Raw genomic sequence first — 144,179 nt, forward strand, 5'->3', positions numbered from 1 at the left:
GAGGTCAGTTATGTGTTCCCCACAAGGTACATGCCTGAAGGAATGATGCTTCTATCAAGCAGATGAAGAAGTTGTTTATTGTGTCCTCACTGCCAGCACAGTCTCTTTATGTCACTCTGATGAGGGCAAAGACAGTCTAACTCTTTGGGCATTTTCTGGGGCTTGGTGGAGACTGAAATGCAAGGGCCACGTAAGGTTATGGAGGAAAACCAGAAGGTATTACAATATTGTCGCCTGCCAGATGGTCTTTGGAGCAAGCTAGCAATGGGCTCCAAGTTAGAAGAACTCCAAAGTTTTTCCTGTGAGTCCGAGCTAGGCTTTAACTCAGTTTCCTTGGGACCTGTGGCCTATCTCTCCTACACACCTGCACACACATGTGTGCACACAGACACACACTGTCTGAACAGAAGATTCAACAGAACAGAGCTCCAAACCCTGGCTATAAAAAAGAGGGGAAGAAAATTAGAGTGCATCACATAAGAGCCATTTTTATATATTAAAAAGGAGGAAATCACCTGTCAAAGTTCTGTCAATGGTTTATATCTTATTTCATAAGAAATGTGAATTAATAGAAGAGGTTGGTTAAAACAAAGACAGGTCAGTTCTACTAAGTTATCTGTTTAAGAGGTTTCAGATGTACCTTTCTGTGCTTTGTTATCTCTCCAGGACGCTGCAGGAGGGTTGTCTTGGCAGAGTCTCTCATCAGCCGAGTTTCATCCGTAGGTCACAGTGACCCTACTGTGGAGGCTGTGCTGCATAAATGGAGCTTTCCAGATAAGCACTAACATTTATTGCATACTTCGTCAGCATATCTCTGGCTGTACACTTGTTCTCAAGGCACTTTGTTTTGATATTGGTTTTATTAAAATAGATTTCAGAAAGGGAAATGTAAAATAGTTTGAAGATTACACACATAAACATGTTGTTCAGTGCTAAGAAAAACCACAGCAGACACCAGCAGGCTTTTTTTACATTACAAGCTTGAATAAAATGTATCTTGGATTTTTTTTTCTTATACTGCTTTCTTCAAAGAAAAAACACTGCTTTAAAATATTGCTAGAAACAGACCAATGTCCAACACAGGGAAAGATACAGGTCCTGCAATGCCACTCACATTTTGGAAAATGCTTAAAATCCAAAGAATAGTGAAAGCCAAGGAGATCTGAGGACTACAAAAAGGAGGTTTTTGTCTTGGCAACCACATAGTCCGCCTCCCAGCTTTGGAGCTGCTGCTGCTCCAAACCCTGAGCTGTCACCAGACCTCCTGTGCAGCACATGTGAGCAGGATGACATGTGCCTTGAGCATTTCTGTGCTGTCCTCCTGCTAGGGACCGGACAAGATGTCCAGTTAGGCAGACTCTACTTGCTCTTCAAGTATCATCCCTTGTCTTCTTTGGAGGAAGATCCATGGGCTAGATGTCTTCATCCTTGGGCCCTGGTCTGACTCTGGCTACAAGACACAACCCTGCAAGGTCTCTTTTCAGGGGTGTTTATTTGTATTTAACTGTGTTCTGATTCTGCAAATGTCTGGGCACCAGTTTTGCATGAAGTAGAGGAGCTGTACCAAACTCATGTGCCTGATGTAGCTGTGGGAGGATTTAATAGACTGGCTTCTAGACTATGCCTGTGCTTTCCTGAACTGCGGGGTCTCATCCTATTGCCTTTGCAAATGGTCAGGGCCCGGGCAAAAAAATGTGACGCACTACAAGAACTTGCCCTATTTATCAACAAAAATGGCCTAGTATTTGCCAAAGAACACCCCTGATTTTAGGCCCCAGAATAGAGTCAGGAGACTTTTTTTTAGACTAGAATATTTGTCATTTTGGAGCATCATCATTCAGACACTTCCATTGGGATGGGTTTTAATGGCTGCACACCAGTACACTATACATGACATAAAGCATTTGTGAAGAAACTATTCCTCTGAGTAGTCAGAAGAGCTTCCCAGAGGTGAACTGTCTTTCCTGTTTTGCTCTTTCATTCTTCCTTCTCCTGGATCTTGGAGGGAGTGTTACGTGTATTGAGTAATGAAATTTCCCCTCCAAAACATAGTATCTTTGATCTCCCCTGTTTTATGCACTGGGGAGCTGATACTTCCTTTCCTGGCTAGGACTGAATGAATAATCATCTCCTGTAGTTATTCACATCAGGTTCAGATGCTGAAATGTGAAGCTGATGACAAGGGAAATTATGGATAGAAGTATCAAGAATTGCTACTGAAATTTTAGGAGTTGTAGGCAGGAAATATTCAAAGCACATCACATTTAACCATGAAGACTCCAAAGATTTATAATCTCCTGGGGCAAACCTGTGAGTTCTTTGTGAAGTAGGAACAAAGCCCAGACTCCTGTCCTGGTGTTTTCTTTATGCCCATATACCCCCACATAGACACACAATCAGCATGAGAAAACCTACCCAATCCTAAATCTTTAGTGTGATTTGGAATGATTAACCCTCAAAAAGTTTGATATTCAAATAATACAAAAAGTCTGTATGTTCATTGAGATGTTATTCAAAAACCCTGTAAAACCAGGAGATCTTGATGAAGAGTTTTTGTTATTTCAACATATGCGGCGTATGGTTTCTTTCAGGTCTTTCAATCTGGACCATCATCTGATAATGTGCACATGAAGGATTTTTTTTTTAGAAGGGAAGGGGAAAAAGAGCTTTTAGGATTTCACAAAAACTTTTGTTCAGGTTTTCAAACACCATATCTGTATCCATCATCCTTTACGTAGCCCAGACAGTATAATACACTGTCAGGTATCATGTTAGAGCAGCCCATTGGCGCATCTTGCCATACCCAAAAGGCCCAGCTGCACAAAAGTTATTTCACCCCAACTTTGTGAGACCAAGTTGAGAAAACATCCCCTTATTATGAAGGGTTTCTCCTGCTCTCGTTCTTGCTCTTTCTCACCTTGAAAACAAACCCCAAACCAAACTAAACGCCTTCGTCCAAACTCAGATGAAATCTGTTCCTCTGAACCTGCCAATCTAGACCAACACAAATCCTACCCAGAGTGACACTTTTGTGCAGAGTAAGGCAGGTCCATGCAGTGTGGAACGGCAAGCATCAGCATAGCTAGAGATGCCTCCTGCCTGTCTGCTGTAGTCAGCAGAAATGGAAACAACACAAGATATTCTCATTCCTAGTAAGTCTGTGCTGAAGGAGGGCTTTAAATTGGCCTTCTGTCTCCTGTAACCCCAGGAGATACGATTAATGAAAAGAGCTAATTATCTGTCATTGTTATAACATGCTTCAGAGACAAAAAAATTAATTCTACGTAGATTTTTTTCTTTTAACCATATATAACCACTATTTAATTCTCAATGAGCAGCTAACATCTTCTTAGAACGAAGAGAATCTCTGCCTGTATGGTTGGAGATACCAGTTTTTCATCTCATTTATTTCTTGAGACAATTCTACAAGAACACTTTGGCACATATTGAAGTTTTTTTCTTTGTTCTTCAAGAACTGATGACGATGATGTGTCATCTCTGTTGGCTGTTCATTGAACAAAAGTAGCAAAGTGGAAATAAATTTTTTTCTTGTAAAAAATAAGTTCACATGCTATGCTGAACTCATTATTCAAATTCACAGTTGAAACTGATTATCACACTGCCTCAGACACAAATTCGTGCAAGCATTTCAGTTCAAATGATTCAGAGGAACCAATGAATAAATAGTCCCATCACTGTTTTTTGATGCAGGAGGGCAATGGCCATTTCTTGTGTGGAAATTATGAGCAGATGAGGAGGTCTCTGTTCTGTAAATCTGGGCTTGTATTTCACAACAACCAAACTTACTCAACAGAATGAAGAAATCCCTGCGGAAAGTCTTTGTGAAAATGGCATAGAGGAAAGGGTTAGCACAGGAATTGATGGGATAAAACAAAACCAGAAGGATCTTGGATTTGGACACTGTGATGAGGGGAACCTTGAGTGAGGCTGATATTGCAAAAAAAGATATTGGTGCCATGCAGAGGAAGTCTGTGAAGATCAGTATGGCCATGCGCTTGGCAATCTTGGTGTCACTGTTTGAAGAGATGACGTTAGGGTTTCTCACAGTAAAGTAGATGCAGATGTAGCAGGCACATATAATCATAAATGCAAGTACATTCAACACTAAAAGAAATATAACATAAGCCTGAGAAAATGGTGTTTCAATATCCATGGGCAAACAGATGCTCACCTTCATGTAGCTGCTGACTCCAAATATGGGAAGAAGTGCCACCGTGAAAGCAAACATCCAGCCAAAAATCATTATAATCACAGCGTGACGTAATCGAACCTTGCGGTCCAGTTGCATGGCATAGGTGATAGTGTGCCACCTTTCCAGAGTTATCACAGTCAGTGTGTAGACTGAGAGTTCACTTGCAAACACTGTAAAAAATCCTGCAGCATTGCATCCTGCCCCAGTTTGCCAGTCTATGGCGTAGTTGTAGTACTGGCTTTTGGTCTGGATATCTACAGATGCAATAAACAACAAATAGATACCTATGCAGAGGTCTGCAAATGCAAGATTGCACATCAGAAAGCGAGGTACGGTGAGTTTGTACTGACTGCTTATCAAAATAACAAGGACAACAATGTTCCCTGTGATAGCCAAAATGTTGATAAACCATATCAGGACTCTCAGAATGTTGTATCCCATGATATCTTCACATGGATTGAAAGCATCAGGTTTAGGTGAGCAAGCTACATTAACTACTTCATTGCATAAACCATAGTCAAATTCATTCTCTGCTGGGTCAAATCCTATGCCGTAGTTAGAAATATAGTCTTCAGCTGCAGATCGTCTATGTATCTTATCTCCAGGCTGCTCATCAAGGTCTTGCTCGGCCTGAGATATGCTACATATTGGGTGTAATTCGGTGCTGAAATTGTAAAAAGAATAGAGTTGGAAACTAAGAGATGCAGCACAAGGCATACAACAAACATGTAATCATCCAGTTTCCATTGACAGCTCAGTTTTTCTGGTTAGCTGACTATATAGACTACCCTGGAGCTTGAAATTAATAGTTTGTCTGATCCCTATTTATAAAATATTACATGAAATTGTAAATTATTTGGAAACATCATAACATGTAACGGAAAGGAAAGGTTAATGTTTGCCTTACTAACTATCCACCTGGATAACGCATTCTGTGAGAAGCCTCCCTTATTTCAACTGAATTTATCGCATAACCTGTCATCGATAAGTTGATTCTTGCATGGGGGAAATACACGATGATGAATTCTGATGTAAGACTGAACTTTTAAGAATGAGTCAATTCAGCTGTGCCGATAACGAGTCTGTATAATCACAATAATGCTACTATTTGGTATTACTCTCAAATTCCTTTTTTTTTAAAGTTTTTGACAGTCAGTGTGCCATATTCAATCTTGTAACTCTGTCAGGGCACAGAAAAGCTCTAGTTTGTGCCATACATTTTAAGTATCACATATCATATTGGTAACTGGCCAATAACCCAGATAAATAGCATAAATAAATTCATACAGGCTTCCAGATAATCTCTAGAAGCTAGATGCCAACACAGATACAAACATAAGACATGGTAGAAGATTTTGCTTAAAACATGTTTTTCAAAGAAAATGGATTAGAAACCAAGTGAAGTCAAGCCGAGCCATGCTGAACCAAACCATACCATACCGTATCAAACCAAACTTTACCACACCACACCACACCAAGCCAAGCCAACATTTCTATGGAAACAATAGTTGCTTTTGTTTCTGTCAAAAAGTCTTTTTTAAACATTTTGAGAATTTTCAGTAGCAAAGGTAAATGAAGGAAAAGAGTTTCAAGAAAAAATGTCTTTAAAGGCAAAACTAGTATGTTTTGATAGTTTTGTGTTTATTTCCTAGAGTATTAACTCTATACCCTTCTCCATGCCTAGACCGACAGAAGAAACAAATATTTTGGCTGAGATGATAGAAAGATGATCAGCTCCATCAAGCTAAGAAATATCAAGATGTATGAACAGGAAATAGAGGTTCAGACTTTAACAACTGCTTCTCCTAGGCCACCTTTGAAGTTTGCTGTCCCAGAAACTTGCATCCATGGATCCATGCATAAAATGGATCCAGATCTAATCTGAGAGGGAATAAAACAGCTGACAACGTGTTGCTCTGTTCAGCTCTGCCTACTTTCATCTACAGCCCAGATAGCAATTTGGGTGTATAATTGCTAGGACAGGACCCCAGCTTATCTTCCACCCTGACCTGCAGTACAGTCGAGAGAACAGCTTTCTAGGCAAGTGGGGTTGAGATTTTTAAACAATTGGTAGCAGCTTAAAAGGAAGAATTCTTTTTTGTAACCTAATTTTACCCTTTGACTTTGTGCACTCACTACATTTTCCAAAAATTGAGTTTAAAAGGTCTGCAGGAAAGGAAAACTAATGAAGGCCCAGCACCAGAAGGTGAGGGACATTTCCTATGAGGTTCTGAACATCCTCTACTATTATCAATATTTTTTATCTTGCTTGTCAACTGAGGAAGAAAACTGATTTTCTGTGAGGTCAAATATGCACTATGAAGGTCACAATAGCAATAACAAGGCATTACATTTTGCTCCCCTGTGTTCTGCTCGCATAAGGATGAGTGAGGGGTCCAGCGTATTGATCCATATATCAACAGTTCTCTAGCTGAACGGGAATATATGCTTCCAAGGAGCAATAACAGGAGAGAAAGTCCCTCAGTTCTGAGTGCAACAGGCACTTGGGGGCACTGAAAGCTACTGCAATTGGTGGTTCTTCGTAAATGAACTGAAGGAAATGTTTTTATCCAATAATTTCTCAGCCATGAGTTAAAAATAAACCTTTTCCCAAGTTATGGATGTACTGCCTGGAGCTAAATCTATCCCCTGATAAGACTGCTATGTAAGGCCAATTAAACATTTCTGATTGTTACAATTTATTAATTCTTGAATTATTTTACAGCCAGTGGTCCCAAATAAAACCAGTGTCCCACGGAGTTAGCTGCTGTGTTTGCTCCAAGGATGGATGGCAAGGGGTCTCCCAACTACGGTTACCTGTACGGTGACCAGATAAGATGGGCAGTTGCAGACTCCCAAGGGAAGAAGAGCCATCCTGTTGTACTGGCTGCTTACTGTTTTTTTTTTCCCTGGAATGTTTTCCCCTTGGGCTGTGCAGTTCATTCAGAGCAACAAGTTAAAACATTTTTTGGGAAGGGATGGGTCCTTGCTTCCTTTTGAAATGGTAGGTATGGTAACACAGTTCATCTATTCAGACTCTTTGTAACCTTCTGTTACTGTTTAACATTGCTTTTCTCAAGTAAACCCTCTGAAAAATAAACTAGAGAAAGGACAAGTTAAAGAATAACATTAAAATTGGCAGAGTGCTCTGACAAAAATAAACAAAAATGACTACGTTTGTACAAGTGGTTATTTTATGCGTTTTGTCTGGAACTGGTGACAGCAGGATCTTGGGTGCTGAGAAACATGCTCAGCAGAATAAATAGTCCCGACCTAGGTTCTGTATTAAGCCCTATCTCAAACCAACCATCCTCACTGAAAAGTGACATCCGGTGAGTTGTGAGCAACTGATATTATGTTCTCATGAGACGAGGCCCAAACACGACTCCTGATTCTGCCACATTTTTTAAAAAAGTAGGATTTCAAGTGACAGCTCCTCCAAAGAATAATGATGAAGTGTAAGGACAGAGTCATATCAATGTCATTCTTTTAGGCAGAAGGTGATCTTTATGTCAAAGACAGCCAAAAGCTTGCTGAAGTTCATAATGGTCTATGTCAAGTTGAGGGTTTGAACATTCAGCCTCTGCCCTATCCTTTTTCATGGATATTATTTTCCAGTCACAGAAAAATGTGAGGGGAGTTCAACAGACTGAACTGGGCTTGTTCAAGGAAGCAGTTTACCTTCTGTTAGACGAGCATCACAATATTTCACAGAGCAATATTTATCTTATAATCCTTAGTGGAATGGGGAAAAAAGCGCATCAAAATTGTCTATGTTTTAATTTGTGTCTCAGCCTGGTGAAGTTGTTCTTTATGCAACATCCTCCAAGATTTAGAAAGCACTGTCTCTGTAACAGGTTTAAGCTTTCCATTATCACAACAGAGCCTGTTTGCCTGTGCAGATGGATTTGGGAGAGGTGATTGAGCATGTTCCACTATGGCAACTTATTTTATCTAAGGTTCTTGAGTGCTGAAAAAGTCTCAAAGAGGGGAAATCTAACATAAATGGGGCAGCTAGAAAGGGGCCACACATCCCTGTCTTAATTCCTTCCCAGATTTCCCACATGAACACCAACTGCTGCTGTCATCCTTCTGGGGGTGACGAGGCATCCTTTTTATCCTCCCTGGACTACCTGGAAGTATCCTGAGACCTAAAGAGCCATGGGAGAACGACCGTCTCCTGTGAAGGTGCATGGCACGTCAGGTTACATCACAGTTCTCACCACCACAAGTAATGCCCACTGCACTGAACCAAGCACAGCTCTCACCAAAGAAATAATACATTGTGTGATCAAGTGCTGCAAACTATTAATAACTCTTAAACAACCTGAGCAGTCTTCAATGCACGGTGCAGCTTGTGCCAGCTGTCAAGAAAACTGCTTTGAAATGAAAGCGGGTGTAGCTATTGTACGTGTGACTAATCTCTGCTGAAGTGTATGGTAATACCTTTGGTGTTCAAACTGAACTAAAATGCATCCATTTTCTCTCTTTAAGCTGGAGAGAGGATATCAGTCTCCCACCAATTTCAGTACAAGACACATGACTGTGTCAAAGAAATTACGGTTTTTAATTATGTTTTAAAGCAGTTAACAAGAAGGGTTGATCTAAATAATTAGTTCTAATAAATTTGCATTTATGCTTAATATTTTGTAAAAGTTACATCTGGTAACTATTAAAGGCATATATAAATACATTCAACTTTGTTCTGTTGATCAGAGTGATACAGTTCGCATAAACATTCAAGTAATCATGTATCATATATCGTAAAGAAGAGAATTTCTGACTTGCATACCATTTCTCACTGTTGCATCACACCTGATACTATAGGGGACTGTGAAGTTGGGACCAGACTTGCTCCAGAAGCAGGCCCACTGCTGTGTGGTGCTCCAGCCCAGCTCGCTGGCCATCTTCACTTGGGTTACATGAGATATGCACAGTTCATTGGCATTTCTTTCCAAAATTACACTTGCCCAGTCTGCGGGAAGGGCTGCCTATGTTCTCGGCTTCTTACCTGTCAGAGCAGAGGCTTCCAAAAGTGGGGCTATACTAAGGGGGAAGTGAGTCCTGTGGGTTTCAATTCCCTGGGGTGAGCATGACATGGAAGTTATCTAAAGCCCAAGTGAGGGGACTAGGTACTGCGAGCTTACCACAAGGTCAGGGCCATTTCCTTCAACAGTAACTCTCTGTTTTTAAAAAGTCCAGTTGCCTAATTTAAGGGGTGGATTCTGGGATTTGGGTCCTGATTTGGCCCAAGCAGCCTGGTAGCTGAGTACCTTCAAAAATATGAGTCATGGTGATATCAAAGTCCCTTTACAGATTCAGGACTAAGCATACCTCCATTGGACTCACTGGCAAATACCACTTTGCCACCTGTGCTGGAAGGACTGCACCCATGTCATTTCTACTTAGGAAGCTATCAAGCACTGTGCCTGCATAAGCCTGTATAAGTATGTGAAAATGTCTCCTGTTGATAAACTATCCTATCAAAAAGTTTAGCATTTTGTTTCAAAAATGGACAATGGGGAATGGATTCTGTCAGATACATCCCTTATCACTGCAGTCTCTACCATCAGACTTGCACTCTTTACACAGACAGTTTTGCAAACACATGTAGGTGATATTTATTAGCTATCAGCACAAGCAAGATCAGTTATCTTTCACTGTCTGGTGACAATACAATGCTAAAAGTAAAATAAATGACCACGTATTAAAATAGAAGCTACTAACAGTTTATGCTTTCTCTGCATGGTTTTACTTTTCTTTGAAGTTTTAGGAACTTCTGAAGACAATGTCTTGAATTTTAACAATGATCCACAATTTGTTTTCTGTCATGGCAAATTCCAAGTCTTTGAGGACATCCAGTAAAGGAAGAACTTTGAACAATAACAGGGGTTTCTGAAGGTACCAGTTCCTCATGTTTCCCAGTGGCAAAAATTCAGGAGGCTCGTTAGCTAGTTAATATGTACATTTAAAGTCTGTCTGAGCAGCCAAAAATACTCAATGAGATTCACTGATACCTGAACTCTCACTGCAACTTACTAATGGAAAATGAAAACAAGCATAGACAATGACTTTGTCCCTGCTAAAGACACCACACCCTCCCACCCCCCCTGTGTTGATTTGGGTAAGAGGGGTCTGCTCTAGGTTAACCATTTCAGAAATCATGTCTAAAAACCTGTATGTAGACTTGACAGATAGCATATCTCTGGTGCTTCGTTGGACAGTGTTCTAACATCAGTGTGGCTTTCTGAGAGGAGTTTAAGATCACTCTGTGGTTCTGTTACCCTCCTGAATTGATGGCCAAGTATTGACCAGCTTCTCTGCAAACACAGCTTTCCCTCCAGCTGCCACCTGAAAAGTTATCAAACTTTTCCTGTTGAATGTCTTCAGTGTGGCTCCAGGTTGATCCGGGACAGGAGGTCTCAGTGAAAGATGGACCTATGACAGGTGGGGGCTAGAGCTGCTGCTGGGGAAAATGCTGATGCTAACACAGCTATCAAAATGTATGACTTCCCTGTAATGGAGTGGCAGTGCACTGTGTAGCATGCATAAAGTTGTATGTATTGTGTATTTATTTATTTCTATACATTTACTTACCTGCACTGAAGAGACCTTTTCTATCCAGATTTTGAGGAAGTTTATTTAATTCACTATCAGCTGCTGAGAAGCACCAAAAAGAAAAACAAAGGAAATCACTTACTTTTGTCTTTTCCAGTTTGTAAATGCACAGCAATGGCTAGGATAGGTGAAATTTGCCTCAATCAAAGATCTAAATTTGCTTAAATCAGGAAGTTTTTTTAAATTGTATGTAGATCTTGCTCTTAGCTTCTTAATGAGTTCTAATCCATGACTTGGCAGGAAACTGATTCTCGTCCTTGAAATATCCCTTTAAGAAAACATATGAAAATCTCGGTAAAAAGAAAATTTACTTCTATTTGACCGTGGGTATGTGTTTTAGACTGTCCTACTCATTTTCAGAGTAGCGACTGAAAAGATATCAGCTGAAAATCTACACTGAAAAGAAGATCCAGGGATAAATTAGATGTTTCTCCAGGAAACATGAACTAATATCCATTGTAAACAACAATCAAGTGATGTTAGTCTGGTCTGAGAAAGAAGACAAAAATCCCATAACCCTCTGTGTAAGAATTAGCAGGCACATAAACCATTAGTGCTATATGATACTGGGTTTAGCAAATACCCAGTAAATGCAGCAATCATCCCAGAATACTGCTACAGGATAAAAAAGGCTGATGAAATCACAACAGAAGTTTACTACATGAACATCACATCGTGGAAAGGCAGCTGTGGAAAAGGCAATAAACACAAAGAGAGAAGCTCACATGGGGGTACAGATGTGAGAGGTTGGGGATATCAATTTTTGTACTCATTGGGAAGAAAAAGAGATTAAAGAGAGACAGGGGTGACATGGTTCAAACTGTGAGGAATAAAAATAACAAAACATTTCCAGAGGTTTAAAAAACAAAGAGAGCACAGACTGAATCAAAGAAAGGGGCAAGATGGCAGGAGGTTAGGAGAGATGTATTTATGTGGAAGGCAATTACTGTGTGGGACAGGCTATCAAAAGCAGCAATGGAAGCAGCAGATACGAATGGATTAAAGGGAGCATTAGCAGAGCTTTTAAAAGGAAACACATTGTGCAAACACTAAATCTTGACTTGTGCCATGCAGGTGGGGAAAAGAGAGAAGGACCAAGGGTGCTCCATCTCCAGGCTAAGACATACTTGGGAACCCATCCCCATGGCTCCAGGGTGTAACAGCTGGGGCAAAACGTCCCCACATTTCCTTCACTGTGTCGCTTAGCTCATGACAGCAGGAGAGCATACTCCTTTCTCTTAAGAGCAACAGTAAAAATGAACTGCACAAGACCACCCTGTCCTCCCTTAGCCCCTGCGCTCTTAGGGCCTGAGACTGATCCAGGATGCGGTGTTTGCTGAGGCCACTCTGCTCTTTATTCTCCGACAATCAATCTCCCTAATCAAGGAATGGGACTGACAATATTTGTAGTTTTCTCTGTGCCCCCTCCAAGGTACAGTTTCCAATTCATCTGTAACAGTAGGATGTCAGGACAACAGGTTATTTGATCTCTATTACCCAACATGCACAAATTGTTTTTATTATCGTATTAATGCAGTAGAGTGATGCCATGTGAGGGGGAGACCAGGTTTTAGCAGCCTGTAATAAAGTTTAGACAGTTCCTATGTACCTTATGCACATTTGCACCTCTGTTCTCCATTCTAAGAAAAAATTAATACCAGGAAATGGCTGTGTCTGAACTCATGGTCTTTAGTTTAGGTTGCCCAAGTCTAAGAAAGTTAGTAACATTGGTGGAGGATAAAGATGCTCTTTGTGTCCATGCTGTGCCCACAGCTGAGGCTTTGCATCCAGGCTCTGAAGGAATGCACCACCTTCAACAACTGGACCATGAACTGTGGCAGCAGAAGAGCAAACACAGACCCCACTCCGCTACCCTGACCTGTGGCCATGATTTCTACTGGGAGGGCAAGACAGACCAGTGGAGCCAGATATGCTTTGAACTTCTTCAGATCAGGCTGAGAGAAGCCACGCTGTGATCCTGAGGTAGTTCTGGACCTGACCTGTTTCTCACAGGAACTAAAAGCAGCAGCTGATGGGAAATTTTAGGCTATCGATTTCTGACTTAGACACTTGAAGAGGTAATTAGGTTGCAACGAGCAACCTTGATTGTTTCATGGACTGACTATTGCCCTTAGTATACTGCCTAATGAAAACTGTCACCTAGAGTATATGCTCGTGACTCAACAACTAATCAACAGTTTTCTGCCTAAACCCACAGACAGTATCACTCATGGCATCATTAAGAGCCTGTGAAACTTCACAAAGGATCATAATTCAGAACAAGAGCATGGAAAGTGTTTTCTTTGGCTTGTTAGCTAAAAATCTTTATTGAGTCCAAACTGTTATAACACTGGGTGGAAATAACAAGTAAATATGAATAGGAATATGACCTGGACTTAAAAATAGATAAAATATTACTGGATCTCTGGGCATCTCTAAATAATTTCATAAATATTAAGTATTTTTCCATGAAAATATTTTCTTCTTTTTAAAATTTTTTCTTTAATGCTCATTATTGCACATAAACAGAAGTGAGTTAGGGAAAGTGCTTTGCATATTCCTGCAGGGTTTGTTGCTATGTCTGTTAGAGATAGTTATCGATACAGCACTGACAAGCCCCTGAACAGCAAACACAGACATTGTGCAGGTGCTTTAGTAACTTACTCCACTGAGTCAACAAGCACAGACCTCGGTGCAGTAGTTCTTTGGGACATTGCTCTCTAGTTAGAGTCTTGATAAATTAAATAAGCAGGATGAACAAGATGATAAAGTGGCAGTCGGAAAACCAGAAAGTATTGGTGACTGGAGTACATGTTCTTGTATTATTATTGCTTGACTGCCAGTCATCAGCCTTGACAGCAGTCAGTCCAGGAACAGCAAAATGAATCTGACTTCTTTTCCAATCACTTCTCTTTCCCTCTGGGAGTCTCTGTTGGATTAGCAAAAATACTGACCAACTGATGAGGTTTGAAAGGCACATACAGATATAGCAAGAAATGGCTGACAAAGGAGAAATTAGAGAGGGGTAGACTGATTGGTGAGAACAACTTTCTCTGGGCTTATATCTAAACTGATCTCTGGCTGTGCTTCAGGGAATCAGCTGGAGAGCTGGGGGTCTACTGGAGCGCTCCTGTGGACCCCATATGTGGGTTTACCATTGAAGACAAATTGCAAGGATAGGATGGATCACAGCCATACCTTACCCTGCATTCGAGTCAGTACACAGTCAGAGAACTCCTAAGGACTTCAGTAAAAGCCAGTGTAAGCCGCTACAGCTCTGGGAGAACCAGAAGATAATTAAATGAGACAATAGGGCTGAAAATTGAAGCTATGAAATTCCAAGTTGGAAATACAGTGTATTTCTGTATAGAAGGAATATATATAGGTGTGGGAGTAATTAGCCATTTCATTTATTTGCCTACACTTACACTGAAATCCTTTAACTTAAAACTTGATGTCTTTCCAAAAGAGATATTCTAATTCAGCCAACAGCTGTAAGCCTGAGAGAGGAATTGATTCTTGAAACTGCAGCCTGTACAAGGGCTAAGATTGGTGCTTTCTGACATTACTATTTGTGCTTGTGTTTCTTTCACATTATTTTAATATGCTGGATTCTAAAATAGAAGTCGGTATTAATTGTCTGCAGAACACTGGTTCAGGAAGACAAAGAGTTAAAACATCATGATCATTCTAATAAAACATTGCAGTCCGCAGCACAGATTTGATTGCAACAACACTCTTTGTCCCAGCAAAGATATGATTATGGGTCAATCGTTTCCACAAGTGAAAGCACATTCCTGGTGTACACTACAGTGATGGATGAATAAGAAGGTTTTTCTTTCATGATCTCAATCAGGATAAAAGGTAATTTCCCATCCATAGAATAGTGGATGTATTGGTAATGGAACAGAAAACTTCTTACACAAATAACTCTGTGTTAGAAATTGAACTATCAAATGAATCTGAACTACAGCCAAAACAATTTGTTAAACCTCCAGAATATGATTGTATCAGCTACAGATTGCAAAGAAAATGCATTTACTTTTTGCTACAGGAAACAATGTTTTTCCAGAGAAACATCTCTGATATTACTGCTGAAAAGATGCTCCACTGGCAGGCTTTTCCAAAGAAGGAAGACACTCTGAGGGAGTGCTGGAAGTGGAGCAGAAGGCAGTAACCATACCATAGCTCTTTATATCATAGGTGCACTGCCCATCACAAAGTAGAAAAAAGGCCTTCAAAAGAGCTCTGATCCGAGCTCAAGGTTAACCAGACATTTTTCTCCCTCTTTTTTAGATCTCTAACCACTCTAACCTCTATGTAAAATCTTTCAACAGCTCCAATGACCCCTTTTCACCCTTTCTGGGTGACTCCTAGCCCTCTCTGGACATCCAGGGTAGATAAGAATAGAGAAAGGTTCTGATGAATTGGTGAGAAAAAAAAGACTCCCACGTCTTTGTTGCAGCTCTTATGTGTTGTGGCTTGTGCTCAGAAACACAAGCAGTTGTGCACACTCACAGGCATTTTCAGACCTTATGGCAAACTGTGGCTTGGGGTAATGGTGACTGAGATCCATGAGCATCCTGCTGCTGAGATCTCACTTTCCAGTTTATCACCCACCAAAGATGTCCTGCTGTAACTGAGTGAGATATATCTTGTACCTATCTCTAAAGGGATTGGGACATCCCAATCCCTATCCCTGTAGGGTAGGGATTTTATCTTCAGAATTAAGCTTCAGAGATGCAGGGGCAGATCTTCAGTGGGAAGCAATTCAGATTTAAGCACCAAGGACCCACTCGCTTGTTCTTGACTTTGCTCAAACTAAAAAATAACAGCATTTTTCTCTGGAAAAAAACAAAGTAGAACTACTTTCTTACAGAGCATAATCAACTGTGGAGAGGGATCTGGATCTAAATCCATGGATCCAAATATTCCCAAAAACTTGAGGACAAAGTGAAAACATGGATCTAGACTGAAATTTCAGTTATGGCTTCCAGGTTTTTTAATATTCAGAACTACACCTCCAGTTTTGATATCCAAGATTTTGTAAGATGTTGAAATCCAGGCTGTCATTTGTATGTTCTCTGTTTTTTTTCAGGGAGTTAATAATGAGAAAAATAATGTCTGAATATTACTTACAAAACAACGGGCCCATTGGCTCCTTGGAAGACCTCATTTGGTAATTTTTCTAGGTTGTGATTATCACTTAGATTTCTGAAAAACACAACAATATTTAAGCTAAAACAATCTGAGATTAAAAAAATAGCTTGCAGCAGCTACTAGCTCCTAATGTTTGCTTTTCAGAACAGTAAACAACAGAAATAGTTACAGCTCGTCCAGGTAGGTTCCATTAAATGCATGATTCTCAATTTCCCGAATCCCATTTTTATTCAGCCATCTGCAATAGAGAAAAAAAAAAGGGTTGTGTTCTTACGCTTCATAAATAAAACGTATGTAATTCAAATCAGTGAAAGGGATCTCAAACAAATAAAATTGTTAAATAGATATTCACATGGTGAAATTTCTATGAATACTAGCTGGTAAGATCCCAATAGTTGCAGGAAGGCTTTGGAGACATGAATAGGACAGATAAATGCTACTGTCGGAGATGATAGCTAGAGTAATTTTCTGAAGCAAGGGCAGGGCTGATTCAGATGTTGGCACTGCTCATGGCTCCCCTGGGAAGGCTGCAGCAGAGTCAGGGAGGCTGTTCCAGGTTAATCCCTGGAGTTGTGAGACCAGGATTGTTTCTGCTGGTGCTATTGATGCCACTTAGTTTTACTTTTTTCAAGATGCTTTTGAAACTCTGGGCCACAGCTTAACCTTTGTCAGTAATAGAAAAAAAAGATCACTGTTTGTGGTGGTCTCATGTGCTCAGCTGGGCAGGTGGAGGAGGGAGGCTGATCATCACCAGGCTGGCAGGAGGGCAGGAGAGGGATGGTGGTGGTGCTAAACTGGCCAGGAAACAGCTGATTCCTCATACATCTGCTGCCTCGACAAATTACTCTCCTTGTCTACTCTCCTGGCGCTGTCCCACCTTCCCGGGCTCCTTTCCCCAAGTGGAGACACAGGTAGTGAACCTGGGAATCAAAGCTCCTGGGGCTTCTGCCAAGTTTTTACTGTAGTGCATTAACTAATTAACATTTAACGTCCTTCTCTCTCTTCCCTTCATGCTCTTAAAAATTTACATTTGGGTCAGTTATATTTATCATCTTTACGGTGCAATCTTTCATCTTGCCTTAAATGTCTCTCTGCAATTCACGCCCTCTCTAACAGGCAATGACAGGTTTGATTGATGGCAAAAATGGCCTGATTTAATTAAACTGTCAGCAAACCTGGACATTTTGTTTCTAATTCACACTGAAAGCTGAGCGTGTGAGTGACCCACTTATCTAAGGTCTGAGGTGGTGAGTTAAGGTCAGCATGAAAATTAGTCATGGGTCTGGCTGAAAGGATTACCCTTTTGACCATGACGGGCAGATGTACATAGCTCTGTGTCCATAATGTCTGTCAGGTTAGATCAGGAGAACCGTCACCGTCCCCTTCACTTGCAAGCACTATTAGACATGAGTGAGCAGGCACAGAGAAGAAACATGTCCCTGCTTATAGCATTTAAAACATTTATTATATTACATTGATCTTACCCATTCGTAGCTGCCAGGCTGATATATATGCTTTTAATCACAGCATTAACACTTAACTGCATTCTCTCACTGAACATGATGCTAGCTCAATGAGATACTAAGGTCGTAATATCAGAGTCACTGTTGCCGTACAGTGTGGACTATACACTCTTGTCACTTGCCTAATTGCATTTAATTAGTAAAAAGAGAAAAAAAAAAAAATTACCTAAATCCCAAGACCTCATTATTCTACATATAAACAACTTTCTGTTGAGTCGAATTCTCCCTTCACTTCAACCAGGATCCTTACTGACTCTACTAACTCTTACGTTAGCCACAAGTGACAATGGAGGCAGAGACCTAGAGCCTGAACATACGGGCTTTTACTCACCATTTCATGGCTATATCAATATTTTAAAAACACACTTTAAAATTCACGCAGTGCAGGAGGCCACTGTCCCTGAGGTACTATTTACACCCTATTTCAGGGCAGGAAAGCTGTATCTTAGACTCTAAGTGACATGCAGACCTGGAAGCAAGGGGAATTTCTTCCACAAATCTAGCACTTTTTAAACAAATGTATCCACAGTTCCAGTCTGTGCTGATCCCATGCGTAAGATCACATGCAATTCAAATTACTGGTTTGACTAAAATTGTGTCTCCCTAGAGTGTGGGAGTTCAATGGGTCCTGGTTTTTTTTAATGTCATCTTGACATGCCTGGTTTCACAAATGATGTTGCGAGAAAAATAACTTTCTATTGCATTGTATAGTGACTTCAGTTTTGTATAGAAAATCAGCAAATCTGGGCCTAAAATGAGGTAAGTTCATCACAGCTCAAGGAAAGCCTAATCAGGGACTCAAAGAGCACAGACAGAGCTTCTGTCCCAAGAGAGAAGAGTCAGGACATTGTCTGACCAGGAAGGTGGTGGCCAGGTCTGCTTGCACAGGTCTTGCTGCTCCTGCACACACTGGTGGGCATGGGGAGCCCATGGCAATAGGCCTGTTGCAGGAGGCAGGGCAAAGGATCTGGAAGAGGACATGATCCCCCCAGGCCAATTTTGCTAGCTAACCAGCAGCCTTAAGTTCTCAGAGAGGACTGTTCTTCAATACGCAGGCAGTAATATTATAAGCAATGAGACGTCCTGGGGAGACAGGGGAAGCCAATTTCATGCAGCTCTAGTGGAACAGAGAGGTCAAATCACAGTAAAAATCTGGGATATTTACCTCACCCCTTAGTGGTATTATGGCAACAAATACAGTACTTGTTGTGCAGTGCTCTGAAAATACAAAGTCCCACCTGTGTAGCAAATATTAGCATCACAGAAGAAAAGATAAACCAGTGCATTTAGGGTACCATTACTCAAATATATATCTTTAAAACTTCAGGGAACTTGACACACACAGAGGTTGTGCATAACTGATGGGGGAAAAGGAGACATAACGGCTAAGTGACTTGTTACTGGCCTCTCTTCAAATATTGATGGTCTGACCTTGCTCCCACCAAAATCAGTGTGAGCCCAATCAGTCAGTCAGAACTTGCTTGTCTATTTCCGTATGCGAGGTAGATTGCCCTCACCCGTTTTTCCAGTCTGGCCACTGGCTAGGTGAAATGAAGGCAGCTTGTTAGCAAGCAAACAGTACATTTTGCTATACCAACAGAAAGGATCAAAGAAGTCAGATTGCATTAAAATACATGACTGTTCAAGTCAAATGTAGATTCATCTAACCATGCAGCTTGAAACTGCATTTTGAACTGCCCTGTATCAATGCATTAACGTTGTGTACAAATATACCACATTTCCACAACATCTACATATATTTTGCCCAAGTAATAAATGTCTTTGAATGATGTGTCTGAATGTAAATATTTATGAGTCATGCCATCCTTTTGAACACAATTTGTATCACACGGAACGGTTGTTGTAGGTGGAATATGTTTAACCTTGGCATCAGTAATTACTAAATTTACTTTATGTTGTGCTTCTAAAGTAAAGAACAGGAGTAGAATACAACAAAAAACCACAGAAGCATTCATTTTTCATGGCAGAAACAGAATACAGGAATTTGGAAGCGTATGAAATAGTGTCCATCCCCTGATTTCCTTGGCCCTATTCTGGAAAAGAAATGAACTAACAAGGAGAATAATGAATGTACTGTGTCTTACTCACAGAATCACGCTTTCAGAACTCAGGCCCGTGAATGAGTTTCTTTCAATTGTACGTATGTTGATATTGTCTTGAATATCTCTGGAAAAAAAAAATGCAACAGAAACTACACCTTTTTACCTCTGTGAGCCTTTCAATACAGTATGCTATTTCCAACACAATGTTTTTCCTTATATTCAATCTGAGGAATTATTATAGGCAGAAGGTAACAACTTAATTTTTTAAGGTATTTTTTCTGCAGAGCACAAACCTTCCTGGTAAAAGAGGCTGGAGCAAAACATTTCCAACATCCCTATATTTTCCTCACAAATAGTCTGAAGTCATTAAAATGCATAAAAGCTCGGGTCTCATAACCCTGAGGTGGATGAAATAGTTCCTCCAGCAAACATACTATCCAGAAAATGCAAGCTGAGGGGCTGCGAGGCCACCCCTTCTCGCAGCCTCCAACCAGAAGAAGGAAAAACCATTAGCCTTTTTGGCCTGATTCAGCAGGGTACCTACCAGCCCAAGAATTATTCCCCTGCAGATGTCAACAGGGTTGCTTATAAGCTTTGTGTGCGCTTAAGAACTTAAGATGCGGGACTCCTGTCAATGCAGTTTGTTGAACTGACAAGTAGGCATTTCGGTCTTTCACCAGTTTTGACTGATACGAAAAAAGGATATACGTTCTGTTGCTTGCTCAAAATAGACCTCAAAAAAGTTAAATAGTATTACTCATAATTTAGACTGCGGATATGGTTGTTTTCATGCTGTTTCTGCTGGAAAGCATGGAACGAAATTAATTATCTGCAAAGCTTGAAATTAAGTGGGGTTCCAAAATTATCCCATGCTGACGGTTGAATCTGGCCACAATTCTGCATTAAATGACACACAGAGGCCTCATTCTGCAAACGGAGGTCAGCAGAGATAGGAACAGGGAGGGAGTGCAACACCCATTCAAGTGAAGTGTATCCCTCTGCTAAGGATCTGCATGAGCCCTTTATAAACATCAATAACCCCTCAAGACCTATCTTTGGGACTTAATAATGGCACGACTGAAGCCAATGGGAATTTTCTTACTGATGTCATGGGGGCAGGGTTTGAACCAAAGTCCAGTTTGGGACTCAAGATTGATCAAGTCCTACTTATTCTTACAGGAAAGTGAGGAGCTTCACCTGAAAAAAAATAACTCTTGCTCAGCAGGACAGAATAATTCGAGTCTAGTTAAGACTGATGATAAACATAAAGGTATACAGGAAGAAGTCTCTTTAGCTCTGTATCAGTTGCATTTGCTTGATGGTTTCAGGAAGCCCTGAAGTGTAGTTCTCCAAATTATGTATGTCAAGTGCATTACAAAAATTTATTTCTTATTTTATATATGTGTATATTTAGGCATCCCCTTCCATGTTTTCTATGCATTTTTATTTATATTTTAACAAATATACTAAGACAATTGCAGGATTAATATTTCTGCAGCTTGAAATCTTCTAATCAAAGATTTGCACGTGTAGAACTTTGCCTGTGCATTAACAATATATCTTGTCCAAAGGAATAGAAGAAATAGTTGCTTATTTCCTGGGTTTTCTGCTTTCAATTATACGAAGAACTGATTGAAAAATTTATGTCAAGATCTTTGCCAGTGAAAAAAAAATCAAGCTTTTTCTGATATGCATTTTTTTACAGAAATAAAGGTGCTTTTACAGAAGAAACACCTGCTTTCACACAAAATTTTACACAAATATTTTTTCCCAGTTACCACTGGAATTTTCCATAGAAAAAAAATATTTAATCCTCTGGACAGTTTTAATGCCAGTGAAAAAATGAGCATCCTGTGGGTTTTTTCTTTTTTTTTTTTTTTCTCTGTAATGTGTCCACCTCTTCACAGAAACCAGCTCTGAGATCAGCAACTCTTCCCATGCAGGCCAGACAACTGTCACCAGGTGGCAACAAATTTCCACTGCCACCAGCCTGGTTTGTATTTCAGCTGATGAAAGTGGAGTAAAAGGCTGCTATCCGTCCTCTGGGCCATCCAGACACACACTCATAGCATAGTTAAAGGAAGAGTCGTCTGTAAAGTGCAAGTTACAATGCTTTGTAGAAGGGAGACCTAGAGAGAACTGAGACCTTTTGGGCTACATTATCATCAATGCCTACAAAATTACAACCCAAAATGCTACCATGAAGCTAATAAGTGAACACAAGAGGAATCATGTCTTGAAAGGCTTTGTCGGAGCAGGATAACATTCAAAGGGAACTTTTAAAAAGTGAAAAGCAGACGTTAAAACTTACAGTAAAACTTTCTGGAAGGAGTGCACCTTATGGACAGCAGGTAAAAACCGAAGGCCAGTGTTTGATATTAACCTAAGGAGGAGAGAGCAGATGAAGATTATTGACTCTGCTCCAGGATGCAGCAATAATTAACAAAGAAGAAAAAACATTGGACTTAAAATGGCAGCAACAAAAGGCACAGTTTAGCCACACATGGGGGGTTTGCTCATAGGAAACTTGACATTGTAATGTAAAATGTTTTTTCTCCAAAGCACAATCTGAATTCTGCCCCACTGAAGCCAGGGGAGAAACCCTGCCTTGGATAATTACATGGTCCCTCCTGATGATCTCAGGAAACGGTCGATATTAATTTCCCCACCATATTCTAAGAAATTAGCTGCACTGTCACAGGGTAATTATTTTCATAGTAGCTCTTTTAAGACAGAAGTATCAACTCACCACAATTTTAACCTTCTGCTCAATAGAGGATACATTGATTTCACTGGAAATAACATTATTTCATAAAAGTAAGAGAGAATTAAGATGCTTTATTCCCCAGTCCATCCAATAGCGAGGAACCGAACACATGGAAATGTTTCAGCAGTTTGTGTGACTGGACATGGGCCTGAGTCTCCATATTGAACTATCTCCAGTCTCCTACCACATCGAGCATCACTGTGTTGCAATTTCTGTCCATGAAACACCATTCCAGAAATGCTGACTCCGAAGGACAAGCGTGTGCCCACAGCCAGCAAGGAAACATGGTCACAGGTGTCCACAGAGCTGTGCCATGTCTAATTTAAGCAAATTTTGTTATCCAGAGCAGTAGCAAGGGCAGGACAAACGTGATATTGCCATCCAGCAGGAGATGGCTGGTGGCTGCTGATGGCTGGAAGGAGGGCTGGGCGCAGGGAGGAGGAGCTGGGCGAGGCTGGGCTCTGACTGGCTGGGAGTTTTTCCCAGCCACCAAAATGTCTCATTCTGACTCTACTAAACAAAGAGAAAATTTGGGTTCTTGAAAGTTTAGTTATATCTTTGTATTTTTAATATGTGAGATGGCAGAGAAGGTAACCTTTCACTGAGAATATTGGTTCCTTAAGGAACATATTAGTAGTATATGAAAGGTATTTTTTTATCTTAAACAGAACAATATTCTTTTTTTTTTTTTTTTTCAGATTCATTCCTGAATAGTTGAATGGTGATGAAAAGCAATGGTTGAAACTGGAAAAAAGTAACAGCATTCATTTTCTGTTTGTTATGAACCTAGATTATTTCAGGAGAGTTGCAACCTTTCAGGTTTCATAATATGAACTGAAACTGAACACCTCCATGTGACAAACAAATCCTACATTTGGGCACTCAGGGTGACACATAGGTCCATAAAATAGTCATTCACTTGCATAAGTACTGCTCTGAGGTCCCTGAGGTGGTATCCAGCTATCCTCAGATGTTGAAAAGCCAACTTGTTGTCTGGCTCACCTTATAACAAAAAGAAATGCATTATATGCAGGAAAAAATTAAAGAAGTATAGTGAATATTCAAGGAGACAATTTGGGAAAGTTGCTGAAATGTCATGACTGTTTCGTTTCAGGAGTCAGAGTGGTCTGACATGGCATTAGCTTAAAAATAACAGCTGTCACATGTGACCAAGAGAGCTCTACAAAAATGCCTTTGAAAAACTTACGTACAGTTAAATAGAAAGCATGATTTATGAAGCGGTTGGATTTCATAAGTCCCTTATCATTTAAAGTACTCTACACTTATACTCTGTAAAAGGAGTTAGCCAAAAAAATTAGAAGTAATAGAAGAAGAACCTGTAACTACCCCCTTACAGTATTTTAAAATACACTCTCTAAATTACTGGAGATGTACAGGGTTTTAGTTGAAAGCTGCCTTTAATTTTAAATGAGTCATATGCAACAACTCATGCAATTCTTTCTACAAGCCACTTGTTAAATATGAATTATGGCATGTGCTTCCTTTAGTAGGTAAATGAAGAAGCAAACTGCTGCAAAAGTAGTGTGTAGCTATTGCAGGACAGAGGAGAAGACATGAGAAACTTTCCTTTCTACAGTACTTTCCCGAGGAAATCTCCATCCTCATGTTGCAGTAATGAAAGATGATGGTACTCTAACATATGCTATTCAAACAGCTCCCAATGGCAACTTACTTCCAACATATCAAAACGCAACAGTGGTTAGCAGAGCTTTCATCAGGCATGTGTAAAAAAACGCGTTCAAAGCCTTGGGTGATGCCATAGTCTTGATCTTTCCCATAATCCCAAAGCGTTCAGGCCTCAATTTGTACTGGTGTCAACTGAACAGCATGAGATGAAGAGGAAAGCATCTTTGACAAATCATTATATATTGAAGTAAATCTACAGGTGGCACAAAGCACTGGTTGCACAGAGGCACAGAACGGTGATTAGGAGTAGGAGAGGATGTTCTTTTAATTAATTGCAGAAAAAGAACTAAAAAAATATTTAGCTAGACTGCAGCCTAGATCTTCCCTTTCTTTTTATTCAACCACCAAATCTCCAGAGGCCTTTAAGTGGATAATCTTGTTAGAATGTAGATAATCCCATTTACTGAATATCTTTCCTGCAGGACAGTTTTGTCAATATATTTACCATATAACATATACATTCTTAGTAGCCTCACTTTAAACAAGTGTCCTCTTTAATCTGTGTTATAACTGAGTCCCCCCTTGCCATGCATAAACAGCTTGGTAAGAACCTGTTTTTCAGACGACTGATGGCTGCTTTCCAAAGCATTAATTGTCTTTCTGAAAAGGCTTACTGGAGTCAGCACTTAAGAAAACATAGCACCCTGATCAGCAGAGAAAAAAAAAAATCTTTCAGAAACTAATTCCTGGAAGATTCTGGCTGCTTATCTCCAGATATAGTAACATGCCTGCTTTTTTTTTATACCAAATTGGTAGGAGCAAGTCTGACAAAACTGGGAACAGAGTTTACCTCATCAACTTATTGTGGGTATTTGCTAACTTGCAAACCCAAGGCAGGCATAGATAAATACAACATCACCCAGGAAGCGTTATTTTTGTATTCCTTAATCACACTGGTTACTTTATACTGCAAGTGAGCCTGACTCCAGCAAGAGATTCCTCTGGCTCATGTGTCCCAGCCTCACAGACTAACATAAACCTATAATCCACAACACCCACTTCTGGGGCAAGGTCTTTACCTGTGAGGCTGCCATGAAAAAGGAAGGAATGGAACATCACTTCTTTTTATTGAAGAGCCAGCTCCACGCAGAGGGTCAGTGATTGTGGCCTTTGCTGCATGTGCAGCAGATACAGTTGGGTTTAGGAAGCACACCAGCTACATGTGTGTCAGGTCCTCCACGAAGTAAGACCAGACAGGTACAAGCAGCTGCAAGACTTGGGCTCTGCTCTGCACAATGCAAACTATTTTGCAGATAAAACGCATACTTTTGTGACCTAAATTTCTCCTCCCCTCCAACAATCCAGCTGTATGCCCTCAAAATTGATCTGAAAGGAGTGTTACAGTTAAATCTTTCTATTTTAAGCTGAGATTGCTTAATACAGGACGTTGACACATCCACTGTAAAAAAAGAACCAAAGGACACAGATTACACATGAGAACTAATTTTGGAAATAAAATAGGTTTGAAAAGCCATTACTACATTATTAAACAGACAATGCCACAGCTCTCCCTAATGAGAGCCAGATAAATAATCTTGTACCCATGAAAAGGTCAATATGTTACCGTTCTGAAGCAGTCTGTCTCTTTGGCATATATCCAAGAAGACCAATTAACAATTCCCTTCACTGCTTCTAAAAGACTGGTGAGAAAGTTAAGGTTGCCTTTTTCTAGAACTTTTAGAGTATTTCAGCATTGCACTTTTTTAGCATTGCATTTTTTTAGCATTTTTCTCTCCTTAGTGTTTTTGCCATACTAGTAATCATGATGCAGGAGACAAAGGCAGCTGGGTGAGCAGGAAATTTATTTGTACCCAAGTGGACAGAGGTAAAAGCATATGTTAGTGGCTGTAATGAGCCCAGGAAGATGATGAGAGGAACAAGGCTAGCCAGAGTTTCTTGCCTGCCCAAAAATAAGATCTAGTGGTGATACAACTATTTTTGAAGCAGCACAGAGGAAGCCTTGCAAGCAACATGTTGCAAAGGTCACTAAACTGATGGGCTATGGTGCTTAGGCTCAGTTTCAGACATTAACACTGCTTAATTTTCCTCTTTTTTTTTTAAAAAAAAATGAAAACTGCCAGTTAATATATACTTTTCTGTGAGATTTTCTGAATTGTGTTTTAACGGTTCTCTCACAGCCACAACACTGTTGTCAGGAATCAGACCACACATCTTGCACCCTGCCAGACTGCCACTGTGGCTGGAAATTTCAGAAGAACCACAAGATGCCCAGTAATGGGCAGGTACCTGAGTCTCCCTGCTGTGGCATGCTGGTTGCAGCCAGATCTTACTATACCTCCTTACACGGAGATACAGGGGTGACTGTGCCAGCTGTTCTGTCTGGTGGGTCAGACCAGGAAGGGTTACAGAGGTCTACGTCAGGGTCTGCAGTAGAAGACTGTCCAAGGACCTCTCTGAGTACAGGCCTCCATCTCCCCCTCTGCTGCCTCGATGTGGACTATTTGGGAAGCTGGCATGGACCCCAGCTGGGAAGAAGGTACACCACATGGGCAACAGGAGCATGTCCCAGTGAGACCAGCATCAGGTTTGCTTTTCCACTCACACACAACCCCGTATATGATCAGACAGAATCTCCTAATCTGTTTTGTGACAAGATATTCATGAAATCACTTGCTATTCCTTCCTAACTTCCAGCAGTTAATGGGAGTTTCCCTAATTGTTAGTTCCTCTTCATGGCCTTAAAATTTTTATCATTTCTCAAATAGCTGTTGATAGCGGACGCTTAATCATTTTCTCAGTTATTTTAAACTCTAGTCCCATATGAGCTCCCCATAGCATCTTGCCTAATATTTTCATTAATTGACCCTTCCTCAGATGTCACTAGAAGGTGAATACTAGGACTAGGTTACCTTTACCAACTGCCATTTTGCAGCCTTCCATCAAGGTTTCTGCTTTCTCATTAAATTAACAGTCCTATTCTTTCAAACAGTAAAACTCTGCCTTTTCAAGGGGACGTGTCTAAAAGGGCAAGCACCAGTGAGTGAAACAAGGCGATGGAGAAAATGGGTCTTTCCTACAGGAATGTGCCAAGAAAGAGCACGAAGGTACGACTGTGCGTAGAGAGAGTGACCTGAATATGATGTAACTCAGCATCACACCCAGCTCACTGCTATGTGGAAGGCTCTTACAGGTACTTTGAGCCCTGCTCCTGATTCCTATGGTGTGAATTGGTGTAGCTCCACTGAAGCCAAAGGTGGTGTGCTAATTTATACCCCCAGTGCAGCTACCTCAAACCTTGTCATTAGCACGGAACACACATTCATCTCTTCAGACTCTCAGAGCCATGAAGCCTGCACCTTTAGTACATTTATAGTCATACAAGGTGTGGGGGGGTTTACCTCCTAAAATGAAGGAACAGAGAGGATGCAGCATAAATCCATTAGTGGAGTAAACACTGAAGATGGATTTTATCCATTTAAATTAGAGAAAAGCTTTGGCACAAGAACGAATGTAAATGAAGTGGCTGGAAATAAAATTAGAGAAAATTTTCTAGTCACCAAATCACTGAGTTTCTGGAAAAGCCTCCCCTGGAAAAAAGAGAGAAAGCAGGGAACATTGGAGGCATCAAAAACGTCAATAAAGGACTTTAATTAAAGGGATACATGGAGTGGAGCCAGTAAGAAATAGGATAGAGTAGTCTGGGGAGTCTCTTCCAGTCCTGTGTGCCCACAAGGGAGAATACATAAAAAAGTACCCAGTATATATTTTCCTCTAATTTCAGCCAGTGAGTAGAACTAGCTAAAGAGGAGTGAGGAATGGTTAGTTAGACAAGCAATCCTCTATATTTTTAATCTGTTGCTTCTATAGGTCATAAGAGAGCTGCTGCAGCTGAATTTTTGTCTGAATGTTTGAGCCAACATGTATGGGAACATAGAATGATAAATGTTCAAAAGAGGGAGCATCCACTAAAATAAAGAGAAAAACTTCCACTAAGTCAGATGTTTAAAGTGGGGATTTACCTTTTCCTCATGACCTACAGGTTGTGTGTCTCACATTTCAAAAATCACTGAAATTAGTGTGTTCATTACTGTGTTCACATTTCTTCTTGTTCTTCAGTTCTGCATGAGATAAATGTGCTCCCATTGTTTCTAACCATCTGTACACCTGACAACTGTACTACTCATAGCAGCTTGTTCTGGGATTTCACATGGGATAAACAAATGCTGTGTTTTCGTTCATAGGTAGCCAGAATTACTCAAAGACAGCAGTCACCACTGAATGACTCAGGCTTGAAACCAAAGGCGTATGATTTCTCCTCATGACAATGCAAATTTAAAGCTTTATTTCCCTGCTCTCTCCCCAGAGAAAATCTGTGTTTCAGTTAAGAACATAAAAAAGTGCCTGGTGAATTTGATAAAGCAGATATTGGTAAAAATGCTGAGGAGAACAACAATCCTACCACAACTCTAAGCACATATTCCAGTTCAATGAGGGTTTAAACTATAATGGTTTGTGTAGCTCTAAATACACCTTATCTCTTGAAGTCCAAACCTTAAATCTCAAATCTTAAAGTTCAAATTCCAACCAATGCCTCTTGGCATTTTTGAGCTCAGAACCTGTCAGATGCTAGTGATTTTCAGAGACCTTAAACACTCATTAGCTTACTGGGAGCTATGCTTATTAGACCACTGACCTGATTTCATCCCATCTTCAAGAACATCTAACCAGACAATTAAGCACTTACTCTTATGTGCTCAAATGTAGAAATCATGATCAGGCTTCTTGTGTAAGTCAGGAAAACAAGGTTAGGTATATGTGCTCAGGTGGATGGACATACAAAAGTTAAGCTAATATCCTGCTGGGCATATATGCCATTGTTCAGCAAAAAACACTGTGTAAGCTTATTTAAGCTATGGCCATTAAAAACAATTACTGTTCATTGGACTTAGCTGGGGTTTTATGCAGAGGAGAGATAATCAGCCATGTTAAGATCACACGCTAAAAACTGTGAAAATATTTTTGGGTAACAGTCTATTTTAAGGATAGATTCAATTATCACTGAATTGTGATGGCAAGCCTATGGGAGTGGATGTGGCAACCATAGTTGTGCAAGCAGCATTTTTGATGAGACTGGTTGATGAAATAAAGTTATGACATATACCAATATGTTTGCATTCTAAAGCTTTAATCATATCACATCACACATTAACGAAAACCATTGCTACAGGACCGCCATTGCTAAAGAAAAAAGGATTTGAGTGCTTAATACCATGTGTACGAAGTATAACAGAGAGCAGAGTCATAGCAAAGACAGATGACAGAGATTTTGTCCCAGAGCTCTTGGGTGGATTTTCACCCTAAAGTTGTTTTTATAGACAGAAAAAAGGCTCAGGTCCTTTTCTCATCATGCAGTTTCAACCTGATGCTTAGACAGGCTCAAGGATCTTATGTGTGTGAATATTATTGTCACCTTTTCTGAGGACTGTGTGCAGGCCTGGGTATGAAAATGTGGATTGACAATGTGCAGCTAGCAGGGGGAGAGAGGACATTACTCTGTTTTACTACCAAAAATGCTCAGCACAGGTTGGACAGAAACACATCTGTATCATTCAAAATTACTATGGTACTTCCAAAGTGCAAAAGATCTTACAAATATCTGAGGCTTGGAAGGTGTTGGAAGGCATCCTGATCAATGTACACGAGGTTGTTGGCCTTCTCAATTCGTCTGCAAAGAGAAAATAAAACATTAGAGGAAATATACAACTATATTGATTTTAAAATATCTGTGGTTGCCCCATGATGTAGTGGTACTATACACTGAGATTTTCTTTTTGACAGCAGAAGGTCTGCACATTTTCAAAGAGCAGCCTATCACAGACCGGCAGACCCCCCCACCTTTCAATATCAACAGTGGTTTGAGAATAAGTTTCAGGCTGACCAGAGAAAGAAAGGAACAGTTAGATAAGAAGATGGAAAAGACAAAGAGAGGTTTCAAATGTTCCTTTATCGCTTTGAATTCTTCAGAGCTTATCCGAACCAAACTGCAAAACCTCTAATACTTGCTTATAATGAATCTTTATAATTGTGTCCTTTGAATTTAGATTGCTCATTACTTACATTTCATGTAGTTTGGGGAGGTTGGAAAACACATTTGCTTCTATGACCTCCAAGGCATCATTCTGTGAGATCTCTCTGAAAAATAATTTAAAAGTCAAGATATTTCAAGCCATGGTGAAGCAGAGATTGAAGAAGTGAAAAATTCAGAATGAACTTCTTCCTAGATTACTGATGAATTTTAAAAATAAGGTGGATATTAGATAAGAAAACAGACCCCAAAACCACCAATGACCTGCCACCAAGCCAAACAACACCACACAGGAACAGACATCTTCTGAGGCTGGAGTTTGTATCTGTAATGGCAGTCCTGCACCTCCTGCTGTCACCATTCCCTGTGTATTAGAAGGCAGGGCCCATCCATCATTGGCTGTTGGATCTCTGACATCACTAATTACTAATAGAGATTTAATGAGAGCTTTTAATGTGGTGAAGAAAAAAGGGGGTGAAAGGTGACCGAAATAGAGAAGACAACTAAAAAGTTCCCAGGAAATATGACACAACTTCAGCAGTAGGACATGATGCTGTCTTGACCTGATGTAAATTACAGAGATTAAAATTAAGCCAGCAGACACATCCTTATTAGGAGCTGGAGACCACAGACATGAAGATGTCTTCCATGCCTTGGAGAGAACCCTATATGATCTCTTCTGTATACAATTAATATCCACTTCCAGCCACAGAACTGCAGAATAAAAATGGACAGTTTTCTGTTATCAACACACCAGAATGCATCTCCTGCTGGTCCAGAATACATATTTTTTTTTTCTCCCTTAATCTGTGGAATGGTAAAGAGATGGCTCAAGGTAATTCAGAACTCAGGAATTCTCCTGGTGAATCAACAGGTAATTACTGCAGTGCAACCTGTCCTGATTACATCCCTTATGATGGCAGTCACCAGGGAAGTTGAGGCAAAGACAGCTATGCCAAAAGATTCCACACTGCCATTTTTGGGAACTGTGCAAAAATGCTATTTCCCAGGCCGAGGTCAGCTGTAGGAAGTAAAATTTGTAATACGGATATAACTCGGTGACAGTGTGACAGTCTATTGGATTTAAATGGCAAGGTAACTGTGCACGTCTTTGGAATGAAACTTTGGATAAATAGTCACATTGAAAACTGGATGGCATTTGTTCCTACATATCTGGTTCTTTTGAAATTATATTGGTTGCAAATAGATTTGAACAGGCCTGAGGTAAAACAATAGATCATAACAACAGCTGCACAGTCACAAAAATCACAAAAATTATTACAAGTAATATAAAAAGTATTCCACTTCCTTCTGACTAACAACTGAACTGTACCTGACAAACTGTACCTGCCCATTTAAGACAAACAAAAGCCTTGTAAAAGAAGATAAGTTGCTCATCTGACCTTTTCTGCTTTAAAAAATGCTTCAGTGGTTTGATATTTTTTATTTTATTAAGAAACTCGCCCTGCTGTTTCCTCAAGGTTTTTACAGAAGAAACCCAGTTCTCATCTGCTCTGGAGCTCTATACTGACTGAAGAATATGAAAATAAAAGTACCTGAGGACTGACAATAGGTGCTTGGTAGGGTGTGATGAGAACTGCATTTGTTTAGCAGTGCTGAACCACCAGCTCACATGTGAACATGTTCCTCTTTATTATTTAGGTTTCAGCAGCAACAAAATGCTTCCATTGAGACTAGGATTCCTTCCCATCATGCAAGCTGCACAGTCATTCCAAGAGATATTTCAAAGACTTTTATATCTTCCTGTTTTCTTTAAAAATTATGCATTAAAAGATATATGGTAGAAACAACCACCTCATGTACTGCATTTGCATGACAGTACAATTAACTTGCTTAACTACAGCCTAGAAGATTTAACAACATGGGAGGTGTCTCAGACTTTTAAGATTTAGTTTGGTTTCGCTCATGCTCTTTTTGGGGAGTCAGCAGTATATTTGCCATTCTCCACAATCTAAAAATCAGTTGCCTAGAAAAAAAATCACAGAAAAAGCAGAACATTTAATATCAACAAATCCATTTAGTCAGAAAAGATTTCATGCCACTAAACAGCTCAGGGAAAAATGTCATAGACTTGTTGGCCTTATACAGGCAAAAAAAGTTTATTAAGAAACCAAAATACAGTAGTGACCTCACCTGCCAGATAGGGCTGCTGAGGGTAATAATTTTTTATGATCCAATCTGCTATCTAACTTTGGAACAACTTGGACGATATGCTTTTTTTTAATGGAATGCTTAAAATTGAATGTTTCTGCATCAGGAGAGTGTTTTGGCTTCCTAGGAGTGGGATGGGTTATGGGCTTTGTTTTGGTTCAAGAAATGGAAGATATAGATCTGATTAAAGTAGGGCACGAGAAGGCCGCGACACTTTGGGAGGCTTGAAGAATGCATGGTTAAGGAAGGAATGGAAGAGAGGTAGGAAGATAGAAACTAATCTGTTTTTACAGGATTAAGGTTTTAAAAGAATTAAATAACACTGGTATGAGGCGGGTGTTTCAGAGATTTGGGGAATGACTTGGCTTTCATTCTAATATTCCCATTCACAGGTACAAAGGTGACAGTAACCTTTTTTAAATAGGTAATGAAAATATGTCAATTTAAAATGATTTTTGCTGTCTTCCAGCTCAAGCAAACAACTATTGCAGCCATTGTGGTTATGAGACTCTCAAGACAAGTGAAGGAAACAAAAGGGAAACGTTAATGGCAGCAGGCAGTATCCCTTCTGGTGTTGGCCTTCATCCTCTGTGTTCAGGGGATTGCAGGGGGTGAGGGAAAAGGACAAGACCCTCTGTCCCCCAAAATGAATTTTGCATCCTCTGCTACGCTCTCTCCAGGAAATCCTGTTGATGATGATACTCATCATTGTTCTTTGCAGATGAATACCAGTTTACAGCACTAAAGCGCTGTTTTCTGACAGAAGGCCATTGCTATTCTTGTCCTTTGGGGTGTCCATATACCTGTTACAGGCTGTCATTCAGGTAAGAAGGGTAAATTAAAAAAACCATTCAGTTTAGAAGAACAGCCACACACTGTGGACAACTCTAGTTTGGGTTTTGGTTGCTAATTTGTGTCAACAATTTATTTGCATCTGGCAAAAAATGCAGACCCTGCTCGTGGAAAACCAAAAGAACACTATCTTAGATACAGGTATCTCTGGCATTAAAAGCACAAGCCATTGCTGCTCACATCAAACAACCAACTCAGCAGACTCAGATTCTCTATAAAGGAGAGCAAATAATACCTGCAGCAGCAACTACAAACTAGTTTGCTGGCTAGTATTTGTGCAAGAGATTTGTCTTACAGTATAAATACACACAAACAGATGATTGCTCATAATGCATATCTTATTATATACCATCACGAGAGAAGATGGGACTGTTATTACATTGTTTGTTTGTAATGAATGATACTATTCACTCTACTGTTAGCTATCACAGCAAATCCAGATGGCAATTTGAGCATCATTTCTGAAGCATGCAAGCCTTTGAATAGATGGTATGCAAAACAATTGGGGCAATTTCTTAAAAAAACCCCAAACCTTCAAAACCCCAAACCACTCAGTGGTTGTAAAGTGCTCAGGCATTTGCTAAGCTTAGTTTCCACTGCATGCACAGCTCTATTGAAATCAGCAGTGATCTTCAAAAGCGTAAAGTGTTTATTCAAACACAGCCTAAAAGAGGAGAAACTATTTGGTAAAAATGTTTTACAAAGGCATAAAGGATAATTGTTTTTACTTTTCTTTAAAGAGAATGTAAGATTTTAAGGTGTGACAGCATCACATGACTAAGGAATTTCCTCTAATTTGCCACTAACTTAGCAAACTAATTGTTATTACCTATTAACAAGCAACTGACTACAGCGTAGCATTTCCATGTGTGATAGCCAGAGCCAGTGACAGCAGGGAGAGTGACAGAAAATGAAGAGGAGGAGGAAGGTGCTGCCTAGTGGCAGTACAGTCTTAGCTCAGTTTAGGTTGCCTGCAAAGCTGCCCTTTGGCAGGGCTGGTGATACATCTTCATGACATCTGTGATGGAGCCCAGCATGAAGCATAGGAAGCATTCCTCTTCAAACCAGCTGCACTCAAAGTGCGACGCATAAAAATCAAGATACGTTGAAACAGCCTTTTAAACAATTCTATTAGCAAGCAATTTATAGTTCATGGTGGTTTCTTTGTAGTCCTCTAAAGAAAAAGTCTCTTAGACTAATCAAAGTCTTACAACAAAAGCAAGACTGTATTGAACTCACAAACTAATGGTCTTGTAGCCAAGTGGTCTCACATTTCAAAATAATGAAAGAATAAAAGACTGGACATTTATGTGTCTTTTATGATAAGAACTCCTTTCAGGATCAGAGTGGGGCACACAGGCAGGGACAGGGTCATTTTTCCCCTGCTAAGAAACGTGCCCATTTAAAACGTGTGAATGTATGTGTGCATATATACAGATGTAGATGTGTAGCACAGGTGAGTAAGTAGAAACTTGTGTCAAAAGAAAAGCAAAGCATATGCATGGCAGAAGACCAGCTTAAAGGAAGATCACAGCATCAGTCCCTTACATGGTGCGCAGGGACCTACACTCTCGAGCACAAAGACCTTGTAATACCACCAGCAGGAATGACATAATGCGCCCAACTGTTGAGCTTAGCTGTATGATGACCCTAGTAAATGTGGGATTTATGGATTTCTGCTTTTCATCTCCCTGTGGCAGACTAGCAGAGGGGGCTGCCCTGTGTGTTGAGGTTTCTCAGGCACTTGTCTGGTGTGTGTACCTAGCCCAGAGGACATGGTACATGGTGTGAAGGGGGTATTTCCCCCCTCTCCAACCACCCTGCTCTCCCCTAGTGCTGGGTGCGACCCACTCCCTGAAAACTCCTGCAGCTTTCCTTAAATTTTCTTCCAGGGCAGGTACATACACTTGATCTGTTCACCTTATATTTACTGTGATACATCATAATTTGGCCTTTTGCCCTTTTATCCTCAGACTTTGAGCATTTTTTTTTTGTGGCATAAATATCCTGTGGATTCCTGTGAACAATTTTTTCACTCTATAGGCACTTGCAATTACCAGTGATACTGGAGGTATCAGTTACTGATTCGCAGAGCAGGTAGCCTCACTGGGCTCTCTGAACTGCAACAAATCAATAGTTTTGCATTGATTTAAGGGAAAAGGGAACAAAAAAAAAAGGCCAGCACTTTTTATCTTCCCCCCCTTTCTTTAAATGTAAATACCCTTTAGAGCAATTTGCCATGTTAGTTTTACTCGTTGGTTTGACTGATAACACAATTTATGTCAAGCTTAAGAAGGAACTAACAGCAGTGTGGTGTCACACAGGCAATCCTGCCCAGCATTCTCTGGGTGAGCACCTGTGGGAACAGCCTGCAATATGTCTGAACTGAAAAATTAAACACCTGGCTACCTCTGTCTCCACGTCGTAGATGAAGGAGCTCTTATTTCTTTCAGTGTGATCAGAAACAAGCCAGTCTGAAATCTCCTTTTGAAAACTTCCCTCTAAAGTGACAGCAAAATGCTACTACATTGATTTAAACAGGTTACAAAAGAAAAGCTATTTTTCTTAAAAGTATTAGAGACTTTTGACCTTTTAAAAATAGATAGTTGACACTTTCCCCTGCCACTTTCCTTGTGAACATGAAAAACTTGTCTCCCTACCATGATTTATTGAACACCAGAGAGTTGCAGGCTAATATATCTTAGCAGTTATTGACATTTCAAAAATGAATTCAAGCACTGACTCTTCTCATCATCTCTTTACTTTGCTGAAGATATACACACATGTTGTACTGACCTGACGAAATAAGTGGGATACCCATTTAACCAACTGAGTATTAACAGTGATTTCACATTTAGAGCAAAAAGGTGTATATGCAAGTCTTCGAAAGTTACCAGGAAGCACCAATACTGTGTCTTCCTGCCTTCTCCAAAGGGCATGACACCATATTATCAAATAAATCAATGAAGGCATGGGAAAAATAAAATGCAAATTTCCACACAGCAGACGGAAGCAAAGGGGATTTTATTTCTATCGGTGCTTTAGCACCATGCCAGCAATCCAGAGGAAAGTCTGTTGAGAGTTTGGTTGCATCAAATTAATTGCCCATGTAACAGTTTTACACTAGTCTCTCTAATCTGAAAAAGCACACGATTAGTCTGCAGAATTGGAGCTGATAATGACTTGATTATAAGAATTGATTTTATAATCAGTACAGTTTGGGGGGATAGATATCTCTTCATACTGTAGCACTAAGGGCATGTGTTATACTAGTTTTAGTTTATTGCCAGCAAAGCTGGAAATACATGAAGCTTTGTGGCATCAAACAAGCAAGGACTGGGTCTTTGGAGGAAATAGCAGCTTTCTGCAGAAATGCTGGCTCCATGCAGGCAGCCAAGCGAGATGGGGTTTATAACTCAGTGTCCTCCAGCCACTGAGGCAGACGTACCTGCTGCCCCCTGCATTTGGGTATCACTAAATTTTACCTTTGACTGTGAAAGCTTGTAGGCAAGGTAGAAAAATGTCTCCAAAATAAAAACACCCACCCTGGCAATGGCAATTTTTTCTCAGACGTAATGGGCTCCAGAGGATCTTGAGACCACGTTGGCAGACAAAAATGGCTGTTCAGCTGAGGAAGGGACCTCCTTGTTCAGAGATGCTGACACAAGCTTCATGCCTACATCGTAACTCCTTCCCCAGAAATGGGCTAGCAGCATTTATTGCCACTTATCTTTTATTACTTTTCTCTTGGCTTTGATAGCCAGCTAATGATGAATAGTTTTACTAAGATGACCTGGGCAGATGAGGAGATTACATTTGAGATAATCACTCGGGAGAGCGGCTGAACAAGGAAATGGGGAAGATAATTTCTGGGTAAAACCAATAGGCAGACTGTCTTTGATTGGGAGAACATGTGGCTTCCAGGATCCTAAGTCTAGTGACAGCCTTTCCAAACAGACCATCTTGAAGCAGATGTTCCCAGACACTTCAACAGACAGTTTTGAAATGCTTTGAGGAAGCGCACATACACAAGAAGCCTCTGGAGGACAGTTCATTACTAACTCCAATCCATTACAGAAATGGAACGATCTAGAATAGCAAGTGTCTCAGATATGCACAATTAAACTTTTTAGCTAAGAGGGAAAATTGTAAAAAAGTCTTTCTTACTCCTCAGTTCTGGCATTAAAAATCTTCCCAGGTTTATGAGAGATCTCTGAGTATTCACCAGAGCAAATGATGCAGTATGTTATACCCACTACAGTGAAAATAAATCTCCATGCCTTGACCCATCATGAAAAAAATATTAGCATTGTCCAATGTTAAGCACAATTATGAATATAGACATTATCTTACAGTTGCTAACACCATCTATGACATCTTTCAAATGTCCTTCTGAAGGGATTTATGTTTCTCTTATTCAATGTTACAGTCTCCCTGTGAAATACCTTTTTCCAGCACAGAGATTTCCTTCTGTCTTCTTTTCTATTTGCATTCATTCTTCCCTTCCATAAAAAACACTTAATATTTCTGTGGTTTGTGTCTAACTGAGGCCTTGACCCTACAAACTCTTATCCCTGAGTTTTGACTCCAGTTTCAGTCAAGACCCTTGTGCATAAATATTTGCATGATTTGAGCACTCAGATATAACTTACTTGGGAAAATGTCATTTTATGCTTCCAAAGTTAAATCCAAACTTCTGCCTTTTAACAGGCTGCCAGAGAAAACACAGGGACCAGCAAGAAACTACTAAGTCAAAAGCTTTACAAAACAAGTGTGCAACATGGGTTATTTATTTGATTGTGGTACTGTGCTATCATAAGCAGAAAAAATTACCATTAAGCCCAAATCTGCAGGTTCTATATTGGAGGACACAAAGATGACATGCTATGCAAACATGGGAAGTACATACAATCCCTAACCCTTTTGCCAAGTGGCTGATGGCAGCAAAGAGGAACCTGATTCAATACATCTAGAGTCTTATTTGACAAATAACTGAACAGCTCTCCACTATGAACCCTTGGAAAATCACATGCTTCTACCTGAGCTTCCCTGACACAAATAACCCTCTTCATCAGCAAACAGTGCAAGACTGCATACAGATAAGAAAGTCTTAATAGGGGGAACCTATCATAAAACTTGGGCCAAAATTCAATATATTATTATGTTTCTATGTTCGTATGTGTATACACACAATATTCCAAAAAAAGCAATAAAAATAACAGACCTATGGCCACACAATGGTGCTTACTCACTAAAGGCAGCCAGCAGCAGCCTTTTGGCACAACTAATCTAATTTACAAGGACATTGCTCATGTACATCATGAAGGGTCTCTGCCACAACTATGCTGCGAAGCTCAGGTTTATATAAACACCAGACAAACAAAGATTTTCTGCTATTGTCTGCTGTTGTAGTGCTTTAGCAAGAAAGTCCTCAAACTGGACTCAGCCCTTTGATGGGGAGCCCTCAGTACCGAATTCCCCAGAGGAGTCTCCGTAGGAATGAGGCAAAATCCTTGAGAACCCAGAGGCAATTTCTGGCCTCTTGGGAATGACCTGTTTCTCCTATATAAGAGCACTTTGATCTCCCTGAGAGCCCTTCTCCTCCACACTATTCTGGGTCATATCTAACTGGGGACATAGAAAGAAGTTGGAGCTAGAGATGATGCAAAAAACCTTATCTGAAGTAGTTCTTCCTTCTTCATCAAGGGAAAAGTAAGAGGAATCTTCCTCCCCAGCCACAGTGCTTAAAGAAGAAGGCTGAACAAGGAATGTGGTTTGAATAAAAAAATGATGTTTTCTTTAGAAGTTGCTGTGTCTATTCCTTTGCTGTACTGCACTGCATATACTTATGATATTTTTCTGTCTGGCTTCCTGTATTGATGTAAACAAACTGGAACTTACAGTGTTTTCACAGCTCACATGCCTGGCAAAACATTTTTTGTTTCCAGTAAAACACTTTGAAAATATATTACTGATGGGGGGGGGGGGGGGCGGGGGGGGAAATCTTGGAGTGATATTAAACCACAAAAATTACCATTTGGAAAAAGCATGTTGTTGAAATACACTTAAAAATAATAAAAATAAAATTAAATTCATCATTTCTGGTTAGTATTATTGCTTTAGTTGACACTGAAGGAGTTTCAGACTCTGCAGAAGAAGGCATGGAAGTCCATTGGTTTTAATATATTGGATCTGTATTTACATTAACATTCTACATTTCAGAGGACTGCATATTTTCCTGTAATTTTAAATAAGTATTGTCTCTAGAAAGCACACAGTTCAATACACAAAAAGACCCAGAAATACACAAACTTGAAGGCAATCCTGTGAGAGCAATTTAATTTTCAGATTTAAAGGAATGTTTTGTGTATGTTAAATACCGAATTAAAAACTAAAAGACAACTGCTATATTGTTTCCTCCATCAGACTGAAAACCAAACATGCACTTTTGGATTATTTTAACAGTAAAATGAAGAAACACATATAACATATTATAGCACATGATCAGAGCTCCCTCTGAAAGATGTTCTATCCTGAAGTTACACAAATCTGTAACTATTTGGGCTGGATCCCTGCACAGGAGTGCATTTTTCTTACATACAGAAAGGTACAACAACAGAAAGCCACCAGCAGTACCAGCACACACCTCATTCTTCTACACGAAGGTAATTAATTTTATTCTTTCCATTAGTTTGAAGATGGCTCTAGTTCAGAGGTTCACCAGGTGAATCGCTTGTGCCCCATGCCCAGCTGGGAGTCTTCGGTGAGGACAGATTAGGCAGCAGCAAAATACAAGGGCTTTTAATTTGTTTTTTCCCGGAGGGCTAAATTACTGATAACATGAAGTGGGTACTTCAAAATGTCAGGCTCTGGACTTGTCTCTACAGTGTCACCTATTTAACTTGAGGACCACGCAAAACCCCAAACCAGATGTTTCAGTTTCATTGTTAGAGTAATTTTACTCTGATTTAGTTGATCCTAATAAATTCAAACATACTTCTATCTTTTTTTTTTTTTCTTTTAAGTGACACACACTTCTTAGTAATCAATTTTATATCTTATATTCAGTTAGATGAATGCCACTATGAGGGCATACGAGTCCCAAGAAGCCATAGAGAGAATACTCCATTTATTTGTGAGGCCTGTTAAAAGAGATTCATGCTACACAGTGGCTGCATTTCTGCTCACTTTTTTCTTTATGTACTGCTAAAGTAAATTTAAGGACATTCATCCACTGAAGACTGAGAGGGGCAGAGAAACTCATGTTCACTTGGATATAACCTGAACTCAGTACACTTCTATCTCCCATCCAGTCCTGTGGCTCTCCTAGATACATTTTGCCTCCTCATTCAATCTGTCCAGAAGGGTAGAAACAGGATGCATGCTCTTATATCCTCCTCCTCCTTAAAGACATGCAGATGGGGACTTGTTAGGAGAGCTAAGATTTGTGTGTGACATGACTAGTTAGTAACATACCAAAGGAGGAGAAGGAACACCCCCACTGAACAGGGAAGAAGACCCTTGATTTTCCTTTGGGTCACATTTACTTAAAAATAAGGTGAAAAGATGCTATTAGATGTGACTGGCAAAATTTTCCATTTATCCGCAGATGAGGCACAGCACAGCCAAAGCAATCCAACCTTCCCACAATCCCCCACAATGACGTGTGGTCACCCTCTGAGACACCGGCTCTGCTTCAGAACCGTTTCAAAGTCTGGCCAAAAGAGGCTGCTGCTGAAGGCCAGCTGCAGCAGCCCTAGCTTGCAATGAATCACCGTCTCCTGAGGGCACAGGCCGAGATCACCATCTCATGATATGCAAGCCATCAACCTACCCATGCGAAAATAAACCATTCATCACACACATGTGGACTGGGTATGAACAAGTGACCTAGAAATCTGGGGGGTTCCAAGTCCCATTACCCTTTGCCTGAGTCATTCTGCTATCACATGAAGCTTGTTGTGATGAATTTTGTGTGGGCTGTGGGGTAGGGGGGCAAGAACAATCCAAAGTCTACTTTTTCATTTAGTCCTAAAATTATGCATAATTCATTCAACCTCAAATAAAAGAACAAAATGGCTACGAAAGAGGAAACTGTGGCATCAAGGGAAAAACTTCCTTGTTGCATAGTGTATATTAATTTGAAAACCAGAATAAATCTGAATGAATTATATTTTTTAATTTGCTTAACTATGCTAATAGTCACTATGCACTAGTGGTTTTAGCAGTATTTTCTCTTTATATGTATGACTCAAGAATTACCATAGCAACTTGCTTCCTAATTAGCCTTCAGTTACTAACAATCAATACAATTAGACAAGGTCAGTGCTAGAGTAAGCTCTATAGATTTTTAAAAAGGCTACTGAGAGTCAGTAACGGCAAGAAGAGGAGGAGTGGGCTGCTGGACGATCTTCCCAAAGGATGGTCGCTGTTCTGCTACTACTCGCTCTCCTATGAACAAACGGAGCTGTGGCAGATGAGCTTTGCCACTTACCAGGATTGCAACAAGCTTTTAATCTGCCACCAAATTCACAACATATGGAGAATTAGGAGCGTCCTTAGATCTGCAGATAAAAAGACACCTTACTGTCACATTGCTGGGACTGACGTTAACTGCACACCACCAAAATCAAGAATAAATATGTCACAGATTTTTATCAATGTGGCTACATCTGAAATCAATCTCCCTGTGTGGGAAGGATCCCTGAAACCTGGAATAATGTAAGACTGGCCAGTTCACAGGAAGATGCTCCCTGGGATTTAAGCCTGTGCAGTGCTTTGCTGAGATCCCATTAAGAAGCCCTCCCTCTAGTGACCTGAGCGATTGCCCATTGCAGACACAATTTCCTCCTAATTTTTACAGCCTGTTTCAGTCGTTAACATGTTATCTCTTACCCTGAAAGCACAGTGCCTGGCAGCACAGTAGGATGAAAACATAATGTGCTATTCAGAGGTACTCTGGGTCCTGGGAATACAAAACAGGCTCACTGGTACTGACAGATGAAGGCTTGTGAAAAGCCACTTAACTTGTTACCGTGTTTAAGTCTGCTACCAAGAAACACAGGCACAACCAAGCTTATTTTTAAATATACAGCGTGTGTTGTCAATTATGCCTAGGCACGTGGCTGTCGCAGATGAACTGTGACCCATTTACTTGTCTCTGTAAAAATATGCTGCCACTTGGCTCTCTTCTCCCCCTCCAGAGGTCACCCCTCCACTGCAGCTGTGCCTTCAGCCTCAACTCATTCGGACTCACAGCACCAGGTCTCCAAAGGGAGGGTCGGGCTTGGGGAACAGAGGAGCCAAGACACAGCACATGGTGAAAACGTAATGACAAGACAGTCTGGATAGTGCCGTACGTTGGCACTTCAAGCCATGAGCTTTGAGGAAATATGTCTTGACCTTCCTCTGCACAAAATGCCCCAAAGAAGAACAAAAGGGTTTTAAACTCAAAAAAGGCAGTTTTTATTAGAATATAAACTGGGATAATTAACTTTAAAGCAGAAAAACCTTAAAGAATGTTGGAAGAGAACTGAGAAGAGTTTATATCCCCCTCTACCCTGACATCCAGTGCCTTTGAAGAAGGTTTGCTGTTCCTCAGTGGCTTATTCCAAGTGGCAGTAAACTCTTTGTCCAGACTTCCTACAAAACCCTGTTTGTCACCCCTGGGGCTGATCCCTGCTCCCCAGTGCAGTCTTTGAGTGGCACATATCATCTCTGGCCTGTAAACATCCTGCCACTTGTAGTACCTCGAAGCTGCTTCCCTCCCAACATGCCCATTAGCCTGCAAAGGGAATACCCAACCCTTCTTCCTCCAGGGAGCGCTGCCGCTGCCAGTTTTCCTAAAGAGCATTATCTAATTGGGAACAGAAGTAATAAATAAGCAAACCCCTTACTGTGATAGCCCCTTCACACAACACAGATGGGAAAAGCCAAAATCCTAAAAATCCAGCACAAGAAGACTTAAAAATGTGGAAAAATAAAGCTGAAAAACATATCATCATAAAATCTCATTCAAAATAAAAGATAAAATTGACAAAAGGATTAGAGATGTCTAATGAGCACATTCACTTCATAATTACACTAGAAAGGATAAGTGTTTCCAGATAAAGATGTAAATCTTCATGCTCTTGAGCAGACAAGAAAGACAGAAGTAAATGATGTTTCCAAATAACAAAGACTAGTTTAATTCAGTCCCCATGTGAAATTCCACATTATTTCTTGTTTTAGTGGAGAAACTTCACAGCACAAAGGCAACACAGAGAGACCATTCCAGATGTTTGCGCTGAGCAGCCCATTATTTATTAAGTGCATTTCTCCTCCTCAGAGGAGAAAGCACCCTATGAAGTGGACAAAATATCTTCTCTATCTGGACAAATTATTCCGTAATTGTTCCAGAAACATTCTCTTGAATGTCCTCCTTCAGCAATTAACATCAGCAGCTCTCAGGGACAAGGTTCTGAACTGGGAAAGCCACCAGCCTGGCCCTGTCCCCAGCTCCTAATCCTCTGCTGACTGCACTGGAAAAATGCACAGACACCAATAGTTTTTCAGCGTTCTACATTTCTCTCATAATCATTTGTAATTTCCATCTGTGGTGTTGGCTCTCCAAGGATTCAAAATATTTTCTGTCTTAGTATCTGTCTACCATTCTGAATCCCAGGAATTTAAATCTTTTCCAGACTACTCTATGTATATATATACACACATATGCATGTATGCAAGTATGTATGTACATATATATGCTACCATGTGGTAAGTAGTTTACTCATAAAAGATACACCACTCTTAAAGAATCAAGCATATATATGGAAGTCTTAATCAAAAACAGGTTCCTGCTTGAGAAATCAAAACAAATATTCACAGTATTTTGTGAGCAAATTGTTCTTGGCTTGGTCACAAAACAATGGGCACAATGAATCTCTGGTTTTACACCTGGGTTGAATTGGGGCCAGCAGTGTCTTTGATAGAAAAATCAAAATGCAGCTCACTAATAACGATAAAATGCTCAGCTGCCTCTCCACTGAGCAAAGCAGCCATCAAACTAATGATTAAATCCACATCAATCATTTGGCATAATAGAAATAAAGGCCATGCAATATAATGTTGTCAGAGAATCAACATCTCCTGCTTAGAAAATAAATGTCTTGACTTCATCTCAACATTTGTTTTCCATAAACGCTGAGGTTTGTATCAGCATTTGTATACCAATGGGAAACAATCCTTCATTGCAACGTGCCAATTTCACTAACGTTATTTCTAAACTAAACAGAAAGGCTAGATAAAATTAATATGGGAAGGTGTTTCTGAAATCCTCCTGAAATTGAATTACCATTTCCGATCTGGTGCCAGCCTTCCTCTTTCGAGCAAACAATATTTAGTAGCAGCAATAATAAATATTGAGGAAAATCCCATTTAGAGCAAATCAGGCACAATTCCAAGTAGGTCACACCTTTTGCAGTCACTCACTGGTACAGTTACCTACACAGACAAGATTAATAGAAAAAAAATCACATAAACCCCTGTTTTCACATGAAAACAGAACTTTCCTTTCTGATTCATACATGGTTTTTATAGCAGCACTTTTTAAAGCAAACCCAGAAGCTGGATATATCTGGAAGGAGATGGCCCTACAATGCCTCTTGGGATATGCTGTCACCCAGGGTCCCACAGACTCCCACCAGCGCAGCACCATGGTGCATCAGGAGCCACGGACCCTCACCAGCCTGTCTGTCAGGTGGAGGAGATGGAGATGCTCTGTCTTTAAGCTGAACAACCAAGTGAGGTGCAACCACTGTAATTCTGAAGACATGTGTTTTCTCTCAGATGTGCTTTATTATTCGATTTCACACAAGAATGTAGATTCTTTTTTTTTTTGGTAGAAAGAAGCCCTTTTATAATAAATTTCTTACAGCTCTTTGAAAAAAGTTTTTAACCTTTAATACTGCTTACTTGTATTATTTTTGTTTTAATCTTAATTTTGTATTTACAGTTCTCTTTGTTTTTGAGTAAATACATTTTATTTTGAATTCTACCCAGAAATTTTGGAGTTAATATGCAATTAATACACAAAAAAGAATTCTCTTTTTTACAGACTAAGGATATTAGAACTGAATATACTTATTTTATCAAGAAAAGGTAATTATTTAAATCAGAGCAATATTACAGAATCACAGAATCACAGAATCAACTAGGTTGGAAAGGACCTTGAAGATCATCCAGTCCAACCATTAACCTCACACTGACAGTTCCCAACTACACCAGATCCCTCAGCGCTATGTCGACCTGACTCTTAAACACCTCCAGGGATGGGGACTCCACCACCTCCCTGGGCAGCCCATTCCACTGCCTAATAACCCGTTCTGTAAAGAAATACTTCCTGACATCTAGTCTAAACCTTCCCTGGCGCAACTTGAGGCCATTCCCTCTTGTCCTATCGTTTGTTACTTGGTTAAAGAGGCTCATCCCCAGCTCTCCGCAACCTCCTTTCAGACAGCTGTAGAGGGCGATGAGGTCTCTTCTATTCTGAAACATCACATGAGAAGAACCACCTTTTGTCATGTATGAACTATGAATTACACTTGAAAATGTAAAATGTAATTAGAACGATCAATTCTGAGTTCTCATTTCATTTTCTGATATACATATGTAAGTTTAATAAATATATCACTCAGCCATCTTAAGAATTAGTTTACGTTTCTTAGAAAATATGTATTTTTATATTTACAGAGTCACTTAGATGTTCACTGATTCTACTCTCAGGAAGAATCTCACAATAAAATACATCTTGAAGCTTCCTTTCCTTCAAAATAGAGTAAAGCTCCTGGAAGGAAGAGATGGAAACTGAAGAAGTGAGAGGTTTTTGTGAAAAAATTTTTACTCCACTGGCATCCATCTTACATTTTACAACACTGGTTCAGGCTCCTTTTGAAACAAAAATTCCACCCAAAACCACCTGAGATGAATCTCAGAAATTTGGCCAGTAAGCAGACATACCAGCTTTTTCAGTATGCATAAAGCATATCCATCAGGAGAAAAGAAGAAAGATTTATAGTACTAATTCTGCACCACAGGATAACTCTCAATTCTGAGGCTCCTTGCTATGTTTATCGGTTGCAATAATCAGCTTCATGCCTTTGATGCAGGACCTAGAGTGAGGCTGCCTTGCAAAACTGATCCAGAGAAGGCAAATATCTCTGTGTGAACAATCACAGCATGCCAAAACTGCAGCCCATCTGGCCTGGTATTTTGATCTAGCGGTGGTAGGGGAGACCCAGAAAAGTGTAAGAGCAGGGCAAGCCTATTGAGAACTAATCTTAATAACTGAGAAAAACTCTTAATAATTTTTAACATTTTCATTTGGAGAGGTTTTTTTGACTACTGGGCTGAGACCTTTTTTTAAGAACTGTGCATTTCACCCTCAAATCTCATTTTGAATGAATGAGGTTACTTCAGAGCCCACATTTAGTTATGTAGAAGAGCTATCTTGATTTAGCCTGTGCTTAACTGATCTGATTTGTTTGTGTAGAGGAAGGCAGAAGAACACTGGATGGAAGTTTCCTCCTAAAGAAGAGTGGGAACGCACACAAACATTTGCCCACATTTTGTCTTCTATGAATTCAGATCATCTGAACAGTATGTCACTGGGGAGAGGCATTAAAACATTCAGCATACATTCAGGGAAGTGGGTTTCCCTTTTTTTTGCTTTACCTGTTTCTGTGTCTAGACAGCTGTAAAGCAGGGACTGGAAATGATGTCCAAGATGATTCCTACATTAAACACTTCAGTCTCTAAAGCTGGATTCATACTAATGCGGTTAACAAATAAAGATTCTGCTAACAGTTCATTACCACAAAACTCATTCTTGCTCAACAAAAGGAAGTAATGACAAAATGTATTATCTTTTTTTCCTTTCTAAATCTATTTTATTAAAGAAAGCAAGCATCAAGATACCAAACCACAAAGAAAGAATTATGGAAAACTTCCTTTCCTGTACTCTAACATGTTTCCATTAAAATAGGCAATTAGCATGATTTTCTTAATCCATCCTATTTAATAAGTCATGGCAGTCTGGTGAAGTACCCGCTAACTCAAAACGAAGAAATATAAGCTCCACTTTTACAAAAGGGAAAAAAAGAAGACCCGGGGAACTACAGGCCAGTCAGTCTCACCTCTGCACCTGGCAAGATCATGGGGCGGATCCTCCTGAAAACTATGCTAGGGCACATGGAAAATAAGGACGTGATTGGTGACAGACAACATGCTTCACTAAGGGCAAATCGTGCATGACAACTTTGGTGGCCGCCTATGATGGGGTTACAGCGTTGGTGGATAAGGGAAGAGCAACTGACATCATTTACCTGGACTTGTGCAAAGCATTTGACACTGTCCCACATGACATCCTTGTCCCTAAATGGGAGACATGGATTTGATGGAGGGACCTCTCAGTGCATAAGGAATTGTCTGGATGGTCGCACTCAAAGAGTTGCTGTCAGCAGCTTGATATCCAAGTGGAGAGCAGTGATGAGTGGTGTTCTTCAGAGGTCGGCGTTGGGACCAGCACTGTTTAACATTTTCGTTGACGACATGGACAGTGGGATTGGGTGCTCCCTCAGCAAGTTTGCATGGAAAACTGACTATGAGGCAGCAAAGTGCGCTTACAGCCCAGAAAGCCAACTGTATCCTGGACTGCAGCAAGAGAAGTGTGGCCAGCAGGTTGAGGGAGGGGATTCTCCATCTACTCCAATCTTGTGAGACCCCACCTGCAGTACTGCATCCAGCTCTGGGGCTCCCAACATAAGAAGGACATAGACATGTTGGAGTGAGTCCAGAGGAGGGCAATGAAGATGATCAGGGGGCTGGAGCACCTCCCTTATGAGGGCAGGCTGAGAGAGTTGGGGTTGTTCAGCCTAGAGAAGAGAAGGGTCCAGAGAGACCTTATAGCAGCCTTCCAGTACTTAAAGGAGGCCTACAGGAAAGATGGGGAGGGACTCTTTATCAGGGAGTATAGGGATAGGACTATGGGTAACAGTTTTAAATGGAAGGAGGGTAGATTTACATTAGATGTAAAGAAGAAATTCTTTACTGTGAGGGTGGTGAGACACTAGAACAGGTTGCCCAGAACAGTGGTGGCTGCCCCCTCCCTGGCAGTGTTCAAGGCCAGGTTGGACGGGGCTTTGAGCAACCTGGTCTAGTGGAAGGTGTCCCTGCCCATGGCAGGGGGGTTGGAACTAGATGATCTTTCAGATCCCGTCCAACCCAAACCATTCCATGGTTATAATGATTTTATGAATCGGGGACTTTTTAAACAGAAAAGTTAGCAAATGTTGATATGAACACTATGAATTGGTTTTACATTTTCTAGCTTCTTCTTTTAAGGTTTTTTACTTTATTTGTAATTTTGTTCCACCCAAGCATTAGCAAAAATTGAGATCAGGATATGCATTTACTGAAATATAGCAAGAATGTAATTAAGATCTCCACTCTTTGACATTAGCAGTGAGTTACTGACATGGATAATAAATTTCTACTTCACTTTTTTGTAATTGTGCAAGGGATGACAGCAATAATTGGAAGTGTAAGATCTCTCCCACAGATAGGCTTTGGCAAGGAAAAACAGAATGCCAGGTGATGATGCAGCAAAATATTTATAATTTATAATAAAACCACCTAGTCTTCATTCATTACTCATTATGTTTAGAACCCAAGGCATAGCTTCTACTTTCAGGAGATAAATGGAATTAAGAGCATACCAGGCTTTCTATGTATTTCATACCAAACATTTCAGTTTGCTACCCAAGGGATGATATTTGCAAAGGCTGAGGAAGGGTCATCTGAAGTAATGGCACTCCTCTGAGAAGAAAATGCACCCAAGCTGCTCATGGCCATACTAAGAGACAGTAGCACAAGGCACTGCTTTGCCTGGCTTCTCCACCAATTACGGGACCCCTGGGAGAAGCTTGCATAGCTGTTCTCCTTTCAAATCCCATTTGTAGGAACCCATTTCAAAGGGCAGAGTGTAGCGATGGGTGAATGAAGGCTGACACCCTGGATGATGTTGGGCTAAGAAACGTGTACGGCGTGTATAGCAGATTTTGCTTCTGAACCAGAAGCCTGAAGTGCAAGCAACCCCCCCAGTAGAGAAAAGAGCTGGTTCAAAAATACTGGTCAACATCAAACACGGACAGCCAGCTGGGATGGGGGCATCTGGGACTTGCAAGTCCCTCGTAAGAACCAGGAAGCCTCCTGTGATTGCTCACTGCCTGACCACCAGCTGGGAAGCCTTTAGTGCTTGCTGACTCACGCAGGATTAGAGTAGGCAGATGGAGAGGAAAGTCCCGTATCCTAAGAGTGGTCCCATTAAAATGTTTATTCTTTGCGATGTCAGCCTGAACTTTGAATTTCTTTGCTTGTGCTAGTTACTCACCTTAACGTTTTTGAACTGTAGTCTTGTGTTCCCTGAGAGAAAATGCATATTTAGACTCATTTAAATGCATTAAGTAGCATACTTATTTTCATGCCCTGCCCTTAAGATGCAGAATGTTACACATAACTTCCTATAATGTAAATTAGAATTTAATATCCATGGAGTTGCATCTTGAGAATATACCCTGGAGTATTTATTACCAAAGTATGATCGTTACCTGATTCAGTACATATTTTGGTACATAGAATGCATCGTGTCCCCTTTTCACCATAGGGATGTAAATAAATATTTTTGTAAACATGTACTATTTAACTTATATATCACAGCAGATGCTGCAAATCCATATTTTGCTTCTTCCAAAAACATAAATAGCACATTTATCCAAATGATGCAACAAAAGATAGAAAGGAACTCCTGCCTCGAACCAATTTCCAAATGTCTTGGTTATGTGGAATCCTAACCATTTTTCCAAAATAGCTTTAATGATCTTATTTAATCACAACCTTTTGCATACCAAATGAAGCAGCACACAATACACTGTGCAAGAAAAACTGAAGAAGCTGCAGAATACTGACCAGCTTTCTTGGTAGCAGAAGACACACACTGCTCACCCTTAGGTGATCATGCGATTGCTGCCTCGCCTGCTTCTTTCCCATCTTTTTGGGCTATATGCTGCCAAGTGTTAGAGAATCACATGCTGGGGCTGAACAAAACTGGTTTCAGGAACACATGGGATGATGGACATTCTTTAGTCATTTGCTAGCCCGGGCAGCTTTGATGGTTACTGCTGAAGGTCTGGATGGTAAATCCATCAATTTGCCAAGTTGTTAAAACTCGCTCAATAAAGTGAAGACTTCCCACTCTGCCATATTCTCCTGATGAGACTTTTACAATCAAGCCAAGAACTTTGCTCCTTCCCCACTCGCAGGAAGAGAGATACGCCTTGATGCAGTAACATACTTTAGCACATGTCTCAAAAGACTGTACTGAGTGGTCTCCACTGCCCTCAAGTATCTCACTACAGTTTAAATAAAACATTAAAGGTAAATCGGTCTGATGTAACTAAGTCAAAGGAAGGTGTGACCTGCCTTTTAACCTACAGGGGCAAACAGGAGATTTTAGCATCATACATCAGGTTAGTTGTTTTATGTGAAATAAGCTGGTGCCCATGTATGTAGGTCACAGACCAGAAGCATTTGTTCATATGAACCATCACTGGATCAACAGTCCCAGTAAAAAAAAACGCCATAAAATCTTGAATGCACCGAGTGATTAAATGAATGTATGGTTCAGAGCTATTTTCTCAACAAATTCATAAGGAAGCTGTAGATAGCTGGTGCATATATTCCTGCTGTCTTCCATAAGCAGAAGACATCAGTTTCCAGGAGTGACAGCTCTGGCATGTTCTGTCAACTCACATTCCGGGGTTTTCAGAACTCATCAAGGATCTAGATCCTCAAGCTCTGTTAACCATAGCACAGTTCATGTTCTTAAAATGTCCCTTTGCCAAAATCTGTTAAAGAAATCCCCTTCTCCCATTACTCCTAACTACAAAGCAGGGCCAATAAAGATGTTTTTTCTCTGTGGTATGTTCAAGAAGTACTTCATCCACATGACTGAATTTCCTTGGGCTGCACACAAGTTAGATTTGAGAGCGAATGATGAAACAAAGCATTATGTTTTAGCCTAAACCCTTCAAAAGAATAAATAACTGATGATGAATTTTCAAGGGAATTGTGCCTCAGGATACAAATGTGAAGCCTATTTGGCTTGCATGGGGTAAGGCTATCAGACAAAACTTCCTATAAATATGATGTCTGAATCAGGCCTTGTTAGGTCAACATGCACATATCTACTTTGCTACCTTATAGTAACAGAGGGAAACTTAGCAAGAGAAAAAGGAGACTTCAATATTGCCTCAGACGGTCTCTCCTCCAAATTAAACACTTTCAGTGAAGAAGACATAGTAGTTACAGAGCATGTTGAATTGATTTTGCCAGGTATGTGCCTGCACGGTGGTGTTTTTTAATTTAGTAACTAGAGGGTTAATTAGTTCTGGGAGTGTAAACAGGTTGGTTAAGCATAAGTACAGACAAGCTGCCACGTTCCAGTTGGCTAAGACCTAGGAGCAGACTAAACATGTACCAAGAATAACTAACCTCTTTCCCTGAGCACCTATTTGCTAAATTAACATGAAGCCAGAGCTGTGCAGAAGTTGGAGAGCTGCTAGCAATAAGCTGGTTAGGCTGTTCCTCAGATTTGTGGGTTTCTGAAGTGGTTTTCTATAAGTTGAACTTTTAGTAAGAGAAATCTCAGAGAATTAGAGCCTGTCAGTTTATTTCATAAGCTTAAACATTTGATCTAAGAAGAAAAGAAGATCTTTCTCTTAGAACATACTTGGGAAAAGTTATTTCTCTGTATGACAGTCTGCAGAATGGACATCTCATGTTTTTTCGGTAACTGAAGGAATTTAGATGGGTGAGAAGCAAATGACAAGTTAGAGATAGTTCAAATGGGCTCTCATTCTTTCAAAAACCTTAAAAATGGCAAAAGTATTCCAGTGACAATTTTGTCAAATAAAATTCCAGTTTATATTTTACCAAATTAAAAAAAAAAAAAAATCAGATGAAAGCCAAAAGATTTTGACTTCCTAACTAAAACTGAAGCTTCACAAAGGAGGGTGTATCAGGTGCTCCATGCCAAAATTTCCAGGTCACATTACTTTTTTCAATTATGAGTCATGGTCATTAGTCATGGTCATTGTTGTCCATTCTGGAAAGTCCTTGGACAGTCCAAATGGAAAACAAACAAGATCTTTCCTGGGTACTTTGACTGGAGGCTGACTTGAAGTATCTGGAAGTATTTGACATTTTGTGGCAAAATATATCTGTTCAAAGGTCTCAGCTGTTCAGGTGTTTAAGAAGAAACTAAAATGCGTATAGAAAGCAGGAACACTGAAAAATGTTATTAAATGATTTTTCTTTGAAAACCAGAATTCTTTTGTCATTGTATTCAAAAGCCTTCATTCACTTTGAACATAAATACAGCAGAATTAAGATTCCCATGGCAGACTTATCTCTGATTTAACTTGTATTCAACCAGCTCATCCCCAATGTATGATTCCGAAGACCACAATTCCTTGCAATTTCCGGGATTTAAAACCTACCCTGTTCTCAGAAACAGAGTTAGAAATGATCTAGTAATGATAAAAATCCTGTGTACAGATATGTTGGCCTGTATGAGATACTGGTTTTCTTCAGTAATACACTCAGGAAATATTGTCACTCTCTCAATTTATAGTCTATTTAGTCCTAGGTGCACACATATGTATACTACATTGAAGTATCTCATTTGTATATATCAGGCTATCCACATTTTACCATATGGAGGTATCACATTATTAATAGCTGTTTTCCTTAAATAGACTACAGTTTGCTTTAATCTGCCTTTCTGTACATGATCTTGCAAGAGTAAAAAGGCTTTCATACAAAGGTTCTGTTTTTATATGCAAATCTATTGTTTGATTACACACTTTTTTGTCCCTACATTATCATGAATATTTCTGATGAATGTTTTATGGGTTAGGTTTAGGATTTGTGAGCTATTTCAAATTTTATCTGTTTGCCATATCATCTGCAAATACCGCATCTTTGTTGATGTTGATTGGTCTCATTTACATATTTATCACACTTTTATTTTCAAGGATGTTTTGCTATAAACTATCTGTCCCCATTTCTCCTCCATGTACTACCATTACATAGATATATTTTCAAATTGAGCTCATTTCCATATATAATTTTTTTGGTTAACAATAAATCACCACTTACAGGCATCCTATTCAATGTGATTGCTATCTTCATAAATATCTGACATATGGTTTCTGAGTAATTAAAGATAACGGAAGCAGTTTACAATGCACTTTGCAACCCACTTCACAATCCAGAGAGTTCGATGATTTTCCATAAGGATGAGGCTAAAAGGAACCTTGCAGGACTGGGGAGAAACAAGTGTCTACAAAATTGTTCATGCAGAGCTGATCTTATTCCTAATTGGTAATTCTTGGCCACAAGATAAAACTTTATTTTTATTTTTTCAGGAATCATAGAATGGTTTGGGTTGGAAGGGACCTTAAAGGTCATCTAGTTCCAACCCCCCTGCCATGGGCAGGGATACCTTCCACAAGACCAGGTCGCTCAAAGCCCCATCCAACCTGGCCTTGAACACTGCCAGGGAGGGGGCAGCCACAGCTTCTCTGGGCAACCTGTTCCAGTGTCTCACCACCCTCACAGTAAAACATTTCTTCCTTATGTCTCATCTAAATCTACCCTCTTTCAGTTTGAAACCATTACCCTTCATCTTATCCCTATACTCCCTGATGAAGAATCCCTCCCCATCTTTCCTGTAGCCCCCTTTAAGTACTGGAAGGCCACTATAAGGCCTCCCTGGACCCTTCTCTTCTCCAGGCTGAACAACCCCAACTCTCTCAGCCTGTCCTTATAAGGGAGGTGCTCCAGCCCCCTGATCATCTTCATTGCCCTCCTCTGGACTCACTCCAACATGTCTATGTCCTTCTTATGTTGGGAGCCCCAGAGCTGGATGCAGTACTGCAGGTGGGGTCTCACAAGATTGGAGTAGATGGAGAATCCCCTCCCTCAACCTGCTGGCCACACTTCTCTTGCTGCAGTCCAGGATACAAGTGGCTTTCTGGGCTGCAAGTGCACATTGCTGGCTCATAGTCAGTTTTCCATCCACTAATATCCTCAGGTCCTTCTCCACAGGGCTGCTCTCAATCCACTCCTCCCTCAGCCTGTCCTTGCGCTTGGGACTGCCCCGACCCATGTGCAGGACCTTGCACTTGGCCTTGCTGAACTTCATGAGGTTTGCACAGGCCCACCTCTCCAGCCTGTCCAGGTCCCTCTGGATGGCACATCCCTTCCCTCCAGCATGTTGGCTGCACCACACAGCTTGGTGTCGTCAGTGAACTTGCTGAGGGCGCGCTCAATCCCACTGTCCATGTCATCAACAAAGATGTTAAATAGCACTTGTCCCAACATCGACCTCTGAGGAACGCCACTCGTCACTGCTCTCCACTTGGACATTGAGCCATTGACTGCAACTCTTGGAGTGCAACTATCCAGACAATTCCTTATCCACTAAGAGGTCCCTCTGTCAAATCCATGTGTCTCCAATTTAGGGGCAAGGATGTTGTGTGGGACAGTGTCAAATGCTCTACACAAGTTCAGGTAAATGATGTCAGTTGCTCTTCCCTTATCCACCAGTGCTGTAATCCCATCGTAGGCAGCCACCAGATTTGTCAGGCACGATTTGCCCTTAGTGAAGCATGTTGTCTGTCACCAATCACGTCCTTATTTTCCATGTGCCCTAGCATAGTTTTCAGGAGGATCCGCCCCATGATCTTGCCAGGTGCAGAGGTGAGACTGACTGGCCTGTAGTTCCCCTGATCTTCTTTATTTCCCTTTTTAAAAATGGTGGTTATGTTTCCCCTTTTCCAGTCAGTGGGAACTTCACTGGACTGCTACGACTTCTCAAATATGATGGACAGTGGCTTAGCCACTTTGTCCGCCAGTTCCCTCAGGACTTGTGGATGCATCTCATCAGGTCCTATGGAACTGTGCAGCTTCAGGTTCCTTAGATCATCTTGAACCTGATCTTCTCTTACAATGGGTGGTTCTTCCTTCTCCCATTTTTGCCTTCTGCCTCTTGGGTGGTGTGGCTGGAGCACTTGCCGGTGAAGACTGAGGCAAAAATGTCATTGAGTACCTCAGCTTTCTCCATATCCTTGGTGACAAAGTCTCCCTTTTCCTTCTGGAAAGGGCCCACATCTTCTCTAGTCTTCCTTTTACCACCAATGTACCTGTAAAAGCTTTTTTTGTTGCCATTGATGTCCCTGGCCAGATTTAATTGTGCTAGGGATTTGGCCTTCCTAACCAGATCCCTGGCTATCTGTACAGTTTCTCTGTACAACTCCCAGGCCACCTGTCCTTGCTTCCACCCTCTCAGGCTTTCTTTTTATGTTTGAGCTTGCCCAGGAGCTTCTTGTTCATCCATGCAGGCCTCCTGATGGTCTTACCTGACTTCCTTTTCATCGGGATGCATCGCTACTGAGCTTGGAGGAGGTGTTCCTTGAATATTAACCAGCTTTCTTAGGCCCCTCTTCCCTCCAGAGCTACATCCCGTGTTACCCTGCCAAATGTATTCCTGAAGAGGCCAAAATCTGCTCTCCTGAAGTCCAGGGTAGTGAGTTTGCTGTGTGCCCTATTCACTACCCTAAGGATCTTGAGTTCCACCATTTAATGGTCACTGCAGCCAATGCTGTCCTTGACCTTCACACTCCCTACCAGAGGAAGATGTTGGTGAGAACAAGGTCCAGCATAGCACCTCTCCTTGTTGGCTCCTCTGTCACTTTTATCATCAATGTATTCCAGGAACCTCCTGGATTGCCTATGCACTGCTGTGTTGTCCTTCCAACAGATGTTGGGGTGGTTGACGTCCCCCATGAGGACCAGGGCTTGTGAATATGAGGCTGCTCCTATGTGTCTATAGAGGGCCTCATCTGCTAGGTCTTCCTGGTCGGGTGGCCTGTAGCAGACCCACACTATAACATCACTTGTCTCTGCCTTCCCTTTAATCCTTACACATAAACTCAGTTGGCTCCTCATCCATCCCCAGGCAGAGCTCCATTCACTTCAGCTGGTTGTTGACATAGAGGATGACTGCCTCCTCCTCATCTCCCCTGCCTGTCCTTCCTAAAGAGCCTGTATCCTTCCATTCCAACACTCCAGTCAGGGGAGCCATCCTACCATGTTCCCATGATGCCAATAAGGTCACAGCCCTGCAGACGTGTGCACATCTCCAGCTCCTCTTGTTTATTCCCCATGTTATGTGCATTTGCATAGAGGCATTTAAGTGTGACCCCTGATGAAGCTGACTTACTGGCTGGAACTCCTTTGTGCAGCTCTGCAGGTGCTCTCCTGTTCTGTGACCCCTCTCCAGGCTCTGGATATCTATTGCTGGTGCTGGCATCAAACTGGTAGGAGTGGGATTGATTGAGGTTTTCCTCCACCAGCAACTTTAGTTTAAAGCCCTCCTCACCAGCTTGGCAAGCCTATGACCAAAGATGTTTTTCCCCTTCTCTAACAGATGGATCCCATCAGCCCCAGCAGGCCATGTTTCTCAAAGTGAATCTCATGGTCTAAGTAGCTGAACCCCTGGCTGTGGCACCAGTCCCATAACCAATTGTTGATTTGCCAGGTTCAGTTGGCCCTTTCAAACCCCTTCTCTTTGGGAGGATTGATGAAAAACTACCTCTGCTCCAGAGTCCCTTACTGCTGCTTGCAGGACCATTTACAGCTCTGCTTGATGGGCTTGTGAGGGTCTGGATCTGCGAGTGGGATGCAGCAACTGAAGGTTTTTTAGTGGGTACCATGTGCCAATAGAAGACTCCTGAACCTACAGTGATGTCCTGAAATGGATCTCACACTTCAGAAAAAGCCCGGTGCCATGTGAGCTTTACCATTTGCTACTGACCAGTAGCTCTTCAATCCTTCTTGAATGTTCACTGCTTGTTCTCCATCCATGCATCCATGCATCCATGCATCCATGCATCCATCCATCCATCCTTCTCTAGGTTCAAAATTCTTCCCTTTTCCTCGCCATAACTTGTGTGTTCACCTTCTTGCTAAATCCCTTACTTATGGAAGAGTATGAGGGAAAAGGGTAGAAATGATGCAGATAAATGTTGGTAATCTATTCCTTTTTAGTTTTGCTGTTACACACACAGCACTGAAAAAGGCACTGACTTTAAAGTACATTTCCCACTCCCACTCAGACTCCTCTTGGGTGAACAGCCTGTTTGTGACCCTCTCCTGTCAGGGTGCAAGCGCTGGGTGTGTTTCTAAACAAAATGTTGTGATTTGCTCATATATTCAAAATTCAATAATTCAGAAAAATTGTAAATGTCCCAGAATAGTTCAGGTTGGACTGTGACACTTATCACTTCTGCTGCTAGCATCAGCTAACCCATAGATTTTCTGTCACTAAAGAACAGTAGGAAACATATTACTAAGGATTTTTCCTTCTAGTGATGGTGGGCTGCAATACATCCACAATAGTATACTAAGAAACGTATGATACCTCTCTTCGTTAAAGGTGCTCATAACTTTATCTCCAGGCTTATCACTAAAATTCTCAGAATTTAGGTGCTTACACAGTTTATGTGCTAAGATTTTTGGATCTATCACCCATAAGAGACTTCTCTCACACATCCTGACTGTGAACACACACAAAATAATCTTATTTATTCATTAGTAAAAAGAGAATTGGCTGACCTGTTATGAACAGGAGAGCTTTCGTCCCTAATCTTTCCACTGTTTCATTTAAAATTCTTGAAATAATCAGTTTCCCATGATCTTCTGCTATGGCACTGTATTTATTGAATGTAATGACACTCCATGCTGATCCAGCTCTTTGACCGAGGACTGCCTGCTTGCTGATATAAAAATGTATTTATGACAACAACGTTTTGAAACATGGGGTTAAAAAAAATGTTTCTTTTTTTTTTAAACAGAAAGATGAAACTAGCTGAAGCTCAGAGATAGGGTCTTACTCACTGGCTGTAAAAGGAGCTGCAACCAGAAACTGCTGTTTGGAGTAAAATAGTTGTTTCCTAGTAAATATTGACATAATACATACATTTTTTCTAGGTCACCAAGTCCTGCGAAAGCTCCTTTTGGAATGACTCTCATCTTGGTGAGGACAAATCTCCTGAAAATAGAGAAAATGGGGTGATCATTCACTATTCACAACAGAGGACTGCACGGTAGCCTTGTCAGCACAGGAGAGGCTTTTACCACAGGTACAAGGATAGTCTCCAGGCTGAAGGCTTTGACGTCTAAATACAGCCATAATGTTCAAAGGTTTCGTGGGACTCCAACTAGCTGCCCGGACAAAAATTACAGCACAGCTCCTCAGGGGAAAAAGCATCTATCAGTAGATGCAATATCCCTGTTTGCTTCAGTAGGAAACCCAGACCTGGTGACCGCAGCTTTGCTGTGCGCTGGGAGGGGACAGTGTCTTTCTCATCTCAACCTCTCTTTTGAGAGATGCTCAAGCACAGGATGAAGTAGCCCTGTGAAGCCAGACTGGGGTGAGTTGCTCACACAAGGTTGTAAGGTGGCACAGGCATGCTCATGCAAGATAAGTCTTAACCTGCAGCACAGATAATTTAAGGAGTCAGCTACTATCTCCTGTCAGTGCAACTTCAATACCCTTTATTGCTTCTCACAGTCTCTCTTCTAATTAGTTCATAATGTGCCACAAAATTGGGACTTTGGAATGCACAACTCAATCACACATGCACCAAGACAACTTTTTAATAGTTTTTTAAAGGTTACAGAATATGCTTTATGAAGAAAAAAACATTTAAAATATCATATAAACCTTTTTGTTAACTTGGAGTCATCTCCTTTTATCACAATAAACAAAGAGGACTACAAAACTTCTGATGGCACTCAGCAAATGAAAGGTAGGGTTTCTACTACTCCTTGGAGAAATAAGGTGTTATCTGGGTAATTGTTTTCTTTCACACATTTAATCATTCATAGGTACTGAGCCCAAACAACTGCATATATCTGCTCATCAAGATACATGCTTCCCATGATACGCTTATGACCAGATGCCAGGTCAAGAAAGCATAGCTGAGACACGAAAAAGCCCACAGAGGTTTTGTTTTTGTAGGGAGAAATACTTTATTTTTGTGTTTTCTTCTGAGAATAAAAGTCATATGCAAACTCCCAGGTATTAAAGACCAAGCAGATAAATAAGCAAGACATCAGATATTGGTTGCATTGAGTGATAGTTGTTAAAAAATGGTATTTTTTCTAGAAAAACCTATCACCTGTGTTACATACATGAATATCACCCTATAATTCAGTTTCTTAGTCTATTTGCTCATGGAAATGGAAATGAATTATGTTCTGAATTACTATGGAAGTCCTTTTTTTTCTGTGAGCATGCCTGCCAGACCATCCCTCATTTTTATCACCTTAACACTAGTTTTGCATGGCTGCTTGGGATCGCCTTTCAGCTTGTGTCTGTGCTGCCTTATTGTAATGTCTGCAGAAGGACAGAAATGGGAACTCAACCTTGTATTACCTGCTGTGTAGTCCTGCAAATTTTAACACAATATCTCAGAACTAGAGACTTTCTTACCGTTCACATAAAGTATTCATGCAACCCTCATCTATTTTTTATTTCAGTTGATTAGTTTAGAATTATCATGGGAGATTATCATGTTTTAATCAAAGTCCTAGGGAAAAAAGTATTATTCTGATAGGATACCACTGTGAAAGGTTCCTTTTTTTTAATTGGAGGTCTTTAGTAGAATCTACCCCCTCATTTAGATTCCCAAATATGAGTTAATATTTACTTAAGCAGGACAAAGTCAATGCAGGCCCCACCTAGCTCTAGAGATGTCACTGTGATTACACCAGGACTGAACTTGGTCCCACACTTTTTTAAACACTGAAATTTATGGTATTCTCAGTCCTGACAGATGATGAAGTCAATTTGGTATTCCATTATTCTTGTATATCATTAATGTTAAGTCATAAAGAGCTTCAACACTATCACACAAGAATTACAGTATTGAGATCATTATGCAAATGTTAGAAGGATTAAAGAGCTTCCAGAAAAGGCCTAACCTGGATTAGGCAATTTGTAAAGCTTTACAGAAAACATGGCTGGTGTAATGCATGCAAAGCTGTGGCTGTGCTTTCAGAGTGCAGCTAGGTACAATGGATCCTTGCAAAACACCCAGCAGGCTTAGTGCTACAAAGTCGAACCATCAGGAAACTCTATAACTTTGATCTGCTTTGAAACCTTTCCTAAATTCTACTTTGTAGAAACGCACGCCTGATTTTGGAGCCCTAGAAAGAGTGCTCTGTCTGAAAAGCCACCTATAATTTTTGTCTGACAACATTCTAAAATGGATCCTCTCTCTGCAGGTGCAGATCATCAGGATATTTGCAATTTTTCAGTTAAACACTGGCCTACACCATGCTTCACCACAACAAGAATTTACACCTTGGTCCCGAAACTAATTAAAAGAAGGGAACCTCATTCATATGTGAGGTTACCTATATGAGGAAAGCCACAAGTGTGTAGAAGTAAAAATCAAACTTTAGGTTTCTTTGTTGAATAGCCTGCTGTCCTGTGTTAATAAGGTGCTGGAATTCAGGAGCCATGTGTCTAATGCCCTGGAGCAGTTAAAGCAGAATTGAAGCTTAATAGCTGAAGTCTCACATTCCACTTTAAAAAATTAAGGTTAATTGTTTTTAAACATCCCTGAGTAGGCTAATAAAGTCAGCCTTGATGGTATAACGAACACTGAAAATTAGAATCAGCTACTTGTTGAATTATCAACTGTATAATGAATAGGAGTCTATTATAACTAGCCAAATGCTGTATTGTCAATAAATCTCACCAATTAGGCTCCAGAATCAATCTGTACTTAACTTGACATACTGGCTGTTCAGTACTAATTCTTTCTGAGGTACATGGAGGAAAGCGTTTCCTTGGTTTTGTTGCTGGCATGATTTTAGGGTCAAAGAAATTAATCCAGCCCATCTTTCTTCAAACATGTTTCACATCAAGACAAACAAATAAACAAAAGCATCCTTTAAAAAACATGTACTCAATGAAGAGATGCAGTATTTGGTCCTAAAAAATTATGTTAGCACTTAGACACCAGCAAGGAAAGCACTGGAAAGCCTAAACACTCGGTGTATGGTGTAGAATTGAAAATCCAGAGCCAGGTGCCCCGCATAAGGCACGAGAAAGATTAGACTGAGGGTTAAGTGATCCAAAAATCTCTACACAGAGCTAGCCCTTGGGAAACACTAAATCTCATCTTCCAGAGCTTTCAGCTCTGCCTCAGAGCTGCAGGTGTAGCACCAGCCTCAACACGCACAGGAAGCCCCAATTTGCAGCAGGCTTTGCCAGGAGGGAGGAAGGCATCGTGGTCTCTCAACACAGCCCTGGCAGCCGAAGCACAGACACAGGCAGTGGGAGTTCTGGCTTCAGGTCCCTCCTCACCCTGCGTGGAGCAAACTCCCATATTTCATGCCCCAGGAGGATGCTCAGCAGCCAAGGGACCTCTCCCAGTCTAAGCTCAAGCATCATGCAGCCAGGGCTAGACTCGCTGTGCCACCAAGGAGAACAAAGGGGAACTTAACCCTACCATCCTCTCTTAGAGCCATTACAGTTAGAGCTGATCTTCCCGCGACAAATTAAACAACACCCCTACATTTTTAGAAGTCCAAAGTCAGTGATGCTGATGTTATTTGTGTTACAGTAGGTCCCAGAAGTCCTAGCAAGAACTCCAGTGTTGGAGCCACCAACAACTTAATATATGAGAGAACAGAAACAAGCACAGGAAAGGAAACAAGCCCCAAATGGTGACATGGTTATCCTGCATCATGAGAAGGCTGGAAATAGAAGAATGGAAATATTAACTGCTGTTATACCCTACATACAGAAGTATAAGCTAGATTTAAGTCTGGCCTATTGCTCCTATACATGTCCTGACATCTGGAAGAAGTTTCTAAATCCTGATTTAAATACATCTGTTGAAAGTGATTCTTGGGGAGTTTATTGATAGAAACCGAAGGTGTCTACTGCAGTTGTATAATCACTTACACTTTATATATTTATATATGTGTGTTATGAATTATAATATAAATATTTACTTAAGTATATAATATTGCTTAATATTTAACTGATTTTTACCTGCTTCTGTTTTTATGATCAGTGAGAGTAACTGTTTTCTGTTGAGCAGTAATATCCTTTTACATCTGGAAAGACAGGTAAGCTTACAATCAGACTATGTTTCTTTGGACTGAACATGTACAATTCCCACAGGTTTTTCTATTTTTCATTTTTAGGTGTTTTATATGCCTCTTTATTATATTACTTTATTTTGTTTCAGGAATGAGTGTGAGTAAATTCTTCTGTTATGAAACTACTGAAAAACTGTTGATAATTAAGACTAGACCTGTCAGGACTAGGGCAGAACTATCTCCTACTGATTTGTTTATTTATACAGAGACATCTAAGCCTGGTTATTTAAAAGAGTGGGTTCTCAGTTAATATGAAGTCACTGACACAGGTGACTGACTTACTCCACCTTATATCACCATGAAGAGCAAAAAACACAAGTGCATCTTGTTTCTGTATGGCTGTGTCTAGTATAAGAGAAATATCATAGTGCCAACTTAATCTCAAAGCCTATAGAGGACACGATGCAAACACCAGAAATTAGCAGGTACTGATAAAATGGTCCTGAATAACCCTCTAACATTTCCAGTTATGAAGAGATTTATTGAACTTTTCCTAAAATAGAGTCTTCTGCAGCTGAAGTAGTTCAGACAGACAGAAGTAAGACCTGAAGGGAAAAAAAAACTCCAGCAAAATTAATATTCTTCCATCCAGCCCCACATGAATTCAGTGACAGAAATCCGACTGACCTCATCACGAAGGGATGGAGGACTGGATGTCATTATTCAAGTATCTGATGCCCAAGGTATGGGCGATTAAAAAGCATTGGTAAATTGCCAGACTAAAAAAGTAAACCCATGCAGGTAATTTCTGCCACACGTCTCTAAAAAAAGGTGCATAGGAAACGTGAAGTGTGCACATTAAGCAAATCAATGTAAATACACTGTGTTTGTGAGGTTAGCCATTTATGTGCAAAATGATACGTTTTGCATATTCATCAAATGAGTTCTCAGACTCCGGTCCCCCAAGCTTTTTCTTGAGCAATTATGAACATACTTTTTGGTGTAAATTCTCCACCAGAACTTACTCCTGCACTGCACTGTTTCCCCCTCCTCCTAGTGCCCTTCCTTGGCAAACGTCCCTCACCACTGCCAATAACCTTGCACAACAAAGGACTGTACTGATTATCAGAAATTAGACTAGTTACAAAAATAAATAATTTCTGCTTCATAAAGTATGGCTGAATTTAGGTCTTTCAAAACACTCTTTAATAAAAACTCATTTCTCAGATCTACTTAAGTCACACACAGTTAATCAGAAAGCCTGTGCATTGTAGAATTATCTTCCCTGGCTCATGTAAATTGCAAATTCATGATGTTAAAATGAACTATATCAAGCAGATACGATAAACTTTACAACTTAAGGACCAAAGGAAAATAAAATAAAAAGTCAAAAAGTTTTGGTGACCATAATGCTAAAGCACCAAATGCGGTTCCAAAGAAATAAACGCGATAGGATTTTGAAGAACATTTTACTTTAATCTCTGAGCTAATAGACTGATGTTATCACCTTCTAAACCTGTGCAGCAATGTGTATTTTGTCAAACAAAGATTTACAGTGAAATTTAATTTACTCTTTGTAATTTTTTTGGTTGTCTCTTTGTTTTGCCTTCTTGCTTTGGAGATGTGCTGCAGGTTCCAGCACAAGCAACAGATGAGTCTTTGCTTTACATCAGGAGAAGGCAAAGTGGTGCCATGACCTATTTAGTGTGCTCTTGATTAAATGTAAAAATCAACAAAATCCTGCCCCCTGTTTATTTTCTGTTCTCGCTTGATTAGTCAACACAACAGTGAAGGACTATTTTGCTTTTCATGCTGTAGTAGGAAACAAATAGATACTGCAGACTGTACCCCGGATGGTGTAAATCAATCGAGTTTTGTCATTTTGGCCCTAAACTTTTGTCCTAATTGTCAATTTAATGAATCACGAGATTCTTTTGAGCTAAATGAGATTTAGTTTATATTTATGAAGAACATTTGTAAGCCCCCAGCTCATTGAAATGGGTTCACATTACCATATGACTTCACTAAGACTAGGGGCTGGTTCTAATAAACATCTCACTAGAAGGGGACATATACAGATACACATGAACGTATTTATCTTAACCAGCTGCCTAAGTGGAAGATTTCTATAACCTATTAAGCAGTTTGTAGCTGATTTCAGATATAGCTATTGTTTCCCCTTCCTAATAACGAACAGAGAGGAGTCCAAAACTTGTAAATCTGATGTTAAAATATCAGGTTTCAAAAACCATCAAGCTAAACATAAAAAGATGGTGTTTATTTGCTTTCTGGTTTTAAAGCCTTTAGAGTGCATTCATATCATGTCAGAAAGCTATTTTCAACACTCATGAGGATGATTTATATTAGTTGCCTCAATTCCAGGAGGTGCTGAGGTTGGGACTTCATAAGGTTAACAGGATCATGAGAAATGGCACTGACAGTGACAAAACACCACTCCTACCATCCTACTGGCCCACCTTTTCAGAGAGCTATGACATCATCTTAAGGGAGAACCAAAGCCAAGCAGAATACTTTTTCCAATGATGACTACCACAGAGTCATTTCAAAAAGGGGACCCTGATGGCACAGGCATGCTTGAATAATGGAGGAAGAGCTTTGCAATTCATTTTTCCAACCAAGACATGATCTACACATTTGAGAGTCTGAGTTTGCAATTCATTTTTCCAACCAAGACATGATCTACACATTTGAGAGTCTGAGAGCCCCTACTTTACACACATGTAAATTGACTTATGAGAGAGAGACTGTAATCCCTTGCTAATATGCACAACCTGGCTTGAAACATTTAATCACTGCATTCACCTAATGTGCTCAAATTAACTGTTCATCCCCTTCAAATTTTTATGAAAGGACAAGTTATCTAGACTGTGCAGCTGGCTTGCTCCTTTGTGGGATAATAGAAGCAGGTAAAGGTGAGTATTCCAAGGAAACATTAGGCAATATACATTTTATAGAGAAGACAGTTTCAGGCTGTACTGGGCCTGGCTCTGAGAGAGTTAATTTTCTTCATGGTAGCTCATACGGTGCTGTGGTTTAGATTTTTTACCAAAACCGTACTGATAACACACTAATCTCCAGCTTTTGCTGAACAGTGTTTGCACAGCATCAAGGCCGCCTCTGTTCTCACATTGCCCCTTGCAGTGAGTAGCCTGGGGGGTGGACTATAGGCTGGACACACACACACACACAACTGGGCAGGTCACCTGAACTAACCAGGGAGATATTCCATATCCTATAACATCATGTTCAGCAACACAAGGGAAAATCATTCTTTTATCTGACTGAAAAGCGCAGGATAAATTTGGAAGGGCACATGCCCTCCTTTCAGGTATGCTACTTGGGAATCTCTTCAGGTCTGGGAGAGGTGTAAGGGGCATCTTTGAGAAAGAAAATATTTTGGTTTGTGTGCCATTAAACAAAGAAATGTACAGACAGAGTAAATACTATTAGAACTGTGATGATAAAGTTATTAGCGATGTCCATCTGCTTTGCAGGTCTGAATCTAAAAGGCAATATGTGCAGTAGCTCGTGAAAAAATCACTCCTTAATCTTTACTAGTGGCCTCCCTTAAAAATCAATTTCCTTTCCTGTTTTGAATTAGATTAAAAGGATAATGAATAGTACTGATGGCATTCTTATTCTAAATTTAGTGAATACTTGCTCAGTGTAATAATGCCACCCAGCCACAAAAAGCTGAAGGGAAGCATTTTAAGAGCACACAGCTGATGTCCTGTTGGCATTTCACTTGTAGAGTGCCCACAATACCAAAACATGGATAACAAAATGCCTGTTTCCCCAGCAGAGCTGTGATGCTGCTCATACAGGCGCACAGCAAGGTCACCGTGGGATTTGTTTCTCCCCCAGGACCTTGCTTAGGTCAGCTAATAAGTTGCACAGAGTGCCCCTCAGCAGCTAACAGCTGATAAGGAGTGATAAGGAAGGACAGAAAATTGTGAGAAAAAAAAAAAAAGCATCTAAGAGACTGCAAAAGTGTCCAAGGAACATTCTTGTAAAGCTTACTCTCCCTCCCCTGGTCTTAGTTTTCCAAAACCATGGTATGTTTAGTCTCAGCACTGATACCCTTTTCGTTTCTGGACAAAGCATACACTGTCCTCAGTAACGCTCTACATCCCCCCACAATGCTGCAGAGAGCTTCTTTCCGAGGTCACATGTGCAGGCAGTTAAAAATAAAGCTCCAAGATGATTTTAAATACCTCTGCTTCAATAGGGTGGGATGAATCTGGAGATGGGGGAGTGAAAAAAAAAAAAAACACCAAGATAGAGAAAAAGAAAAGAGAAGATTGCAAAATTCCTAGTCAGAAAAAGAGACGCAACACCAGGACTTTTACTTGATCTGAGATGTTTAATGGCCTACACTTAGTGCAGTTATTTCGCTGTACTTAGGCTGGTTTGCTTTACACTCAGATAAAGCTGGAAAGGAACAGGGTTGTGACTATTCAGACCAGTTGCCTGTGTATGTTAACCCATTTTGTAAAGTGTCTGACAAATAATTTTGTTGAAGATTTAGGTGCAAGTAGCTGTAACACACAAGATATGTAAGAAACACAGACGACATCTGCCCTGAGCAGACTTGCTGCAGAGCACCCTCTGATACTCTAGAACGTTGGTCCCTTCCGTGGATCTGGGTGGCTGCAAGTCAAAGCGCAAAGTTTGCGTCCTGCACTCTTGAGACAAGTAAAGCAGAAAGCAAAGCAATGCCATCATGGCAGGAAGGATCTCCTCCATGCTTTAAGCTTGCCCAGAGCTTGAGTAAAGCAAAGCAAAGCTAGAGCTCTGGATTCCTCTACAGCACGTACACACAGAGAAGAAAGTTTTGCCACCGGGCACAAATCGCAATAACAAACAAGTCCTCTTTAGGCCTATGAGCAGAATCACAGTTATCATGTTCGCATCCAGGAAGAATTTAACTGCTAGGAATGAGTTATCCACAAAAAAGGCCAGCAGTAAGCTTGAAAGCACAGTTAAAATTGCTTCTATTAATGTCAAAGGCATGCTGTGAAAAGTGTTTTGTGTAAGATAACACAAGTGAATGAAGTTATCCTGTCTTGGTTACAGAGAGCCAGAAAATAGTGATTGCTTTATTTTTACAAATAGCTATACTTTTATTAGTATCGATTATCCTGTAAGACATCACACTACTTTTAGAAGAGCACATGCTTGTTCCTCACAGCTTACTCACATGGGACTTTGAGAAATGTACAGCATGCGATAAATGTGCAATTTCCTTAAAATCTGACCTTGATATCTGCAACCATTTTTATGGTGAGGAGCCATTAAAAATTCATTCACTCTGAGCACACTCTTGGTTTTGCCTCTATTTATATTAATATCTCTGCATACTTTCCTAACAAAAGGAGCATTGTAGAAGTACTGGATATTTTGTTCTTGCACAAAGATTGTTTTATTTTGTGTTCTTTGCCGTGGGCAACTTGTCAAGGCAAATAGGGTTATGGAAAATGTTCACAGTCCCCCAGATAGGGGGCTTTTTAGGTGTTGTCTTCAAAACTTTCTTACCCTCTTTTGATTCAGAGCAAGAATAGCCATCCTGCTCACACATAGCCAGTAACTTCAACTCTTCTCCTGTCCCAAGAATGTGTCAAAAAAGATCTTTTTCTACAGCAGGAAGAGAACAGTGGTTGGTTCATCAGCTGAGGTCATAGCAGAAAGGTGACAAGTATTCTTTGTGTGTAGTGTTTCTGCCTCTAAGACCTCAGGACTTTCTACGTTGGTAGGCCCTCCATACATGATGCTATTTTTATTGACTGACACAAATTGTCCAGCAACAAAATTTCTTAGGTTCTGGGTTGGATGCCTTAGTGAAGGTGAAAGAAAAAACTTTTATGTAAAATGTCGTGCTGAACCATCGTGGTTTAGCAAAACTTACCTCTGTCACTTTATCTTGCTTGACAAATTCATTAGAAAGAGATAGCATGCTTTTTACCTACTTTCTCATCCATATTCTCTTAGGCACTATACCTACGTGTGGGGACTCAGAAGGAGTCCCTGCACCTACGTTGCTTAATGGGACACAGGTGAAATAACACAGAATATTAATAAAATAAAAAGAAAGATACTCACTGTTACATTCCCTAATTAGCACACACAACCTAAGAAGTAACCGGGTCCCCACCAAATATTTGGATTAATTTGGATACGTCCAAAGGCTTGTTTGAAGTTGTAATGAGATATCTGATACTCCTTGATGCCAGAGCAGTCAGAAACCATTTAATCAATAGCACTTGGAGACTTGATCGCACTCTTTTTTTCCTCTAGATCTGATTATGAGCTTTATAAAAGTAAATATTCTCTCTGCCATCTAATACGTGCTGTATTTTCCAAAGAGCATTGTGAATGCCAAACACAGCTAACTCAACTAGAAGTCTCAGGAAAACAGCATCTCCAGAAGGAGAGGTCCTGGATGCAAATGGCATATACTCTGCTGTTCTCAGGGCACCAGCTAGACAAAACTATACTGAAATACAGAAATATGCTGGGCCTATGCCATATGCCCCCACTTCTCTACCACTGTGGTGAGTGCAGCATTTCCTTCTTTTTGCTTATTGAAGTACACATTTAGATTTTGAATACTTATGTTTTGAAATAACAGGAAAAGTGACAAAGGTGAAAGATACCCACCTTTTTTACTCTAGCACCATGCAAAGAAGCAAAACCTGCTGTTAATCCCCTCTGGTCTTGCCTTCCTCTAAGCTGAACGTCTCTGCTGACTATTTCCAGGGGGACAGAAGCTGGCTCCTGGAATTGCTGCTGCCTGTGCAAGAAGATGCACCACACAGCACATTGAGAATGGGAGCACCCACGAGATTAACGTGAGCAACAAGCCCCTGCGTGTGCAAGAGACCTCGTAGTCCTCGCACTGTAATGCATTTTGCACATTTTCTTCAAGTCCTGTAAATGTTCCCATTTACTGCCATTGCTCACCACTCATTTCCATGTCACTGGTGCTCTTCCTAGCTGCACAGTTTCCGTTTCAAGAACTTTTCTCAGCTCATCTATTAGTGATTGCTGAGGGAAACATTCACAGGGATATAATTTGCAGGTAGATGGACTCTTTCAATTTCATCCTGCACTCTCCTGAGAGCATTTCTTCTCCCTCACAGTCTTTCTTTGTTCTTGAGATCTCTTCCCCAGAGACATCACCAGATAGAATGACAAAGCAAGGAATCCTTATCACTTCTCCTTGTACTAAAAAAAGGAAAAAATTATGTTTTCCTATTATTTTAGCAAGAATTATCTTGGCACTGAAAATGCTGAGTTTGCCTGTCTGTCTATCTATCTTCCACTAGCCATGGATTTACTTTCACATATTAAAATGATGTTCCTGAATAAATATAGCACGGCAGCTAGTGTACCTGCATCCTTAAAAATACTAACTGTACTATTTCCTTTAAGATTGACAGGTCTCTTCTCAGTAACACACAGGGCAAAGCTTGCACTGGAGTCAAGCATGGATCTTTAATGCATTTGAAAGTGAGTAATATTGTTTCAGAAAGATGCCCGCTTGACCACACTTGCAACTGAAACACTAGCTTACTTTCAGAATAAAGATGTGCTTAGTGCTTTCACCTTCGGAGTGCTTCTCAAACATGAACCCTTTATGGAGCACTTAAGAATAATAAACAAACATGGTCCTCTTAAAAAGGGTAACAGAACGGTGAAATAGAGATGGGAGAAACTTGACCTGCTCATGGCACAGCTGCAGGTTACAAAAGACCTCTAAGAAAGAGTTTAGCAGTTATGCCTGGGAAAATATATCTTTTGCAACATCTAACCTCAGTGGATGAAAACTAGACTTCTGCCTCCTTCCCACACACCCTTCCATCAGCTCCCTTGAATTGACTGTGTCATCAGCTCTCTAAATGACTGTGATAGGCATCTTCTTGTGTAAAATTGGAGAAAACCTAACTGGAAGAAACAAGAATAAATGTAACAGTCATCTGAGTGAAGGAAGGTCATGAATGGCATCCCACGGAGACCTGCTCAGGGCCTGCGTAATAAGTGATCTGGAAGGGGAGTGAGGAGCAAGGTGACAAACATGTATGATGACCAGGGTAGTGAGACAAGAGCTGGGTGAAGAAGATTTGCAATGCAGGAGTTCAGTCTTCACACAGCATGTAGTTCAACGATGCAACTCCTTGCTACAGGACACTGTGGATGGTAGACATTCAAGAAGAAATATGTGTAGAAGGTTGGCTACCAAGATATCACTCTACTCAAGATGTCCCCGAGCCAGGCGGAGCTGGAGAGGTACACATCTCTTTGCTGAGATACACATCAGAGCAGCAAAGAACCTGCACTGCAGCCAGCCTGGGACAACTCTGCCAAAATGAGGAGACATACCCAGACCAGCACAAGCAAACACCACCTATTCTGGCACTCTTTGAAACAGGCGATTTCTGTCTAGATTAAAGCGTTGAAGTATCCTTCCATATTTACAGCCAGTGCAAGTTTTTATATATTGCAGAAGGGTTTGCTCCTTAGGTTGACACAATTCAAGGATTAGTCACTTCCCTTTGCCAGAAGATCAAAGGGTAAAACTGAATCAGGGGTAATATTTTCAGCACCACATTCAGACTCCTATTTCATCACACAGAATTGTCTCTACAAGACATTTCCAAAAATAAATGTGACAAGAATACTTCAGCATTCTTTAATAAAAAAATATTAGAATGTTTCAGCTCTCCGCAAATTCTTTTGCCAGATCATTTTGATAATCTTTGTAAAATCAGCAGAAATGCACTGCCACTGCAAAATCTCAAGTTGTCCCTTACTGTGCTCTCCACCCCCACTTTGGGAGGTGGACTAAAAAGCAGATTCAGGCTCATAATACTCCAAATGCTTAAGGGTTTTGTGTCACTTGTTTGCTGCACTCTTGTTCTAAAACTTCCTCTCCCTTCTCTACAGTAAAAAAACAGTGGTTCATATAGCCTTTGAATAGAGGGTGCAGTTCTGATACGTTTCATCTCAAAAAGGGTATCTGAGTATTGGGAAAGGTAAAGAGGGGGCAATAAGGCTCAGCAAAGACATGATATGGCTTCCTTAAGAGGAATAACCAATTTGGCTTGGACTTCCCAGCATGAAAATCTTAAAGGGATGCTAGAGGTCTACAAAATGTCTCAGAGAGGGTGGGCAAGGACTGATGCTGTATCAGCTCTTCCATTACAAAAGCTTAGAGGCAAGGCCAGAGACAGCTAGATTCAAAGCAAACAAGAGGGCTTGGCTCTTCACACAGTGCACATGGACTGTCAGAACTCCTTCATGCAGCTTGCGTGGGTGCAAGAAGCTGATGTGGGCTCACAGGTAGAAGGTACAAGTAATTTGAGGAGAGGTAAATTAGGGTTACTAAACAAACAAGAATTTCAGGCAGTCCCTTGTGTGGTGGTGCAATCCTTAACCCCCCCCCCCCCCGCCCCTCTTTGTTGGGCTGCTTGGTGCTAGGTGCGATTCCACCCACATCCCCCGAGCTATACACCAGTCTGTGGAGATAAGGACTGACAATGTTAACGAGCCTGGCTCCTGCCCCTCCCGATTGCTCGGAAATGGTTAAAATGGCCCATCAACTCCTAAGGGCCTGGCACACCTGTGCCTGGGATGTGGTCAAATGGGAACAATAACAGAGTCGCACATTAATCAAATTCTTTTGTAACTGCTGGAAGGCACCAGAAGGCATTTGACAAAAGTCAATTATCTTGGACCCTATAAATGGCGACCACCAGGGAGACCCTTTGAGCTCTCCTGGATTGCAGTGGGCCTGTGACCAGCATCTCCCCTGAGCTGGGACGCCTCTCAGGTACCAAACCCTTAAGGTGTCGTCTGCTCCAGACGGAAGGCCAGGGCGAAGTCCCCCGCTCGAGTCTCAATTATCGCCCGTTGAGGAATGCCAAGGCATTGGGAGTATTTGCTCTAAACTCAAGAGGGAAATTTTCTTTGAGCTAGCTTCTCTTTACTCTGTGTGTGTGTGTGTGTGTGTACGTACCCTTGTCTCTGTGTGTGTATGTCCGTTCTGTGTTCATTCTACTGAATCCAAACACCTTTGTTTCTGTATGTTTGTCCATTTTGTTATGTGCATGCATGTGTGTATATATAGGTACTGTTAAGTAAGTTAGTGTGAATCTTGTCATTTTAGAATCTGAATAAGTCGCTTTTCTTTCTTTTAGTATTTCTGAATTGTTTTATAATAACAAATTGCTGTTAGTTATTAATAAACCTAGATTTCTTACTAAATATCACCGTGTCAATACTTTCTTCCGCGACACCTTGGGCTGGAATTAGTTGGAGGCTGGAGGAGTATTGTGGTAATACATCTTAAATGCTTGCCCTATTCTTACTCTACCTTTAGCAGCTCTTAAGAATCCCTATTGTACACAGGATATTTGATCCACCTTACCATAGCCATGGCTTATATTGCAGGGAGAGAGCAGGCAAAGGAGGGGCTCCCTTCCTACAGCGGAAAAAACTGATCATCATGTCTCTGTGGGGCTGTACTCCTGCCTGGAAGCCTAGGGGCAAGGCAGGGGGTTGTGGAAAGAGGATCTAACATGCCCTTGGTTGGTGTTGATGTGCCAAATTTGAGCTGCTGACCACTCCCAGAAGACTCTTGCAACATCTCTGTGAAGTTTTGGGGCAAGACTGCATCACAAACAAGCTGAGGGGCTTTGCTTTCTTACCATACCTGAACAGCTGTGGTTTTGCTTAAATATTGCTTTTAGCAGGTATCCAATAAATACTCTACCTGTGACTCAAGTCAAAACGAAGATATCTTCCCACTGCACTACATAAGGCATTTCTAACCTACAAAGAAATATTCAGTAATACTAACTTCATCTTTCTGTGTCCATATTGATTCTGAAGTAAAGTGTAATGTTTTTAAAAGCACAGCAAGTCTTCGGAGTCTATCACCCTGTACTGTTTTCTTCATGACCATATGTTTTATCTGATTGATTCCAGCTGATAGTTATGACATATTGCAGAAGAAATCACAGGCTTTAGACTGTGAAGATGACCAAGGAGACCTCAGGATAAATTAGGAACAGACTATAAGACTTTTTACTGTGGAAAGAATATGCTATAGCAGCAAAGATGAAGAGATGCAGTGGTCACAATAGGCAGGCCCTGTGCAAGCAGGACACCCACAGAGCTTTTAAACAGCAGAAGGATTTGAAGTTTGAAGATTTAAACAATTGTGTTAAACTAAGGGAAAGAAGGCTACAATAACATCACCAGCAAAACACACTGACAGTAAATAAATACCACTAAGCACTAATTGCTGGTTCTTGGCCAGAGACTTAAATTTAGCTTGGTGCTAAAAGGTGCCTAGCTCCTTAAGGCTTTATTTTGTATCTGTTTTTAATAGTAAGGGTTTACCTGATTCTCTAAGTCTGAATAAAGGTATTTATTTTTAAGGAACTATCCCCCAGCCTTTACACAAACCTGTGCTTCCCAGGAAGAAGTAGGGAAAGGATTTCCTCCACTGGCCCTTAATTCAGGAACACGGTGAGTCCCGTTAACTCCAATATGGCAAGATGAATCATTTAAGAAAATACTCAGATTTTTTTTTTCTAGCATAAAGGTAGGTTTTTGATTTAAGACACTAGAGAACAATACAGAGTAGTCTGCCATCTGAGCAAAAACTGCATGAATATGAGCCAGGTAAACTTTCCTGAGCTCACTTCATATATCAGAAAAAGGAATCTAGACCCCCCTGTTCTCACTGGAGGTGTGAAATTGAATGTCTTTTTTCTCAGAGAGAAACAGAGGACAAAAAAAAAAAAAAAAAAGAAACACCAAACAGAACTCTGCTTGAAAACAGAGTGAAAATAAATCAGCAGTGAATGGATTAACTTCAGATCAGACTGCCCGAAGCAGCCTGATCTGGAACAGCAGAGCACTCAGGGCTTGTGTTTTTTAAATTAGTTTTAATAAATAGAATCAATAGCTCAAATTATGAAGAAGGACAAAAGCACAGATCAAATCGATCAAGGCTGTAGCTTATCGTTATAAGCCAAGGGGTGTCTTCTCTTGTCTGAATGAGATAAGGTGGCACAGGAATCCACTTGCAACTTTTCAGTATCTCTCCCAGAACAGCTGTACACAGAGTAGGATACAGAGCCTGAAAACGCTTCTGGTTATCCAAACACAAACACAGTCTCCCTTTCTTTTTGCTTTCCCCAGAAGGGGAAAAAAAAAAAAAAATCAGGAAATGGATCCTTTGTCCTGAAGAAATATGCAGGAATTTAAGGGAGGACAGAACTAAATAGACAAGCACAAAGTATCTTACATTATATATGGGATTTAATGCCCAAGTGAAGAGATTCTTGGTCAAATCACTGGAAAAGTGATTTTATCCACATATTAAGTTAGGAAGTGGTGTTGAAGAGCGTTGAGGAGCTCTCTCTCCCCCAAATAGTCAGCCAAGGATTATCCACTGGAGGGGGATGTCATTGACTACAATCAGGCAACGGGAGGGGGCATTTGCACACAGGCACCTTGTTTTCCTCTTTGTGTTGTTTTGGTTTTTTTTTCCCCAAAGGGACTTTGCACCAGGGAAGCTTCAGTGTTTTGCTCCAGGGCTAGCTCCACTAGCAAAGGGCCAGGTCACTGAGGAGCTGAGCAGGAGTGTGGAAGCGGCAGGGTCCCCGCTCTGCACGGTGCACCTTCACCTGGGCACACAGCTGCTCACATGGGTGCTCACCGCAAAAGATGATCTCCAGATCTGTTGTGGCAATGTAAGGGTACAGCACACCGATGCTCCTGCTACTTGACACACCACCTACAAGGGTGGAGAAAAATGGAGAATCCTGGCTGCCTCCTTACTCGGGGTAATAGGGGGATGACTCTACTTCAGATAAGCTTGTTTTGATTAATAGTGGCCTCAGTAGTGAAACCTAGGAAAAGCATATTGTAGCTCCAAACAGCTTTCCAAGTCTCAGTTGGACCCCAGATCACCAGCCCTGGGTCTGGAAGTGGAGGGCTTGTACTGTTCATCACCGGGACATCACCATGAGCTCCCCTTTCATCGCAGGCGTTTTATGACAAACGCTTCGAGCATCAGTTCTGGAGCACAAGTGCTGCACATGAAACTAAAGCACTTAAAAAACCCTTTTTTCCCCTCCTCCAATATAACTTACTACCAGCCCTGGATTTATTTAATCAAATACAGTATAGCTGAAGAGGTTTTTGGCACACCACATGATAACCTTGAGGTGTGAGAACAATGCATGGTGCTGATAACCTCTGCTAACTCCCATTCATCCTCAGGTTGAAAAGCTGGCATCAGTTATGTGGGCTTTGTGCCCACATATAGCACACAGGAGTCTTTTTTATTGTTGTGGTTGAATTATAGATAAACAGCAAAAGGGGAATAATAATCTTATAATAATAGAATATATGACAGATGTACTACTGAAAGTCATTCACAAGCTCCAGTGATGAGCATGGTTCAAAGCCTATCTGGAATAGCCCTCCATCTTGCTAATAAATATTCGGAGAATTTTTAATCTTCAAGGACATAATATCGAACATCTGACAGAAAATTCAGTGTAGATCCATAAGCAGTTTTTATTACATTTCAGTCAGAAGTAGATTTCGTAATGTTTTATAGCAAGCAGTGCCTTGCCAGAAGACACAGCACTTTCTTGGCCAAAGTAGTCAGCAGTTAACTACAAGTCCGACAAAATAAACAAAATACCAATTATGATTCAAGTGTAGTGTAAGTTATTTTCTATTCAGTGAGGAAGAATTGATTTTCCCAGCAGTGTCACTTACACTGTAATGATTATTGCATGTAAGACAACTTAAGAAAATGATGGAAAAACAAATTAGATGGGCTGCAGATCATTGGCTTATCTTGACTGCTCACCTTGAAGACAGAGTTAGGGAAACATAATATACAGTACTGGATGTCAGGGTGCTTGAAACCTCAGCTCTCCTTCCACATTTCCAGCAGGGATAAAGCATGAAGCAGCACATCTTGCCAGTCTAAGGACATTTGCTTAATTAAAAACAATAATAACTTGCTGTGACAGAAGATAATTAAAGAGGTATAAATTGTATAAGAACTTGGCTTTGTCTAATGTTCCCATTTTATATACACATCTATTCATGAGTCATATGAGAAAAATACTGCCATGGTTCCTTGGCTTTTGTTAGCTGACACTTCAGTACTGATGACGAAGTGCTAAAGCAATGATGTGAAAGACTGGGTCCAATATTATGTCACAATCTATAGAAAATCAATAAGAATTCTTCCACTGATTTTTCAACATGTATTGGATAGACCTTTTACTGCATGCATAATCCTGAATAATGGGAACACAGGTTAACCAATCAGCGACACAATGATAATCTCTTTATGCAGAGATGGAATCGTCCCAGTCAGAGTTTTTAACAAAAAAATGAGTTGGCCTCACATTCTTCACTGGCGACATTCACAATCAGCCAATGTACTGTACATTAAGTGCTGCGCATCTTATCTAGCTGATAGAATTTGCTGTAAGAGGCTTGGTTAACCTTGTTTGGTTTTGCTTTAGGGCCAGCAAAAATGACAGTCAGCATCACCACTGAACCTGAAATGTCAGTGCGAAGTTTCATTTACACATACCCTTCCAGAATCGTTAAGTTTTCCCTCAGATTTATTTCAAAGGTCTGCATCACTACTTTACTTTAATTGCAGCTTTCTTGCAGGATCTCCTATTTTTGGTCTGTTTTACATGGTAAAAGGTCTCTTAAGTTGTAAAGATGAGTTGGCCTTGCAAAAAATGAGAAAATGCATGAATTTTGTAGTTGATTACTTTGTCAAGAAAATATGCTGCTAATTTATACACCTTGACCCTGTTGGGTTAGATGCAGTGCTCATTATTTCAGCCCTTTTGATTATTTCAGCTCACTAGCCCACCACTTTCCCCCCCCCCCTCTTTTTTAAAAGTGTAACATCCATATCTATTCTTGCAAATAGATTGTTCAAAGTGTAGGCATGATAGTGGTCATTCTCTCTCACTTTCTCAGATTAAGAAATGCTTTTGGCAATGAGAAAATGAATGTTTGCTCTGAGTTTGACAGTTGTAAAGGATGTTTATTTCCTAGGGCTTTGTTTATAAGATTTAAGTCTTTAAAGGATTGTTTTATGCTGCTTTTGGCAAAAGTTGCAGTTTTTATAAGTGCTACTGTTATTATTGTTCACCAAAACAATATTTAGGGCCCATATATTGAGTTACAAAAGAGCAAATAACATGCGATGAAAGTATAGAAAGCCACAACCAACATATTGTCTGCCTTTGTGTATGCTTTTTGATTTTCCTACCTCCTTCACTCAAGGATAATCCTCTGAAACAAACAGATGTTTCAGCTGATTATCCCTTTATCTGGCAGAAGTAGCCTCTGACGTAGTGAGTATTGCTATTTCAGCATTGAGATAGCAGGGAATGATTAGTGATCAGTTTGGAACAATTTCTTTCTAGGAAGTATTTTCCATCATCACCTCTTCAATAAGGTCAACAAGAGGGAATAGCATTCAGATGACCATGCAAGCCAAGCATAACTTGGAAGCGTGCTGTTAGGCAGGCTAGGAGAGGAAGCATGGTCATTGGGTTCTGCTACAGCAGCTGCTGAAATACAGATACTGATGTTGGAAAAGGACTTTCCAACTGGGGGAACTCACCACCATGGAAACTTCTACACTGATGCTATACTTGATGGTGAAGTTGAAATTTAGACCTCCATGTAGTCTAGGTCCACCTTTTTCCTTCTTTGGAGCATTTTAAGAAAAGCGGTTGACATCATATTGAAGATTAAGGCTTCTAGGACTTGTGGGCTTCTAGGATCGAGAGCCAACCTGAATCAGTTGAGTTCAGACTAACAAAACCCTTGGTATTTCTATGCAACATAGGCTGAAGCCCAAAGCTGTTGTTCATAAAAGTAGGATACTACATAAGGTGTTTTACAGAAATGTATAAACTCCTTTATGCGATGAACATTGTAAAGATGTACTGTAGCTGGCAAGTTAGGCACTGCTAATAAAAATAGCAGCCTGCCATCCCTTTAAAACAGAGGTTAACAAGCTTTCTGTGGAATGCAGAAAATCTTCAAGGAGATGCAAGCAGAAACTTCTGAGGCACCCCCTGCCTCATTCCCTATTTCAGCTGATAACCAGCACTACGTGTGTTCAGCCTGGAGGACACTAAACAGATGAATCTACACCTAGAACCAAGGCCACCTCTTGGCAGCCTGACGCGGAGGGGAAAAAAAAAGTCTTTCAAAGCCTTGAACAAAGAGCCAGTCTCCCTGTTTTCTAGTGCTGCTGGAGAGTTTCTTCCAGACAACATTCGCGCCTCTCACAGACAAACAAAATAGCAAAGCTGTAGCTGCTGCTGGTCCACATCTCTGAAGCTATGAGTCTGTCCCCACCAGACTGGGGCATCAGTATCTTCAAGGGCAAGCACTCCTTGACCGGCACTTTGTGGAGACTCATGCCTCCGTGTCCAGCAAGTGCAGTGATCCTGTAAAGCCCTGGATGGACATGCTCCAAATTCTAGGGTAAAGTGCTCAAAAGCCAACCCTATTTCTGGGGTGTGGGCCCATGCAGTATGCTCAGACGCATGAATATAACACGGCGATAACATGTACGGAAATGAAGAAAGCCAAAGTAATATTGTTTGCTACATGAATACTGTATTTAAAAAAAAATCCTGTGGATGCATCATTCATGTATTTATGAAGGACTCTAGCTAAGAAGACATATACAGATGGTAGTTAAAGTCATAAAGGGGTGAGAACCTTCCAATTAGTGCTCCATAGGCAGCCCTACTGACCATAACAGAGCCAACAGTTAGCTATAATTGAAATGCCAACAAAAATCTCCACCTCAGCTGTCTTTAAATTACTGACTATAACATTACTGTGAAATGCTGCTCTTCTAATACAGTGTCAGAAACTGATACAAGAAAAGTACAGAAATAAAGAAAGTGGAAAAGGTAATGATGCAGAGGTACCATGTCAGTAAAAATATATTTGAGGGAAAAATCCCTGAAACTATATACGCATCACTTGAACATTAAAAAATAGTAGAGCTGTGACTCTGTACTGCCTTATATAGAAGACTCAAAGCAGCAGGCCTGCATTTCATGCCACTGAGCATAAAGCCTTCCTGTGATGAGAAATAGTTATTAGAAAGGAATATCAATGTGCAAGAGGTAATTTATTTACTTTTTGAACAAGGAACTATATTGCCATAGGAGTACAGTCTGGTGAATGAGGTCTTGAAGGGCCTATAGACCCAGCTAAACACTGATTTGTTATCCTGTACTCTTGGGAAATTGCTTGTCCTTTACAACCTATAGCTTTGCTGTTTCTGTAATGGATAAAATTATGTTTACCTACTTACCAAGAATGTTTTGAAATCTGTTAATATATATAGAAAAGTTCGTGAGCCCTAAGAAATCTTACCATTTCCATATGACCCATTAAAACAATTAAAATCTCCCCTAATAACTTAAAAGAAATTTAAACAGTTGGTTACCTATTTCAATTGTGCTTTCAACACCCGTTTTATTTTTCCCAGGAGTGGTTTCCTGTCTACTGCAATAGCACAAAGTCCTGAATCTGCAAATATGTACAGATGGGTAGTTCACACCTGCGATTCGTCCCACTGGAAGGCAGCGGAGCTGCTTGAGCAAGCAATTAGGATGTGTACGAATGCCTGTGGAATCAAACCCTAGATTTTCTTGTAGGGTATTCCCTCACAGGAGCCACTAATGCCGATTTCAAAGGACTGAAGAATGAGGCCTGGGCTTCATCTGCCATGGCAACAATATACTGCAGATCGGAAATTACAGCTCCTGGGATTCGGATACAGTGAGTATTTCCCCAAACCAGTAATTCCACCTAGAGAGAGTTGTTGTTCTGCCAGGGCATTTCTTGTTTTGCTGTCATTTTCTGACACAGTCTGTACTTCTTTTATGACTCTCTACTTCTCAAAAAAAGAAAAGAAAAATTTCCATAGCAGCTCTGTTGGCCAAAGAAAACTTCAAGGACAAGGCAGGTTTTTTAGCATCAACCCACTGTCTTCCCATAGCAGGGGGGGGTTATAGCCCCTCTTCTTATACCTTGCTTGTTCAGAAATTTCTGTATATCTATAAATATTCCTGATGGGAGACTGGACTCCGAGGAAAGAGACTTCAGAATCAATTGCTTCCAAGTAGTTAACAAGAAGGAAAAAAGATTTGGCTGATCTATGCTCCTTTTTCACAGCTGTGGAGAGACTGGAGACGCCAGAGAAAGCAGGACAGGCAGTGCTTCCACTACTGGAGACAGATTTGCTTTCTTACCTTGGTTCGTTGCTCTCACAGACATGAGTGCTTCCCATTGAATAGGATGCCCTTTGACAAAGGCTCTTTCCTCAAAATTGCTTATTGGGCTACTAAAGGGAATAGCCTAATATATTGATATCATGTGATGGTACAAGTGAAAAAAGAAATCAAAGCTCACACTGAAGTTAGCACTAAAAACCAAACCTCTCAAAGCCAAGGGTAGGTAAGACTGTTACACCAGGGATCATTTCTAAGCATGAGGCATAGCACAGAATATAGAACCATTAAAAGGCTTTCAGAAGGTTTGTAAAGAAAACCATTATAATCCTTAGCCTACACATGTGAAAATCCTTTTCAGTGAAAAAAACCAACCCCACATAACTACAGATCACTTCTTTCCATCCCATGTTCCTGGTTTCAAGAAAAAGGGTCAGGCAGACAGTCCCTTCTTCCATTGTTACTCTCTCCCACCTAAGCCTTGGCCATTTTAGCAGTTACGGCTACAGATATATATATGCTGCTGTTTTCCATTCTCATCTTCTTTGCCCTGAGTCAAACTGGTGGAGGAAGAGATTAAACACAGAGACACCTCATGTACATGCACAGATGTGTGAATGCACCTTATTCCCTTCAATTCTTTGGTAGGATCTTTTTTTGGGGTAAGGGTGAGGAGAGGTTGCTTTATGAGTATCCCACTGCATCCCACAATTCTATGTTAAAAACATAAACACAGGACACCAGAAACTCTCCTGAGAAAACAAGTGCCACTTCTTTTCCAGTCTTCACACAGTCAATCCAGTTCTTCATTGCACACTACTATTTCAAATTAAAAAACCAAATCTGCTGACCATCATTTGAAAGTATATTCCCTCCTTGCTCCACTCTCAAACAAAAGATGAATCAAATATTGAAAACTTAGAAGTTTTCCCCACTGCATGTTTATGCATGTAGTGTTTCTGGAAAACCACTGAAGATTCACAGATTTTTTTTGCAAATAAATATTTACAAATGAATTCCAATTAACTGACTGCATTTGGACAAGGATTCACATCAAGAAGTACATCCTTATGTGTGCTATGGGGATACTTTATATCAGTAGGACCATTAACAGAGCAGTGCTCCATAGGCATTCACGAAACAGGATTTCCAGGCAAATATGCTAAAACGCTGACTAGTAACCACATTCTTGAGTAGATAAGAGAGCTGACAGAGGGGAAAGCTTCTGCCCGCAGCTCACCCAGTGGATATATGTTTAAAATTGAGGCTGCCCTGTCTATAGCAAGTTCCGAATATGTTACAGTCAAGGATATATCATTATTTAGCTAGTCCAGGCAAAGACAGAGGCTCAGAAAGCTCAATATACTTAGGAAAAACAAAGACTGGTTCATCTGAGTTGGGCTGAAGGCTGTTTTAATTTCACTCAGAAACATATCTCGTGCTGCATATAACAGCAGTTTGTAAATTATTGTCTAGCTAACCAGAAGAAAATGCATTTGAGTGGCTTGATAAGGTAATGGGAGATAAGAACATCCATACCTTCCAGGCTGAGCTCCTGAAACACCGAAGTATATTTGGAGAAAAACATAAGCAAAACCAAACAAATCACAAGCTTTCCTGACCCTAGACCCTCAAAATCAAGGAAGCTGCACCTGACTACAGGCAGAAATTGGGCTCCTTATTACAGTGTATGCAGGACAATTAGAAGAAATAATTTTCTATACTCTTATATGAAATCCAGGCTTGACTCTGACCTATAATTTGAAATAAGCTTCATTTTAATGACTTAAATTTCACTGCTAATAAGAACAGTGCAATCAAACTACAGGCAAAGAGTGTGAAATCATTTACAGGTTTTGTCTGAAAAGGTCAAGGTCTTAAACAAAGAAAAGTGACTTTTCCTACCAAAGTGCTTGCCCCTTGCTGTGTAAAACTGCTAGAGTGCTATGAAAAATAATACCTGTCTTTTGTGCCCAGAGTTTCATGTTTACCAAACACACATTAATTACCAATCAGCTGCTGCCAAAACGAACAACACATGGTTGACAGAGGTCCCCATTGCCAGATAGTGAAAATGAACTTAGTTCTTTCCACTGAAGTTAATGAAGCTATGACAATTTAAATTAGCTGTGAACCTACCCCAATTATCTTTTAGCTTGCTTGCACAAGGACACTCAGGAAAGTTAAGCAGAACTAACTAAAATGCCATCAAGTTAGAAGAGAATGAGTCATGCTGAACTTTGCATGGATTTCTTTCACTCCTCAGTTAGGTGTCTAACACGTTTGTTTATTTTTCTTTGGTAGATAATTTGGTTTGGCTTTGCAGGAACCCTTCCTGCTTACAAACTGCTGGCAGTTAGAGCAGCTATCCCCTTCGGGATGTATATTCACTTGGCATCTCTCTTCTGTGCAACTGTTCTCTCTGTTCTTGCGGCATTCCTCATCCACTCTCTTCTTTCACCCTTGTTAAGCTCTCCACATACCCAGTATTTACAGTGACATGCCAGCCTGGTGAGACCCTCTTGGCATCTGCAAAGGAAACCCTTGAGCTGCACAGCAGAGTTTCTCCAGCTGGCTTGTCAGGCAACACATTTTGTGTGTGATGCTCTTCCAGAGGAATTCAATTTGGAGCTTTTAAAGACACCTTCCACTGGAAACCTCTTCTCCACTACACCTCAGAAATGCTGCTGGGAAGATCAAGTATTTGAGAAGGTTTTCTTTCTTTCTTTTTTTTTTTTAAATTTATTTTTTTATTTAAGAGGCATGGCCTGAGTTTTGAGGGAGATAGCAAGCTTTACTCTTCAGGACTGCAATGCTGATATGACTTTGCTGAGAGCCAGATCCAGACAACGATTAACTCAAATTCCCAAGCTGTCATTCATAAACCTAAGTGAGGAGCTGAAAGCATATTGCATGGACAGATGCAGATACAGGGATAATGGATGGGTTGTCCTGGGTTGGTGGCTCTCACAATACAGCAGCTTTTACCCTGCTGGGTCAGAGCACGAGGGACAGAGACATACACCTTTCTGCATCCCCTTCTGTATAAATATCCTGAGCTCCCTATGTAAGGGATGGGAGAGCAACTCAGCAAAGCTGAGGCAGAAACACATAAGCACTTTAATGTCTTTCAAACTCGTAGAAGCACCCTTCAAAACTTCTCCCTAGAGCTCTGACTATGCTCTGCTCTCCCAGCTAGTGATAATCACCTTTGATTCTGTGTGCCAAAGTGTCTTGGCTTCCCTGGGTGGGATGAGAGATGAAGTTAAAACATTTTAATATTAGAAAAGAGAAGGCAACAGAGTCTAAAATACCGTGTTTAATTCTGTGAAGTGAAAACTGCTGAGTTGTCAGAGGCTGTAAGAAGGGGAGTAAATGAAGCTAGGAAATCATCCATACTGTTGCAGAGTTTAGTGTGGCATACCATTCAGAGCAAAGGAAATTAGTGCTGCATGACACCAGTGACTTCATGATTCCTCAAATCTGTTTTGTGATTCATGTTCTTGATGGAGAAGTAAAAGATAGACCTCCATCTTACTTTGCAATGTCCCCTAGGCTTACCAACTTCTCCATTTAAACCACATTTTAGTTTAAAACTACTTATTTCTGATCTTACGAGGGCTTCTCTCTCTTGCTGTGCCTCTGCGCTAAACCTAGGTATTTACCAGCTTGCATCTCATGAATAACATTACTGTCAAACTCTCCTAGGTTATAATTATATGAAACAAGATTGGAATGGGGAGACACCCAAGATGAAGACACCATATTCGAGACAAGAAAATGTAACACCTACAAATGACTAGTTTAATCTTCCAACACTTTAGAAAAACATTGATGATAATCTTATTCAATAGGCACGTTTTGATTCTTTGTAGGAACTGAAGCAGAATATACCTAAAATGTCTAACAGAGAGGCTTTATTTTGGGACGTGGAGCTGACCAGCCCCAGGAACCCATTTTGCCTGGTATCGGACATGTGGGGATGTGACATGGGCCCTCTGTTTTTTGTTTGTGTGTGCGAGAGAGGCTGCCGGAAAAGCCAGAACTGGTACCTCAGGAGAATCTCTCTGTAGCTGACCGCAGCAAAGGGCATCAGCTGGCACAGACCTTAGTACGCTCTCGGTGCTGGGTGCAAACAAAATCAAATCTTGGCTTTCACTGTGTTTCCCTGCAAAAAGCTTAGTGATTTAACAAGTCACATACTTGCCATTATAAGTGAATGCACTTTCATTTCAAAGATACATTAGACATATAGGCACACTTCTATGCATATCAGGCTCAATCATACATCTCTCAGATTCATCAAGCTGCAGTCATTGCAAGTCAGGTGAAAGTCACGTGTATGTATTTATTGCCATAGTATCACGAGTAAGACAGCAGAGTACTGCACTGCAAAGCAACTCCTATTGTGTGCAGCATACGTCCTCGTTTTGAAAAGCTTCTGAAGCTTTTGAAACGGAATGTTTCTATAGAGATATATACTTGGTAATTTATACTAGCTGAGGATCTGCCTTGCAGACTTTATTATCCTTTAGTGTCACTTTCTTCCTTTTCTTTTTTCTTTCTTATGCTCTACCTATTTCTTTTTATCCTCCCTATGAAAATGTCAAATACAGAATCCAGCATAAGTGTTGGACCACTCCACCGATATACAGCCAGTGATAGTACAGCAACCTCTATAGCTTTCTGCTTCAAAGTATGAACTGATCATAAATTCAGGAAGAGAAGAATGTAGCACTAACTGCAGACTTTTTTCTACCCTAATAGAAGCAAAGCTGCTTTAACAAAAAAAAAAAAAAAAAAAAAGCTTTAAATAGCATGTAATATATTCTCAATATACTCTGCTGTGCAGATATTCTCATGCTCTTCTGATAAAATGTGGGTTTATTAACTATATGATTAACCACCATAACACAGGGACTTAAAATCTTTGTGAGTCTTCATTTTGTTAGTTTACTTTATCCTCTCTACACCCTGTCTTTCTTAGATTAGTCAGTCTGCCAGTATAAACACCTGAGCAAGAACTGTAATTGTTTGAAGGTTTCAATGTAATTTCAGCATTACGTGTGAAAGCATAAAAAAAAAATCCTAACTGCTGCTGTCAATAACAGTGCTGCAGCTACTGTTCACATCATTTGCAGCTTCTGTCGCAGGAAAGTACATCTGACTCAGTACATAACACAGAACTTGCTATTTCAAGGCAGCCACTCTTTTAGTGGTCAGACATCTACTCAGCCTTGACTTGATAGTCTAAAATAAATATCCTTGAGCAATTGTACAAAAACACCTATGCAGAGAGCAACTAAAAAACCCCACTGTTCATACTTTGCAGATGCCTGGGAGAAAACACTCTATATAACATACTTCTAAACCACTCTGACAATGGCTAAACTGGCTAGCGAAGCCAGAGAATAGTTTTTAAAATACAAAACACCACGTGATCAAGCCCAGGCCTTATTTATTTTACCTGTACTTTCCTCTTAGTTAGCACTTTGACAGATGGGTGCCAAATGATGGACCGTCTCTGTCATCAATTATTTCAATCACCTCAGTTGCTCCTTTCCAAAACTGGCTCCACTCTTCTGCTGAAGCCTCTGGCATGCTAACACATTAAACAATTGCTTTTAATTAGCTGAGTCACATATTCAAGTTTGCAAGCTTTTTCTGAGGAGCTTTCATTCTTAAGAGACACTTCTTATAACAACTCCATGGTGTAGAAATAGGCAGAAGGAACCAACTGGCCAACATCTACATGCTGCTGCTGGCTGCCACACTTGTATGCCAACTAAGGAAGGCTAAACGTCATGGGAGTAAAGTTTAGGAGCAGGTGAAAATTAGGAAAGTAACTGAGTTGGAGGCAGTTTCTCTTTATAACAAATACAACATGACCAAATTCGATTTTCTGATACCTTTCTATCACAGCATTGGTTACAGGATACAGGTAAAATACTGATAGTAACATTTCTCTCACATAACTCTGCAGGACTGCAAGCAGAATTGGACCAAGTAGCCTTTTTTACCTCCCTTCTTAAGCTGCTTTGTATTGTTGCTTTACTTTGTCAAATCAGAGATACAGCCTACTGTCCAAATGGTTGCACCTAGCTGCTGGGGTAGAGCTCTCTATTTCCCTGGGATACTGTACAAGGGATTTCAAGCACTGCTGAGATGAGAAACCCAAAAGAAAGGAAAGGTGCTGTAAGGGAATGAGTAAGCTTTACATGGCATTTTGAATTGTATTCCCAGTTGATATTCATATATTTCTGCTTAAACTAGTTTTCTAAATCTTAAGAAGGATCCCTTCTATTCTGAGAACAAGTTATTTTTGTTTACATTACTTTCTCAAAGCAAGACCTCTGATGACTAAACGAAACCTTAATGAATACTAAGGATGTATTACAAAGCTTGACACTGGATTTTAAATCTGTTTTAAATCTTCAAGGAGGAAAATGCCTTAGGCAACTACTGAGTTGCTCACCCTTCTCACTCTGCAAGGCAATTAATAGTTAATACTTTGACACAGATGAAGCTATGTTTCCCATCTGAACTTTCAGCCTCTTGTTTCTCATGGATTACCTCCAGATTTGTAAATCAGAGCCATCTATATTTCTCACAGGCATTTTGGTATCTATAAAAAAATGCCAAGAATTCTTCTATCCAACTCCTCTTCCAGGCAAAGATTATAAAGCAAAACAGCTAATAACCACAGTCTCCCCTGCAAACACTTGGAGCATGCCAACTACAGATTGTTTGCAAATCTGCAAGAAGTAACATACAAACCAAGATGTAACTACCCTCTCATGAGATTTTGGCCTGTAAGTGAAAAAGTAGATGTGGCAGCAAGAAGAGTAATGAAAACCCGTGGTTTTTGATCCCTGCTCTGTTTCCACATGGTAAGTACAAACCGAAATCCCTCACCGTAAGAGGCTGCCAGCGCTCCCCTTTGCAATACCCTTGCTAAAGCAGATGCCAATCCAACCAGGAGTAAAGTCCCAGCTCTTGTACCACGCTGCATGTTTGCTGTGGAGCATGAGCTCTCACTGTCAGGAAACCAACTACAAAGAAACCCATCACAGCAGCATATGTCAGTGGTCAACCCTCAAAAAATAAAAAAAAAGAAAAATTTTTTTTAAAAAAGTCAACCATGGCAAAGAGCAAAGATAATGGTTGATAAGGGCAATATTTTTACTTTAATCCTGAGTTTTCTTATGAAGTAACAGAACTGGCTGCCTCATGTCAGCGTCCCGACTTATGAAACAGCTGTAGTGGAACAGAAACACACAGCAACAGAAGTGCTTGGGGCTTATCAGGCTTCAGTTCTCTCTCCAGAGCTTTCACTGGCATGTTATTCAACATCTAAAAGGCACTAGGAAAGGACTCTAGGATAGCTTAGGAAAGCTATCAAGACCACATAAGGGAAGGTGAAGAGCTCTAAGTGTACTGAAGATACCTCCGTCCTTTACATCTAATGAAAATAGACTGCATCCAGCACTCCCAGAATGAGCTTTTAAGTGAAAAATGTAACTTGCAGGAGCTGTACTTAGCAAGAAGTCTCTGGTTGTGTCCTGTACAGGGTCCTTAGACACTGTGGCCATCTACGCTCAAGTTGCTACACTGATTTTAAAACCCTTTGACTCACTGAGGCTTTTTGAAGAAACATAAAGCAAGCTTTTTCTGTTACCAAGAGTCCATTTGCAACAGCATCTGGAGCAGTAAAGTCTATTTTAGTCACCTGAATCACCCCAGTGAGCACTCAGTGGAGAGATGCATAAGAAGGCATCTTTCTAGAGTCCCCCTTTGACCTTGAAGGAAAAATCTAGGGTTTACCTGTCACTTAATAGATCTTCAGCTAATGTATCTGGCTTTAGTAGCACTAACATTTAGTATATTCAAAGCATCTCTACATAGTTTTCATGGACAAGTTTCTAAGCCATGCTGAAATCAGTCCCAGGGCTACACTGATTGAACCGACCAGAACTGCCTCCCAAGGAAACAAAAGTCTGTGTAAGTGAGAAGGGAGTAAAGTCGAGAGATTCTAACTCTAATATTTGCACAGTGCTGCCAGAAGAAAGGGTTCGTTCGCCGTTTTCAGTCGCACTAATGTTGTAGTCTGCCTGTTTCAGAGAACACACACTCATGCTGAGGAACTGGCAAATTAGCATCCTCAACAAACCCTCGAGAAGTTAACAAGGATCTGCTGTGAACAAATCCCATTTTACTAACAGGTGCTTTTTGGCAATATAAAACTCTACTTCTTTGCAGAAATAATTATAAAATGCTTTTGCTTAATCCCTAGAAGGCAGACCTTAACTGTTTAATCTAAAGAAACAATCAAAGCAAAATTAAACAAAATTAGCAGTGTATGCCTGGAGCACAGCTCAGTCAGGATTTAGATGACCTAAAACACAGATGGATTATTTTTCCCTCTAGTTGCGAGAATGATTTAAACTTTTACTGACCTTCTGAGCTTAATTTGGACATTTTCTCAAGTTTTCACCACAGTCTACTTATTCTGTGAGCATAAAAACTCCTCCTGAATGAAACAAAACTTCCGCCCTAGAAAAACTGTGCGATAGTAACCATGGATATACTGTGGTGTGTAAAATCGGGATAGGGGCATATTTTTCCAGCTGGTGACATATCATTCTTTGCTGTATCCTCCCTCCAAACTTGCCATTTCACTTATTAATCAAAGGGTTTTCGCCAGGACTACTCCTTTCGTTTTTGCTTTAGGTTGTAACCATGTCAGACAGCTGTGGGTGTAGGCAAGAGGTGATATAATTTGCTTTAAAAAAATTAAAATTAAAACAATTGCTTGCACAGTTACGTACTTGCCATTGTGTAAGCTCTTTTGCTCGCCTGTGCTATACAGTGTCATACAGTGTTGCTCATGTTACTTTATGGACAAGGAAGAGAAGCTTTAAGGCAGATAAAACCCTTCCTCGAGTAACGCAGTATGGAATCTTTACATTGTTCACTCTCCAACTGCAGCCGTGCTGCTCCTCTGATAGAGGAGGATCACTCTCTGAATGTTTATCAGAGTCCTTTCTGTAATGTCTTTGTGATTTCAAAAAGAAAACATTAAGTTGCTTCTTGGCAAACAAGCACAAACCTTTGGAAAGCTCCCGCAGTACAAACACAAATGCTCATCATCAAGTTGTTTGGGGCAGACAAGTTGCACTACACGTTTCGACAATGCTAAAGCAAGCTGTAAAGAAATCTTAGACTTTATGCTTCAAATTACTGTCACAGCACCAAGGAAGCTTGTTTAAAGTTTAGTCTGCGCTTTGCATTATAATGTACCATATCTTTTCTTAACAGAGATCTTAAAATGAGCACAATCAGAGTAACGGAGAGGAGCTTCAAGATGTAATTAAGCAAGCGTCGGAGGAAGGGCTGTGCTTTCCAAACAGCTGGTGTAAGTCTCCTGAGTGACTCCCTACAAACCCGACCCTTGGCTTGCCAAGCAGCAGTTTGTTTTGAGAGCCAACAACAAGGCTGTGACTCGCAAACGTTCCCTCTCCCTACTTACAGTTCGGTGGTGTTGGCAGGGATGTCCCGGGGAACCTGGACCACCTTGCTCTCCTGACAAATGAAGACCCTGCCCACGCAGCAGCAGGCGTGGTGCTGACATCCTGAGCAGCCCACCAGGAAAACCAGCAAACAGATGAGGAGGGCTGGAGACATCTCTGCCTTCACATCTGTGCCCGTCTCCTTCATCTCAAAGGAAGGAATGCAGAGACCTCCCAGGCCAACTCCCTGAATGGAAGATCCGCCCCAAAAGCTGGGACGAACCACGTGGCTCTTGGGGGATGACTTCGCAGCAAATTTGGGTCCATGGCCCCAGATCCTTTATGGACTTAGAGTAGGGATGGAGATGAACAATGCTGATATTCCATGACAAAAGTATTTTATATTTAAAGTGGTGTTGAAATCATGGGCCCCAGCTGAATTAACCAGGGTGCTTCTGATGCACTGGCTATCTGCGCTGGGAAGAGGTCCTTCCTTCTCAGCTATGCTATTTTGCATGTCTTGATTGGTAAGACCAAGGGACAACAAAGCATTTTTACTTTCTACAGCCCAGGCACTTTTGTCCCTGAAGGAGAGGCACTATTTATGCTCCCCGTCATGGATCCAAGAGCTCCTGCTTTTGTGTTGCTCCTAGGCAAAAGAAATGTGTTATTTTTTTATAGGTTATATAATCTATTTGATAGATTAAAAGCTATACAGTCCTAAAGCCAGAGCTAAATAACATGCCTTTATTTTCAACTGTGATTATTCTTCATGCACTTGCTGATTCATCTCCTCTTTTCCTTGGCACCTTTATAGGAACCCAAACAGGAGAAAATGCACAATTCCAATAGTCCCGGTGGGCTGGTAAATTAATTTCACCATCTGGAAAAAAAACCCAGAAATATACAGAATGACTATTTGTAAAAACAACAAGAGGAAAACAGCTTCAAGGATACCATCAAAAGGCCTGCATGATGAATCCTGTCTTTGAGTCCCTATTTCTTTTGTTAACTTTTTGACTGAGCTGAAATATCTTTCTTGATACAAATGTTAATCTTTGAGGAAGGGATCTTGCAAACTCTTTCCTGTCACTGAGTCATGCTGCACCAGGTTACCACCTGGAACCAGGGTTCGTCTTGTTTTGGTTTTGCTTTGTTTTGTTTTGTTTTGTTTGTTTGTTTGTTTGTTTGTTTGGTTTTTTTTTGTGGATTTTGGTTTTGTTTGTTTTTCTTCTAAACTGTAAATAGCTGTTTCAGATACACATTTTAAGTGAGTGCTGGAGCTGGATTGCCATGGGTAATTCTGCTGAACTTGACTCATGTTCAGTCCTTCACATTGCTCAGAAGGATTTTAATCTTGTTAAAAGCAGCTGTTATATTGTTTTTCTTGCTTTTTTTAATTGTTTGTTGTTTTTCTTCTTCTCCCATAATCAAAAAGCATAAGCAAATGTAATGAGACGTAAACCAACACCTCTTCTCTGAAGCATGCTGGCCGAAATATTCCACCATTCTCACCTTTAAAATAAGCCTCAAAATGTAGATGTTTCTGAGAGGAACTAAATGGAATCTTTAAAACTAATTCAACTAATTCTTTAAGTAGCCCTAAGAGTTACCCTGATTTTAACAAATATCACCAAACATTTGTTATTTTTCCCCCACTCATTTAAGCCTACTCAAGATGAAAACAGTAATATTTACACAAAAAAGGTAAAAAAAATCATGACAATCTCATCCTAACAATGGTAGGCTTGTAATGAATTGTAAGAGTATTCATTTAGCTGTATGTGTAAAACAGAGTCCATTTTGCTAAGGTACTTGAATCAGTTTCATGAGAATGACAGTGACTGTCAGAAAAAAAATTTTCGAAAACATTAGCGACATTTTCCTCATGTATATGTCTGTCTTTCTCCTTTCCTTTGAAAAATCTTAGACCTACAAGACCTTATGAAATGAGTACTACCTTTAGTTTCCTTCATACTCAATGGGATCAAAACTGCAGAAGCCCACCCTATGGTCAAACAAACTCCTATTTAGTAAAAAATTGCTGTAGCCCACTGCAGGTTGGACTTACTAGATAGATCAGGATTTAAAGAGATGGCAGGAAGGCAATTGATTTGAGGCTTTTCTGTTTCTGTCTTTTCAATAACAAGTCTCTAGTTTCTACAGCTGTAGACTGAAAGTAGGCTGAAAAAAAACCCCAAAAATAAAAGGTGAAGCTTGATGGATATATAGAGCACAAGATCATTTGGTTACAAATGAATGTAAGCCATATCCTTTTATCCTGAAATACATCAATATAAATGGTCATGTTATACTGATGAAATGGAAAGTAATATTTATGACATAGTTTAAAAAGTGGTAACATTCTCTGAATGTCAAAATAATTTGCACTGATATGAAGACATTGCAATTTGATTAACTTTGGGTTTCATATTTCAAACTACAAAATTTGTTTCAGATAATAGTAATAATTCTTCTATATGCAAAAGTCAGGAGATTAAAAAAAACCCAGTAGGTCTTACAAGAGATCTTTCCAATTATTAGTTATTTTCAAAACTATACCAAGTGTGCTTTATTTTAACACAACTAGTAAAACACAGACTTTTAAAACATCAGGTCAGGTCCAGCAGCACATCATGAGCATAATGAAGAAAAATTGGAGGGAGGTTGTCTCCTTCCTGATTTTTTTTCGTGAGGCCATTTTATCAGCACAATACACACTGCTCCACTTTTATTTAAAAGTTAAGAGTGAGAATATTAAATAATTAAAAAAACCCCAAACCCCAAGACACTTTTGAAATACTGTGGAGATGAGACTTTGAGGGAAATATACAGTTATCATTAAACTCAATAAAATCAGAGTAGTATGCAAAACGGAACTGACATATTCATAATTAGAGCAAATACTAATTCAGGAGCAAGCTAAAACTATCTGAGGATAAATGAAGATTCAGAAGGATTTCTGAGTTGTTTTATACATATGATCCAAGGTCTTGAAGAATAGACTCTGCTGCCTATTAATTTTTTCAACTGCCAATCTCTCTCCTGATTTCTGCTCATGACTGTCAAATGACACACAGCCACACATCACTACAGTCCCCTGGCTGGATTAATCAGCTGATGGATCTCTCTCTACCAGTTCAGAAGCACAATTGCCTCCTCTCAGGAATAAAATCCATGTAAAGGAAGGGAAAAAAATGCCAAGATACCTCCTGGTCTCTTGGAGGTTGCACTCACAAGTCCTCCTTGAGCACGAGGTTAGAGCTACAACTATGCCTGAAAACCCAAAGGACCTGTTGCAGGGGATCCATGAGAGCTACTTAAGGCTAGTCATAAATACGCCCCACATCTTTGTGCCACCACAGGGTTTCATACTTTTTCCTCAGTAGCTTGTTAAAAGCAACGCATCGGGCAAGCTCCTGCCTCCATAGACCTGCCCCAGCTACGCACTCTGCCACCTTCAGATCATCGTGTGCTAGGAGCAAGGACCTATCTCGTGGAGATGGCCGACTGTGATGCACTGTCATTGAGATACATACTGCTGAAAGTATAAATGCAGAGATGATGGTGCTTTCAGATATTTATAAGAGCCTTATCTTTGCATCCATTTGCAGAAGAACTATGCTCCAGCTGGCAAATTGGCCTTAAGAGTGTAAACTGTTTTCCTGAGTAAGGAAACAGAAATTTCCCCAAATTGAAGCACTGTAGCCACAGACATGCAATTAAGTGAATTATGACAGCAACTCAACGATGATATTATAGATTATGAAATTAGATGGCTTCTGGGATAAACAGTTAATTCAAAGTTATATGGTCACCAAGGGATCGTTTTTAAGACACTAGTAAAGGAGACTGATTGATAGGACTGGCTTCTAACATCAGCACTGGCCTCTAAAATCAGCGTTGCTCTAATTCTGCAAGCACTGAGCCAGAGGAACCAAGGGATTTTGCAGATCTGATGAAGCAGCGGTTCCTGTCCTGGGTCACGCCGTTGTCTGGGCTGATGAGGATACAGCGGAAAATAAAATGAACCACGCCAGCTCTCTCCCTCTCACTAAACTTGCTCCAAATACACTGAAATGACTCTAAGTCCTTCCACCAGATGTGGTTGGCTCAGCATCTAAATCCAGCTGTCAGAGGTGTGGGAACAGCTCTTTTTCATAAGGCAGGAATCTTACTGGGTGTTGGAGTGTATCAACAGACAGGCAAGCAAGTTCGCAGCAGTTTCTGATTGTGTTTCTCTCCTTTGAAACACAACATGACAGCTAATTAAGTAAATACTCTTTCTGGTGATGTTTCCCAGCCTCAGAATAGTGTTTAATTACTGAATGCCACTGCAACACTGGCTTTGCTTAACCATGAGCGTTCTGTAAAAATGTGTAGGCAAATAAATTGCCTGTATGAACAGATGACATACAAACCACACCCAAAAGAAGTTTATTCTTCAAAGAATAGAGATTTCTTGCTCTTTTATTTCCAGCACATAGGTTCTCCCTATAGGTTTAGGGGCAGCAATAGCATCTATTGTCCTGACTACCACGTTATGATCAGAAAAAGGTGTTTTCTATCCATAAAAGCTTGCAGTGTGAGACATAACAGACACCTAAGAGGAAATTAATAAGGAGTTTGACACATCATTAATTTACTTCTTGTGGATGACCAACTTGGGTTTTAAAACAGCAGATCACTGAGGCCAACAGACCATTTACCTGATAAAAATGTGTTTTTGGCTTCTTTCCAGAAATAGTATTTCTGAACAGATTTTTTTAGCTTTGTCTTATTCCATGAATGGGGATTATTTTTAAATACATTTGAATGACCAGACTTTATCTGTGCCCTCCGTGTTGAGAACATGAAACATTAAACTAGCCTAATAAAAGCAGTAGCTTATCTCTCCTCAGTTCTTTTAGCCAGCTGCTTGCATGCAACCTTAACTCTAAAAAAAGAGTGAAATGGAGATAGTAAATTAGCCACCAGAGGGAGTGCATTCACTCGAGAAAACACACTAGTATGAGGAAAGGATTAGAAATTGTATGGAATTATGCTCAAGCAGATTTCCTGTGACTGTCTGGCTTTTGACTTCAAAACTTGGCCGTGATTAGTCCCCTTATTAAATAACACCTCTGCAGACTGCAGAGCAGCACGCTGCATGGCATCAAGCTTAATGCAGCAATAACCAACCTCACTGTATCTCTTGCTTCCCTACTGTTATCGACCACCCCTCTCCTTAAAACCTAATTAGCATCTGATGTAAAAGGCCCTGCCTATCTGACTAGGGAAGGACACTACCCAGTGTGGAAGGGCCTTGGACCCTTCTGATGGGTTTTTTTGACGCTTCTCAGCAGTGGGCATGTGCTTGTGTTATGATCTGAGGAAAGTTCTATATTTCACTCTGCCCCCGTAGTTTTGTGGCTTTGATGGCTGATGAGCTCCCACCCAGCCCTTTACCTATGTGATTTTTCAGAGGCAATCTGAGGATATAAACACCTCATGTATTTTCAGACCACAGGAGACATATGCAAGAGACAACACTGAAGTCAGAGAGTAATCTTTGCCACCCCATCTAGTACTGCTCCCCAGGTTCAGGTCTGTTCATCCCCAGTCGATAATAAAAGATGCAGCCCATCTGCTAGGTTTCTATCACATGTCTGTAGAAGCACAGTTATAGAAGTACTTTTTCTTTGCACTGTCCGTGAGTGGGTTTGACTAGACCAAAATAATGCACTAGAGACACTGAAGCCTGCCTAGAATTGCACTTTGCATCATATATTCTTCTCTGACACCTTTCCCAGCCAGCAAAGAATATCTGAAAGCCAGAGATGTGAGGCAAGAGAAACCTTGTGTAACTGTAGTGTCAAGTAGACCTGCCTATTTTCACCTTGAGGACAGTCAAGCAGTGGCACAGGTTGCTAGAGAGGTTGTGCTGTCTCCTTCCATGGAGGTTTAAAAGACCAGACTGAATAAGCCCCTGAGCAACCCAGTCTGACCTCACAGCTGACCTCACTTTGAGCAGGAGGTGGGACCAGAGACTTCCTAAGGTCTCTTTTCCACCTGAATTCTTTTGTGATTCTACTTATGGATCAGAAAAAAAATCTCCCTAGGGTGTTAAAATAGAGACTGACTATTCATGCTTTTCCTCAAACCTACACTGTGAGTTGCTTTTGGGCATGGTTACAATATACTACTCAGCTATTAGCCTTTAATCCATAAATAAAGGAGAGATGTTTGTCAGCATATAAAAATAGGCTGGCAATGCTTCCTGACCACTATTTCCAAGTTCATGAGCTGCCATCTAGGAAGCTATGGAGTTTAGCATCAAACCTAAACTTCTTACTCACTGAAATTCAAGAGGCTATTAATACTTTCAAGTACATTTTATTACGAAATAAAATGAATTATAGAAACTTTACCCTAATGATGCCTCCACAACATGTCACAGAATTAGCATCTCCTGTTAAAGAGAGCAGCTTGGCAGAGCATACATGAGGAATTTCAAGGATTGAAGTAGAGAGATATCTGTAAAGAGAAAACTTGCTTAACTCCTCTAGTACTTACAACCTGCCCATAGACAGTGTTAACAACCTGTTGTTTGACCAGAGCAATGAAGTTTGCTGAAATCCATTCAGAATGGATGAGCATTTGAGGCACTGAAATGCATTAACGAGGCCTGAAATGGAAATATCTTTACAGCATACCATAGGTCTCTTAACTTTACACTTCTTATGTCTTTATTTTCAAGGTACTCTGCAATGCGTAAAACTTCTTTTCTCGACCTCATACAGCTTAGGAGAAACTGTCTCTGCATGAGAAAAGGAAGAGCTCAGCCCTGATTGATACATGAAAGACAGTAAATATCCTTCTGGGAAAATAATTTCATTCTGACACTTAATACAAAAAAAAAAGAAAAAAAAAGAAAAAAAAAAAAAGGAGAGGTAAGAATGACAAATTAACATTTGTTAAGGCCTCTAAAGAAGATGCAAATGACTAACTGATCCCTGTAGCAGATTGAAGAAAAAGTAAAGAAAAAATGAAAGCATTGTGCAATTAGTATAGGTTATTAATATTGATAGAGGAAGGCTAAAAAAGTGGCTCAATTACTTTGCAAGTGTTACAGTGTGTTGTATACTTCTTACCTTCATGACAGGTAGGCTAAATAAGCTGCCTGAGGTGATAATTAGGAGCCAAAGAGTCACCCAGTGTTTTTTAACACTAGACAGTGAGAATGAATATTGAAACTTTGTTTTAAAGAATCCCTAGAAGGGCATCCAAGGTTTTTCCTACTTTTGCTGAAGCTCTTACGGCAAATTAAAAAAAATTATTTTACTGCATTCTGTGACTGATGTGAAACTACATTAAAACCTAAATGTTGATCTGATCTCTGGCAGCCTTTCCTCTTCCACTCTTCCCTGCTTTTCCCACTGGGACTCCTCAGCTGCTGCTGAACAGTACTATTTTCCACAAACAGATTCGCTGAAGTTAATAAGATTATTCATGGAATAAGGTTCTGCCAAACATGACATGAAAAATTCAGAATCTACCCCTTAGTGTATAAAATAATGAAAAATGACACATGCACTTAAATGTAAGCAAATGAGCATTGAAAGGAAAGCTGGGCATGTCCACATCTTTATGCAACTGGAGTCCTTGGAAAAATTAAAAAGGAGCAGGTTCCAGTTGCTTCAGCAAGCCTGAATTGGTGCTATAAGACTGTCCAGTGATGTATTTCTCCTTGGAATAGGTTTCCATTGACACTTTTTCTGCCAGGAAGCAGGTTATTGCATGGAAGGTGACAAAGAAGAGCCTCCTATTCTTGATCTGCGTGTAAGTGCTCTCAGCGCACAGGGAGCAGGTCATGGCTCTCTGCAAAAGGAGGCAAAGAACAAGGTCCATTGCTCTTAAGGCAAAGAAAGAAATGGCAGGTAGACTAATGAGATTCTGCAGATGATGAAAAAGAAGCTTCTCCATCTCTCTCAGGTACTTTATAGTCCTCATTACCATGTTATCAAAGTGCCTCACAATTCTAATGCCCATTTTTGTCCCCAGTTCTGTAGCACAGAAAGACCTCTAGCATCATTTTACAGATGATGCTGGTTAAATGTCAGGGGAACAAATGGCACATCCACAGCCTGGTGGTGGGTGGCTCCCCCAGGGTGCAGAGCAGAGGTCCCCGGAGGCAGAGCCCAGGGAGGCACAGGTCTGTGCACAACAAGTATATCCCCACAGTGATATGCCCAAGCCAGGAAGCTGTACTTCAGGGCCCCACCCTGCAAACACACACACAGGACTCCTGACCTCCCCCTGGCCCACCCACAGCCACTTTTGGCATCTGCACTGTGATTCTCTGCACATCTAGCTGTGACCTGGCGAAGAGAAGCAGTGCTGCTGCCTGCGCCCTAGGGGACTCACTGGCATGCACTGGGGGAAGCCTGGGGAAGGATAGAGATGCACAGAGGTTCCCCCAAACATCCCATTCAACACCTCAACTTCCCCTTGTCTCTAAAAATCCATCACACCTGACATTTACATAGGACTTATTTGCTATTCAAAGGATTCAAACAAACTTTAAAAGCCACTGTTGGAAGTCCCAACAGATGTATAGCTACCCAAACTGAAACCTGGCCAGTGTACCAGAAGGTCCTGACCTTTGTAGGAAAAAAAGTGTTAACAGATTTGTGACCACCTGCATACCCTGACAGATTACATGTCTTCACTCAGAAAGTCTCTTCTGGCTGCTACCACCCTTATGACAATGCTGGGATATGGGTGACTGATGGGTTGGAGGAGACAAGTGTTAGATATCCAGAAAAGATTTAAATCTATCGAACGCTGTAAACTCAAAGCAGAAAGAAAAGCCATGCTCCACCAACATATTTCATTTTTCTTACCTCTGCTACAGTTTTCCTTATCCTTTTGTCTCACATGACATGGTTTAGCATGATATAATTTATCAACAAATGACACATCCTATTGTGTTACATCTGTCTGAGATGAAACAAAACAAGTACCTTTTGGACTAAGCTGACAACAATTTAGGCACAACAATCCAAACCCAAGCTGCCTGTGGAAAGCTGGAAGACTATTTTACCTTTCATGATCACCTTCCTTTGCTGTTTTTAAGATGGACCTCAAAGGCAAAGCACAATCTGTTAAATGTTGCCAAACCAAGCGGTGAAGACCACACCCTGGCTAATTATTGCTATCCTAGGTGAATATCTGGAGACCAGATTGCTCACAGTTGAGGTTTTGTTCCATGTCTCTTAAAAAAAAGTTTCTACATGCCTTTTTACAAGCCTGTTCTGCATGTGCTCCAAGCTGAGTAGAAATCTCATTAGGACTCATTAGTTCACACTCAGTGCTAACCAATCTTACTCATATAACTCCCGACTCGCCTGGCATGTGGGAAAAGTGACCTTGCCTCTGCTTGCAAAATAACGTGTGGTGCGCCCTTGGAGAAAGAGCGCCACATTGCCAGCCTCAGGGATTGTTGCTTGCCTAAATACAAAACAAAATTGCTTTGCACTCTCCCAAACCACAACAGCTCTGGGAAGTAGAAAGAAGGCTCCTGGTCACATATCACACAGAATGACTGAAAATTTCCTTATAGATTCCCCACCCCAGCATAATCTGTTAAACCTGGGCCTGCAGTGCTGTCCTCAGGAGCCAGTTATGCTTGTTTGCTGCTCTGCGTGAGCAAAGCAGTTTCTATCTACTCAGGATATGGGGCTACTCTTGGGACCAATTTAAGCTGTCCATCCCTTCCATGCATGGCAGTGTAACCATACGGGTTAGTGAAGATTTATCACCAAACTGTATTGACATTCACCAAACTCTCAAGGTTTTCTACTTTTGTGCTATCTCCCACAGCACCTATAAACATTTCATCGTCTATGCAAAAAACATGAAGCAAACCTGATTCCAACAACGGATCCATTGAGTTGGTGTTGACACGCTATTTATACCAGCTGAAGATGAATGTGACAATAAAAGAAATGGAGAAGTACCAACAGGATGCAACTAACATTATGGAATATGAAGGGATATAAATGAGAAGGAGCCAGGTCATATTTCCCTTGACTTCAGCGCAGCTGTGCCAGAGCACCACTGCTGAAGATTTGGCCTGCAGCAGCCTGGATAAACAGCTTGCCTCTGGATCAGAGCAGCAACACTGAGACATTAAAAAGGCAACAAATCTCAGAGAATGGTGGTACGGATGCACTGCTGGGCTCTAATATAATCAGGTTTTATGGAGAGCTTTCCATTGCTTGCTCTTAAGGCCTAATTGCAAGGCATTATCTGGCCAAACAGTGTATGAAGTAGCACGTAATAATGATTGCCCGCAGGAACCTCAGGTAGTGTAGCACACAAGATGAGGAGCTATTCTTACCTCGCTTATTACCCAGGAGCTGATTCAAGGAGTAGTTACAGTTGAGCCATTAAGCCACTGGTCACCCTAATATATCTCAATTCAAATTCATTATAGGAGTGATTTTACCAAATGCTAGCAGTGACACTGAACTGTGGGAAGAGGATTGAATTTTGAAAGAGGAAGAAAATGACTAAAAAAGACTCTCTGGTGGAAAAAAAAAAGCCACTTTAAGAAATTAAAATCTTTAGCCACTGCATGGCTGTTATGCAACCCTTCTGTACCAGCGTAACAGTAGGCACACCTGTGCCTAAAGAAAACAGGATGAGTAACAGTCAAGGTGCATGAGCTACTACAAAGGTTTATAAAGTTTCAGGGGAAACAGAAACCCAGCCCAAATGTACCCTTCAGATAAAATATTTGGCCAAATCTAAAGCTAGCATCAGCTGACAGAGCACCAGAAAGTCATCCAGCTTTTGGGCAGAAAGCATGCCAGCTCCAGCAGGAAAAAGTTCCCAAGGCTGATCATGGCCGATGTTCACACTTTCACATCCTACTACAAACTCTGGCTTTCGTCACTGACAGACCACAGCTGTTGTAGGGAGCATTCTCCAATGTGTGTAGGAGAAGGTGACATTTCTGCCATGTATGAAGGTGACAGCACCAAAGTTAAGCCTTGCATCTGTAAATAGCTCCTGTGTCATTCTTTTTCTTCTTCTTTGTCTCCAACTGATCTGTCAGAGGGCAATGTGGCACATTTCTGGCAGCAGGACAAGGCAGAGGAGTAAATACTGTTTGCTCCTGCTTAGTCTTCAGATCCCGTGATGAGATTAGAGTGCCAGATTAATTTAAAAAAATTCAAACATTTCTCAGATACAAAATGCTGAATCCACCCCATACTGCAAAAAGCCTGAAACAATAGATCCCACAGTCCCAACTGTACTTGGCTTCTCAGCTCAACCTAATACTGAAGTCAGATGCCACCTTCAAAGGGATCTGACTATGGCACAGTATGGGAGAGGGTCGGGCCTGATGCAGAGGAAGGTCCAGCATTCAACTTTTCTTCCATTTATTTTTAAATGCTTCTTCCCAGGAAGAGGATGGGTAGAGGCTTGTAGAAGATGATTAGCTCCAGAAACATCATTAGAACAGGCAGAGGGAGAAATGATCACACTGGGCCACATCCAGAGACCTTCTAGTGGTAAAGATATTCCTTAGGAAGCTTCTCTTACTGACTGCCCTACAAGGCTGGTGACAGTGACTGCTCTGTGCTGAGAGGGATCAGAGAGGCAGTGAGGGCAGATAATACAATTGCACTGGTTAACCTCAGCTCCAGATGAGCAGTAACCTATTGCAAAAACCAAATGGCAGTCACCCAGGAGGCCTAAGAGAACTCAAGAGTCAAGTAGCTGAGTTACAAATGGCAATTATGTAAGCATATTAACCACTTAAAATGCCCTCCAATCTAAAAAATGAGTGTAGTGACAATCCTTAAGAAAAGGTCCCAGGGAGACCTGGGGAATCACAGGCCTGTAATCATGATGGCAACCTTGGGCCAATTAGCAGAAACTGTAATAAAAGATGCAGCTACAGAGCATGGAAAAATGCTAGAGTTGTGAGGAACTGCAAAGGGAAATCCTGCCTTACAGATCCTTGAAGAAAAGGGAGATCTAGTTGATATAGACTATTTGTATTTCCAAAAGGCTTTTAAGGAAATGAAATAGCTGTGGGAGAAATGGGACAATTCTGATCTGGACAAAAAACTAACTAGGACACAGAGGTCAAAGTGAAGAGGTTGGAAAGGGACACTGATTTAGAGGAATTTGGTACAAGACTACAAAATAAAGAGTGGCATGGAAGTGATGGATGAGAATCAACTTTTTTTATCATCTCTTTCATTCCAAGAACTAAGGGGCATCAAATGAAGCCAGAAGAGCTGTTTTTTAACACAACAGGATAGCAGGCCTGTGTAATTTCTTCGTAAAGTATATTGTGGGTGCAAGAGAGGACACTGATTCAAGGAAAGATTGGATAATTACCTGGAAGAGAGATGATTTAGGGTTGCTAAATGTACAAACAACAAGAGACTTAGGAAATCCCCAGAGCTGTATGAAGTTGGAGGCTGAGAGAATATTAGGGGAAGGTATCATATAAGTTTTTCTGCTCTTCCTCTTTTTTAGGTGTCCATTTATGACCACTCCTGGAGACAGAATAGTGAATCCTCGGTGTGAACACTGTCACCAGTTTTAGGCACGTGAGACTCTACAATGGCCAATCCTGACTTAAAGAGAATTAGCTTTCTACAATAGTGGAGGACCTTCTACTATGTTAATCAGAATACTTTATTTACATTAATCTCCTAAATGTTCTCCCTGAAATTCTCACTGTCCTGTATAGAAGTTATAGCACTGAAATATGCAAGTACTGATAATCTAGAAATGGGAGAAACTTTCTGGTAGTTAGCTCTTGAGTCATATATCCCTCCTGCCTCCAGATTCATGTAAGGACAGCGGTTCATTACTAAGAGTTGAAATCATTTCTTGCCAAGTACATGTTTAATTTTATGCATTTTAACTGTTTCATGCATACCAAAATGACAACTCATGCTTAAACTTGGATACTTGCTTGAGAATATTCCTTGGTTAGGGGCTTCCACTGGCAACGGACGGCTTCCCCTGTTTTGAAGAAATGTATCAAAGGATTTGCCTTTTCCTTCTCCTTTGTTAAGCTAATCTACTTCTGAGCACCTATAACTGAAATACCACCTCTGGTCTCTTGGTGCACGGAGTAAACAAGGGAAAAAAGATGTTTCTCTGATCATCCACTTCAAGTTTGTTTGCAGAAGAAGGAAGCAAGCCCACCTGATCTAAGATGTGCAACAACCACAGCCCTGCCTTAAGCAATATTTCTACCAAATTATCACAAGCATAGAAATTGTCAGAGCAAACTTCAGCTGTGAAACACATCATTATATATGTCCCTAGGTTTTCTTACAGAAACACTGTGCCATAGGACATGGCATGCTCTTTTGATGTTTTCTTTTTTCAGACTGGTAGAGAAATTAATTTGAAAATTGTCTTTGCTTTGGAGGCTGTAACAAAATTTCTCTGTTCAGTGAAATATCAAGATAAAATGCAAAAAAGACATGCTTTTTTTGCAGAACTAGTTTATCCTAAAAGCTATATGCAGTCATGAAAGGGAGAGAGATGTTTTTAGGAACTGCGGAGTTCCCTGAAAGAAAAAGGCTTAGCAAATAAAATGTTCAGAGGCAAATGCTTCGATTCAGTACTTATGATGTATTTTAACTTTATGGTTTTTATTCTTTGATAAAGATTCACTGAATTTAGTGGTTCCGCAAAATAATGCACTGCTAGCAGTTTGTATAGAAAAGTATATGAACTACTACACTTCCGTTTAGAGCTCTGCAATTATCTCTGAGCCCTGCTATGTACCTAATGTTCATGCTATTTGCCAAGCCTAAACAGAGACCAACTACGGTGCTAGACTATGGATTTTTTTGTTCGTTAATATTTACCCTGTGTTTTTGGTTTTGTTTTAGCCTAATTTTTACTTAGTCCATTGAGTCTATGAGACATTTCGTCAATAAATGATGATGGTATTTTGCATATGTGGCACTCCTTGCCCTTGTGTGTCTAACAACTATATTAGCAGAACACTACCTGGCCGCAGCCTCTGGGAAACTAAAAACAAGTTTGCATATAAAATCCTACCCTTTCTAAGGATGCTTCAACTTCTAGAAGACTCCCTTGACTTGGATACATCAAGCTCTTACTAATAAGGTGGTTTTGTTCCCTGAAACCAAGGTGTTCAAAACTTGCCATTGGGAATGAGAAGTTTCAGCTGAGTGCAGCTGTACATCCTCCTAAGAGCACTGCATTAAATTATTTTTCATAGGATTACACTTATTTTCCCTAGGACTGTAATGCCCACTGCCACAACCAGGCTGACTTGCATTAAAGCATGCCAGATGCCACAAGCAATGACACTTCTGGTGGGAGAGAACAGCAAAATAGCTGGTGCAGACCACAAAGTACATTGGTTGGTGAGCATCTGTCTTGTTGTTTTCAGTTATGTTTTATGATCTTGTAAGGAGACAGGACTCAAAGAGACCTTTGAAGGGAGAGGAGATGATGTCTTCCCTGGGGAAGATCTGGGTATGCTCCAGGAGAGAAGGCTGCAGCCATGCAGGGTATGGTGACAGCAGCAGCAGAGAAACAGCACAGCCCAGGGCTAGAGGCCTGCAACACAGGCAGGGGCTGCAGCAGGAGATGGGAAGCAACCAGTCCAGCTCCAGAGGGGACAGAAAGACCCCCAGGAAACAGAAGAGGCTGGGCAGAGTCTGCTGCCATTTATAAAGTGACAGAAACCAAGCCTAGAAATACAGATGAATTTGTAAGGGCACAGCATGTGGAAGAACTGTGTATAAAACTTTGAAAATTTATTTTCTGTCTATCCTATTTACTTTGATATTTATTTAAAAAAATAGTTTATTTTCTAATAAAATCTGCCTTTTACATCTATAATTTTTTTTTGTTTTGTTTCCATCTCCTTTGAGACCTTCTCACTATCACAGATACTCAAAGCCCTGGCCGGTTGGAGTTCCCATGTCCCAGAGGCAGCAAGATCTCTGTGTCAGGAGATAATACACTGACGCATGCACAGCCTCTGGCTTTGTCACCTCTCTTGCCATCTGCTTATGGAAAGTCTGGAGCTAAGCAGCACAAAAAAGGACCAGAGCTTCAAGTTGTCAGCTCCACTTTGGGGCATTTTACTCCCGAGGTTTGCATTTTGCTCCTATGTGGTGCCCCTCCAGAGCTGCCTTAGACATCTGTCAACTTATTGAGTTGGTCTGAACATGAATCGAAACACAGTTTCTACATGTTGGAGGCAGGGCTTGATGGAGAATCACATAATAAGGGAACATGATCAAAGAATTACTGCATTTGATAAACAGGCAGAAAGAAAAGGAAGGATGGTGGCAAAGTGTTAATGTTCAGACTCCTCAAAATAAATACATCATCAGGGTTAGCAGTTTCTAATGAATTCGGTGATTCTATTTAGCAGTGGAAATGCTGTTTGCTGCTTGGCATTTCAGTGCTTACATAATTTATAGTCTATTATTTGATAATATATTGAAGCAGGTTGTTGTCTTTGGCACCATCAAAGCTGTCTGCTAGTTCACTGCTTGACCTTCTCTGCATGCATGTAAAATGGAAAAGAAGTGGTGCAGGGCACGCTGCGGCAGTTCCAAAAATGGCTTAGTGTTCAGGCAGTTTGATTTGGATTAACCTCACCACCAAACTATAGTTTTATTTATACGTGTTTGGAAAAAAATAACAAACAGGTGGTAGAGCAATATTTTAACAGACTGACACATTACTGTTCCATTTGCCTTCTCAGCCAAGTGTCATTTTATAACTTAGGTAGTGAAAATGTACTGGCATTAGGGTGTAACTGGACACAGCATGCTTCTACCCTGTGTCTATGAGTCACCTATGTAGTCAAAGGTGTCCTGTCCTGTGTGTTCCAAACTGTTCATCCCTGAGAACAAGATGAGATATGTTAACAACCAGCACACATACGGGGAGAAAGACTCTGCTTGTATATAGGAACATTTACAGGAGTATTTCAGCTTCTGGATGCTGCACATAAACAGTTTGCATCCAGTTTTCAGAAAAGTTAAAAATGTTAGATGAAAGGGATCAGCAGATGATCCAGAAGTCACCAAAGTACCATGAAGAACAGAAATCTCAATTCTGAAGAACACTTTGCTTCATGCGTCCTATATAATGGGGAGAACAGAAAGTATTGCTAGAACGTGACCAATGGAAGAAAGCTGTAAGGCTGTCCATTGCTGAGGGCTCCCCAGTAGTAACAAGCTGCTCAGCACACCCTACAATAAGCAGCCAGGGGGCAACTTGAGTATGACAGAAAGTCACAGTTCTTCAAACAAGAAGACTCAATTTTTTAGCACCAGTAGTTTCCCATTGATTTCAGTTTGGACTGCAAGACTAGGGCCTCTATATGCAGATATAGCAAAAAAAAAAAAAAATAAAAAAAAATTAATACTTACAATACTCTGCTGGTGCAAACTCACAGAAGGGAATATACAGAAATTTGCATAATGTGACAGAGCTGTCACCCATTCCTCTCAGGCTTCACCCTACAGTCCACATTATACCTGTTGCTGTTCAACTGCCCCAAACTGAAAGCACATCACAATATTTCTTTTCCTTTTTCATTTCAGTTTTGTGTGTAATCTGGTAGAAGAATAAGTAGAGCAATGTACTGGGAGAGACAAGGAAAATTTAAATAACTTGTTAGTGCCAAAGTCATTGAAAGGGTTATTTAATCAGGGACGCCTGGTAGGGGCATAAGATGGAGAAAGCTACACTGTGGCGGGGTTTTCTTGATGCTCTTTTCCCCAGGCATGACTTTTCTTTTCCCCTGTGAGTCACTTTTATGTTTTAGAGAAACAGTTGTGAGCCACAAATACATGTTAACTGGAATTGATCAAGGACAAAATGAATAATTTACTTTCTGAAGAAGAGATCATCTATATTGCTACAGACTTTTTAGCAAAGATTTTTTTCCCTGATGTTATAGCCATCCTGTTTCAGCTGCATTTACATGTAGCAAGAATGTTGCTTTGTTTCTAAACTGGCACGTCCCAGCAGAATTCCCCACCTTTTTTTTTGTTTCAATGCTTCTGATCTTAAAAAGCATGAATTATTCACAAAGAATTCCATACATCTTCAAAACATTTCTGTTAAATAAAACTGCATATTTAATTTTTCCACCCGTTGATTATCCACAATGAGGAATAATGATTTGAACTGTTGAAGATGACAAATCCCAAGCAGCTCTCTACATACGGCTACATCCACCCCCCTGCTTTTTGTCAGACCTGTTCCCAGGTCTGACAATTTGTGCTACTTTGGCACAACAACTTATATTTTTATAGATTGCTATATTACATCTGTTTCAGTGATAGCAGTATCAAAAGTTTTTTAATAGTCAAAACCAAAACATCAGAGTAAAAGGTTGAATAAGACATGAGAATTCTTCAGGCAATCAAAGAAAAGTTGTGAATAACTAAACACAGGCAACTTAACATAAAATATATATAAGTAAAGCCAAAAAGTCAACATGAACTCTGCCATTTTTGTTGATCCTCTTTTAAAGTTCTCATTTTAAGATATACATAAACTCTATAACTGCAATTGAAAAAATACACATGCAGTATATCCTAATTCACCATTTAGTTAAAATAAAAGTTTGAAATTCTTAACTATTTGGTTTCTATTAACCATGCTCAAGCCATCATACTGTGGTTTTGTTTCTTCCTTTCCCTCCTGTTTGGCTTAGGTTTCTGAGTAAGATGCAAAATAATAAATCAATCACAGACCTTCTGCATAACCTCCATACCCATGTGCATCTTAACTTCCATGACTTAGAATGGGGAGAAAAGTGCTTCTCATTTACAGGATTAGTGCAAAAACCATTTTTTTTCCTGTGTAGCACTCATTGACTGACGCCCTGAGATCAGTGAATACTGCATTGCATACATAAGATAAATATTACAGTTGTGTATTAACTGCTTCCTCGAAACTTGTGGTTTAAAAGTTCAATATGTCAAAGTTCTTCAAATATTTCTGGGCTTGTTATATTCTCTGGTATATCAAAGGTGCATTTGAAGAGTATTGGTTTAGACTTTCAGCATTCACCTTTGGAGCTGAGGAGACCAGCGCACAAAAGAAACAAGGTCAAATGAGCAGTCATCATTTTTTGCACAACTGGTGCATACAGCAAAATTTCTCCATGGGGCAAGCTCAGTCCCCTGAGTTCTATCAAGCTCCAATGCCATCTGAAAAACATGTTCCCTCCTCAGTCTGGGCCAACTTTTTTTTCTGTCTGGGCACATTTTATACAGAACTGGAGGGACCAGTATTGAGACCTTGCTACTCTAGTAGCCAAAAAGAATACCATCACCTAATCCAAACCACTTACACTACGTAAGGGAGACAATGATGTCTAGGATCACCTTACAGAGGAGATCTAGTAAGTGGTGGGTATACATGTCTTAGACTAGGTCACTGAACTTCTGCAGCAGCTCTAGGGACTGAACCCAGGCTTCCTACATCTCAGTCCAGCATCCAGACTCCCCCTCACCACACAGATTTTAAAATCCTATTCCTTTTAAAAAGGTGAGGTTTTTTTTTTCAGTGGGTAGAAAAAGAGATGGGAAATTTTCCCAGAACAGAAAAACGATATACGACAGTCATACAATTCTAGGAGCACACTCACACTGATGTGATATTCATCAGGATGACTGCCTGTCTGGCATAGACTCAGACTGTTGTCCGGGTGGATAGTGAACAGCCTTTCCTAGAAAGAGTAAGCATCCTGTTCGCAAAAGTACTAAATATTCATGGAAAATAGAGCTTAAACTACTGTCTCTGCCCTAGAGATATTCTCCCTGTTAAGACCTGAAGTGCACAAAATGCAAAAAGGAGGAAGAATTTGAGGGAAGAACTATGACATCAACCTATATATCGTAGGTGGAGTCTATGCTGCATTTGCAGCACCTCTGAAGTAAGCCACTAAATAAAGAGCAACTTACGATTTACCAGCATGAAACCCTCTTGTTTTATGAGCCAACATGTGGTATGTGAAATGTGGTGGAGGCAGTCTAGTGAGATACACAGCAAGGCAGAGAAGGTGATTAGCATAGAGTGACTCAGACCATTGGCCATGCTGAATTTCTAACAAAGAATCTGGCACAAACATAAACTTGGGGAAAACAAAGTCTGTATACAGAACTAGTGATGGCTGCTAAAAGATAAAGAACTGAAGGGGTGGGGTGGGGCCAGCCATCACACTGTGAAGAAAGAAAGGAAAAGTAAGATTAACACCATTGCCAAGAACACTAACTGAAACAACAGACATCCAATAGAAGTGTTGAATAAACATGATCCCGAACAAATTAAGCCAGAAGACACCTACCATGTACTTACATGAAAATAAGTAGCAAGAATTTTAAACTTCAGAAGTGAAAACTTTCTCATTTACCTGTAGTTTTGGAGATGACTCCCTAGCAACCTAGGATCTCAGCTACAGGAATGTTTGCTGAGAGAGGAATGCTTTCCCTCCAGAGAGGGACCTCCAAAAGAAATTAGAGAAAACAGCAAAACCATAGTTGGGGTGGGGGACGGCGGGGGTGGGGGACGGACACGACACACCCACTAAAAACTACCCCCACCCAAAGAAATAGGTTTAGGCTTAAAGGCAGGAGGATGTGAAATAGAGCCATCTGTAATCCCCAATGCTGCTGCTATTTCAGGAAGAAAGGAGTGAGCACTGTATACACAGCCCAAGGATGCAGAGGGCTTTAGTTCAGAGGATGATGTCTGCAGTGCAATTTCAGTAAAAGCAAGGACTCTCAAAGCGTATGCACAGCCAAAGTCAGTCACCTATCATTCAGCTGCCATATCTGCAGCTATACTATTAAATGAATGACTGTTTTGATTCCAGCTGGATTGTGGTGCCAGATGCAATATCATTAAAACAACAATGATAAGCAGCAATCTTAGACTGGGCAAGTGTGACCAACTGCAGGTGATGGAAAATAAATCTTCTCAGGCCAGCTGGCAGGAACAGGCTGTGGCTAAAAGCTCCACAAAATAAAATACGATCTTGTTTAGAATTTACATTAGCTTACAGAAGTATTGTATAAAGCAAGCAGCTTGCTACAGAGGTGCCAGTGACTGGGAGACACTGTGCGCAGAGGTCAGGTCTGGTCCAAAGAACTGCTTGAAACAATGGCAAAAGGTAAACTGCAATGGGACTAGTCTATATGAGGCAGCTATGGACTCTGGGCAGCAGTGGAGGCTTTAGGACTCTAGTCTCCCTTAACTAAATATTTATGTGAATGTCACCAGTGGCAAGAAAACATGGAAGAATTTTAGCTTGGATATAGGAATTACTACAAAAGGATGTGAACAATCCAGAGGACCAACAAGACACTGCTAAAGGACTAGGCGGTGTCCCTACCCACTTATTGCATGGAAGTACCTACTGCCATCACAGGCTTAAGAGATAGTGGGATGTGGTGGTGTGCCAAAAAAGGCTGTGTCCATGGTGCAGCCTAGGAATGAATAATCTTCATCTCAGCAATTAGGGAAAGGCATGGAACAACTCCGTCAGAACTTACAAAGATTTCTATGGGGAAAAAAGATGTAGCACAGTAAGGAAAGTGTTACAACTGTTTTCTGCAGAAGAGTTTCCTGGAGGCACCAGGAAAGGCATCAGAGCCATTCCTAGGCTGACTTACTACAGTTGTGGCACCTTTACAAACAGATTTCTTCAGAAACAACCCCTTTAGTTTTACAAGCCATTTGACACCTAAATAGTGTGGCAGTGCTTGCTGCTGATACTGTACATCCATCTTACATGAAGGCAGCACCATTTTGCAGTGTATCTTTCACCGGTACTAAACCCTTTTTATAATGGAAGAGGATGTAATCTTAGTAGAATTCCAGGCATTTAGAAATTTTATTGTTATATTTGTTGACAGTTCATAATAAAGTGTCTTCTAGCATTCATTGGCTTTTTGACCACCTCACTTTTACATTATAATTGCAGCATTTTTTTTTCTCTTTTTCATTGTATTTATTTATTTTCAGATTTATTTCTTAGTTGATTAATAACCACAGGGACTGCATACATTAGAAACAAATAAACTTCAGGCCTTCCACAGAATGATTAATTAAGGGAACTATTAATTAAATCACAAATGCATATGGGACCTAGTATGGAGGCATAGAAGGAGGATGGTGAAATTACTCCACTGATTTACTTAGGGTAAAGTGCTGCAAGCCTTAAAAGTAATGATAAAGACAGTATGTGTATCCATAATCTAGTAAGTACAAGCATAAATCATGATACCAGTTTGCTACAGCATCTTCACAACTTCTGAAGCAGGATTCAGCCCATTCTGGTGTCACTACTGGGATAGTTCATAAACTTGCAGGTATCTTTCAAGATAGCCAGATAAGCACCTTCAACCAGAATACTCATGAGTTTTCTTTGTGAATATGTGTTTGAATTAAAAACCTTTTTACTTCGGCTTTACATCACATTTTATGTTTGCACACTACAGATTTTCTTTAACAATTTTACCAAATTGCAGACTCCTGTACTTAATCATTACATCATCACAACAAAGCAATGCTGGATGTGTATCATGCCATCTCTTTTGTGTGACAGGAGAGATTTCGGAGAACATGTGAAACAGAGTATTGCAGAAATCTGCTTTGCTCCGCACTAACTTTGAACTCCTCCTCATGGTGTAACATGTGGTTCTCATTACCAGGCAGTAACTTGTTTCTAGTAGTTACAGCAGAAACATCTTTAAAATTCAATTCCCAAGAGCTATCCTTCCTAGCTGAACATAGCAACCCCCAATAACTGAGCACTAACACAGTGCAGAATTCAAATATATATGAAACAACAATATGAAATAAACATATATGAAAAAAACCCCTATTACCCATGGAGGTGTTCTGCATAGAGACCTATGGACTTCTCCCGAGTCACGAGTACTAAGGATTCAATTGACAAATCTATTTACTCTTGCGCTGTTCCTTGGAGCTCAATATTAACTATCAGAGCAAAGCAGGTAAAGAATAATCCATGTTATCCGTTAAAACAAAAAAAAATCAAACTCTTCGACTTTCCTCAACCATTATGCTTCTTTCCTTCCATGAATGCATTTAATTGGTTATCTGAAAATTTATCTTATTATAGGAAAAGGAACAGGTTCCGACGGAGTGAAGGGGTTACAATCTACTTTCCTTTGTGCTAATTCAATTCATTATCATTAAAAAAAAAAAAAAAAAAGAGTTTTTGTTATCAAACAAACCTGCTGGATATCTGGGCCACATCTGTACTGCATTTCCCACCCACAACCACATGTCAGAGTCCAGACACAAATAGTTTTCCTAATCAAGCCTGATTGTCCTTGAGTGTGTTTGCAAATATTTGCCAGGTATCTTGGAAGAAAATATATTAGAAGAGGACTTGTGCTTGATCTGTGAACATTTTGCTTTGACTGTTTGCTACTCCCTGCTGTTGGAGTGGTATGACAGAATGGCCACCAGGAGAAAGAAAACATAACCTGTGCAAATTGAGACAGATAATTGGGCTCCCTGTATAAATAAACTTCTAGCATGAGAGCCCGTGTTTTATAAGATTTGTAAATGTTTCAACTGGACAAGGCTATGTGAGGAACGACATGATAACACAAATATTGTAATTCATGCTGATTATTTTGGAAAAAACACTGAAAAATCAGATGTCAGAAAAGAAAAGAAAACAAATATTTTTGTTTTCTGGTTAATGCAAAAATAGAGAATATACCGATGCATTTCTTGATATTGACAGAATCTTCTACCAATCCCAACGTTTTCAGACAAAAGAAGTCAGATCCCTTCCTGGGGACAACAAAATAGTCGTAAGTCTGTTTCTTTTGGTAATTTGTTTAAAGTAACCATGATGCTTTTTGTAAGCAGAGCCTTGTGGTGCACCCACGCTGGCATCAGGTGTTCATCAGGTTCTGTCACAGAAATCATTTTCCCGAGGACTGAGCCAGAGCAAAGACAGACTGCAGGCTCTGATAAATGAACCTCACTCACTGAAGATGTCACACAAGTGTCCCTCTACTAGAATTGACCTACCAGAAGCAGGGATGGCTCAGTGGCACGTGTGTCCATGCCACAGCAGCACTAGTTTATTATTTTACTGATGAATTTAAATTTCCAACAACAAAGATCAAGTGGTGCAAGAAATGCAAGTTTGAGATGTCTAAGTCACATTGCCCTAGCACCACAGCTACAGAGAATCAGCAGATGCCAGGACCATCTTACACAGATACAGATTTGCTGGAGGATTTTTTCAGAGACCTCACTTGCCATATACGCCAAAACTATTCTCCTTGCTCCTTCTTCCTTTAAAGTAAATGGTGTCTAGCTGCCAGGGCTAGCGCAAATAATGAGAATGCAATAGACTTTGCAGAGAGTATGGGTGACCAATTGGCTACAGCTGTGAGAAGGGTAAATGTGCTCTTAAGCTCCATTAACAGAGATATTCCAATACAGATCTAATATAAAAGCTACTCTGGAGAACATTCTGCCAGATAGGATGTATATATACATATATTACTTTTCTTATCCTGGTATTTTCACTTGATAATTAGTTTGCTCTGAATCTTGCTGATATTTCGGTCAATCTTTGCAATTTACCAATTCAAAATTCGAATACAAATATATTCTCAATATTTACCAAATTTCCAGTCCTGAATACATTATTCTCATGGGAGAAATGATGCCATAAATTGAGATTATTGGCAAGTGGGGGAGCCTGACAAGGAAATAAAGTGAAGGACTTTTACCTTTTTAAAAAAACAGCAAACTTAATGATGAAATGTATTTTTTTTTTTTTCAGCAAGTCATGGGAAGCATGCTTTTAATGGCTGTTTATGTCCTCCTAGCCAACCCCTAACAAAAAAAAATTTAAAAATCAGACTTTGAATACCATATGCTGAGCTGACAAAATGGAAAATCTGTTTAATAAACTGCTGGTGAGGAGTGACACAGAATGCATTCCTAACAAAGGGAAAGTATTTTTGTTTTTTGGTTTGTGGGTTTGTTTGGTTTGTTTTTTTTTTTTTTTAATTTTTTTTATTATTTTTTTTTTAATTATATGTCTGCAGTGTAGCACTCTGGTGGTTTCAATAACAAGATTTAAAAAAACCATGACAATTTAAAGAACCTCTCATTCTCTGCCTGAAAGATCATCTTTGCTGTTTGGTTACTTACTATACCTTAATAGACAAGTGTGAAATAAAATTGCCTTAATAACCTAGTCAGAGTGTAATCATTGCTTTGGTCTTTATGACAAGATGTTATTTAGCAGTGTGCTGCATGTAGTCTAGGGCAGGTGTCAGAGACAAAGGAAAAGCACTTGCGAGAGTTATAAAAATTGGATGTATTAGTACCCCTCCTCTCCCACCTTCCTCTCCCCTCACTGCCCTTGTACCAATCTTTGTCCTAGTCCGTGGAGACGCTCTTTCTCTGAGGAGCAGTGCAGTATTGAAAGTTCATCCCCAGTAGGCAGCATCCCTGCTGGCCCAAGCCCCGAGGCATTGCTGACTGCCAGCTGTGTCACAAGTCACTCCACACACTACTGCTCTGATGGTGGTGGTGGCCTTTGAGGAGATAAAATGTGACCAAAAAACTAATTCTAGCTAAATTTCAGATGCTGTCCACTGCTTTTTTTTTTTTAAATCCTCTGTCCATCTGCTGCTGATGCTTGCATTTTTTAATTTTTTCCCCGCTTTAAAGCATGCCTTCAAATAGTACTTGCCTTAATAAGCCAAATTTGTCCAGTCTTCTCTGAGCCACATGCAGTGAAACTGAATGATGCATTGCAGGGATCGCCAGGGTTTGTTACAGCTTTAAAGCTGGATGACAGGAATTGTGAGGTATCAGTCTTTCATTTTTCATTTTCTGCAGCCATAAGCAAGACCAGAAGGAGTTTGAGAAATAAACTTTGGGGTCAACTTCCAATATTTGTCCTATTAACAAATTAGGACACTTTCAACAATTCTACAGCAGCTTTGAAAGGAAACAGACACAATTGTTAAGGTTGCCATAGAAATGTTTATAGAGATGGCAAAGATATGCTGCAGAGCCAGTTTTACCAAAAAATAAATATTGATTGGGATGGAGCTTATGTGCTTAACTATTTCATTGCATGGATTTTATAGATGATATTTTAAAAAGTTTATTACATTCATCCTTTCTTAAGCCAAGGAGGACCACAGACTATCACATAACAGGGTCTCCTCATACATGCTGAATGAAAGTAATTTTGATAGACACTTTAAAACTATTTAAAATGTTAATGTAAAAATACACATTTTAGATCAATACATTGTGTCATATTCTTGTTAACCTTAAGCTGATGATAACAGGAATATTGAAGTGTGATCTCTAGAAATTTTCAAATGAAGAATAGGAAAACAAATTTCGTAACAACTTGACTCTTTGCCTCATGCAAGCAATCCTTTCAAGTAGATGTTCTCAGACACACACAGTACACAGCGATGAATACTTTCCAAAGGCACACTATGTAAGTACTGCTATAGTACAACAACCTCATAATTTAGCTGTTGAAAGTACAAAAAGTGATTGCTTTACTTTTATAAAAAGCGTTACACAAGTCTTCAGACAGAGTTAGGAACTTATAAAGAATTAGCAGCTGAATGTTATTTTAAAAATTTATCTACTGTGCATTACCCATTTTCTTATTGTTCTTCGTAGTTTTAGCAAGGTATGGAACAGCATATCTTGAAAAATGCTCTACAGATGCTCCTGTTCCACAAAGGCAGACTGCCCATTAAATAGTCGGTGTCTTTACCAACTGAAATACCACGTAGCCTAGTCAAACTTAGAGATGGCCAGGCTGATTCAGATTAAAATGAAATTCCATCTTAACTTTGCTCTGGAGCTGAGGAAACCAAATGACATTTGTCAGTTTCTGGTGAGGACTCTAATCCACTGTGCTCACTTCAAAATTCACAGAATTGTGTGATTTCAGTCCTGACTTGAACTACCTTGCCAGAGGCCATTGGCATTGCATTTCAGGTGAGGCTGGGATGAGGGACCACCTGAGGCTGCTCTCCTGCAGGTTTTGGTTCAAGCTTTAGGCAACAGAAGAGAGGGCTGGTGGAGAGTCTGTTCCCCTCCTCTCCTTTCAAAAGCAGGAGCGAGGGCAGTGTGACATGGGAAGGGAGAACCAACACCCACGATGCTCAAGTACCCCACTGCCAGCAGGGAAGAAAACTCAGTCTTCAGGCCATGCTCCCAGCCCCGTTCTGACCATTTTGAAGCTGATTCAATAAACTAAGATGAAGTACGAAACAGCCAAAATAGGGCCCAAAGACACAAATTTCTAGGTGACAGCACGCCCGGTGATAAAAGGCACACGCTCTGCTTTGCAAGGCAAGGCACCAGTTTGCCAAGAAGTTCCTGGAAAAGGCCATGAGTCTGAACATACAGACATGCAGAGTTTGGAGGGCGGGATATAATCAGCTAAATGAATCACTGTTACAGCACTGATGATAACACAAATAATCCCTTGCATTTAATACAAACTCTGAGAACACTCAGCTTTTTCACAAAAGCTCTGTGAATTTTACATTTTACAACCTTTAACTGCTTGTACAGATTTCACAGGCAGACAGTTTGATACAGGACAGTAGTCTGCTTTACCGCCTGTTTTCTGAGCAATTGCTGAGGTTTTCCAGAACCAAATTGAAGATGGTTATCTCAAATGATCTCTTAATAACCCTTATACAGCAAATATCCCACAATGTTCTGTAAATTGTCATTTTAGAAGCATTTGCTGCAGATAGTACTTTTGCAATAAGTATCAACAACTAATGCCTCCCACTAAGTCAGTGCAGGGTCTCCGTCATAGTTCACTTCCATCAAAAACTGGAGCATTTCTTGACACGTTCTGGTGTCTGCTACATAACTCATATTGACTACTTGCATTTTCTATATTCTAATCTAAATATAACATAAAAATAATTTATAGTCAAACATTTCATTTTTACCATCCTTTAGTGACATTCAGCTTTTCTAGTTCTAACTGCCCGTATGTCCAGTGAGACCAATCATTCTCTACTGACAGATCCATTTTTAGAAAAAAAAAAGAAAAAAAATCTTTCATATGACATGGGATATAACCACATTGAAAAAGTTTCATCTCCACAACGATCTTTCTGTCTTCAGCAGGCAAGTGCTCAAAAAAACGGATCCCATGTTAAATCGCTATCTGGGACTAGATTGAGTCCAGAAGTAAATCAAAACAATCTTATTTTCGGAGGACACATGGTATACTACACAGGAGTGTAGAACTGGGAACCCCTGCAACCCTCTGTGCCCAGTCGGGTGACCTCTCCAGGTTATTGGTGCAGAAAAGCACATTGGCCATGATTTGCAAACTTACATCAGTGAAAGAAAGATTATCAATGTAACAGTTGATGTATATCTTTATAACTTCCTATTTTGTTTAATAGAACCATTATAGGGAAGGCCCTGTATGTTGAAGTAACTTAAGCTGTACCTCTAAACATTAGCTGATGTAGATGTGAGATGTGTTACCTGCTTCCTCAGCCAGAGATCTTCCTTTCAACCTCTGCACTATACTTCTCCTTCTCCTCTTTGCAAATATGTGGGAAAGACCTGTTCCTGCTGATAGCAAACTTACAACCACGCGAGCGTGACACAAACAAATCAAGTGCAACCAAGTAGATATTCGGGGCACGTGAATGGTAAAGGGGTTCAGTACAGAGGCTCCGCAGCCATCTGGTTTTCCAGACCTGTCTTCTTATTACCTACCTGGGTAATATGTTACCTGAATTATGTTTAAATATTATGCCCTGTGAATTCCTCGGGGTATTTTTAGAGTCTAGCAGAGTGTGTGATCATGGGTGGGGCAGAGGAAGGAATCCAGAGAGAAATGTTTCAGTACTCAATTCTTTAGCCAAAAAGAAAAAAAAAAAAAAGAAAAGATTTTGGCCTTGTCCATCTTTAGATAAAAAACATATAGCCTTACCTAATAAAAATACATGGTAATTCCAAGTCTCTGGGAGGTGTCTTGCCTTTCATAATTTCCAAGGAGTGTATAATTGACTTCCAGGTATTGGTACTTTGATGCATGCCCCAAATTTGATAACAACACACACACACATGAACGTATGTATGACAAGAGAGAAAAATAGGTAGATACAGATACATACTTCTAACATAAAATCCTGTGCTCCCAAAACTCTTTGTATGCCTGCCAGGACTGGTGTTCAGCACAGCCCCGATGATGGCAGAACAGAGAAAAGACAATGACTGCCAGCTGAGTTGGGTTTTTAGCAGTGTCATCAGCTGCTCATTCATGAGCAGCACACGAGCCTGAACTCAGTTCTGGCTGATCAAGTGCTTAAGTTCGCTTTTTGTTTAACCTACAAGCCAAATTATAGACTTTATTAGCCTAGAGGCATTACTAGCAAGGAGAGAAACCAGGAATGCTTCCATTGTACTTGAAGTTTTGAAAAAAACACAACTACTATAGCAACTTACTTAGAAGAAGAAACTTCTTCAGATGTAGTGAGAAAGAATATAAAAATTCTACCTTTTATACCTGAGAATGAATCTGGCTCTGTAAGACAAGTGATGTATCCCAACAACAGATGCAACAGAAAACAAAACCAAGGAAAAAACATGATTGGGCAAAACAAGATCTCAACAACTATATGTATTAGTTGCTGGTGGATGCTGAATCTTGCCATATCACTGTGTTTAAGAATAAGTCCATATACACACTCTGTAATTGAATGTCAAGAAAAATGAAAATATATTGTTTTATTGCTACTGTTCATTGATTTATCGAAGTGATTTATTGTCATTGGACAAGAGGACCAACAAATCATTTTGCTGACACCATCAGCTGCCTTAACTAGGTTGTCAGTTCACGACATTAAAGGTAATGGATGGTGATTATTTTACTGTAATGGGTTTAATCAGTGCTTTGAATGACTTAGCAGTCATGTCATAGTATAGCCAACTCATCATTCATCAAGGCGGCATTTTGTTTACCAACATCATCTATAATTCATTTGATTGTTGACAATCATCAACAAATACCTCTCAGGCTAAGTTCTATCAGAAATGAAAATCTGCACAGCTGCAGCATACTAACTAACCCCACAGTTTACAACCAGAGGAGAAACACTGGAAGTTGCTTGTTCTTTCTCTTTGAGAAGAGGTACTGTCAGCCCAAAGAGGCCCTACCAGTCAAGGCTGTGTTCCCATGGGCTGCTTTCAGTCCAGCACTAAGATTTACAGCTTTCTGAAATACACAATGCTTGTTCTGTTGTATGTGAAAGCTCTGAGGAACCCTTGAATTTAACGTTAAATAGAAATTTTGGCCTATTTTTAAAAAAAAAGAAGTGCAACCAGCCTGCTCTGTATTCCCAATAGAGGAACAAGTGTAAGCATAACCTGTCTGATCTTCTCTTCCTGAATGGGGGTGAATCCTACACTTACTTGTATTGTGATGAAATTAGTTGTGGAGAACTCCAGATTCATAGAGGTGCCTATTAACTTTATCGAAAAGGGTACAGTTCTTTAAATATTGTGGTATCATCTTAAGACAAACTTTTAAATTATTACTTGTATTATGTCTTTTATGGGTAAGGGACAAGATGCAAATTGGTAAAAATGTTTCATATTAAGATGACAGGTTAACAGCTTAATTACCCACAAAGGTACAAATGGACGGAAACTTTCTACAGCTCCAGTAGCTTTTGTACTAGCTTTTAGTGCAAATTTTTCTCTGACATTTGCATCACAGATCTCAACATTGATATTCTCCTACTGATCTACTGGTGCACGGACAGAGAGCTCCTTAAAATGTAGTGAAAGAAGAGTATCAAAGTTCTGCCTTTCACACCTGAGAAAGACCCTGGCTGAGTAAAACACAAGTGGTGACTGTTCTGGATACTTTAATGTAAAAAGAAATCATTTCAGTTTTGTAAGAACCTTTTACATTTCAAAAATATATCTGATTATTTTATATAAAAATGTAAGAGACCTGCAAAAATGGAGTTTAAAGGAAAGACGTTTGAAAAGAATATTCAAAGTAAGAATAATCCCCCCTCCCTTACTCCATACTCAATGTTTGGCCTACAAATATTAAAACTATGAGAAATCAATGCATTTTGCAAATAGGGGGACCAAATTTTGAAGGTGCAGGTGTGATACAGTAGCTTGTAAGGAATAAAAGTTATCTTCAGAGATAAAAACAGTGTTCCAGTACAAAGACTGAACTACAAGTGGCAGATGTGACCAAAAAAAAATGCTTAAAATGCCAAAGAAAATATTAAATTACACACTGCTTGTTCAGGAGAAAATATAAGACCAGATGTATAAGCACCCATACTCAATTTGTCATCAAATTTGTGAAAAGATAGAGTGAAATAATGACAGAACACATAGCATTAGGAATAAGATATCATGCTTATTAGTAATATCCTAGACTGGGATATCCATGGATTAGAGATGGTCTACAGTAGGGAAATTACTTTTATTACAGTTAAAAGGAGATTAAATAACCTATTAGAGATTTCTTTCAACCCTAATAGTATTTCATATGTAAAAGTGAAACTGAATAGGAAGAACTGATAAAGATTGATATATAGCCTAACAATTGTCATTACCATAAAAAGGAAAGGTATCAATGCCAATGCAAAACCAAGACTACGGAAACCATAATTATTTAGTATGGATTGTTTAACCATTTTAAAAGCCATTTATACTAGTGTCAGACAGAAAATAAAAGTTAAACCCCTAAAAAGCTTTGGAAAACTCCAAATTCACAGTCATTAAACATTGAGTATTTTCACAGAAAAAGATCTTGAAATCTGAGATACTACACTTATTAGCATCACGGCAGTTATGTACGATTTCATTAGCAGAAAGTCCTAACTCAGTCAGACCTCATGTTCTTAAAAGTTTTACAAAATTGTTGCCTAAATACCTTCTACAACATTGCAAGACTCTGAAACTAGATGTCTTAATGGAAAGAATTTTTTCACAATGTTTATTTTGCATGAATAACATCCTATATGTTTCTTCACGAACTTAACAACTCCTGTGTTTACTGAACCTGGGGCATATTTAACTATGCAGATATAGTCCCTGTATTTAGTATATAACACTGAGGTTTAAACCTGAAGTTTAACTGCTGTGAGGTCCAGGTTTGGACTGACTTGGCAGGCAGCAGGGTACCTCATCAGAAAGATGTTACAACATTCACCAGAATATCCTGTCTAAAAAACAGTTGCTAGCTCTTACAGTAGATGAAGCAAACCTTAAATAGTATCCCATTCAGAGAAGCTCAATATTGGTCTGTCCTTAAATATTTTCTTGATGAAATCTGGCTTGGGGTGGAGGTTCTTTTGTTTTAGTCTTTTTTCATAAACTGGCTGTAGGTCCAAACTCAAATCTGCTTCCAGCCAACAAAACCTTCTGCTATAGAAACATTATCTTTCTTTCCTGCAAGCACCTGTCATTACACTTACACACTCTGACCAAGATATTCTTAAAGGCTGCCCTTCTCAAAATTGAAGAACAAGCTGTCTGTACAGTCAGACAGTGTGTACCTACAGCTTTTCTTCTCATTATTTCCAAGATGGTGAATCATTGTGTGGAGTCTCCTTTCAAAGAGGCATTTTCTTAGCAAGACATTTTACTGATGTCAGTAGCAGCACTGGGCATATTAATAGCAAAACAAATGAGGCACATTAATAACAAGTGCATTCATGGAGTTGCTTTCATGGCATACTGATTTCAGAACATACACGGATATCTGATAGAAACCATGTACAGGCACACAAAGTGAACTACGAATACTATATTTGGGTTTGAAATTAACGTCCATCTAAGGTGACATACCTCAGACACCTGAGGTGGCAAAAAGCTCTGTTGTAGGCAGTGATTGAGTGATGCCTGCACTGCAGGCAGGAGAGGAGGCAGCAAAGCTACTGAACTTCAATATACCGGTCTCTAGTAGTGCTGGCACCGAAGATACAGCAACACTGACTTCAACCAGCAATGCATTAGCAACATACTGAAGCCCACGTTGCTGTGTCTTCATTTATCCTCACATTTCATCAAGTCTCCAGAGAGCAGTGGGGGAGATGAAATCCCTCAGCATGGGATTGATTTGAGTGCCTTGCGGAGATAATTCACACGTCAATATTGTTAACCATTTCATTTTTTCTTGTGAAGGAAGGGAAGGAGGATAACAAATCACATTGGGAGCTATGTTCAAGCTTCCAGCAAACTCAACAAATCAAGAACTGGAAGATATATTGATCTGAAGAAAATGGAAAAGGGCATGTTAGGAAGTCAAATCTGAAAACCATAATATGGACAGGCAAAAGAGATTTTAAGGGTCAATTTACAAAAAGCAAAGATTTTTTTTCAAAATAATATATCAATAGTAGTGTGTCTGCCACAGAGTTTCTACAAGCAACAATTGGTTAAAAGGATTGTGCTTTATTAGACAACTGAAATCAATTAGTTCAGTGTTTGTTAGGAAATAATTAAGATAAGTAGCACATAATTTCTTTACAGGAGAAAAGTCAGTGACTGTCTCAAACCAAAATGTAAACAAGGAAGGTTTAAGATCAGAAAAGAGTAAGTAGTAATATTCCAGTAAGAGTCCTAAAAGAAATCACACATGCAGTACTCCTCACTTAAACAGGTTTCAGTAGAGACACACAGATTTTTGAGTTGTTTTTTAAGGGATTAATCAAAAACTGAGGAAAGTTCAGACCAGCAAATCTGACTATTTATACCAAATAAATATTGCACAGAAAAGCCAAGACACAAAGTCACGTCTCATGATGGTATCCAGGCTCTGTGAAAGAGATGATAAATGGGGATGAGGCTGTTTCAATTGATCTTCTATACTTGGATTTCCAATAGGGTTTTGACAAGGTTTCTCACCAAAGGCTCTTGAAAAAATTAAACTGTATGAAACTACAAGGAATGTCCTTTACAGGATAAATGACTTATTAAAAGGTAGAATGCAAAGCATAAGAATAAATAGTCATTTTTCATAACATAGGGAAGTTAAACTGTGGGCCCATATGAATCCTCTTCAGCGTATTTAAAGCTCAAGAAAGGAATGAAGAGTGAGGTGACAAAGTTTCTTCATGCTTCAAAATTATTCAGGGTACTAAAAATGAAAACTGACTGCGACAAGTAGCAGAATGATCTCACAATACTGAGTGACGAGACAATCAATCAATGTCAGAGGAAATTTAAAGCATAACATTTGGGGGAAAAAAGGTCTAAACATATATAGATTTATTAATGTACTCTAAATTATCTCTCAACATTCAGGAAAGATCTTGGAGTCATTATGGATAGTTCTTTGAAAATGTCAGTTCACGGCTCAGGGGCAGCGAGCAAGGAAAGCAGAATGGTAAGAATCATTAAAGAAGAATGAAAAACAACAGCAAAAACATCATTATGCCACTTTAAAAACCCATGGTGTTCCCACAGCTTGAATACTGCATGCCTTTCTAGGCACCCCACCTCTAAAGGATAGAGCAGCAGAAGAAAACAGATAAAGACAACAAAGTGATTCAAGAAACAATACATCATCCATACAAAGAAAGATCGTACGGACTAAGGCTTTCTAAACTTGGAAAACAATGACCAAGGAAAGATAAGATGGAATCATGCAAAAATAAGGAATGTCATTGCAAAGGAGTTTAGAGAACAAGTTTTTCGTTATTCCCCAGTTTGATTTGATTCTTCTTAATTTCTGTTTTATCAGGCAGCAGTTTTAAAACTAGGAAAACAAAACAGGTTTATCATTTTGACTAAATCTGTAACTAAAATGTCAAAACTCATTGCCAAGGACACTATGGGAGCCAGCTGTATAAACAGGTCTAGGAAAAAAAAAACAAACCCCAAGACACGTAAATAATTGACACATAAATAAATTCATGGAAGGAATGACCCATAACAGCCAGAAAGATGTGACTACAACAGCGGACTTGATCTCTAAGTCGATAACCGCAGACCGCCAGAAACTGGGGAAGTGTTGGAAGAAGTGTAACCATACACTTGCTCTACTCTTATGTTCTTTTCACAAATATCTGCTCCTGGCCAGTATCAGAAACAAGACACAGGGCTACATGGACCACTGGTCATCCCCAGTAAGACATTCTTTGCACTTGTCTGCAAAGTGGTTGGAAATGAGAAACACCAAAAGAACAGACATGGACTTAATGAAAGGGTAATCAGGTCCTGTTTTTTGGATCTTTATTTTCTCTTTACTAACTTCGCTTGGTTTTTTTCCCCTGCTTATTTAGACATTTATATCTCACTCATTTTGTACTTTGGATTTATAAAATATAAAGCTGTACTTCTTTGCCACTTTCATCCATGTTGTGATGGCTTCCCTATTGTATTTAGACCTCATACTCCTGAGAAGTTGCACCTTCTTATGCTAAGTCTGAATTTGGCTGAGTATGCTCTGGGCAGCTGGATATAGTCTTGAGGGTAAGGGTTCCCTAGTAGCTAAGAGTTTTTAATGGGCCATCTCACAGGATTAAAAAAAATCTACACAAAATTGCTCAGAGTTTGGTGAAGACTTGAGAGCAGGAATTTCTCACATTCCCATCCTATCATGGCATTGTAAACCACCTGCTCCCTCTGTAATAAGCCTAAACCACTTTGGTCTCACTTAGATCTTCCCTTTCCCAATTATCAGACTGAATTATAAGCTGTCCAGTCTACTTAAAATATGATTGCACAGTGCAAGACGTGTAGGGATTGAAACCCTCACTGGAAGCTCTAAATGTAACTAAAGTAATAATTCAGGTTTGACAAAAAAAAGATGTCGAAGTAGTACTCACCTACAAGATTCTCTGCATGTTGCTATATTTACTTGCTATATATATGAAATATGAAAAAAAAAACAGAATAAATATTCTTTTGCATCCAGTGGTGTCTTCCACACGCAACAAGGATCTTAACCCTGTTGAGGAGATATGCCTGAAAATTGAATCACTAGTTCGACTTTGTTCCTCTGCATCAATATATATCATCTTGCATTTTTGAATACATTAATGTGAAGAAACCACATAGGTCCAGCAGGACCCCAAAAATCTCCATTACAGTGTAACACATCCTAAAGTACATGGAGGGGCAGAGACTCTAGTTATCCCAGTCCCTTTGGAAACTGCACTGCACTTTAGAATACTGGTTTAGTGCCTAGTTTGAGAGGAGAATGTTGGTATTTTTTCCTCCCCAGAGAACTCCATCCATGAAAGTTCAGTGAAGGCTCAAACAGAATGAGGACAAATTGAGCTCAAAAAGCAAAAGATACCTGTAAAACAGCCGAAGGAAGCTCCAGCTCCATCCTTCATGGAAATTGCTCTTTTTCCTCATTTACCTGAATCTGGTGACAGTGACTGCACCAAGTTTGTAAGCAGCTCTGTCTGGCTTAATAAGAATATACTGGTGAAAAGAAACACATTATTCCTCTGTTTTTTATTGCCTGCAAAATGTCATGAGAGTTTCAAATTCAAGCAATCAATGTGAAGGAGAATAGACCATAAAAGCAAGGATTATTGCCTCAGAAATAGCTTTACTTTCCCTACCTTTCAATAATGAGGCAAGAACTTTATGGAAGATACCACAGTGATCAGCATGGTATAACGGAGAAAGAAACACATACATGATTTGATACCAGAAAAAAATGATTAGATTTTACACAGTGTGCAAGAGAGAGCTAGAAAGAGAGGCCTCTCTTCTTTGCAGATAGTGCTTTTGTCTACATATGCAAAGAATGTAGGATCTGCCTTTTAAAATCTGATCTTAATGCTTCTATTCTGCACTGAGAAAATTAAATGCAACTACCAGAGAATAGTGCAAAAAGTCAAAATGTATTCCTGCAAAAATGCAGTGTGTAAATTGCATGCAAATGAGTTGTCATTTTCTAAGAGCACATCTCCCATTGGAAAAGGAAAACTTAACTCTAAAGCATGCTGTTCACATGCTGTTTATAAGCTATTAACGTAAACCAAAAGACATGCTCTGCAAATTTTATTTTCACCTGTTCCTTGCTGACGAAATACAGCCAAAGACCTACATTTAAAACACACACAAAGTTAATTTAGTCTTCAGTATGAAGCAGAGAGAAATTCTGGGGTGTCTTTAATCATGAAGACATATCTTGTTATGAAATACATGCCAGATGCTTAGATTCAGAGGGACTGGGTCAAACTGTCACTAAAATCTGTTTTCTTTATAGCGAACATTTAAAAATGTCTGTTATCAAATTTCTTTGGAAATTATTTCAACTGTGTTGGTGCTAGTTCAGATATTTTCTTTCTACTTTTACATTATTACGCAGATGTCAAAATTATATCAAACAGCTAGACTACTAATATGATTTTATCATCTTATCTTCTTTAGTAATGCTTAAATAGCTATTTACAATCTCAAACTTACAGCACAAGCAGAGACTGCTTAACCTAAAAAAAACCCAACTTCCAATCCCTCAAACCAAAATCACAGCTAATCTTCAATGATAGCTGAAGCTCCAGAGTCTTTAACGATATTAAAACAAAACTTGAAAGAAAATTGGTGCTTTCTGCCTGTTCAGGTAATACATGGTGTCCGTCCTCAGAGTGATATGCCATGAAGTAGTAATATTCCAGTAAGAGTCCTAAAAGAAATCACACATGCAGTACTCCTCACTTAAACAGGTTTCAGTAGAGACACACAGATTTTTGAGTTGTTTTTTAAGGGATTAATCAAAAACTGGGGAAAGTTCAGACCAGCAAATCTGACTATTTATACCAAATAAATATCGCACAGAAAAGCCAAGACACAAAGTCTGGTCACCTTGCACTGGTCACCCTTGGATTGTCTCTCTGAATAGCTTAGAAATAGTATGGCACTAGAGAGGTATTCTGAGAAGAGACGAACTCCAGCTCCTCTGAGATGAGAGATTTATTATCCAACACAAAGATGCAGAAAACCAACGCAAAGATGCAGAAAACCAACCAGCCAACCACATCTCAGGACTTCAAATTTTCTCAAAACTAACATTTTTTTGGGAATGAACTTCATGGGACGTTTTAAAGATTTGCTGCTTTTTTGAAACAGAATGAAAATAGTTATTGACATATCAACATTCACCACTGAAAACAGCTCTGCCTAGCAGTACAAGCCCCTTCAGACACTCCTCATGGCCTAACCTAATTTTTAGAAGAGATTCAACGTTTGAACTCATTTAGGTCCTGCAACAGCGAGGGGTGTGAGGCTTTAACGACTTGAAAAATCTGGGACATATAGTGTATGGGGCTACCGTTCTCCATCTGCGCAACCGGAGTGACAGGAGGGGAATATTCTGAAAAGCAATACGTCTGTGAGAGTAAACTCAGGCAGTATGTTAAAAAGTCACCTGACAGCTAACCTCACAGGATATTAATTAGAAACAAATATGATAAATGTGCAACTCAAATGTCCCCAAATTCCCTCTCTTTTCAAATATGGTTTTTATGCTGTATTTTAAGACACAAACATAATAGCACTCTCAAAATATCCTCGTTCCCTTTTCAGTGTAACATTTATTCTGTTATGTTGATTTTGTTCATCTCTGAGCTGGAATTTAACAGTAGATTAGATCACTTTAGAGCTTTTGTTACCATGGTAACACTGCACTGCTGTTATATTTCTTCACCTCCAATCTTGATTTTGAGGTGACTGGTTATATTTATTCCTGTCCTTTACAGGATCTCAGTGTGATGGAAAAGCATTTGGTAGAAGAAAAATGTTGGCATAAGCTCCCACCGCAAGGTGGGCAGTCCACACTGGCTAATTTGTGCTGAAGGTTAAGTGTGCTGTGGTTTAAATGTATTCACTTAACTTTTCAGATCTTTAAGTTCTAAATTAAATTAAATTACAGGTGAGTAAAGTTTGCACTGGTCACCCTTGGATTGTCTCTCTGAATAGCTTAGAAATAGTATGGCACTAGAGAGGTATTCTGAGAAGAGACCAACTCCAGCTCCTCTGAGATGAGAGATTTATTATCCAACACAAAGATGCAGAAAACCAACCAAGCACCATCGACCAGATCTTGCTTTATGTCTGCAAAACATTCTTCTTCATTGAAGCTGCAGTGCACACTACAGAAATTTCCTGCACATTAGGACTGCAAAACCTGGAGACTGTTCCCAGCCCCAGACAGCCCAACTATCCCATGTGCAGCTCAAGCTACCCGTGCAGAGAGCTACAGCACCCCTGCTCTGTGGAAGGCTTCTTCTGTACCTGGCTGCACTGTACCTGGCTTTATTCCCTATAATAGTGGACATCTTACATGAGCACTAAGCATTCACAAAAATACAGATAGTATTGGAATCCAGGCTTATTAAAAACATCACCTGACACCACCTGAGGCTTTTATTTTATGTTGCTTAAAATTTGGTTAAACTGAGCTGAAGTTTTAAGATAAGAAGCCACTTATATAAGATGGTTTAAGAGTAGGGGACTTAATCTTCTCAGTCTTCCTCTGCAAAAGGAGAAAGTCTTAGCTAAAGTAGCCTACATACAGATAGTCTCCTGCATAAAATTGCCCTTGGGAGGCAGAGCTTTCTCTCAGAAAACTGCTAAGGAAATGTAAGGCTGTTTTCTTATTAAACTATGACTAACATTGTGGACAGTTCCCTCCAGGCATTTATTGCATGCTGATTTTTTTTCATGGGAAACTTCAAGAAAAATGTTTGGGCAATTTCTAATGTAGAATTATAGAAAAATACACTTTTCCCATACGGCTTCTGTTTGGGATGTGTCTTTCATCATCCTGTGAGAATGGAGTCAAATTCCAACAACTCAGGAACCTGTAAAATATATAGCTCACACACAGAGGTAAGATTTGGAAGCTAAACATCTCCAAAATAAATCCTCTCTCCCCAGTTAGGCTAGAGCCTCAGCTCTCAACCCCATTCCCAAGGGAGTAACCAGCGTTGTTCCACCCCCTCTGAGCTCCCAGCTGCATCCAAAAAGCGCATGCAAAAACCTTTGCTGCAGACAGTAGGAAGGATTAATTACTTTTTAATTAGGGAACATATTATATTAACCTAATTCTACCAGCAACCACAGGGTGGCGATCACGTTCTGTGCTATCAAATTAATGGCTTTTGGATCACAAGGTCACTTTGCACAAATAAACATCATGTACATCCTCTCAAAGGAGATTCTTCTGATTCCTTCTCCTAATGCTGAAGAATTTCAGAATTCATCACATCCCACCTGCACCTCATTTTCTTTACCATAAATCTAAATCCTCACTCTTAACTTATTTCGTTGGTTGGTCTTGTTTCATTTTTCTCCTCCTCTGGCAAAGAGTCCAGTGAAAATTATCGCATGATGTCACGCTAGCATTCATTTTGACCCAGCAATCCTTTTAAGGTTTGCAGGCTACTTCTCAAAGATATCTGATTGAACAGTAACTGGTAAACACTAAACTGCATATCAAGTAGCGTAACTCGCTCCAGTGGCTCACTAAAGCTTCATTGGGTTTGTCCTTGATGCAATGAAAGTAACTACTTAATATTTCACCATCTCTTTGATCATTTAAATAAAATTTAGTTACCAAAGAACGTTAGCTGAAACATAACATCTGCTTGTCAAAAAAAGTACAGTTTTATTTTATTTTTTTTTACTACTCCTTCCAGTGAGATTGATTGAGACATAAAGATGACAGGTATTTGCATAGAAACCAAGAGCAATTCCACAGGATCCAGTTAATCTGCATTAGTACAAACAACAAAATAATGAAAATAGAGCACAATAACAGCCATGGTTGCATTTATCAATTAACAGAGGGTGGACTGATCTTATCTGGGAAACATTCTCAGGGCATTAAAGCATGTTGGCAATTTCTAGCTAAAAAGACAGCTTGTTTTGCCTGTAACTTGTGTGATCCTTCACCTGTGTGGCTGTAAATGCTCTCGGATCAGACTGGCAAAACTCAAGCCTACTTTGTACAGGGCCAAGTAAGCACACACGAGAGAAGAGGAGAATCGGACTCTGCAATATTCACTCTGCCTAGATGTTCACAGGTTTTCCAATTTGGTTTTAAAATAAAAAGATATTAGAATCTAGCTCAGCAAACGAAAGTTTACATATAAAGTAGGCCAGGTTGATCTTGATGGAGTGAGAGAACCTGTCTGGAATAAAGATGATTATGCCCTACAGGAAAAAATAAGAATGGACAGCTTGTTTAGGATGCAAATATTTTGACATTTATTCAGTGCTTTACTTGGCAGCAGCAGCAGAAACAGCACTTATCCTTCCTGTACCACTCGACAGAGACCTCAGTAGGAAAAGGCAAAACTACTGAAAAAATACCAGCTTGATGTAGTATTACTGGACAGAAATCTCTGGCCGTAGAATGAGGGTGCCTTGATTTTCACAGGCCTGAATCAACACTCGGATTGGTTAAAGGTGTGTACCTCTCACCAGAGAAGGGTATGATGTATGTTGGTAGGACAAAATTCAGTTCACTTGGTGGACATACACAATTTTGTCACAAAACCAGGCAAAAAGATCCATCCTTTCCTGGTCTTTGCTTTGAAGCATCAGATTTGCATTTTTGATCAGTGCTAACTGGCTCTTTGGGTAGATCTCTTATACACAATGTAACACAGGCTTCTATCCACATGTGAATGAAACATTGCAACATTGGTGGAAATTGTCTCCCAAATTCCCTGGTGTACTAAAGCCATAGCACATATCACTACACTCAAAGTACAAACCAATATTTCCATATTAGGTATCATCAGTACTGACTTTCATCAAGTAAAGAAAGAGAAGGTTGCTGGCCAAGAGAAGAGAAAGCCTGTTACTTTGCTACATCTCCACAAGATCTCTGGCTCACAGGAGGGTCCTCCAGTAAGTGGAAGCAGCTAGAAGTAGGAAGCTTGCTAGATGTGGTGGCTGCATCAGCCCGTACACAGTCAGGGTTGGAAGATCTTTCCAAACATGCCAGCACAGGAAGGAGCTGAGGAAACATCAGGAAAGGTTGGGCTAAGGAACTGAAAAACAATTGTTGTAGGCATTTCAGAAGGCATGCATGCATAGAGCACAAGTAGTGTGTAAGCCCTGCATGGAAATTTGGTGAAGTAGCCGAGAAACAGAAAAAACATGAACAAACTTACATTCATGGGCGACTCTTCTCTATTGTTAATTAAATTCAGCCTGTTCTCAGACAGAGTCAGATGCTCTTGCAGAGAAAGAACATGTCCAGGCAGAGGTCTTTACCCATTTAAATGACTCTGTCTTGCTCCTATGGAGAAGCAAACATACTTGGTTGTTTATTAAGTTGCAAGTAATCTGTCAGACACACCTTCCCTGGGTGTCTATCAGCTGAGTTTCAACTTGCTATCAGTGGGCAGAGATGGACACAGAAATCCTCCCAAGGAGAGGAACTTGTGAATTGGGAGACTAACACTGGGTAAGCTAACACTGGGAGAGGGAGCCTGGGCTCAGCATGCAAAGGAAGGTCAGACTCTCACATCTCTCCTTCCCCAGGTCTGGTGCGTCCCTTCATACAAGGAGACTTGCAGTACTCACTGGGTTGGGGTCAGTCTCCCAGAATAAGGAAGATACAAAATTGAGATTTTGACTTTGTCTCCCCATTTAGCAGAACTGGTGCAGAAGTACAAGTGTCATACTGCTTCTCCTCCTTCCCTACAGTGTAGCTGTAGATTTGCGCTGCTCTGTCATGGCATTCCAAGCAGACAGCACCATCTTACTGGAAGAACAGGAGCAGCCATCTGCTCTTGGATATGAGAGACCAGATCTGAAGGGCAAAACTAAGTTGCATGCAATCCTCCCTTAGCAGAGAGACAGTGATGCTTTGAGCTTCACTGCAAAAGAGGCAGCTTGCTCTCACCAACACAAGTGCATCTTAGCTACTTCCATAAAATCCTAATGGTAATGGAGTATCTTGTGGATCTTACCTGGAGATCAAAAGATGAAGTGAAGGTACTTGTGGCTCATCTCATCCAGCTGTCTCTTCGTTAAAAATGATAGTGGCTTGTACTCTCTAGGACTTGGCAGTGAATTATGTGAGACATACTGGCTATGTCACACCACTCCATGCCCCAAGACAAACGCACTCTAGCCAACAAAGATGGGCTGAAGAGAGAGCTGTTAGCTTGGATGTCTACTGAAAAGTTTTGCTTTCACTAAGGAAAATGTATGACTTTACCATATAGTAGAGTTGGTTGAAGAGGTCTGTAGCCTCCTTACAAGGCTTTAAATCAACCAGTTCAACACACAAAAAGGCACTTGCCTTGTTTTGATTAGGCTTTTGGAAAGGGCTAATTAGACCAGACTAGTTGTCAAGAGCTTTGTACTAAAACCTCAAATTAGACAAAGCATTTTTATAAAAGATTGGCAGCCAAAGCCCACAGTCAAAAGAGAACAGAATCAGAATCAAATGGAAACGTTGGAATCAGAATCAGCTCCAGACGGAAATGTTGAGGCCCACTAGGAGGACAATCATGATTTTCTAGCTGCAGAGAAATCATAAAATGATAACATCAATGGAGGTCCTGAAAATCCTAAATTTTTAAACTGTTTAGTGTTTTAGGTACTTAAATGCAGCACTTTACTGTTCTGAAAATCTGCAGTTTTCTTAATTTTGATTTTCAGAACAGGCCATTTTTTTCACTGTAACATTTTTCTAAGTTCAAGTACACAACAACAAAAAAGCATCACCCATGTTTCTGGTCACAGATGAGACTGGGTCCTTTTGCTGACACATTGTGGCTAGATAAATTTGGCTTCTTTCACACATTTTCTTGATTAGTTTTTTGCATTTTACTTTAAAAAGAGACTAATTCCTTTGAGGAATTAATAGAGAATTATGCATAACATGTCAGAACCTCATCTGTTGGAGAGCAATGGAAGTCAGGATAGCTCAAAGTTGGCCAAGTCAAAACCAAGATGCTTTACAGGAAAAGTGGTGTAGAAGCAATCTAACATACCTTTCATTTAAACACACACTTTTCAGTAGATAAGTAAAATTCTTCTTATATATATTCGCATGTAATCCCTAAACATTCTGTATATTCAATCTATTTTTGCTTTATTAAGATGTGGAAAAGAATTTGTCTTGCAATATTTATTCTGTTCTAAATTCTGTTTCAGTTTTGTACTGTGTGTTCCCTAGTTGAGGACACTGAATTTCTATTCATGTTTTGTTCTTCAGTATTTTGTGTCCTTGCAGCTGATTCAAAACAAGGATGCTGAAGAAAGAATAAGAGGATTTTTACCGTAGTCCTTAGCTGATAACAATATTTAAAGTGGCAGCTGATCACATGATTCAAAAAAACCCTCAAAGACAATCTGAAAGTGACATATTTGAATTTAAACTGTAAATGTTGTCTGCTGATTTGTTGATGCTTGTTCTCATCTGTACACAGCTTTCAATGAAGTATCACACACAATGAATTAAGCACCAAAATATGAAACATTTAGCTTAGAGGACTATTTATATAGGAATTAGGCTTACCAAACTAGTGAGAGCTGGTTTTGTCTGTTCATCCCCTGAGTTTCAGCAGTGAAGAGGTTAAGGCAATTTCATGCTGCTTTGGTTCTGACAGCATGAGTCCAGGGGGCTGTGAAGTCCATCTGCAGTAAAGCACTTAGCCACAGGCAATGTGGTCTTCTGCTTTTTACATTGCTTAGATGCTCCATGAGAGTGATAATAAGATTAGCTGCAAGAAGCTAAATGCTTGACCCTACACTTGTGTTGTTATATTTTATACACCAGAAGAGTGTTAATTATATGTAGAGATCTAGTAGCCTCTAAAGGCTGAAGTATCAGATGAAGATGTTCCACCTCTGAGACCAACTTTTGGTCTTCAATAAATGTGCGCTGTTGTGCCATTGAAAAGAATGAGGTATGCTCTTCAAGAGGAATATTTTGGACCCTATCAACTTATGTATGGAGTTGCCCTGACTTAATGAAACATCCTATCCTGCTGAATTGTAAAACTGCAGCTCACTATGGTTTTAAAACAAAACCTCAGTGCCATAATTTATGGTTAAAATTTTTGCTTCCCTCCTATTAGTGCCTCCAGGTATAAATCCACCCTTCTCTTGCCAGGATCACCTCTCTCCTTTCCCCCCAGAATTATGATTTTGGGCTTCTAAGTCCATGGTGTTTTGCTGTGATTGCCCCCGAGTAGCTAACCTTAACACGAGTACTTGCGTTTGTGTTCTCTCTCAGGGACAACAACAGGGGGAAACTGGACACCCATTAGCTTTCAGAAAGCTCTGTGTTGGACAAAGAGTTAAAAGAAAAAGTGCATCATAAAAAACCAACAGATCCACATATATGCTACATTTACCAGCTATCATCATCCATCATCCATTAGGTATCCTGGTATACACAGACACAAATTCAGCTCACTCTGTGTTCCAGCCTGCACCTCCATGTTAGCTTTCACTCATAATACTTAAGGACAAGTTCTTTATACCCTTTTATTGTTTGTTTGTCTGGTCTCTTGAACTAGGCAAACCAATACATGCAGTTTTCTCCCAGAGGAATAGCTTTCACCAGATGACTTGACCCACAGAGTGATTTTAACTACTCATTTATCTTAACACCCAAGAGCAAACAAATAACACAGATATGCATGTTACACAGAGCACTAACAAAAGTTTTTTACATTTTTTCCATATCTTCTATCATGTATCATTACATTTGCCTCCTTAAGCCATATAACTTGAGATGAAGACCTTTCAAAACCAGGGTCTAGGGTGTTAAAGCCTGCCCTTGTGTGCCAGGTTTGTTATGATGTTTTCAGCAGTCTTCTACATTTATACTGAGATGTTCGAAATACAGCTGAAAGAAACCCAGCTTTATTTCTAAAAGATGCAAAATTTTGTTGTCATACTCTGTTCATGTTTGCTTGACATAGGAGAGTTTTAATCTGTCTGAAGTGTGCATGAATAAAAAAAACCTCAAATCAAAAGTGCATCTACAGTTTGAGTTTCAGTGAAGCTGGTGAATTTTCAGAATATTTGGCAAGGTTTGTCTGAAATTGATGCTGTTAATGAAACTTAGAGGTCTTCATATAAACTTCAGCAGCATTCCCTCTTTTCCATCCACTCTCCTAGGCCAGTTTCTTTATTACTAAAAATGCAAGAATGTCATTCAAGAGACACATTGCTGGTCTCCTGAATTATTCACTTCAGAGGATATTTTAGTAATAGAGGGTAAGCACTGGTTCACTAAAAGTCTGATGTTCTTTTGGCACAGATGATCTGGTGAAATGAGAGAGACTTCAGGGGCTCTGGAAACTTCGAGGTTCAGTCAATTCAGTGAGTCTTGGTAGGTTAAGTGCAACAGAAAATGGAGGAGCTGACTGGTCCAGGAATCTACTTTTTTTTCATATCCGCTAAGGTGCCAACCAGTGTAGACCTACATACAGACCTAGCCCCATCAAATAACATCAATAAACAGTGCTATTTACCCACCAGGTACAACTATGTTTCTTTCAAACCAGCCTGTAATATCAATCTGCTAACCTGACTATTTTGCAGTGAGCACACTTATTTGATTGTTTTCTCACAATCAAGTCTTCTGCTGGCTAAACATCTCTTTCCAGAAAGCATGAAGAAGTTTCTAAAGAGTCTTTGCTTCCTAAAACACAACATGCCTTGGAAGCCTGAGGAAGACACAGGCAAGCATAGGTGTGACAGTGGGGCTACGTACAACCCTGGGCACCCACTGCTAAACTTTGGAAGACTCAGTTTTGCCATGAAGATGTGATCCATGAAGTTGCATCCCAGCAGATCAATCCCTTTCCCTCTCCTCTCCTTTCCCTTTAGTTTTTTTCCTGCTTTCCTATTAATGCATTCCCTTCTTATTCTGGTTGAGAAGGAGGAGGACAGATGAGCCCAGCTGTGATGTGGTGTGTTGTTTATGAAAAGTTATAGTGTTAGTACAGACACTGACCATGCCTTTACTCCTCCTTCAGATATACTGTGCACTGGTGGGAACTCATGGGCACTTCTTCAGTTCTTACTGAGGCAGAACTCTTACTGGACCAGTGGGACTTTTGTCCAAATAATGAAAATATCACAGGAAGTTCATGATATTATATTTCACAAGTGGGACTTCCAGAGGTCAGAAGATTTCAGTTACTGTAACATATGCATTGCTGGATCGAAGAGCTTGCACTATGGGGAATAAGAGATTGACATCCAAAAAAAAGCATGTCTAAGATAAAGAAAAGTTGCTTCATAGAGAGCAGACCTTTAAAAATGCTACATTAATACTAAAAATATACACTGGGGGCTACCATGTCATCCTAGGTGCACAAACAGTTTCTACAAAGACAGCCATTTATTTCACTGAGTATACCGTATCATGGGGAGTGTGCCACGCTCAGCTCTATAAAGACTGGCTTTCATCTTCAGTGCCTCTTACAAATGAGACAGTATTATACTCACGAACGAATGCAAGTTACTTAGCTTAGGGAGTTACACAGCATAGAGAGCCTTCTTACGGATATTTAGTCGTAAATACTATCATTACAGAGAGGCACAAGCACTTGTGCTTTTGCGATTAATGCATCTGCTGTGAGTCAGTAGTCATTCAAAGGTCATGCCACAGCAATCCAGTCTTGGCCCAACTCATACCTGTCTGACAGAGCTGGAGTGTAACTGATACCTGTCCGCACATTGCAGGTGCATAATGGAAAAGATCAAGGAGTCTGGTTGTATGGCTATGACATCTATTCTGTGTTTAAATACAGCAGTAAGTCTTTACAACTGATAACGAGTGAGACACAGCCTACATTTTTGGTTCTGTACACAGAACAGGCTATTTACCTCTATTTTCCTTTGTTAGCATCAGGAATGCTAACATATTAACCTGTTTGGCCTACTTTGGCCCCTAAGAAAAAGACAGAGTCTTCTGACATAGTCCACTAAAGTGCAGCACAAAGTCAAATCACACGGCCTGCCAAAGCTACATCGGGACAGCAAGCTATTAACAATCTGCTTATTACTATCAAGGTACAGCAGCTGGAGATGGCTCACCACTGTGAACCTTCATAATGGCTCTTTCTTCTGTCAGTATTCCTAGATCTAGTAAGTGTCTGAAGAAAAGAAAAATTTCAATAAACTGCCACTCGCTAATGCAAAAATTAAAAAAAAAAAAAAAAGAAAAAGATAAGGAGAAAGAAAGTATTTTGAGCATGACTGCTTCCAATGCAAACCAAACTGAATATAGTCAATACGTGTGTTGAACTGCCAGGGCTTTTAGGGGCCATACAGCAACAGACAATTAGTAGTAGTAGATTTTGAAAAATTGTTACTTTTGTCCCATGATACAAATATTGACTTTCATCTGTTCTCTCTGTGGGCTAATCCCTCTTGTCATTTTTGTAATCCTCGTGTAAGCTTGAATCATATTTTCTATGTAGTAGCGTGTTATATCAAATAAAGATATTCAAAAGGCTCCTGAAGTCTGGTGAAAGGCCTTACCTTTACTCAGAGGTTCTTAAGTAGCATTTAATTTCTCAAAGGAATAGCTGCAGCACATCTCAGGTAACTGCATTTTGGTGACTGCCTGGTGAGCTGTGCATAGGAGTGAAGTATTGCCATTCCAGGTAACTAGGGGGCACTGTAAGGAAAACACCAACACATTTTAGTAAAAAAATCTTTTAGACCTTCAGATGCATGATTCGTCTTGCTTGCATTTTACAGTGACTTCAATGTTTCAATTCTAACCTCATTTTATGTTGCCCACAATTTTCTGATAGCGTCGAGGCTCTTCTCCCCCTGCCTTAAAAGACGTAAGATTTTTATGCATTTTAGGATTAGCTGAGAAAAGACGGGAAAACCTTAATCACTGTATGAAATGTAGCACTTTATCCCATCCCAACCTAGAAGTCTGGTGAGTAGGGGAATTTACAAATCTCAACTTCCTCACAATTCTTATCCTTTTGGATTACAGGGTGTTCTTACTTTCTTGATCGCATAATATCCCTGACATGAATTAGTAATTAGATATCTTATGGCTTTTAAAATAGAAAGTAAGGTTGAAAAATTTATTTCTGTAATAAAGATATTAAAATGATGAAAAGGCCAGATGAACTCTTTTCTGCTACTACCCCAAGACTGAAGAGTCAGTGCTCCTGTGGAGTGAGTGTGCGCAAGTGAGAGGAGGCAATGTGCTAATAATAATAGTGAATAAAGCAACAAATCATATGAAGTCTTCCACTCTTAATAGTTGAAGTGGAATGATCAGATCAGCGATCATAAGAAAAACCTCTGCTGTCTATTTGTAACAGTAACACTATATATATATATATATATAGAACAGACAACTAATTAACGTAGGACTGGCAGAAAATGCATTGCATTATTCTGCACTAAGGCAAAAAAAATTGACTTACAGAGCATGTTTTCTTTATATTTGTCATTAAAGGTACTTAACAATATTGAAGAGATGTGTGGAGATAACTTTGTGCTCTAAAGATACTGCTGAATTTGCAATGAATTGCAAATTTGTCAATGAATTTACACTGCTTGCTTCCAATAATTTTTTGATCTGTTGTCTCAATGTCACAGCAAATTCCTCTTGAAAGTGGAAATTTACTATACACCTGTTTGTCTCTTTATAACATTGTGATAAGAATCACTTTGGCCTCACTTCTGAAATCCTGTGAAAAGCTAAACCTATTCAGCTCCTAAGCATTTAGTACTCACCTGAAAATACACCACTGATAACTCCACTTTGATCTGTCCAAAATTTACATTCACTGCTCATATGTCTCCGCTGTCAGAGTCAGTAATTTATGTGTGGATTAATGAACATTAACAGAAGCAAGGAGTGAGAGTCTAAAAGTTACTACACCTAATACAAGGACAAGCTCCTGTTCTATTAACAAGATGTTTGCACAGGCATTTTGAAGTTTTGGGTTTCATTTTTATCCCTCCAACGGTCCCTTGAAAGGTACAATGGAGATTAATACTTCAATTATTTTACAACAGGAGAATTTCTCTAGTGATGTTTAACACCTCTCTGTTTAATATCTTTGTGGGTGACATGGACAGTGGGATTGAGCGCACCCTCAGCAAGTTTCCTGACGACACCAAGCTGTGTGGTGCGGTCGACACACGGGAGGGAAGGGATGTGCCATCCAGAGGGACCTGGACAGGCTGGAGAGGTGGGCCTGTGCAAACCTCATGAAGTTCAACAAGGCCAAGTGCAAGGTCCTGCACATGGGTCGGGGCAATCCCAAGCACAAATACAGGCTGGGCGAGGAGTGGATTGAGAGCAGCCCTGAGGAGAAAGACCTGGGAGTAGTAGTGAATGGAAAACTGACTATGAGCCAGAAATATGCACTTGCAGCCCAGAAAGCCAGCCATATCATTGGCTGCCTCCAAAGAAGTGTGGCCAGCAGGTCAAGGGAGGTGATTCTGCCACTCTACTCCACCCTTGAGAGTCCAGCTGCAATACTGTGTCCAGCTCTGGGGCCCCCAATGTAAGAAGGCCATGGACCTGTTAGAGCAAGTCCAGAGGAGGCCACAAAGATGATCACGGGGCTGGAGAGCCTCCCTTATGAGGCCAGGCTGAGAGGGTTGGGGTTGTTCAGCCTGGGGAAAAGAAGGCTCCGGGGAGACCTTATAAGAGGCCTGCCAGTACTTATAGGGGGCCTACAGGAAAGATGGGGAGGGGCTTCTTATCAGGGGGTGTAGTGCTAGGACGAGGTGTAACAGTTTTAAACTGAAAGAGGGTAGATTTAGATTAGATATTTGGAAGAAATTATTTTCTGTGAGGTGGTGAGACACTGGAACAGGTTGCCCAGAGAAGCTGTGGCTGCCCCCTCCCTGGCAGTGTTCAAGGCCAGGTTGGACGGGGCTTTGAGCAACCTGGTCTAGTGGAAGGTGTCCCTGCCCATGGCAGGGGGGTTGGAACTAGATGATCTTTAAGGTCCCTTCCAGCCCAAATGATTCTATGATTCTATGATGCCTAATATTTTTCTGTAGAGATAGGCTAGTTATCATTGGCTTAAGCACTTGATTTTTTCATAAAATGGGCACTGTTTCAATGGTCATAAAGAAAAGCATGTTGTAAAGGTATGGCACCAAAATGCCTTAACCTCAAGGAATGAATATCCATCTGCACTGCCAGACAAACAGCCACAGCATACCCTGTCCACTGAACAAAAAGCAGCAGCATTGCAAATCTCTACCCTGTCCTGTCACTCACATATCCACTCCTGTATGCCGATGATACTGTACTTACTACCCCTGATTATAGACATGTCAATAAAAAGAGAATTTGGACCACACACATCTCAATTTGAGCAGAATTGATGCATATAGTTACTGAGTTTCATTTCCTGCTATTACTTGTTATGCTACAGATAAAATTGCAATTTCAGCCATCTTATCAAACGAAATCTCACCTTTAAGCACTTATCAGGCCTTAGCTAGAAAATACAGAATGCTGTTATAGGCAAGATATCACTTATCTCCTCATCTGTTTGTTGCCCAGCAAACTATCCCTGTTTAGTTTCATTCATAGTATAGGGCATACGTTTTGTACTCATATTTAACTGCTGAAAGGCTGGTGTCCCAGCTCTGAAGGAGCAGTTTTCAAAACCATTTGTGAAGATAACAAATACTTATCGGATTAAGCTCTTTTTACCAACATTATATTTAATTACTGAAATTATGAGACAGCTTAATTATAACCAGCTATGCAAGCTTACAAAGCATTTGAAAGATAGTCCCAGGTTCAAATACATTTTCTTCCTTTGTTCCCACCACGAAATACAGCAGCACAACCCTGAAGTGTACATCACGGTATTGCTGTGAAGTCTTTTTCTTTGGATGAAAGCTGGTGAGGAAGACTGATGTAGCAACAAAGGGCCATCTCCTGCAACCCCAGAAACAGTGGTTCATAGAAGACATGCAGAAAAAGAGTTGCTCATTCAAGTACAATTTCAGCTGTTAGCCACCTGAGATCTGACTTTATAAACCCAGGAGAATACAACAACTACAGGTGCCTTCTTGGCCAAAATGAATATATTTGTGCCTCAGTAGCCAGTCTGACTGTGGTGCTTCTTTTTGTTAATGTGAGCCCACATTTAAATTATAAAGTTATTTCACAATTCAAAGCTTAGTGCCTAGAGCTACTTTCTGTGCTATAGAAAGCTACACTGTGATTTTCATGAAGAATAATACCTGTATTGTTTACAGAGCAGGGCTAGAGACAGCTCTGCTCACTACCACCTGCAGGCATTGAAAATTAGAACAAGTACATGCTTAATCATTTACCAGGGAAATGGAACAGCTACAATAACAACAGAAAAGAAAAAAATAAAGGTTTTACTAGATTAAAACAATATTATGAATAATGCAATATGCTACAAGAGTGTCAAACACCAGCTCTTTTTAACCAAACTCTCAACAAGCAGTTTCTCAAACAAAACCCCTCATTTGCTAGTAGACACCTTTTTGGAGGCTGGCTACTTGGAGGCAGCTGAGAACATTTAGTGAGAGTAAATTCAATTGCAAGTGGAAGCTCAGCTTCTTAAAGCACTGTGCTCAATTATAGCATTATTTGTATATGACAGTCACAGGTAGGAAAGTGATTGGTAATTCTTTAGCTTTGATTTAGTACAGTGGGTTGATTTGGTCAAGCAGTAAAGTACCTGAGAGACTACCAGGTGTATGCCATTCATCACTGGCTGCCTCATACACACAGCTCTCCAGCTGGGCTTCTTTTACTCACTGATTGGATGCACTTATAGTGAAGGCACATTTTAGTCTACTCATAATATAAGCTGCTTCACCATGGACTGAAACAATAATGCTCAGGATCAGAGCCTGGCTAAAGTTTTCTTCTGGTGGGTTTCTGGTGAAGGTAGTTGAATCTCAGGGTAGCACCAAAAGGAACCCAAGAAGGTCTGAGCAAACCTGGTAGAATAAATAAATAAATAAATATTTCTCATTGTTTAACTTGTTAATATCCTTATTAGTTCAGTTGCTAATTAAAAGCAAAATAAATTTAATGGGAATTAAAATTAATAAAGGGCAAAAATGTATTCAGTTTATATGCACCGTGTTCTGAAGTAAAAGGCAACTGATGTACCTGTTTCATCTTGAAAATACAAATAAACAGCCACAATTAACATTATTAACCACATTACAAGGATATAGAGATTCCTTTCTTTCCATTTAACCCTTCTATTAAAAACAAGATATTTTTTAGCATAATTAGCATCCTTCAGGATGTACAATTCTTGTACAGTAATTGTGTCCCAGGACACAAGAGGTGCCTATAATGCCTAATGTCCAAGAACTTGATGTCACAGGTGTAAGGTGCTACAGAGGGATAAGCAACTTATTTTTATTAATGACACCATTTTAACCTTGAAAGCTGTACTTCACATATTCTTGAGTATCAACACACTGTGCCGGTCAAGCAGCAATCAACCACCTATTGGATTTGCTGACATGCACCTCTTACAGCTGCTTACAATAGCATTTCAGACTCAGACAACCACCAACATCATGGTTTCAAAACATGTTGGATGGATTTTACCCACTACAATCAAGAGCTTCTGGTAATGCATGCTCCCAAAAATGTGTCTACAAAGGCAACCAATTTGGGAATGCTACTGGAATCAGGCAGAGAAGAAGCAAGGGAGCTGGCCTTGGGAATCCCACCGAATGGGAGATGCTGACCCATGCAGAGGAAGCTGGTTTGCCAGTCACTCCTTGCTCATTACAGACAATGAAAAAAGTCACCTGTCTCAAATAATTTCAGTTGCACATTATAAAGCTATGATGACAAGGCTTGCTAACCTTTATTTCTATTGTGTCTGCCTTGGATTCATGAACTTTGTCCCTGTACCTGTCCCAGGACAACTACTGGGATTGCCTCCCTTTCAGACAGGACCATTCTGGGGACTATGTATTGTGAGAGAGGCTGATCTGCGTTTTAAGAACAAGTGCAAATGCTTCTAAACTCTGGTGATCAATGATGTATTGATCATAAGTCTTCTTGAAAGAGAACATTAGAGGGAAATATCCACCATGAATTTGTGTCATCCATGTTTACTTGTCACCCCAAATTATTCCAGGTAAGCTGCCTCTTAATTTCCAAGAGTGGCATAAAACACAGTTCAGAGTTTCTAACAAAGCCCAGATGCACATGCAAATCTGTGGATAATGCTGTTCATAGAAGTATCATCTTGACCTCCTGAGCAACGCTGGCAGAGGTGCTCACCAACGGTACGGCCTGCATCACCAGCAACACCAGCACGCTCCCAACAACAAACCTGGCCAACACAAGCACCCTTGCACCAGTATTACAACACCTGCAATGAGAGCTTTTGCTGGCATTGCTAAGCAGGCCAGGGTAAGCAGTGGGGATATTTTCACACTTCCTTGCAAAAGTGCCGAAACAGCAAAACTGGAACAGTTCTCCAGCTCCAGCCTTGTTTATCTGAACTACTTGTGACCAAACTAATTTTAGTGCTCCCCAGAACAGCAGGCAGTGGGTGTCTTGGCTTGTTTCCTTGCCACACACAAACATCAAGGTTAAGGAACCTGAAAGCAAGGTCTTCCTCTTTCTTGCCCTGTCCTCCTTATGTGCTCATGCCTGCATGGAGCAGGACTCCCACCATCAGGCCCACTACAATCACATAAGGCTTACGGCAGATCCAGGATCACTGTAACAGACACAGATCATTGTCTTTGGGCGGGCCTTCACAACTGCTACATCCTTATATTTTCCTAGCCAAAGGAATAAGAAAGAAA

General features: G+C 40.1%; 1 protein-coding gene across 1 annotated transcript; it reads right to left on the bottom strand.

Annotated features, from left to right (window-relative positions):
- Positions 1-3,393: 3,393 nt before the first annotated feature.
- FSHR (follicle stimulating hormone receptor) lies at positions 3,394-90,480 on the bottom strand. The gene is made up of 10 exons (XM_074864880.1): positions 90,293-90,480; positions 58,260-58,331; positions 30,130-30,204; positions 29,663-29,737; positions 21,889-21,960; positions 19,624-19,701; positions 16,161-16,229; positions 15,971-16,045; positions 10,914-11,099; positions 3,394-4,877 (listed from the first exon to the last, which is right to left on the bottom strand). The coding sequence occupies exons 1-10, from the start codon at positions 90,478-90,480 to the stop codon at positions 3,650-3,652; spliced, it is 2,118 nt and encodes a 705-aa protein (XP_074720981.1). The 3' UTR covers positions 3,394-3,649.
- Positions 90,481-144,179: the final 53,699 nt, after the last annotated feature.

Source organism: Strix uralensis, chromosome 3 (genome assembly GCF_047716275.1).
Source record: "Strix uralensis isolate ZFMK-TIS-50842 chromosome 3, bStrUra1, whole genome shotgun sequence".
Lineage (NCBI taxonomy): Eukaryota > Metazoa > Chordata > Aves > Strigiformes > Strigidae > Strix > Strix uralensis.

Coding starts and splice junctions, on each gene's coding strand:
- FSHR (XM_074864880.1), bottom strand. CDS start 90,480: ATGAAGGAGACGGGCACAGATGTGAAGGCAGAGATGTCTCCAGCCCTC. Junction 58,332..90,292: donor CCTGCCAACACCACCGAACT/GTAAGTAGGGAG, acceptor CTCTATTTTCAG/GAGATTTGTCCTCACCAAGA. Junction 30,205..58,259: donor CTTGGTGACCTAGAAAAAAT/GTATGTATTATG, acceptor ATTATTTTTCAG/AGAGATCTCACAGAATGATG.